We start from the raw sequence: 126,915 nt of genomic DNA, 5'->3' as shown, positions 1-126,915 counted from the left end.
ATAAATATGTACAATTATAATATTTATATTTATGTAATTTAGTAAACATTTAACAAAATTCTCAGCATATGGACATTTACCTTAATCTGTACAGTGATAAAAGCTAAATTAGCTTTGCAATTGAAGGACAAAGACATTTACTGCTGAAATTGTCATTCTTTTGTGAATCATTCTTTTGGGCTTTTTACATATGAAGTCATATATATACAGTTGAAGTCAGAATTATTAGCCCCCCCCGAATTGTTAGCCCCCCTGAATTATTAGCCGCCCTGTTTATTTTTTTCCTCAATTTCTGTTTAATGGGGAGAAGATTTTTTTCAACACATTTCTAAACATAATAGTTTTAACTAATTTCTAATAACTGATTTATTTTATCTTTGCCATGATGACAGTAAATAATATTTGACTAGATATTTTTCAAGACACTTCTATTCAGCTTAAAGTGACATTTAAAGGCTTAACTGGGTTAATTAGGTTAACTAGGCAGGTTAGGGTAATTAGGCTCATGGTTCATAAAAAATTTAAAACTGCTTTAATTCTAGCCGAAATAAAGCAAATAAGACCTTCTCCAGAAAAATATTATGAGAGATACTGTGAAAATTTCCTTGCTCTGTTAAATATCATTTAGGAAATATTTAATAAAGAAAAAAATTCAAAGAGGAGCTAATAATTCTGACTTCAACTGTATATATGTATTAGGGGTGTAACGGATCACGGTTGATACATGATTTGTACCGATCACAACCCACGGTTCGGTTAATCCTAAAGGTTAATCCTAAATTTGTAATGATCGCAGAGAGATCGCCTCTCGTGTCATTCATTCTTCGAATCCTTCGAAGCAAAAATCAAGAAAGAGATTCAGTCTTTAGTCTTTTGAGTTATTTATTAAGTTACAAACAGTCAAATAACACAGAAGTACTTAGATAACAGTTTATAGTTTAAATAAAACCATTGACGTTTATGGTAACGATTAAAATCACCGTCATAGGCATTTACAGTTTTTCTTAGTCGCTTTGGTACATTTCTCAGATCAGAATTGAACAGTAAGTGCATTTCTCAAAACAATGCGTACAAATAGCAAAATACAACGGATTACCTGCAAAAGTCAGTCTCTTGCTCAAAATACTTAGTTCATCTCTCAAAACTAAATTTCTGTATCAATGAACAAGTCAGTGCCGTCAGAATTATGAATCCTTGTGTCATTGTGTATGGATAAGACAGTAAAATTATGTTGCATGTGACAGATTATGTGATTGTGATACAGAAAGGAAAAGACAGCACTGCTTAGCACAAAGAAAAAACAAAACAAAACTAGAAATGTAAACATAGGACAACCTCCTGTTAGACCTTCATTAGAAAAGTCAAGATTTACCGGGGAGAAATGTACCAGTTGTAGACAGATTTAGAAAAAAAGTCTTATTGAAATGTATAGAAATATTATGACAAAATATTATGACAATTTGTTCAGCCATTTTGCAAGTTAAGACTTATGCCATGAACAATGGATTACATTTTTTTAAATGGATGTATTATTTTAAGACCAAAATAATACATTTTGATCAACATGGCATAAGCAATTGATAATGTAGGAAACCTCAGAGAATTGAACATAATCATTTGCACAAATGTACAAAAGCATTTGTAACTTGTTCAAATTAATAAGAAACAGCTTTTCTGATTGCACAAGTGACACAATGATGTGAAGATTGAACAGGGAGTTTTGAGAATTTCAATTCTGATCTGAGAAATGGACCAAAGTGACTAAGAAAAACTGTAACTTTAGACGCTCAAAAATAAAAGTTGTAGGTAGTGATTACATTATTTAACCAATAGGTGGTGACAACCAGCCATCAAAAATATGCCACTGAATAATTCTTCAAAAATGACACATCTAGCAACGAAACTTGAATTTTTATTCATGTTTGAAAATGAAAACTGAATCATTTATTGAAAATGACACTAAAAATAAATATGGGTTGTAGAAATTATAATGTTAGATTTTTACATTTATCAGTAGTAGTAGTAACAGTCAATTTTTCGCAGTACTGATTAGTTTACTATTTATTTTTATTCAGGTGATTATTTCTTCATTTTATTTTTAATAAAATTACAGGTTCTAAGTTATGTTTATTAAAACCAAAAGTGTCTTGCAGTGCTGTTTTTGTAATAAATAGAAAGCAAATTACATTTGTCTTCCTTCTTTTTGGTTGATCCGAAAATTGGTCCGATCTGTGACTAAACAACCATAATGTAACCTGAACTGTGAGATTTGTGATCCTAATATATATATACACCACTAATTTATTCACACAATCTCTTTATATTGTCACAACGCACATCGATTCATTTAACTTAATGTTTTTTACCTTTTTAAGTTGACTGAACAAAAAACAATTAAACTGTCCCAAAAAAACCTCAAGAATTGTGCTGTTTCAGCTCATTTTAAATTAGTAAGAACAAGCAGAAAAATATTTTTGAGTGTACTTTTCTTTTATACAGTGCATCCGGAAAGTATTCATATCGCTTCACTTTCTCTACATTTTTTTATGATACAGCCTTATTTCAAAATGTATTAAATTCATTCATTTCCTCAAAATTCTACACACAATACCCCATAATGACAGTGTGAAAAAAAAGTTTTTGAAATTGTTGCAAATTTATTACAAAAAAAACCCCCTGAAAATCTACATAAAAGTATTACATAACACATGTACATAAGTATTCACAACCTTTGCTCAATACTTTGTTGATGCACCTTTGGCAGCAATTACAACCTCAAGTCTTGTATGAGAATATGATGAATATGATGCCACAAGCTTGGCACACCTGTCTTTGGGAATTTTTGCCTCTTTCCTCTTTGCAGTACCTCTCAAGCTCTATCAGGTTGGATGGGAAGCGACAGTGTACAGCCATTTTCAGATCTCTCCAGAGATGTTAAATATTATTTAGGTCTGGGCTCTGGCTGGGCCACTCAAGGACATTCACAGAGTTGTTGTGAAACCACTCCATTGATATTTTGGCAGTGTGCTTTGGGTCATTGTCCTGCTGGAAGATGAACCGTCACCCCAGTCTGAGGTCAAGAGCACTCTGAAGCAGGTTTTCATTCATGATGTCTCCGTACATTGCTGCATTCATCTTTCCCTCTATCCTGACTAGTCTTCCAGTTCCTGCTGCTGAAAAACATCCCCACAGCATGATGCTGCCACCACCATGCTTCACTGTAGGGATGGTATAGCCTGATGATGAGCAGTGCCTGGTTTTCTCCAAACGTAATGCCTGGCATTCACCCCAAAGCGTAAAATTTTAGTTTCATCATATTAGAGAATTTTGTTTCTTATGATCTGAGAGTCCTTCAGATGCCTTTTGGCAAATTCCAGGTGGGGAGTGGCTTCCGTCTGGCCACTCTACCATACAGGCCTGATTGGTGGATTGCTGCGCAGATGGTTGTCCTTCTGTAAGGTTCTCCTCTCTCCACAGAAGAACGCTGGAGCTCAGACAGAGTGACCATTGGGTTATTGATCACCTCCCTGACTAAGGCCCTTCTCCCCTGATCACTCAGCTTAGATGGCCGGCCAGCTCTAGGAAAAGTCCTGGTGGTTCCAAACATCTTCCACTTATGGATGATGGAGGCCACTGTGCTTATTGGAACTTTCAGAGCAGCAGAAATTTTTCTGTAACCTTCCTCAGGCTTGTACCTCGAGACAATCCTGTCTCGGAGGTCTACAGACAATTCCTTTGTCTTCATGCTTGGTTTGTGCTTTGACATGCACTGTCAACCCTGGGACCTTTTATAGACAGGTGTATGCCTTTTCAAATCATGTCCAATCAACTGAATTTACCACAGGCGAACTCCAATTAAGCTGCTGAAACATCTCAAGAATGATCAGTGGAAACAGAACGTACATGAGCTTAATTTAGAGCTTCACAGCAAAGGCTGTGAATACTTCTGTACATGTGATTTTTCAGGTTTTTTATTATTAATAAATTTGCAACAATTTCAAAAACTCTTTTTTCACATTGTCATTGTGGGGTATTGTGTGTAGAATTCTGAGAAAATAAACGAATTTAATCCATTTTGAAATAAGGCTGTAACAAAAAATTGTGGAAAAAGTAAAGCGCTATGAATACTTTCTGGATGCACTGTAGATACATTTCTTGTATATATACAGTATATATATATTACTTCTGTCAGTCTCACTTGTGCAAGAGTTCCCATGGCTTCGAGTATGAAACAAATCATGTGAGAGCTGTTTTTTGTATCTGTACTATGATTTAAATACTGCCAATATGCTTGACTGCCCTAACTCACACGATAAATAAAATATTACGTAGATCGTAACACTTTCAATATTAACCAATACCTCACATTAAAAATATATAGAGGGAAAAAAAGAGAATACGAAAACACAAGAAAAAGCACTTATTTAGGGGTGTGGGGGGTTTAGAGGGTCTGTTGTTGTTTAAGCTGTTAATGCACTTTATCTCACTGACACCACCAATTTGCAAAGATTTTTTCAACGTGGAATAAACTTTGAGACATATTTTGTCTTTGCGAACTATGTGCCGAAAAAGAATAAGCAGCTGTCCATGAATCCTACATTCAGCTGTCTTTTATGTTGTTTTCCTTACCTTTGACAAGTTATATACAATTTTGAATTCTGCATGTTGTATATTTATTATTTTATGGTCATTCTGTGGGTGATTACATTGTCAAAATGTCTGTTTCTAATGTTTTTCCTCAAAGCTATTAATGTTTTATGAGTAGAATGAAGACCATTAAAATGTCCATCATTAAAGGTCTAGTTTAAGAGTAACTTTTTCAAGAATCTAATGCTTTATGAGAACTCGTGAAATCTGTCATTTGAAATCAGCGCCTTTCGCTAATTCTTTGAAGAATAGACTTATATTGTTTGAGAAGTTTGTGTACTACAATTTAATAAATGGACAAAAATGAGCAAATAAAAATTTGCAAAGAGCACAAGAAAAAATGAATTCTGTTTTTTTTTAACTTATATCAATTAAATAATATATATTCACTATCTATAAATCTAAATTCTATTCAATATCTGTAAATATCTATTCATCTCAGTTAAAAGACGCAATTAAAATCCTCCAAGCAAAAAATGTCCGGTGAAGCATTTTTAAACAATAAAGTGCAAATCATTATTATATGTACACTGCGGAAGGACAATTGTGTAAATCATTACACAGAACAATTGTAAAAATCACAGAGCGGGATTTGAGCAAACACACAAAACACCCATAAATCCTTAAACTGTACAATTTCCTATTAAACCCTGAATTATTAACACACAACATTGCACAAGATCAATGAACAGATAACCAGAGAAATACAATTACAGTATTTAATCAATTTAAAGCTGTCATAAAAGTCAAAAGTTATTGTGCAATGACCTTTGCGGATTAAAAAGTTGTAAGAATAAAATGAATAATACACTTTTTAACCTCAATGCTGAGTTCAATGGGAGTTTTGCTGTTTTGCCGTTAGCTTTTCTACTTATTGTTCAGTTCAGTAGGCAGCAAGGCTGTCATTTCAGGATCTATGATTAAAGCAGCACGCACACACACACGTGCGGGTACAAGCTGTTCAGATCACTTTCTTTTTTACGTCACATTCAGACAGGGCCAGATAAAGTAACACTTTAACTCAAAAGTGTGGAAACTTTTTTCCCTTCCTCTTTTTTTAAACTGGTGCATACCAAGGCCATCAGAAGTAGCCAAACAGGATTATTTAATAGCCCTAAAAACACCATGTTTGCCCTGTAAAAAGTCATGTCTGCATATGTTTTAACGTTAATTTAACATATTAAAATGTTAACAATTTTTCAACTTCATTCACCTTTATCTTCATTGAAGTTTTACAAAACTTAAAGTTGAAATATAAAGTTGAAATTCAATGTAATGTAAGTTGAAATGATTTATAAAGCAAATTTGATTCAACATTATTAAATATGTGCGTTAATAAACATTGGCAATTATATAAATCTCTTTATCCTGTGAAAGAAGTTCTACATTGATTTGCTGCAAAACAATAGAACTCTTTGACATTTCTGGTTTCTCTGCAGCAGAAGCCATCATAGTTTGGTAAACTTAGAGCGCAGTGAAAGGGAGAATACAACAAATAATTATTTTACAATCCTATTTGCTGAAATAATAAAAAAAAAAAACTTGATGATGGTGTTGACCATCATCAAGACATGGTTTCCGCTACATTCATTCTTCCATGGCGGGGCGCCACGCCAAAATTCATCCTGCCACGGCTACATTACAGCTTCTCATTCAAAACATTTTTTTTTTAATAGCGGGTTATAATCGCACCAAAACGTATTAAAGGGTAAGTGAATTATAACAGAGCGAACTTTTCTGTAACCGTAGTAGTGCTGTGAGTCATTTGTTTAACCCTTTAAGGTGACAAGAAGATCTGCGCTCTTGAAGCGGCTTATATTTGAGGAGGTGTGCAAGAAGTTTTGTGCACGAGCAGAGGAAATCGGCGCACAAGCAAAGAGATCCGCATGCTTGTAGGCTATTACATAAATGCGATCTCGACTTCTAATACTGCGCTCACGACATTTGTCATTGAAATAATGCCACAGGTAGTTGGTAGATCTGTGTAAAAAAGGCCTGCCGCCACAGTTGGAAAAAATCCTAGAGGAAACACTGCAAGACTTTCAGAAAAAGGATAAAAAAAGTGTGAGACTGATAACGACAGCCAGAGGAGAGAATAACGTCAAATTTACACTCAGCCCCATAGATGCTGGATTACAAACACCTCGCATAAGCGGTAATTCAGTTTTTGTAATTTGACGCAATGATATACTACATTCATTAATGCATATAAATGTTCATACATTTTTTTTATGAATCAAAATATTAAAAACGTTTAAGGATTTAAGATTATGATGACCGTTAAACAGGTCATAACAGTCTTGTGAAAAGGGTCCATACAATTAGGGACAAAACACTGAGCTGTACTAATTTACTAGCTCTTTCTAAAAATTTAAAGTTTGCAGAAAGACGAAACTGTCAACAATGGCTGATTGTAACCTACTACTAATGAAGTGTTTGTCCCAACCCTCCGCATTAGCAATGCACAAAAGTTACACTTTAGAAACACTATTTCTATTTTTGAGATGTTACGGCAGAACAACATCTTAAACTGCTATGGTAGTGATCACCTCAGGTACTGATTATGTGCTTTATTCGGTGTTACATGCTACCAATGTGAGTTTGAACATTTGAATTTGAATGTGTGACATTTATTGCCATAGTGAAATCTGAAGCAGATGGTTTACCTCAGATCTTGAACGTAACTGGCAAACATATAGTTTGATGGCATTTCTGTGTGGAGTTTGCATGTTCCTTCCGTGTTGGCATGGGTTTTATCCAGGTGCTCCTGTTTCCCCCACAGTCCAAAGATGTTCAATTCAATTTGTGTAGCGCTTTTACAATGTAGATTGTGTCAAAGCAGCTTCACATAAAAGATCATAGTAAATTGAAGTCTGTCCGTCAGTCCAGTTTTCAGTGTTTAAGTTCAGTTTAGCTCAGTTCAGTGTAGTTTAATAATCACTACTGAGAGTCTAAACACTGAAGTGTAAATCCATCGATGCGCAGCTCTCCAGGTCCCGAACCATGCAAGCCAGTGGCGACAGCGGCGAGGAAAAACTTAACTAATTGCTGAAAGTGAAGAATTAAAAAACCTCGAGAGAAACCAGGCTCAGTTGGGCACGACCATTTCTCTTATGGCCAAATGTCTTGTGCAGAGCTGCAGTCTAGGCGCTGGAGAAGCCGGATGCCAGCGAGACTTGTCTGTCTCTGGAGCATCACAGGAATCAGTCTCCACTCTCCATGACCACCACAGCAGCTGCTCAGGATACGGCCTGGTCCAGGATTATGGAAACATTAGGATAATCTCGTCGCTGGTCTTGGATTGAATCAGGATTGAATTTACTAAAAAGATAGGTCTTTAATCTAGTTTTGAACTGGGAGAGTGTGTCTGAGCCACGGACATTATCAGGAAGGCTATTCCAGAGTTTAGGAGCCATAAATGAGAAGGCTCGATCCCCTTTACTTGACTTTGCTGTTCGAGAGTTTTGAGATCTTAAAGAGCGGGTTGACATGGACTTTAAGTAAATTGAATAAACTAAATTGGCCGTAGTCTACGAGTGTGTGTGTGTGTGAATGTGAGTGTGTATGGGTGTTATACTGGGTTGCGGCTGGGAGGGCATACGCTGCGTAAAACATATGCTGGAGTAGCTGGTGGTTCATTTCCCTGTGGCAACCTCTGATAAATCAGACTAAGTCGAAGGAAAATGAATGTTAGAACTGTGACTCAAAAAGCGAACCAACAAATTGTCACCTTGGCATTATAAGGTTCTATCTACGTTCTGAATGATTTTGAGGTATTGAGCTTGAAAGTTTTTGCAATCCATATAGCAAACAGTATGTGTGTAACATTGTTTTTTTATATAAAAGTCTTAAAATGGAAACATCCCATTATGTAAATAAGTTGTCATTTAATAAGAATATGTCAATAACTAAATTTTAACAAAAATGTCAGATAGAACCTTATAATTCCAAGGTGACGAAATATCAGTCCCTCAGTGTGTATTTTCAATACTGTTAAAGAGCATTAGTATAAATTAGATTATAAACCTTGCCATTATATTGGTAGTGCAGTTCACTACTCTGTATTTCTGAATAGACCTGGTATTTGAATATTTCTTTGTGTTATGCCTGGTGCAAACAGCCAAATTGCTTGTCTTGTTGCATGTAGTTATGACACTATGTATCAATTCTAGATTACTGATAGTCCCCAGTTGAGCCTGAGTGTGTTAGAGTGCTTTAACACTAGCACTTTTAGTCCGCACCTGGGTTCGTTTGACGTCAGAGTTCAGTACGTTTAGCTAGTGTGAACGCTGTTTTCTGAACTCGGGTGCGCACCCGTGAATCGTACCTGAGTCCGCCTGAAAGAGGTGGTCTGGGGTACGGTCTACGCAAACTCTGGTCCGGTTCACTTCTGATATGAATGCAATCATACTAAATAACGTAAATGAATCGCCAACTGCACATCAAACTATCGTATTCATAACGTTCATTTATGTGTGTGTGTGTCTTTGTATCACAAACTGTACCTTGGTGACATGGACTGAGCCAGGGCAATCCCGCTAATAATGTCTGCTTGTCTCCTCCAAAAACAGCTTCTGCAGACATCGCATGATGTTCTGATTGTTTATAATATTTTTGCGGCTGATGGACGCGAGTCGCTTTCTGCATGTACAAAACCAAAAGATTCAGTAAAAGCAGAATGACCGCGATGTGCCTACTTTTTTTATTCTGGCAGTTTGCTTTTGAGGCCGTCACCTAGCAACAGCCGTACACACAACAGCAGCTCGATGACGCAACTGTACCGGGGTTCAGAAGGAAAAAAGACAAGTGAACACAAACCAGCCAAGAAGGTGGTAATCGAACTTGGGTTTAGTCCAGGCAATTGAACCAGGTGTGAAAGTACCCTTAGTTTCAGCAGTTGTTATCTGGGAATAACATACCTTGGGATGACTGACCAATAAGAATCAAGCATTAAAGAGAGCCGTTTAATAGTGTTTATTAATTTTTTTACTCCATTTATATTTTTATATTTATCATTTTCATTTGTAATAATTAATTTGTGATTTGTTGTGGGTTTTGTTGTGTGTATATGTTTTTTTTTTACATTTTAGAAATGTTGCTTTGCCAGCTTGCTACAGATAAAAGTTGAAGACACTTGAAAAGTCTTAGTATTTATTATTTATTCAGTGTTTAAGTCTTCTTAAACTTAATTAAGACATTCTTAAATTTACTAATTACATTTCTTCAATATTTGAAATAAAGTTAGGCATATATGCCAACTAAAAATTATTTGAATATAAATAAAACCTTCTTGCAAGTGCAACCAGTAAATTTTACTCAACAACCTTCCCTTCAAATACAATAACTGGTGTAGATGGGATTTAGCAGAAAGTATCACAATGCAGTACAGTAAGAACAAAGAGTAAGGCTGTAGAGAATAGCTGTCACAAAGGTATTTCAAATAACAATGCGGCTGCACAGCCTGTTAAAGCTGGCTGAACACTAACCAGTGTGAAGTGCAAGGGAAACTTTTCCACGGAAGCGAAAATGTGACAGAGTAACAGTGCAGTGACGCAGATCTCAGCCCCCTTTATGTGTAACAAATTGAAGGGTGACTAGAGGTTTTAGGACGACTCTTATTACACTCTAACACTAACCTATTTCAACCAGTGGACCACAAGCACAGCAGGACGGCTGATAGACAGACAGACAGCCAAGTGATCAGCCCTTTGGAGATTTCAAGGAAAACTAGCTTAGAGGGGAAACTGCACTACGTTGTCTCTCCAAGGACTTTGCTCTTAAGGACAAATGAGCAGAATGAGCACACTGCCAATTGTGAGATTTCTCTGAAGGACTGCTATAGAACACAAAGTTTGGAGATGAGAAAGATACTGTAAGTGCATCGTTATCAGTCGTAATGGCGAGCTCTACTTACATCTGCCTGCTGAGGGCAGTTTTCCTGGTTTGTTTGCTTAACCCTTTAATCAAAGGAGATTCAGTTGAGGTCCTGGATCCTCATCATCACCAGACTGAGAATCTCACTGGACTTCCAATAGTAACATTTAAGTGGCATCACGTTGAGACCCCGTACTTGGTGGCCCTTTGGGTGTTTGTGGCTGCATTGGCTAAACTATCAGGTATGAATACTGAAACATGAAGCTAAATTGATTGACAGTTAGCAAGTAAGAAAAATAAACTGCCTGTGTGATCATTTAATTTTTGTTAATTTTTAAATGAACTGTCCTTCCAGTGAGGATTTTTAATGAGGTGTTGAATTCAGTGTGTGAATTATTGACTATCAGTTTGTGTAATCCAAATGCATGCCTCAGTGAACCAAATTCATAAATGTATTTCAAGTAGGCTACATTTAATTTAATAATAAAATGTATTTTTAGTGTTTTAAGGATTGGATTTCGACATACAGTTATTATTTCAACTAACACTTATCAAAGATGACCTATTTTCAATATAAAATGGTGGATTTTGCAAGTGGGAACAACAAGTTTACATCCACCAATAAATAGATGATAGTAAAATATAACACTTACTGTTTACTGCATAACTTCCCCGTGCAGGACATGTATGGGTCTATTACAATAATCTGACCCCTTTTAGGCTATATTTATATATACAAAGACCTAATTTAGAAGGAAAAGTGTCACTTGAAGATGTACACAGTACCTGTTGGTAGGATAGTTCTGGCTGTTTCATATTTTCCCGCCGCATGGTAGCAATCATGAACTGGTAATGGTATGAACCATTATATCGAGGGGGGGGCAAATTTATAGGAACTTTTTTTGTCAGAATTATTATTATATCAGATACAAATTAGTGCGAACCCACCACACACGCACACACACAAACACTCACACACACACACACACACGCACGCACACACTAAAGCAATAATTAAGCTGTCAAACCCCCTGTGATTCGTACCCTGGTTAAATTTCATCTCAGCTGAATTGAGTTCAGAGAAAGGAATCTCTTGCATTCGTAACAACACTATTAATAGATGCATAATCAATACATTGTAACTTGACAACTGAAGATTAGGCACTATAGCAGACCAGTGGAAGCTCAGCGGGTATTACCATGGCATCATTAAAATAGTGAGTAATACGCGTGATTAACTAACGTTACTCATGAAAAATAGGCTACTTCATCGTTTCACAAAATGTGGAAAACTAGAAAGTCAACACCTTCCAAGCTGACTACCCAATCCAGAGTGAGAATTGCTTCCTTCAGATGAATTCAGTTAGATTTAGTTTGTTTACGTCTAATTACACATAATGTTTTCAGGGAATAAATATATAGGCTACATGAAGAGCTCAGATGCCGTCTGAAGATCTGTAAAATATACCCAAAAGCTATACATTTTACATCATTTAAATTGCATAACCATTTTGCTAAAGGTTTAGACATGTCTTATGATGACTAATTGATTAATCTCTTGAGAATTAAATATGAAATAGTCACAAAAATATATGCATAAAAGTGCTTGGACCTTTTAGCTTTGATTAGTTTTATTTTATTGCATTCATTTTATTGATCCTATGCACATTTAAAACAGTTGGCTATAAAAATCCTTTTAAAGCAAGCACTTGTTTGAGGGATAAGACTAATAGTTAAACAAATGTCTGTTAACTATTACCCTTTGTTCATTCAAAAGACAACTTTTTCATTAGTAAACGATTTTAAGCTGAAATTGTGGTCATTGTCGATTCAGAAAATACAAGGCAGTGGCTAACAGAACTTTGAGAGCATATTTAGCATATTTAAAACATATTTAGCCAAAATAAAATGATTACCAGTAGTTCTTGACAACTCATTTAGATCATCTAAAGTTAAATGATCAGCATGTGCAAGAAACTACAAATTATTTGCAATATTATTACCTTTAATTCAGTGCAATTGCTCACTGGTATTTCTAACATGAGCTTCATGTTGCACAGTTTATCATTACAATATATGAGATACACTGATATATGAGCTCCAGGAAATGAAGATGAAGATCAGATAGCCAGAATGTTGCATTTGTTTGTAATAAAAAACATTTTTGGAGCAGTCATAAATCAGCGTGTGGACTTTTTTATTTTTTTATTCCGTTTTGATTGACCCTTTGTTCTGCACATTTATGGAAAGTCTGCACCTTTTTTGAATGCGTAATATATAATTACAAGCTTGCTTCTTTATCTATTCATTTTCCTTGTCTCTCCTCTCTGTCCAGTGATTCAGCTGAACCACAGCATCACCGGTGTGTTTCCGGAAAGTGGTCTTCTCATTATCCTGGGCTTTATTTTGGGAGGAATCGTCTTTGGAGCAGACAAAGCGCAGACTTTCAAACTGCTTCCTTCCACTTTCTTTTATTACCTGCTGCCTCAGATCATCCTGGATGCAAGTTATTTTATGCCCAACAAGCTCTTTTTCCGAAACTTGGGTGCTATTCTTATTTACGCCATCTTTGGGACGTGCTGGAACGCAGCTGCTGTAGGACTTTCTCTGTGGGGCTGCCATGAAGCCGGAGCTATGGGTAAATTCAGTTCTGTTATTTTCTGCATTCTCACTATTCTGCTAAATATTCATGTGAGTAGTGGACAAATAAAATTTTTGTAGCTGTAAAAATGCTTTTTTTTTTGTAAAACACATTATTTAATAATATTTTTATGTAGTTTGATATTTAAGAAAATTTAAGGAGTCCCTAACTAAGCAAAACTGAAGAAAAATAACTCAGTATTACTTAGTATTATTAGTATAACTTAGTATTATACAAATAGTGTGAGATGGATTTATTTTTTATTGTTGGGAACTTTATACACTGAAAAAAAAATACACTTTGAACAGATTTTTATAAAATGACTGTAATTTGTTTGCTAGATTTTTTCCTTTTTCTCAAAGTATAATTGAACTTTTGTTCAAACTATAAAATTAAATCTAAATCCCAAAAATATTTACTAGTGTAAAGAAAAAAATGACATTCACACAAAGTAAAAAGTTTGGTATACTATAAATAATAATTTGTTACAGCTACTCTCAAATTATAGTTTTGACTTCATTGAAAATGAAAAATTAATTAGAATATTAAATATAAATATTTATTCTGCCCCAGAAAAAAAACAACAACCCAGGCTCATTCTGAAAACATACCACTATATACATTTCTGGAGTTCGCTAAATATATCCCTTGTGCTACGTTTTTTTTTTTTTTTTTTGCAGTTTTTGTTTTCGTGAATCCACCAGAGGCCACTGTGTATGCTTTTTCAGATCTCAGATTTCTCTCTCTGCTTTTCTCGTGTAAATCCAAGACACTGCTGTTGATTTATATTTATGTAAAAAGTTTTATATTTTAAAAATATTTTAATCCTTTAATTCTTTGTCATTTGTAAAGATATTTGTGTATTGCTGTACATCCTGTGCGTTTTAAGCAATGTGTAAGCGAGGCGAACAAATGACGCGCTCTGCACTGGACTTTAGACCGGCTTTCAGCTGGTCTAGTACACAGTCTATTTTAGTTACTCAAAATAGCAACGCACCAACAATGCACCTTAACACACCTCTTTTCTAGGCCGAAACACCCATAAGTCTACAAAGTGGTGCAAATGGATTGCTATTTAAACAGTGTGGTGGAAAACAGGAAATTTAGGGTTGTGCTGGTCTGAAAATAGCAACACGTTGTGAAAACACGTCTTGCACCTTATTGCGCTGGGTGTATGCAACTTCAACAATTACTGACAATTGAATTATTAGGTAACTATGTACACCGAAGGTGGTGCTGTGTATCAGGTATCTTGATATACAGCACCACCTCCTGTGTACATAATTACCTAATAATTCAATTGTCAGTAATTGTTGAAGTTGCATACACCCAAATTAGGTTTTTGTCCTGCATGTAGAACTAGAATCTTATGCACCTCCAAAATGTAGTTTTAGAAAAAATAATGAGATTGAAGGCTTGAGATTGCAGGCAAATAATAAAAATGTTACGAGAAAGAGAGACAGAGAGAGAGATTAAAGAGCTCCTATGATGAAAATCATCTTTTTGAAGCTGTTTGTATGTCCACAGACCTATTAAGGTGATATAAAGACAATAAGTCTCTTTTTTTACATTTCCTGATGTTAAAATAGGATCCAAATCCCTCCCATTTTGAGACCGACCGCAACGTGATGTAGGAGTGCGGTTTCCCCGGCCACAGAATTGAAAGACAGCCGCGTACTAACATGCCTCCATAGTAACCTGTATAACCATACCAACAAGACAGGACGTGCGCAAATCAACTTAGATTAAAAGATCTGTTCAGCTGTCTGTGATCATCAATAAATGTGATCAAGAATGAGTTTTAAACATTTTAAACAGTGCATGTTTGTGATGAATTACAGCGATTTTACCATCTTTATCACCACAGCCATGTGTTAGTACAATTATAAAAGAAGACGCTTCAATCCTGGTTTGTGGATGTTAAATCAGGTTTATTTTGCACATTAACATAACGGATATCGATACAGCAGTGGAGATTAATGTGTATCCTGTCACATTTTCAGTGCAAAAACAGAGCAAAGTTAAATACACGTGATGTGTGTGTGTGTGTGTGTGTGTGTGTGTGTGTGTGTGTGTGTGTGTGTGTGTGTGTGTGTGTGCGCGCGTGTGTGTGTGTGTGTGAGTACGTGTTTTTGTGACTTATAAGGACACAAATCTGTATTATGACACAGGTATGACACAGGTATTACAAGAAGATGGTGAAAAATGAGGACATTGCTGATGCCCTCATTTCTCAAAAAGCTTATAAATCCCACAGAATGAGTTTTTTCAGAAAGTAAAACAGTACACAGTTTCCTGTGATGGTTGGGTTTAGGGGTAAGGTGAGGTTAGAGCAGTACAAAATACAGTTTGTACAGTATAAAAACAATGGAAACCTATGTAATGTACCCACATTTCACAAAAACAAACCTGTGTGTCTGTGTGCATGCGTGAACTTTGTAACAACATTGTGTGTGAGACTCATCGTAGCAGGCTTGAACATTCTGAAAGGTATAATAAATAATGTGATGGGTGTTTTGAGCTGAAACTTTACAGACCCATTGTGGAGAAACAATAAACTTATCTTAAATCTTGAAAAGGGGGTAAAATAGGTGCCCTTTAAACATGTGAACTACAGTACATGTGTTTGGCATCAGTAAAATAGCAAAACTAAGTTTACACAGCAAGAAGGTTGCTGGTTTGAGTCTCGGCTCGGTCAGTTGGCGTTTCTGTGTGGAGTTTGCATGTTCTCCCCGCGTTCGTGTGGGTTTTATCCGGGTGCTCCGCTTTCCCCCACAGTCCAAAGACATGCGGTACAGGTGAATTGGGTAAGCTAAAATTGACTGTAGTGTATGAGTGTGAATGAGAGTGTATGGATGTTTCCCAGTGATGGCTTGCAGTTGGAAGGGCATCTGCTGCATAAAACATGGATAAGCTGCATAAGTTGGCAGTTCATTCCGCTGTGGCGACCCCTGATGAATAAAGGGACTGAGCCGAAAAGAAAATGAATGAATGAATGAAGAAACACAAAAAACAACAACGAAAAACTAATGAAATTATAATTAAACAAAAAAACATGCATTCCCCCAACAACCACCCACCCACCAGTGCTATCCAATGCTAAAAGTAGGCACTAAAGGCATAGTAAACATATTACAAGGTTGTTGAAAAAGGAAATATACCAACTTTTTTCAAATAACAAAACCTTGTCTAATAGGTTATTTCTTATTTTTTCCAGATGTAATGTACCTGTTAACTCTGTCAGCCATAATTTAAGATAACTTTTTTCTTCCAAATCAAAACGATATGTTTTTTGGCAGAGATCAATACAACCAATACAAAACAAACTGTTGTTGTACCTGCGTAAGTCTCAAAAATTCTTCGGAAACCCAAAATGTAATTATTATAGGATTTGGTTCAATTGGAATGTGTAATGTATCTGAAAAAACTTGAAATATTTTGTTCCAAAACGTCTTCTAATTTATTAACATAATCTTCATGGAAACAGGAATACAGGGACAACCACGATGAATTTACAGACCAGGATGACAATGAGGATGACAGTAAAGATTAGAGAAGGTATAACCAAAACTAGACAATTAACTATTTATTAACTAATGACAAACTAATGAGATTAACTAATGACAAACAGGGACGTGAACAAACTTATGAATACGGAAAAACCTGAAAACAGAACAAAGGAATCACGTGATTAAACACAAGCACAAGGAACACAAGGCAGGAGTAAACACATGACAGTTGTAGGGTGTAAAGTAATTTGAAATAACTGGAACCCTGCAGTGTAACATAATGAAGCTGTAATGTGGTCTGGAACTACAGTTGTTCATTTGATGGGTCTTTTAAAAGTTGCTTATCAACACTGGCATGTCTAAAAACACTTTCGACCTTGTTGTGCACGAGTAAAAGTGTTCTCGTTTTCCACCATCAATCAACCATGAAGAAACATTTAGTCTCTGTTTATCAAAATGCAAATTTGCAGTTCTGTTTTTTTACCTAATTTTTGGAATGGTTTGTCATTGATGCTTTAAAACCACCTCAATGCGACAGTCAAATATGTAAGTCTGAATTGTGATTACGTGGAAAAACAATGGGAAAGGGGCACATTGAAACAGCATCTGTTTTTTTCTTATCGGTGCCAAATACACTAAGAATACTGATACTGATTTTGATCACACATTCAAATCTGTTAGGTGACTATTTTTTTGTGTACACTCACAATAACAAAAGAAGTGTGTGCTTTTACCCACGCATACAGTTTGCTGACCCAAAACAGACTTTACAAAATGTAAATCATTGTAATATTTTCTTTGAATGAGAGAAAAGAACAATCTTCACATAATTTATTCTGGCATACAAGACTGGTCACTCAGAAGTCTTATTCAGGCTCATATAGTGGGGTATTTTGGACCTCATTTCAGCTACATTTTCTTCTCCAAATCCTACTGATTACACATAATATTTCTTTTTAAAAAAACGCAAGCATGGACATCAGTATTTCTCACATATTATTGTAGCACAGCTTGTGCTGAATAGAAAAATGCATGTTGGCCAACACTATGTAATAAGTAGCTGAAGTAAGCACAAATGTCAGGGCATGTCAAAACATCTTAGGGGCCCCAAAATCACCTCAGACCCCAGAGGGTTAAGCACAAAGATTAGCCCCTAAAAATAAAAGGTGGTCTGTGGTTCTATAAAGAACATTTAACATGAACTGAACTTTTCAATTTCACAAACCATTCTCTGTTTTTCAAAAGGGATTTAAAGGGAATTAAAGGGTTCTTATTTGATATTGTTGTAAAAACACCTACTGGAACCCTTATTTTTCCGAGATGCTTATTCATATGAGATTTCTGTAATCACCAGGTGACTTGAACATAGGTCTCCTGCAGTTCCTGCTGTTTGGAAGTTTAATCGCTGCGGTTGATCCTGTGGCTGTGATCGCTGTGTTTGAAGAAGTGCATGTGAACGAGGTGCTCTTTATCCTGGTGTTTGGAGAGTCACTGCTCAATGATGGCGTCACAGTGGTGAGTATTAGTTTCCTAAAGAGCTCTGAATGCCATTAAGCTCATTTGCCATCTCATGTAATCATGTTTTTGTCTTTTGTAGGTGCTTTACAATGTGTTTGATGGTTTTGTTTCTCTTGGAGGCCCAATGATTGACGCCGCAGAGATTTTTAAGGGCATATGTATGAATACTAAACTCCAGGTCATACAACCAGTCAAAAGTTTGGAATTAAAATTTAGTATGTTTCTGAAATAAGTCTCTTATATGCTATCGCATATAAAATTTGATCTATAAAACATATTAGTACCTTTTTAAAAGTCATTAGCATGTATTAATTAGATAATAATTCTTATTGTAAGATACTGGTACTTACACATTAGCAGTATTGTGGGTAACGCATTACAAGTAACGTGAGTTCTGTAATAATATCACTTTTCTAAGTAATGAGTAAAGTAATACATTACTTTTTAAAATTAAGTAATAAAAATGAGTTGCGATGAATGAATGAATTACTTTATAGTTTAGTTAATTCACTTTTAAAAAACTGCTCAATTAAAATGATCGTAGTCATGTTGAATCCTACACACAATGAGAGAATGTATATAACACATTACTAATATTTAATAAATAAGTACTAGCATCATTTAAAAAGGTACTAGTAGATCAAGAATAAGCATTGAAAGTTTTATAGATTAAATCATAAATTCATAAATGCAGCTTTGGGAAAACATTTTTTAAAATTCCAAACATTTGACAAATTTTTTACATACTGCAGCTATTCTTGAAACAGTATCCATTGACATAATTGATGTTCTCTTTCAATTCGCTGTTGTTTTCCTATAGGTTCGTTTGTTGTGGTGGCGTTCGGAGGCTCATTTGTTGGTGTTGCATTTGCCATCCTGCTGTCCCTGCTAACCAGATGCACCAAACACGTTCAGATAATCGAAGCTGGCTTTGTGTTTTTGGTGGGATACCTGTCCTACCTGACAGCAGAGATGCTCTCACTCTCTGCTATACTTTCGTAAGTAAAACAACAGTTACCATCCACCTATTTATATACGCGTTTTAGAATATAGAAATGCTTGATGCAAAACTTTCATGTGATTTTGGTTTAACAGATGATTTTATTCGAACAGTGATAACAAAATTAGGCATTAATGGACAAACCAGCAAACCAATTACAGTTTAAACATCTGAAATATTGTTTGATTCATTCTAAAATCCCTCTGTCAAGTGATTTGGTATTGTCACCTCCCATAATTATCTTGAGTGGCTGCGCTCACAATTATTAATTATAAAGCCACTGTACATTCATTGCGTTTTATATTCATTATGTTTCATGGAAGCACAAATTTATTACTGCATGCATGTAGGAAAAAAAGCCAACAGTGGCTTCTCTTACCTCAGAAAATGTAATTTTTCTTATTGATATTTGCCACCAGTTTCTCAGGAAGTGACGATTTGGTTCTCCTTGACTGATTAGATGGAAACGGTGTTTTATTCACTAATGTTTTATGCGATATTCCAGTTTTGCGCATAAGTTTAATTCCAAATGTGTCTAAGCTGGCAGCTAGCTCTCTGCAACTCTCATATGGTCGCCCACTGAAGCTAAGCAGGGCTGCGCCCGGTCAGTACCTGAATGGGAGACCACACGGGAAAGCTAGGTTGCTGCCGAAAGTGGTGTTAGTGTGGCCAGCAAGGGGCGCCCAACCTGCGGTCTTTGTGGGTCCCAATGACCCAGTATAGTGACGGGGACTCTATACTGCTCAGTGAGTGCCATCTTTCAGATGAGATGTTAAACCGAGGTCCCAACTCTCTGTGGTCATTAAAAATCCCAGGAAAAACAGTAGGGTTTTAACCCCGGCATCCTGGCCAAATCTGCCCACTGGCCTCTGTCCATCATGGCTTCCTAACCATCCCCATGTGATAATTGGCTTCATCACCAATCAGCTGGTGTGTGGTGTGCGGTCTGGTGTAAAATGGCTGCCATTGCGTCATCCAGGTGGATGCTGCACACTGGTGGTGGATGAGGAGATCCCCCCTATATGTAAAGCGCTTTGAGTGCCCACAAATGCGTTATATAAATGTATGGAATTATTATTATTATTATTAATGCATTTCTTTGTTTTGACATTTTGAATAATAAGGCTCTGCTACAAATAAATCATCCACATATATATCCGTCAAGCATTTTTGTGTTCAAAGATGTCTGAACATAGATATCTCGGCTAAGACAAGGCTAAATTTAGGCAGTCAGTGAAAATCTAATAGATGTCTAACAATAGTCTAAAAATAGATTAGTAATCAAATAGACAGGAATAAAGTCTGTTTCATTTGTATGCGTTAAGATTGGTCTATTGTTAGACGTCCATTAGAATTTTACCGACAGCCCAAATTTAGTCCTGTTTTAGTCAAGAGGTCTGAGGTTGGATGTCTAATAGATGTCTAATAGAGATTAGATGTTTTTCTTTTAAACACAAAAATGCTTGGTGGGAAGTTAAAACTGAGTGAGAAGTACAGTTGAAGTCAGAATTATTAGCCCCCCTGAATCATTAGCCCCCCTGTTTATTTTTTTTTACCCAATTTTGATTTAGCGGAGAGAAGATTTTTTTCAACACATTTCTAAACATAGTAGTTTTAATAACTCTTAATAACTGATTATTTTATCTTTGCCATGATGACAGTAAATAATATTTTATTAGATATTTTTCAAGACACTTCTATACAGCTTAAAATGACATTTAAAGGTTTAACTAGGTTAATTTGGTCAACTAGGCAGGTTAGGGTAATTGGGCAAGTTATTGTATAATGATGGTTTGTTCTGTAGACTATCGAAAAGAAAAAATAGCTTAAAGGGGCTAATAATTTTGACCTTAAAATGTTTTTTTTTTTTTTAATTTAAAACTGCTTTTATTCTTGCTAAAATAAAACAAATAAGACTTTCTCCAGAAGACAAAATATTATCAGACATACTGTGAAAATTTCCTTGTTCTGTTAAACATCATTTGGGAAATATTTAAAAAAAGAAAAAAAATGCAAAGGGGGCTAATAATTCTGACTTCAACTGTATGTGTGACTTTGCGCTTTGTTTATCCATCATGAAAACAGTGTTAAGCTTGGTATTTTAACATAAAATTAATACAAGCATGCTGTATCTGTGGATTAATAACATTTCAAGCTTGTTCCCACACTGTAAAAAAATAGCCGTGATTTCAACGGTAAAAAACGGTAAAAATGCTACAGTAAAAATCCGTAACCTGGTTAATGGTATGTTTCCTTAATATATACGGCGAATAACCGTAAATTAACTTTCCCAGAATACCCTGTATGGCACATCACTTTTTATGCATTTTGTTGACATTACTATGGATCTTTTAGTTGTTTCCCCATCAGTTGTGTACATTAGAGATTTATGTTACATCTAATAGTGATAAACAATGTTTATTTTAGGACTTTAATTTTATGCGTGTTACCATACTGGTGTTTAGTAACTGGGTGAATCACACTGAGCACCTTCCATACACTGATTCACTTTTCTGCTTGTGAGAAAAGTCATTTGAATGAGCATTGGTTGATTATGTAACTTTCTACCCACCTGCATAAGGTTGTGGTAACATGTCTATCTGTGCAACAAAAGATGTGTAGATGTTGGTAATTCAAAATGCAGACATATTACATCTATAAATTAATGAAATACAGTAGTTTACTGTAAAAATGAGGAATTACTTTCGCAGTTTGTACTGTATTTTTAACAGTAAAATACTGGCAACCACAGCTGCCGTTTTTTTACTGTAAATTTTACGGATTTATTTTTTACAGTGTAAAGAATATTTTTTATATTGATTCCCTACATAATAGATCTATTCAACATGCATCTGTAATATTGCTGCGAAAAGACTAGTTTTAGGTTTTTCGATGTCTGTTGAAAGTAATCCGTTAATTTGGTAACACTTCAGTATAGGGACCAATTCTCACCATAAAATAGTTACTTTTTAACATGGAGGTAATAAGTTAAAGTTTAGGTAAGGGGGAGGGGGCATACCTCAAGCAATCAGCTCAGTCCCTGTTAGCCATTTATGAAAAACTGAACCATTTGTCTCAGTTTCTTGTTCCCACCCCTCTCTTCTTCCTCTGACTCATCTATTCCACCAAGTGTGATCCGCATGGTTGTGGCATGATTGGTGAAATGCCTAATATTAACAGTCACTCTTCACAGGAGGTCATTATAGTTCATGTGTTCGCTGAATTGAAACGGGAACTAAGAATGAACAATAATATTACAGCATGTAATAATCATAACCTATAGTACATTTACTAATGCCTTATTAAAGGGATCATTCAGCCAAACTTTAACATTCTGTAATTGTTTACTCACTTTTCACTTGTTACAAATCTGTTTTTTTAACACAAAAGATGTTTTAAAAAATGTTAGAAACCTGCAATCATTCACTTCCAAATTATTCGTTTTTTCTACTATGGATGGGCTACTAGCGTCTAAGATTCTTCAGAATATCTTTTGCATGTTTTGATTGAGATATTAAGTTCTGGGAGAGGAAATATAAAAAACACCAAATGTATATATACATATTTGACACATTTTCCTCTTAGTATTATTATTATATCTGTATTATATCTGTATTATCTGTATCTGTATTATTATAACTTTTCTACGAGTAACGAGTAAAGTAACGCATTACTTTAAAAAATAAGTAATAATATTTGAGTTACTTTTTTAAAAATGTAACCAAGCTACTTTTTAGTGTAATTAATTCACTTTTAAAAAACATATTCCTGAATTAAAATGAATGTTGAATCCCGCACTCAGGGTGAGAATTTTCTTCATTAATTCGTTAATTTATTCATTCTTTCATTCATTCATTCATTCATTCATTCTCTTTTTGGCTTAGTCCCTTTATTAATCCGGGGTCGCCACAGCGGAATGAACCGCCAACTTATGCAGCACATGTTTTACGCAGCGGATGCCCTTCCAGCTGCAACCCATCACTGGGAAATAAATTATTATTATTATTATTATTATTATTATTATTATTATTATTGTTGTTGTTGTTGTTGTTGTTGTTATTGTTGTTGTTGTTGTTGTTGTTGTTGTTGTTGTTATTATTATTATTATTATTATTATTATTATTGTTGTTGTTGTTGTTATTGTTGTTGTTGCTGTTATTATTATTAATATTATTATTATTGTTGTTGTTGTTTTTATTGTTATTATTATTATTGTTGTTATTATTATTAATATTATTGTTATTATTATTAATATTATTGTTATTATTATTAGTGTTGTTGTTGTTGTTATTAATATTGTTTTTATTATGTGTTTTTAAAGGTAAATAAATGTTATACAGTGTGTTGTTAGTTGCAGAGCTCCCCTATTTAAAAAAAACTGCAAATTCTGTAAGAGAAAGGGTAAAGGTTAGAAAAAGTTACTTAAAGGTATCTCAAAAGTAACGTAACGCATAACTTTCCATTAAAAGTAACTAAGTAACGCAACTAAATAATTTTTGAGGGGAGTAACTCAGTATTGTAAAGCATTACTTTCAAAAGTAACTTTCCCCAATGTTTTAAAGATGAATGCTCTAAATGAAAATATGAATTTGTCAAGTTATCAAATAAAATATAAAGTAAAACACAAATGAAGATTTTACTCAAAACACAAATAAGGACAAGAATAAAAAAAGCTTATGGAAATTCCAAGATGCTCAAACATTTTTGGAAATGTGCATAAAAACATAACATATTCACTTGTGGTTGAATGCCACGTCATTGTACCCATTTTTTTTTAAAACAAAAAACATTTTACAGATTGTTTACAGTTTAACATAATTACTCTTATCATTTATGTAAAGCATGCCATAAGTCATGGGGTATAGAAATAGAGTGGATGGAGAATGCACAGTAATAAACACTTGTGCTGCAGGAATTTATGTAGAGCACTCCAATTAATTCAGTCTGTCTGTTTGTGTTTTTGTGTGACAGAATCACTTTCTGCGGTGTGTGCTGTCAGAAATACATCAATGCCAACATGGATGAGAGATCAGTCACAACAGTTCGTCATGCCATGAAGATGCTTGCGAATGGCTCAGAAACCATGATCTTCCTGTTTTTGGGCGTTACAGCCATTGATACGGAGATCTGGGTCTGGAACACTGGTTTCATCCTCCTCACCCTCCTCTTCATCTTCATCTACAGGATTATAGGTAAGTGCAACTATACACTGTGAAAAAATTATATGACAAAAAGTTATTACAACAAATGTTTTAAGTTAATTTAAAATAATTTATTAAGTTAATCAGATTTCAGCTGCATTTTTTTGATTTGCCAAGCCAGGGATTTGTGTGGAACCCAGCATTTTTTAACAGTGTATTCAATGGGAGACAGGCAAAAATACCCTGTACAAAATGCATGCTTCCACACAATTGATTCATGTTGTTCCAACACAAATAGATTAAATTAACGTAACAAATAGAAGTGGACTGAACATAAACCAATTAAGTTGTTCCAAAAAATGTCAACAATTGTGTTGTTTCAGCTCATTTAAAATAAGTAGTTTGAAAAAACAGCACAAATATATTCTATTGAGTGTAGGTATAGTGGAAGACCTTAAGTTAATATTTTCAAGACAAAATGTGCCTGAATACACACACATTTTTTTAGAGATAACTTGATAAAATAGGAGAGTGCATGGCTCAAAGTAATGGGTAAAATGTAACAGAGTTTTAAGTTGCTCAAGGCCCAAATAGCATACGAATATGGGCCACTTTAAGCAGTTATGTGGGACTGGTGGTCTTCCTTCGGCCCAGACAAAATGAATGTGAACCTGAAGTGGCCCACCTGTACAATGGCAAAGTTGGCCAAAGATTCAAATTCATATATGGGCCATTTGAGGTAAAGATTTGGCACTTATGGCAAAATGTAATCTGAATGTGAGCCTAATGTGGCCCAAATGATGTAGGACAAATGTGGGCCACAGTTGGTAAAAATGTGGCATAGTCATTTAAGGGTAATCTGGGTCTAAACCTAAAGTGGCTCACATGCGTAGGTGAACATGTGGCCCAGTTGTCTTAATACATATGTGTGCCATTTTTGGCAAATGTTTGGCACAGTAAGCTCAAAACACCCATCAGATTTTTATTATACCTTTTGCAAGATTCTATTTAATACATTTTTGCACAAGGGGGCTGTTTTGTCATACTGCGCCTTTAAGGCTAGTCCTCCCCGCCTACCGTTTCTACGTGCCTTAATCTCCTCCCTCGGCTACGTCAGACAACAGACAGACTTAAAGGAAGCAGATCTCACGTAGCGTTTGTGAGAAATACTACAGTAAGAACTTTACCAATGAGTATTTGTTGTGCAGTTACATCGATGAGTCACACAAAGTTCACGCGCACACATGCACACACAGATACACACGCACACACACCGCAGCAGACACACACATCCACACACACACACACACACACACACAGACAGAGCGCCTGTTTAGCTTTGCACTCTTTTTGCACGCATATGTGACAGGAAACAGGTTAATCTCCACTGCTGTATGGATATCTGTTATGTAAAACCTGATTTAACGTCCACAAACCGGGATTGAAGCGTCTTCCTTTATAATTGTTCTAACACGCGGCTGTGCTGATGAAGTAAATCTGAAGTAAATCTTTGTAATTCATTACACACGTGCACTGTTTTAAAATATTTTAAACATGTGAAACTTACTCTTGATCACATTTGATGATGATTGATGATCCTAGCGAACTAAATAGACCTTTTATTCCCGTCTGCTTTGCGCACGTCTGGTCTTGTTGATATGATTATACACGTGACTACCAGGACATGTTAATACGCGCAGCTGTCAATCAATTCGGTGGGCGGGGGGACCGCACTCCTACGTAAAGTTGCGGTTGGTCTGAAAACCGCTCCAATTGGTCCACCGTTTTTATGTTGTTAAATTAAAAAAAAAAGGACTGGGTGTGTTTATATCACCCCAATATGACGGTCTATACACCATACCTGCACATATGTCTGTCCAAACAGCTTGAAAAGTAGATTTTTCACCATAGGTGCCCTTTAAATTAACACTTCGAAGTGTCCACACTACTGAGTACTCAAAAAACAGCTGAAGATAATAGGTTATAAAATGAGAAACATAGACTAAAGTCACCATGATGGAGAAAAGTGTTTGCTTAAGTTGGGCTCATAGCCGTGAAACTCTTAATATAAATTGTCTTTTGGGCTGCAGTACCTTTTAAGAACTTTGCTTGAAAAGTTTATTCATTACAGCAAACAAGCCAAGTAAAAAAACTTGTGATGAAATAATATAATTCACTGATGTTAACCAATGTTTAATCCATTATTAAAAGTAACGTAATAACTTGCTTGCACATGCCACAGAAAAAAATTCTATGGTTCAACTTCTGCTCACAGAGACATCAATAATTAGCGTATGAACCTCAACAACAGTGTCCATTAACAAAATAAACAAAACTTACAAACATCGCAAACAGGATACTAAAATCAACAACATCAAAATAAACAGCAGAATCAAAAGCAAATAATGAAAACTGGAGCATCAAAGAATGTATATAGAATGTTTTCATACTGCAATGCATGCAATGCATGCTGGGATTTTGTACTTTGCCTCACCCAGCAAGTGTAAGGTGTAGACCAGATTTGGGCCTGAATAAAAGCAAACTGTGGCCCAGAATAGGGTCAGTTCTGGTTCATTTGGTTGAATTCAGGCTGATATGTGGTATTGCTAGGGTTTAATTGTGGCCCAGATCTGGCAAACAGGAGCGAACCGCCCAAGTGCCATCATTCCATGCGGTATGTGGGCTGGATTTGAGCCACATGAGTTTTGCTTGCTGGGGGTTAACCATGGCATGCTTCTGATGTTTTCACCATAGTGTTGGCAGATGTCTTCCTGCCAATTATTGAAAAAGTTTGGCAAAATTTGGATGAGAAACACAGAAGAAACCATTTTTGAAGCATAAAAGTAGTTTTTATTATAGTCGATATTTTTTATTTTAAAAAAGCCTATGAAAGTACGTAAGTAAAATCTTATGTCGTTGTGATTACTGTCTTCTAGACTAAAAGATGGAACCATTTTGAAAGAACACGACACTGGGGTTAATAGTAACAGGGTGTTACTAATATAAAATATAAATTTTATATATTTTTATATAAAATGTTTTTTAATACAAAATATATATTTTTAATATAATTTTTTTTATTGCTAGTACTACAAATAAATGCATTGTATAATGATGGATAATTATGCAAATAAATCCAAATGTGTTTATTCAATAAATAAATAAACACGCTGTGCTATGTAGAATAAAAATTATTGTTGTTAAGTACTGAGGAAAAATACTATTTAAAGTAAACTGGATTAAAATTAAATTTGTGAAATCTGACTTTTTGAGCATGTGTTACAACTGTCTGTTACAACTGGCCCTGCAGGTGGGGTAAATAGTAACATTTTTACTCCTGGCACTTTTGACAATACTGCACAGGAACCATAGGTCCGGCAATCATACAACCAGTGCTCATTTGTAGGAGAAGCTTGTGTGTTGTTGGTCAAACAATATGGTTTGTCTAACCCCATTACTTTGTTCATTATTTGGCCAAAACGTGTTACTTTGTGCCCCACTCTCCCCTACTGTAAATATAATACTTAAAGTTTTTGTTTTTGAAAAATAATAGAAAGTTTATCTTGCAGACACAAAATGTACCCACAATTTTAGAACCACCTATGTAGAAATCTTCCTGAAACGATTTGATTCAAAGGGTGACTCTCAGATGTCTTTTGGGTGTGTTTTAATGATACGTTTGCGATGTGTTTGCAGGTGTTTTCTTGTTCACCTGGATGTTAAACAAGTTCCGATTGGTCCCCGTGGAGCTGATTGACCAGGTGGTGATGAGCTACGGTGGCCTGCGGGGGGCAGTGGCGTACGGTCTGGCAGCAATGCTGGATGAAAAGAGGATCCCTGAGAAGAAGTTGATGATCAGCACCACACTCATCGTGGTGTATTTCACTGTCATCCTGCAGGTTAAAACCAAATCAGTCTCATGATTATAAGAAACCCTGAATGGATAAATCTTTTTTAACCTAAGCTAAATGTATTAATGTTTTTCAGGGAATCACAATGAAGCCGTTGGTTCAGTGGCTCAAGGTCAAAAGAGCAGCTCATTCTGACTTGAAACTTGTTGAGAAACTGAACAATAGGGTAATTACTGTTACACTTTACATGACTTTCATAGCTGGGTTTATTTGGGTATATATTTAATAGTCAACTTAATACAAATAATTATTATACATTATAAATATGTATATGTAGTACAGAGTTTATGTATTATACAATATTTGAATGACAAATTGATTATTAACATAATAATATATTACATCATTATTTGTTTGCTTTTGATTATGTTTATTAAAATAATAAGTGTATCATATATTATATTAAATAATTATTTATATATATATATATATATATATATATATATATATATATATATATATATATATATATATATATATATATATATATATACATAAATAGTTACTATTAAGGCTGCACGGTGGTGCAGTGGGTAGCAGCACGTTTGCCTCACAGCAAGAAGGTTGCTGGTTCGAGCCTAGGCTGGGTCAGTTGGCATTTCTGTGTGGAGTTTGCATGTTCTCCCTGTGTTCGCGTGGGTTTCCTCCGGGTGCTTCGGTTTCCCCCACAAGTCCAAAATCATGTGGTATAGGTTAATTGGACAGGTTAAATTGTCCGCAGTGTATGTGTGTGAATGAGTGTGTATGGATGTTTCCCAATGATTTGTTGCAGCTGGAAGGGCATCCTCTGCATAAAACACATGCTGGATAAATTGGCGGTTCATTCCGCTGTGGCAACCCCAGATTAATAAAGGGACTAAGCCGAAAAGAAAATTAATGAATGAATAATTACTATTAATTAGTTATTAATTCTATACTACATATAATTATTTATAATATTCAACCCCAAATCAGTTGGGACAGTATGGAAAACGCAAATAAAAAAGAAAGTAGGGATTTCCAAATTTACTTTCACTTGTATTTAATTGCAGACAATATGAACAAAATATTTCATGTTTTGTCTGGTCAGTTTCATTTCATTTGTAAATCTACATTCTTTCCTGTCATTCAGACCTGCAACACATTCCAAAAAAGTTGGGACAGGAGCAGTTTAGGGCTAGTAATCAGGTAGTGTGATTTGAAACAGGTGATGTCAACAGGTGATTGTAATTATGATTTGGTACAAAAGCAGCATTCAAGAAAGGTCAAGTCCTTTAGGAGCAAAGAGAGGCCGAAGATTGGCAACAAATATGTGAGAAAATTATTAAAATGTTTAAAAACAGTGTTCCTCAAAGAGAGATTGGAAGACATTTGGATATTTCAACTTCAACAATGCATAACATAAGTAAAAGATTCTAGGATTTACAGGGCATAAAGGACAAGGGCCTGCATCAAGAATCGTCATTCATCTATATGCGATATCACCACATGCACTCAGGACTACTTTGGCAAACCTTTGTCAAGTACCACAATACATAGTAACATCCACAAATGCCAGTTAAAACTGTACTGTGCCAAAAGGAAGCCCTATGTTAACAGTGTCCAGAAGTGCCATCGACTTCTATGGGCTTGGAGGCATCTGGGATGGACCATCACACAGTGGAAGCGTGTACTGTGGTCAGATGAATTTTTTAAGGAATTTTTGGGGAGAAGTGTACTCTGCACACATTACAAAGTCCTGGCTGCGGAGAAAGAGGATACAGGTACTTGACTGGCCTGCCTGCAGTACCTGTATCCATTAGTGAATGTGTGCAACGAAGCAACAACGAAGCAATGCAACAACGAAGACCCCATACTGTTGCCCACCTTAAGACTTGTTTGCAGGAAGAATTGGAAAAAATTACACCTGAAACTCTTCGTGACTTGGTGTCTTCAGTCCTTAAAAATCTTTTAAGTGTTATGAAAAGGAATGGCAACATTACAAAGTGGTAAATGCTTTACTGTTCCAACTTTTTTTTAAATGTGTTGCAAGAACCAAAATTGGAATTTGTGTTTATTTTGAAAAAAAATAAAAAAAATAAAAAAATAAAAATCACAAGAAACATATCAAAAAATGTTTGTTGTATTGTCTGCAATGAAATACAAGTCAAAGTAAATTTAGAAATCACTACTTTCTTTTTTTTTTATTTGGGTTTCCATACTGTCCTAACTTTTTCTGATTTGGGTCTGTAAAATAATTATATGTAATTATTATATATTATAATTTATTATATGTAGTATATTGTTTAAATTGATTATTAATATAATATAATATAATTTACATTATTATATATATATTTTTGGTATTGATTATGTTTTTTTAAATAATAATTATTATATTACATCATTTTATATAAAATTGCTATTAATTAGTCATTATATAATATTAAACACTAGATTTTTTTGTAGTTTTTATATAATGTAAATTAGTGAATGAAATATTGTTCATATATAAATATAAATAGCAATAAAATTTGTATAATACATAATTAATATTTGGAATATAATATAATATAATATAATATAATATAATATAATATAATATAATATAATATAATATAATATAATATAATATAATATATTCTGTATTTATTACTTTATTTTAATATTATTGCAAATACACATTTGTCTTTTCAGGCATTTGATCACATACTAGCCGCAGTGGAGGACATTTGCGGACGTATAGGAGATAACTGGTGGACCAGAGGGTATATTTCCTTACTGCTGTCTACATATTCACATTAAATTAAATCTACGTTCATAAACAATAAACAAACATACATCTCTTTCAGCTGGAACAGGTTTGAGGAGAAGTATATCAGCTGGCTGTTGATGAAACCAAAGGCCAGAAAGAACAGAGATTACCTGTTCAACATCTTCCACAAACTCAATCTGGAGGATGCCATGAACTATGTCAGTGAGGTGAGAGAATATGGATAATAATATAATACACAGTGATAATTAACATGCATGATCTTGTTGTTATTATGAGAATACCATGAATAATTATTTTCATATTTAACATTTTAGAAATGCCTTTTAAGAATATTTAGATTGTTGTATTCATAGCTTTAATAGGCTGGATACATTTTTAGACAAACTTTTTCATGTTGATTTCAACTTGAGATGTTTAATAACAATGATTATTTATATGCGTATGGTTTGGTAACACTTTATGATAAGGCTCCATTTGTTACATCTGTGAATTAAATTAAATCAATTAAATCAAAGCGTTTTCTGTTTATTTACAGTTGTGAATTGCATTATGGGAAGTTGTTTTCTGTTCTGTAGACTTTTGATGTTGAAAATTCAACTCTACAATTTAACAAAGTGACTTTTATTGACATATTAGTGGTTTGAAATAATAAAATGTGTAAGAAATAATATTCATTCATTCATTTTCTTTTTGGCTTAGTCCCTTTATTATTAATCCGTGGTCGCCACAGCGGAATGAACCGCCAACTTATCCAGCACATGTTGTACGCAGCGGATGCCCTTCCAGCCGCAATTCATCTCTGGGAAACATCCACACACACTTACTCACACACACACTACGGACAATTTAGCCTACCCAATTCACCTGTACCGCATGTCTTTGGACTTGTGGGAGAAACCGGAGCACCTGGAGGAAACCCACAGGAACGCAGAGAGAATATGCAAACTCCACACAGAAACGCCAACTGACCCAGCCGAGGCTCGAACCAGCAACCTTCCCCACTGCATCGCCATAAGAAATAATATATAGAGAAAAAAGTCTGGAGGTGGCTCAGCGGTTAGCACAGTCACCTCACAGCAAGAAGGTCACTGGTTCGAGTTCCGGGTGGGTCAGTTGGCATATCTGTGTGGAGTTTGCATGTTCTCCCAGTGTTCGCATGAGTTTCCTCCGGGTGCTCCGGTTTCCCCCACAGTCTAAAGATATGTGGTATAGGTGAATTATTTAAACAAAATTGTCCGTACTGTATGTGTGAATGTGTGTATGGAACACTGGAAGGCATCCGCTGTGTAAAACATATGCTGGATAAGTTGGTGGTTCATTCCGCTGTTATGACCTCTGATGAATAAAGGGACTACGCCAGGGGCGGACTGGCCATCTGGCAGACCGGGCAGTTTTCCGCTGGGCCGATGTACTTTTTGGGTCGGGCTGATCTTCTTCTTATGATCTGATCGGCCCATAAAACACTTGCAGACTGTGCTTTTTTTCTGCTTAATTAATTGACGATGCTGTGATCTGTGACGCTCTGAAAGTAAGATGTTTATTTTTCGAACAGACCGGCCCATGTGACATAATCTGTAGCCCATTGGCTCTTTTCTTTATTGACATTGGGCTGACCCAATCACAAACTTTCATTTTGGGCTCTAAGGATGCAACATCGAGAGTCGCACCTGTTTCTCACCCCACGCGGGCGTATGGTGAGCAGAAGCAGCGAGCAGGCATTTGCCTTTTGCGTCTGCAGCACGCTGCGTATTGGCAACTGTTGCACAGATCAATATATTCCCGTCTATTCTATCTAGTTACCTATCTGTCTATATAAATATATATTTTTTACTTTTCATCTGCACCAAGGCCCACCAACTTCCTCCTATGCTGTTTCCTTAGCCTGCAACTCTTTATTTTATAAATTATATATCATAATGTATGCTTCTCAAGCTCTATGAGGAGTGTCATTCATGTATTTTAAAATGCACTCAGAAGACAATCGCATGAGATATCATGACATTTTGTTTTTGATCGTCAGCATGATGTTGGCTTATAGTTACAATAATATTTATACAATATGGTTATAATGATATGTATACATGACCAAACTAGTGTGCAACTTAAGCAAAACTAATACTATTTATTTTTTTACATTTGTAGTCCGGGCCCAAACAAATATTTGTTGCATTTTTAATCGTTTAAGTTCATTTGATTGACTAACAGAAAACATGATACCATCATATCCCCACCTCACTTATTGCTGTTTTTCTGTTATTTTGGTTATATTTTGATTTCGTTTACAACAAAAACTGCATTATATTTATATAGAAATATAGTTGCTTCCTGTTGTTTTAGTCAACGATAAAGATTGTAAAAAACACGTTTCACCTTTTTTTTTTCTCCATGCAGGGAGAACGGCAAGGCTCTCTGGCCTTTATTCGTAGTGACGAAGCTGCCAACGTTGATTTCAAAAAACAGTTCGACTCAGAATTTGCAGATGTGATGCCTGATATTATGGTTGATATGTCAAATTACGATTTTGGAATCGAAAATATTTCAGTAGCCGCCATTGTGTAAGTACATATTTAAATACAACTTCCTGACAAATGTTGATCGTACACAGCTATTGTAAGGAATTAAGGTTAAAGGGATAGTTCACCCAGGAATGAACATTTACACTTTATTTACTCAGTCATTTGCAGATGTTTTATGGGATGTTTCAGTTTTGCACATTAGTTTAATTTGCGTCTTTGGATGGAAATGATAGCTAGGAGTGGTGTCACCAGGAGTGGGGTCTATTGATTTGGACTTGTTTGTATGTGTTTATTTTGAATATAAATAACTGGTAACTGTTGACTTCCATTATATAAATCACCAAGGATTCAGTCAAAAATCTTCATTAATGTTCTGCTAAGGAAAAAAACATCACCTATCTTTGATGACCCAAGGGTGAGTAAATTAAAGGTGCAGTAGGTGATCTGCCAAAATGCTAACCGTTAGCATAATTAGCTAACGTGCACCTTAAAGATGACAGCAGACAACCCACTAGATCATGTCATTCACCCTTTAGAAAACTTTATAGTACTTTATAATACTACAATTGTGAATGAAAAACTGTAATATCTAGCATGTATTTAGTTGTGTAGCAAGCAAAACTTGTCATAATGTGCAATATTTCATGCATGCAGTAATCGCTGGTCTCACTCTCTCACACGCTTTATCCTAAAGCGACTACTGAATGCTTAAAGAAAAGAAAAGACAATCACCTACTGCACCTTTAACAGTATTTTTTCATTTTTGGGTGAACTATCCCTTTAAACTTCTTACAAGACAAAATTTATTTGCTTCAGTTGCATCATTGAAATTTAACAAACTCCTAGATGATGAGTTGTGATAATAATTAGGTTTGTTTTGTCTCTCGTCCAACAGGAAAGACACTATTCCTTCTGTATCTCTGGACATTCATGGGCAAGACGGGAAGAATGTGGTCGACGACATCAATGCCCATCGCCTTCTACAACAGCACCTGTACAGAAGCAGAAAGCATGTATGAATCATTTTAAAACCCGTCCTTTAAAGAAACACTCCACTTTTTTGGAAATATGTTCAGTTTACAAGTCCCCTAAACAGGTTTTTTTTTCACCATTTTACCAGCCGATCTCCTAGTCTGACGAGAGCACTTTTAGCTTAGCTTAGCATAAATCATTGAATCGGATTAGACCAGTAGCATCTAATAATAATTAATGGTTATTTAAAGCATAAAATTAGCTATTTTCCAACTTTATTAAAGTAAAATGAGCTTATTTCCATAAGAGTGTTTGCCTGCTGAAATTAATCTTCAGGGACATTTTTACCAACACTAGAATGAAAATTGCATGTTAATTTACTCATTCTGAGATAATTCAAGATGTAGGTGGCTATTTCTTCAGTAGAACATTAAAGAAAATGTTAAGCTAAAATATTTAGTGATTTTAAAAAGTGCCAAATTTTAGAAAAAAAAAACACATACAGGCAAAATAAATTAATACTCATGGCTCCTGGTGATACACTGAGGTCCAATGAAGTGAAATGATTGGCCTGTGCCAGAAAATGAACATTGTTGACAACAATGACTCTTTAATTTTCACATTTTAATTTATTTTAATTTATTTAAGAATAATTCACTCAGAAATGAAAATGACCTCATTGTTTACTTTTCCTCATGTTCATTTAAACCTTTTTGAGAACACAAAAGAAGATATTTTGTAGAATGTTAGTTGTGGACAACCATTGACTTTAATAGGAAAAACATACTGTTGAAGTCAATGGGAAGAACTACCAGCATTTTTCGAAATATCTTCTTTTGTGTTCAACAGAGGGAAAAAAAAGGTCTTGAATAAGTCAAGTTTGAATAAATAATGAGAGAATTCATTTTTGGGTGAACGATCACTTTAGACTTTAATATAATTGATGTTTCCCAGTATTGGGTTGCAGCTGGAAGGGCATCCGCTGTGTAAAACATATGCTGGATACGTTGGCAGTTCATTTCGTAGTGGTGACCCCTGATGAATAAAGTAACTAAGCGGAAAAGAGAATGAAGGAAAGCATTCCTTTCCTAAGCTGAAGGAAAATAAATGAATGAATGAATTGATCGTCTTTTGTCCCAAGCCCCTGTTATTTTACACACGTACATTTCATTTGGTCCATCTTTTCCTCCATTTCCTCTCTTTCCGAGCAGCACCATCACAAATACAGTCGCAGTCACTTCAGCATCAACCAGAGTGAAGAGGAGGTGCAGGAGATCTTCCAGAGGACCATGAGGAGCCGTCTGGAGTCCTTCAAATCTGCCAAGATGGGTGTCAACCCTACCAAAAAGATCACTAAGTTTCATAAGAAGGATCCTACAGATAAGGTAGCACACCTTCTTTCCTTTTCGTTTAGTATATTATAGGATTAAGTCTCTAAATTGATATGTATTTCAGATGAATGGACACACAGAGGGCAATGGCTATCTGTATGGAGATGAAGGTAAAACTGTTTTATTGGCATTATTTATTTTAGGACATGACACTGAGAAATTGCCTGTAAACTATGTAAATAGACCTTTAATATAAAGTGTTTCAAATGTTCATAATTGTACATTACATTACAATAATAAAGTAGTTCATGTTCAGAATTAAAAAATATAAAAATAAATATAGTATTATAGTATTCTTAACTATATATAATATAATAAAGTATTTAGTATTTCAACAATATATAAAACAAACTATGTAAATTATAATATACACTCACTGGCCACTTTATTAGATACACCTGTCAAACTGAGCATCAGAATGGGGAGGAAAGGTGATTTAAGTGACTTTAAACATGGCATGGTTGTTGGTGCCAGACGGGCTGGTCTGAGTATTTCAGAAACTGCTGATCTACTGGGATTTTCATGCACAACCATCTCTAGGGTTTACAGAGAATAGTCAGAAAAAGAGAAAATATCCAGTGAGTGGTAGTTCTGTTGGCGCAAATGGCTTGTTGATGCCAGAGGTCAGAGGAGAATGGCTAGACTGGTTCCAGCTGATAGAAAGGCAACAGTAACTCAAATAACCACTCGTTATAATCGAGGTACGCAGAAGAGCATATTTGAATGCACAACTCAACCAACAGCAGCAGCAGAAGACCACAACGGACGCCACTCCTGTCAACTAAGAACAGGAAACTGAGGCTACAATTCGCACAGGCTCACCAAAAGTGAACAAGAGAAGATTGGAAAAACGCTGCATGGTCTGTTGAGTCTCGATTTCTGCTGTGATATTCGGATGGTAGGGTCATTTGGCATCAACAACATGAAAGCATGGATCCATCCTGCCTTGTATCAATAGTTTAGGCTGGTGGTGGTGATGTAATGGTGTGGGGGATTTTTCTTGGCACACTTTGGGCCCATTAGTATTAATTGAGCATCATGTCAATGCCACAGCCTACCTGATTATTGTTGCTAACCATGGTCATCCCTTTATGACCACAGTGTACCCATTTTCTGATGACTGGCTACCTCCAGCAGGATAACACATCATAAAATCATCTCAGACTGCTTTCTTGAGCATGACAATGAGTTCATTGTACTCATATGGCCTCCAAAGCCACTAGATCTCAATCCAATAAAGCACCTTTGGGATGAGGTGGAATGGGAGATTCGCATCTTGGATGTGCAGCTGGCAAATCTGCAGCACCTGTGTGATGCTATCATGTCAGTATGGACCAAAATCTCTGAGGAATATTTCCAGTATCTTGTTGAATCAATGCTATGAATGATTAAGGCATTTCTAAAGGTAAAAACGGTCCAACCCGGTACTAGTAGGTTTACCTACTAAAGTGGCCGGTGAGTGTAGATAGATACTTTTTGTTTTAATTTATTTTATTTAATGAACTAAATATACAATATTTAGTAAATGACATATTTAATGCGATAATCTGAAGTAGATATGATGTTTTGTTTTTAAGCTGACAGTGGAGTTGGTGCTGAGGGTGCTTTATCTAGCACTTTCATGAGAGACATGTATAAAATGGGAGGTAAGAAACAGCCTGATCAGATGCTTCTTTGTAAAGAAACAATAACTACTATAAATATGCAATGACACAAATAGTTTAAAACTGGTGTATGTTTCCATATTTCACTAAAGCAGGCATAGAGAATCCAGTTTTCATGCCCGATATGGACAGTCCAGTTCACAGTCCAGTTCATAGTCCACCATGGCTGCTGGAGGCTGAGATGAGCGTCGCTCCTTCCCAGAGAGCTCAGCGGCGGCTGCCCTGGACACCACACCGCCGTCTCGCACCCATGAGGATCAGCACCTGCTCCACAGACTCCTTCTTGATGGCGGACGTTTCTTCAACACTGGAGGTGCACGAGGAACAGCCCCAGAGCGACAACGGAGAATCGTAAGCAAACACCACATGCTTAAATGTAAAATACAGAATATGGCAAGCCAGTTTAACATGTAGTGCCAGAAGCATGACCGCATAAACCCATAACAGCTGATGGATGTGGAAAGTTTTAGCACTAGCTTCTGTTTAAATTAATATACATCATACACTTACATTGTCATTTGGCAGACAGGGGTGACGCAGTGGCGCAGTAGATAGTGCTGTCACCTCAGCAAGAAGATCGTTGGTTTGAGCCTCGGCTGGGTCAGTTGGTGTTTCTGTGTGGTTTTGCATGGGTTTCCTCCGGTTTCCCCCACAGTCCAAAGGAATGCAGCACAGGGGAATTGGGTGGGCTAAATTGTCCGTAGTGTATGAGTGTGAATGAGGGTGTATGGAAGTTTCCCAGACATGGGTTGCAGCTGGAGGGGCATCCGCTGCGTAAAACATGTGCTGGATAAGTTGGCGGTTCATTCCTGGTATCTCACTCTATTTTTTTGGATTGATGAGAGATTAGCCTTTGATATACACATTGACAAGTTGTTGAAAAAGCTTAGGCCAAAATTAGGATTCTTATACCGGTCAAAAAATTGTTTTCCCTATAAGGCCTGTAAGAAATTAGTAGAGAAGACATTTCTGTCTATAATTAATTATGGGGATCATCTATATATGCATGCTGCTGCACTTAGAAAACTGGATACCATGCAGCAATACGCTTCGTCACAGGCGCAGACTCACAGACACATCATTGTATTTTGTACGATTCCTTAGACTGGTTATCTTTATATCAAAGGAGAAAATTACATTTGTACTTATTTATTTTAAAGGCTCTCCTAGATAGATTACCATCTTATCTTTCTAATTTGTTAACATTTTACATAAATAACCAACACACTAGATCTGGTTCCTGTATTCGACAGTCCCAAGGGTATTGTCAGAACTTGGCAAACGTGCTTTTTCATTTTATGCTCCCAGGGCTTGGAATGACCTGCAAAATCAGCTCAATCTTGACACACTTCCGACTCTAAATACTTTTAAACATCTTCTGTACAACATCTTAAAGGACACTTGTAATAGTTTTTTATGATCTGATCTTTTTATGAATGGGGATTTTTGTAATTTTGTGGTATTGTTTTTGTGTTTTTATGTGAAACTTTATGTGCTGCCTGCCATCTTGACCAGGTCTCACTGGAAGAAGAGACCGTACTGTCTCAATGTGATCTCCTGGTTAAATAAAGGAAATAATAATAATAATTTTCCTATTTTACACGCTTTTGCAAAATTTGCGAAATTATTATTCTTATTTTTTTGAGTGAGATGCTAATGGTCTAATCCGATTCAATGATGTATGCTAAGCTAAGCTAAAAGTGCTCTTGCCAGACCCAGAGAACGGCTGAATGATTTTTTTTTTTAAAAATGGTAAAACTCAAATGTTTAAAGTTAGGGGAGTTGTAAAATGAGCATGTTTGCATAAACATAAAGTGTTCCTTTAATGTCAACATGGATGAAAAAAAAATGAGTTGGTTGATTCATCATATTAACTCTGGTCAGAATAATCATATTTTCTGTCAAGCAGAATGTATCTACATTTACTGTTGTTCCTCACAGCAAACGTAAACAATCTGCATAGATACTGTATATACACTAGATATCACTCACATTTTTAGACAGTCTCGTAAACAACAACAGGACAGGGCAGATTCTGTTCTTCTTGGCTTTGTGGCTATTCATCAAGACGACGACAAGGTTTGTTTGTTTGAGCTCGGGTCGACCATGGCTTGTTTTTATACGTAAAGATTATTACAGTGTAATGTCTCGGCTGTGAATTTAACAAAATGTCACTTCCTGTGTTTTAATTTCTCTGTAACCTAATAGCGTTGAGCTGCGCGTCCCGCTCCACCTTTTGGTATCCTTTGCAAAGGGTACCCAAAAAGTGGTAAGGTACGGTTAGATTTTTGGTAATTTTTGACAGTAGAAATGGCCATCAAAGCGTACAGTACCCCTCATTGGAAACGGGCCATCAGTGTATCTAAATGGTGAAAATGGGATTCAAATCAAAAACCGCACCACATAGCAAAGTTACCCCGTTGTAGCTTATGAATAAGCAGTTTTACTGCATGGAAAAGTTTTTTTTTTTTATTAAATGTGAAAATGGCTTGCCATATTACATACCAGTGCTTACAGATTAGCTGTTAGCATGATTACTGCTGCTTGCTTCATTAGAGACCAGTAAATGTTCTGTTGTTGTTTCAGAGTCTTTGAATAGACACTTGAAGATGACGTGACACTGTTTTTACCAGCTACAAAATAGAACTGGAGAATTACTGGTCAAAACCCACTGAAACTGCCAAAACCTGCTGAAAAATGGAGCAAACGACAGCACTTAATCCATTTAGTGGAACATAGTCCTTGTTTTTTTGAGTAGAAACAAAAGATAAAACACTTCAAAGCTTCTCAGCTGATCCAAATGTTGTATACTTTTTCAAAACAGCCAGCGAATGGGTCATTCCAAGGAAGTTTGGACTTAAAAACAACCTATAAAATAGCCTTTAGTTTACATCACAGGGATGAACATAATTTGATATTTGACAGTAAGAATACGCTCTAAAAAAATGCTGGGTAGTCATAACTCAATGTTAGGTCAAAAATAATCAAACCCAATGTTGACACTTTTATTTTGTCCACTTTCGGTTTGTTCATATTTGACCCAATGTTGGGTTAAGACAACCCACAATTTCTGTACACTAGATGGTGTCAATGCTCATAGACATGAACTAGAAGCCACAAAAGTGCTTTTGTGTTATAGTCTCTTTAAAGATGGTGTGAGGGGGATAGTTTGAGTCATTTGTGCAATAGTGCTTATATTATACTGAGAACAAAGCCATTTAGTTTTTCTGATGAAGCACCTTGCAGTTTCATTTGGAATAGCACTTTACCACCAATATCAAGTCATTATTTATAGAAAGACAATGTTTCATGCTTATAGAGAGTGGTAGAAATCTGGTGATGTTAGTCTGTATGACTGAACTGTTACAAAGTATGTTTGAGCAATCGGATGCATATTGCTAATCAAATTATGTTTCTTGGGGTATTTTACTTTCGTTTGGGGATTAATAAAGTATTTATGAATATTTCTATGTATCTAATGTTGCTGTATTAGTCATTCTTGCTTCACTTGTCTACATCTGTACAAAACCTGACACATTTCAATAACACCAGTTCTGTTTTAGGATTTTATACTTGCAGTAATATTCCAATTTGTTTTAATTTGCTGTTAATGTGCTTTTATTTCATATTTTGACGTATTTATTTAATTTATACGCATATGAAATATTCATTCGTGTGTTTTTCTTCTAACACCAACCGTTACACCTTTCTTACACAGTAAACAAAAACTTCACGTACATTCAATATTTATTTCACGTGTATCGTTTCTGTCCGAGACAAATCGTTCAGAAGACGTAACCGTCATACAAGTCTGCATACATACAATTTTCATGAAAATATCAACAATTTAAAAGAACGACCAAACAAAAAGCCCCAAATGAAAGACCACAATTAGGTTGAGATAAAATAAAGGGGACAAATATATATATATCTATAGACAGTTCTGTTAATAATTCATTAATATTTCATCACGCCATCAACTACAGAATTACATCAGAGCGCTGAACATGTGTTGCGTCACAATGGAAAGAGTGCCGACTATGAACAATCCCATGAAGCTCCTTCAAGACGAGAAGAAACTTGCATAGTTTTAAAAAGCTGGTACTGGATTTAATCACAGATTCCTAAAAATCACAGGTTAAAAATGTAACAGATGGATCCATGAAGTTAAACCATGACCAAATCTAGAATTCAGCTCAAATATTAGTGACATTACGGATTATATTATTGCTATTTTATCGAGTATATGGGATTTGACACTGGCTGTTAAAAATTATTGAGAATAATAAAAGGAAAACAGTGCTTGATCTACTAGTGCCAAATAACCCTTGTAAAAAGTTTGGTCCAAAGACCCCGTAACTGGCAAGCTCTGTGAAATTAATGTGTTCTTGGCGAATAAAGAGGCACAGTCACACCCACGCACACAGTTTTAACACTCTTGAACACATATTATACAGTATATCGGGTTAATAAACTTCAATATAGGCTCGTTGGGTCCTAAATAGATTTTATTTTATCGGTCTAAGAACAGCACCATCCGAAAAGGCACTCGTCTGCACAATGGATGAATCTTCGCCTCTGAAAAATAATCGCTTGTTTAGACAACAAATAATAAAAGAAATTTAAATATTCGAAAAGGTACCTTTGTGTTTAATTTGGGGTTCATTTTTGTAGTAGCTATCCCTTTAAGGCAATCAAACGTATAATAAGACGACTGAATAACATAACTGGTCTCATCAATACCGCAGAAAAACACAAGACGAGACGAATCTACGATTCACCAGTCTATTGCATAATATTAGCCCGATTTATATTGGTCGCTATCATGATTAACGTTACTATTTGTCGCTCAATCTTTCATAGACTTTGTTAGCAAAAATAATCGACGTGCATTACGCAGTTACTTATAAATATACAAATATACTTCTCGTTGAATTAAAAACGCTTTAAGGTAAACCGCAGTCCAGCATTAAGCCAAAGGGGTGAAGAGTGTCACATTTTTAGTGGGAAGTGCCATTTAAACCACACCCACTAACCAGAATAGCCCCTCCCACATGCAGTGCTCCTCCTACAGGAGTTTGATAGCTAGCTATTTATTCCGTGGCGATTTCAGGAGGCTGTTTATTAGCTGTCATCTAAAAGCCAAAAATGCATATGCGTGCAGGTTCTACTGATCACTCCCCATATTCAAGTAAGTTCAAATGCTGGTAGCGGCAGAGAAGTAACAGTTCAAAACACATCCAAACAAAATGGAGAGGAAAGAAATTAGAGCACCTGACATTAGCGCACTTTTTACAGAGTGAAGTTTTGGTTAACAAAACTGCCACTTCATTTATTTAAACTGCTCGAATGTGTTCAGCATGTGGGTTTAATTGCCCAGCTAACGAACATCACAGTCTGAAAAAAGATAAAATCTTTCAAATTCGACATTTTTCACCAGGCGAAACGCTCATTTCAATAAGAACTCGTACAATCTGAAGGTTTTGCAGTAAATTCGCAGCAGATTAGCGTGGTTAGCGTCCCCTGTATTACAGCACCACACCATCTTAGCACCTTAGGCATATTTCACCAGATCTGAGACTGTACAGCGTTAAGTGCAGCAATATATTCGTCAGTCATTTTTCAGAAAAAATTATTTTCTCGCTCTCTCAAGAGATGAAAACAGATGTAGTTTTTTTATCATGTAAAACAGCAGCTACACTGATCAACATTTGTGACTATGTCATAAAGACCTCAGTGCCATTCACATTAAGGGCTATGTGAAAGTAAAACCCTCCATCTTTAGCACTACAATTCAAATGCTTTTACTCAGTATTCCCTACTACCCCTCTTTTCCTAGGCACATTGGTTTGGTCTGTGTGGAATGCAAGTTGAATATACAGGGGCTATGAAAGAGCAAGGGGTTTGAGGGGGATTTAAAAAGTTAAGAACATTTAAAATTTCCAAAAAGAATGTGAAAAGTCAAAAGTTCAAAAACATGTTTGTAAATTCTGTTCGCAAAAACAATGTTTGAAAGCTCAAAGGATTCAAAGTTCAAAGGAACGTGTGTGAAAACAGAATGTTAGAACACTCACAGGATCTTATGAAAAATTCAAAGTTCAAAAGAATGTTTGAAACTTCAAATAAACATTTGAATGATGAAAACAGTTTGAAATTCTGATAAAAGAAAGGAACATTTGACAAAATTTTCAAAAAAAAAAAAAAAAAAAAAAAATGGATGTTCGAAAGTTCAAGAGTCTAGAAGTCTGAATGAAAGTTGAAAAGAAAATGGCCCAGGACTACATTAGTTCAACTATTCAAATTGCCCTTAACAATAAAAAGACCTTAAGAACAACAGTTTTAATAGCTAAATATCTGTCCAACCGTATATACACGCCATTTGCCTTAAATACACATTTAAAACGTACCCCAATAGATATCTCCTATAAAACAGGCACTTTGTCATTTGACTTTTTACAGGAAAGTTTTTTCTTGATAGCGTTTACTCTAAACCACATCCTCTGTAAACTCAACCCATCCTTCCAGCCATAAAACACATCATCCATTTCAATAAAACCAGCCACAAAATGGCGTTCAAGTTCTCCAAAACAATGCCACATACAACAAAATGTTGTGTTTTTAGATTAAAGCAGGTATGCTTTGCATTGTGTCGTGAAAGTCTACGACAGAGCCGTTAATAATTGGCTTATTGCACTAAAAGGCTTATGGGACAGTGTTTGTCAGAGTTCACAGGGCTAAAACATGAAATTAAGAAATTGTTAAGTTAAATAGATAATTTACAGATGCACTATTGACAACGCAAGTTAAAAGCAATATTATAAATAAGCTCAAAGTACATAAAGGTGAATGAAATGTCTAACTGCTGTAAAGTTAATAAATCTGGCCTCCGAGTAGCCTTGGGTGGAATTGCGTGTGCGCACACTTCCGTTGAGTGTGTTACAGTCACTTGGACACTCTTTCGAGCACTTATGTTGTGGCCGCACGCAAACTAAGTGAGGCACAAAGCATTTAACACACATACATAAACATATAATCGACTACATGGAAATTTTGCATGGTTTCTCTTTTGCTAATTCTGCAGCTTTTAGCTAACCTGTCAAGTCTGCTTAATGTGACCGGAACCACAAGGAACCGATAGTTCTATGATAGGTGTAAATTGTCCCAGGCAGTGCATGGATTAGAAACTTAATGTATCATAAAGGTATTCAGTAGCATTCGAAAGAATGGAATTGGAAGAAAAGCGGGGTCTCCAATGTTCAAAAAGCGGAATAAGACATGGTCGGAAAGCAGTAAATATGAGGAAAAATGCATTTCTTACTTCGTTTTGGTTCTAATTTAAATATCTTGCATTTTCTACACAAGTAAAAAAATGTGTTCACAGAAATTAGTGGACATAATTATTTTACTTCTCACCTAATTGTGAAAACTCAATTTTGACATTACTTCGGATACTTCTTGCACGTCTAGAAAATGCTTCTTGATTTAAGAATTTGTAGATATTTCTACTAAAAATGAGACAAAAACTCCAAGTAAGAAAAGCATTTTTTGTGCAGCGTGACATATAATATTTAAACATTCTTAAAATCATGAAGCATTTTCTACAAATAATTCATTAATTATGAATCAAAATAAGCGGGTTTCTGCCCCAAAAATGTCTCAAAGTAAAATAATTTTGTTTTCAGTTTAAAATAAGATTATTTTTTTTGCCCCATTAGCAGATTATTTTGCTTCTTAATTGTGAAAATTTCACTTAATTTTGACATTATTTCTGAAAACAAAACATTTTTACTCGTCTAAAAAATGCTGCTTGATTTAAGAATTTGTAGATATTTATACTAAAAACGAGACAAAAACTCCAAGTAAGAAAAGCATTTTCTAAATAAAATAATTAAAAATAATTTGTTTGCAGAAATTAGTAAAAATATGTGTTTTTGCCCCAAAAATGTCTCAAAAAAGTACAATAATTTAGTTTTCGGTTTGAAATAAGATTATTTTTCTTACCTCATTAGCAGATTATTTTGCTTCTGAATTTATTTTGAAAAACTCAATTTTGACATTATTTCTGAAAACAAAACGACATTTTTTACTTCTTACTAGAAAATGCTTCTTGGTTTAAGAATTTGTAGATATTTGGACTAAAAACGAAACCAAAGATCCATGTAAGAAAAGTATTCTTGTGCAGTGTGACATATAATATGAAAAAATTCTTAAAATCAAGAAGCATTTTCTACACAAGTAAGAATATTTTGCTTGCAGAAATTAGTCAAAATAAGTGGGTTTCTGCCCCAAAAATGTCTCAAAGTAAAATAATTTTGTTTTTTGTTTGAAATAAAATTCTTTTTCCTACCCCATTAGCAGATTATTTTGCTTCTCGCTTAATTCTGAAAAACTCACCTAATTTATATATATATATATATATATATATATATATATATATATATATATATATATATATATATATATATATATATATATATATATATATATATATATATAAAGAAAGATTGGATTTTGCTGGTAAAACATGATTTTGCAATAGCTACGAGTAAAAGATAAACACTCGATCAACTGTTTAGAGGAACAATGGAGGACCTACAGTACGATTGCAAACTGTTAGCAAAATTTGCACTGCCCTCTAGTGGCATTCCTTCAACATCCATTTCCAAAGTTAACAAAACACTAATCCTAAGCAGCCGTTGTTAAAACTGACGTTCAGCTTCATGTGTGTCTGATTAGTCGTGAAACTCTGCAGGATGAGAGAAATCTACAAAAACAGGGAAATAACACTGCCTCATTCGCTGATCTACCTCATCTTTAAACTTGGTTTTGTGATCTAAGGCTGCAAAATGAATAGTTAAACAGATCTAGAAATCTAATAAATAATGTTATAGCTGCAATCTAGGTATTAAAAACAATTAGTAAGCTTGGAAAATTGGCTGTTTTTCTATTGCATAACTGTGCTAGTTCCGCCTGTAAGTTCTGTTACATTTGGTTCTCATTAGCAGCCTGTGATTGGGAGAAGCTCCTCCTCCTCTAAGTGCACAATGACTGGTGATTGACAGGTCTGTGGAGGCAGAGCTAGGCAAAGTACATGGTCCTCAGAGTGTCGTGATGGATCTGCACAGCTTTGGCCAGGGCTTGAGGGTCTCGACCATTACTCTGACCCGACACATGGCTGCCTTCCGCGCTGTGTGAAGAAAGGACAGAGAAATTAGCAAATTACTGAATTTAAACAATGAATAATTTTAATAAATACAGTTGTAGTCAGATTTATTAGACTTCCTGAATTATTAGCCCCCCTGTTTATTTTTTCCCCCCAATTTCTGTTTAGCGGAGAGAAGATTTTTTCAACACATTTCTGAACATAATAGTTTTAATAACTCATTTCTAATAACTGATTATTTTATCTTTGCCATGATGACAGTAAATAATATTTGACTAGATATTTTTCAAGATACTAGTTATTCAGCTTAAAGTGACATTTAAAGGCTTAACTAGATTAATTAGGTTAACTAGGCAGGTTAGGGTAATTAGGCAAGTTATTGTATGACAATGGTTTGTTCTGTAGACTATCGAAAAAAATATCTAGCTTAAGGGGGCTAATAATATTGACCATAAAATTCATTTTAAAAAAATTTAAAAACTACTTTTATTCTAGTAGAAATAAAACAAATAAGACTTTTTCCAGAAGAAAAAAAAATATTATCAGACATACTGTGAAAATTTACTTGCTCTGTTGAACATGTAGGAAATATTTAAAAAAAAGAAAAGAAATTCAAACAGCGGCTAATAATTCTGACTTTATTTCATGATGTACCAAGAAGGTGCAAATGTATTCAGTCTGTACACTACGGTTTTAAAGTTTAGCTTAGTATATTTTATATATATATATATATAGAGAGAGAGAGAGAGAGAGAGAGAGAGAGAGAGAGAGAGAGAGAGAGAGAGAGAGAGAGAGAGAGAGAGATTTACACCTTTAATGTACAGGACAGTAGAGAGTATGACAGGAAACATGAGCAGAGAGACGGGAAGGATTGGCATAGGACCACGAGGCGGGAATCGAACTCGGGTCGTCGTGAGTGCATGTGTCGACACACTAACCACTGGTGCTGACATGGGTCAGTATTATTTTGCTATGAAAGATAGTTGTATTTAATTTTTTTTTTAAAAACATTACTTTTTTCAACAATGATAAGAAATGTTTGTAGCATTTAAAAATGGCTGTGACACTGAAGACTAGAGTAATGGCTCCTAAAAAAGGACTGATGAAAACAAACAGCTGTGTTTTGTCTAAAAGTTGTGAAAAGTTTGTTTTTCTAAATAAATTGTTTTTCTAAATTTTCAAAATAATGGAATTACAAAAGAATAATTGAAAGTTAAAAAAAAACTATTTGAAAATAAGTCCAACAGTCTGAAATGTTCAAGAAAAGTTTGAAAAACAATTGTTCAAGAGAAATTGCCTTTAAAAAAACTAAAAACTATACACAAGACATGTCACTTTTATCTCTTTGAATAGGGAAAAGTGTAACGTCAATATGGGAAATAAAGCCTTGCCTACTAGTACAGGAGCCAATCATCGATCGCTATAGAGTAACAAAATTACGGGGGAGGCTCAGACCAGACATGAGTTTCCGCAGATTTTATGCGATTTGGATGATAGAAATGAAACTAAATAGACAGTTGTTTAATTTTATTGGTGATTCCTAATACGAAATCAATCGTAAGCTTGGCAAGGGGTTTTGGAGAATTTGATGTTTCCCCATTCAGACAAAATGTACGACATACTGCTTGAGAGGTATTTCAAAGATGGCCGCCGAGTGAAATAACTCGCCTTAAAGGGACTTTGCAACAGTTTTAATAGCTGTCCAAATATAGACACAATTTTTTAAGGCCATTATTATTATTATTTTTTTTATATATATAAAAAATGTAGTGGAGGGCTAATGTACTGGTTTAAATTTGTAAATGCAAAAACTCAATAAATAAATATTTTAAAATAATAATAAGTAACAATAATTAAAATGTAAAATAAATATTTATAATCTGAATAAAAATCAGAATTGTACTTTTTAGATGCAACCTAGGTGAGCATGAGTCAATTTCAGATCATATATTAATAAATAAAATTGATACAGATCAGATCTGACAGCTGATCAAAAGTTTTAGTGAAACAGACAAGAATACAAGAGTAGTGAGAATTTGAAGATACACTTCAGTATTCTGAAATGTAACGTAATGTAATAAATGTAATCAAAATTAATTTACTATTACATTGCAAAAACAATGAAAATTTTCAAAACTGCAACCTTATGAAATAAAAAAGGGTCTCTTTTTGACTGTGGCAACCAAGAATAAAAGTGGCAGTGTTTGATCTAAATCAAACCCAGCATTTCAAACAGACACCAAGCAAGCAACAACAAAGCCACTAAATCTCTCACCTGTCATGCTCTTTATCCACTAAATGGTAACGGGCTCTGAAGGCCACCAGATGGGCATAGTAGGCTGGTGCTGGGATGGAGACGGAGCGAGTGCAGCGCACGTATGTGTGGCACAGCTGGTACGTCAAGAGCTGGAACTCATCCGCTGTGAAGCAGTTGTCGTCCCATAGCACGTAGTAGTGTGAAGGTCGGCTTGTACCCTTGTGAAAATAGGGTGAAGTGAGCATTTTGGTGACATGCATTAGACTCAATTGTTCCAAACCATTTAAATTGCCACTTAGTTAATATAATGCAGGACAGATGGCATAAACATGGACTAAAGCTGCGCTCACACTGCACTTTTCCCCCATAGACCATTTATACTCATGCGAATGCTGCAGACCAGAAACGCAAGGTCATGCGACAAGTTTCACATGTCGCTGCGTAGCAATGTTCAACGTTTGTGAACTCTGACCTGTGAAATCGCATGACGTGATTGCGTGAGACCAATAGAAGATCAAAACGTGTCCTCTCTGTACAGAAATTTAACATATTGAGCAATCGCTCGCTTTTTAATGTCTAATCAACTTGTTTAATCCCGCCCCTTTTCACAGCACCGTACAACAAAGTTTAACTTGCTCAAACTATAGTGTAAGCTTATTACAGTGTTTCTCAACCACATTCCTGGAGGACCACCAGCTCTGTACATGTTCGATGTCTCTAACAAAACACACCTGATTCAGATCATCAGCTCATTAGCAGAGACTGGAAGACCTGTAATGGGTGTGACAGACAAAGAATACGTCCAAAATGTGCAGAGTTAGTGGTCGTCCAGGAACATGGTTGAGAAAAACATTTGTGCTCAAGTGGCTGTGAGTTCATACCTGTATTCCAGCATGACTGCAAAGATAAAAGTCAAATTCGTATGGATGGGTGATATCGGTGTCCACTGTGGTTCCTGCTGGAATGTTGCCACTGCGACCAACCTTTACAAATCAATAGAAAAGAGAGTCATTTAGAAAAGAAAGAAAAAAATAATAAGGCAGACTGGCTGTTTTCAGGAAAACTCTTTAAATCCTCACCCTCTCAGTGCGGTCAGCACAGAACAGGCGAGTGTGGTGACGTTTCTGCACAACGATGTAGGTGATTCCAGGCTGATATTCCTTCTCAAGGCTTATACAAGCCTCACGTATTGCCAGCAGCTCATAATAAAGCACCTAGGAAAAAGATTGTAACATAAAATTGTAGAATTGTGAATGGTTTTAGATATTTAGTGATAATTTTAAACGGACTTACTGAAAATCAAATAAAACACATATACAGTTGAAGTCAGAATTATTAGCCCTCTGAATTATTAGCCCCCTTGTTTATTTTCTCCCCCAATTTCTGTTTAATGGAGAGGAGATTTCTTCAACACATTTCTAAACATAATAGTTTTAATAACTCATTTATAATAACTGATTTATTTTATCTTTGCCGTAAAGCCAGTAAATAATATTGTACTAGATATTTTTCAAGACACTTCTATACAGCTTAAAGTGACATTTAAAGGTTTAATTAGGTTAACTAGGCAGGTTAGGGTAATTAGGCAAGTTATTGTATAACGATGGTTTGTTCTGCAGACTATTGAAAAAAATATAGCTTAAAGGGGCTAATAATTTTGACCTTAAAGTGGCTTTAAAAAATATTTAAAACTGATTTTATTCTAGCCGAAATAAAACAAATAAGACTTTCTCCAGAAGAAAACATTATAAGACATACTTTGAAAATCTCCTTGCTCTGTTAAACATCATTTGGGAAATATTTAAAAAGAAAAAAAAAAAAAAAAAAACTAAGGGGGCTAATAATTCTGACTTCAACTATACATACATACATACATACATACATACATACACAGTGCTCAGCATATGTAAGTACACCCCTCACAAATCTCTCACTTAAATTCATATTTTCTATAGGAAGCTTCACAACATTGTATTTGTGCATCTGCATTAAATTAGTCAGTAACGAAGCCAAATCTGAAGCCAATCTAACAAAATTGTTTTGCAAAGTTTTGTATATATGTATACGTGTGTGTGTGTGTGTGTGCGTGTGCGTGTGTGTGCGCGTGTGTGTGCATCACATATACAAAATAAACATATAACACACACATATATATTATGTCAAAACAAACTTTTATCTTGGATGTGATCAATCATGATTAATCTTCGTCCAGCACTAACAGAAATAAAATAAAAAAACAATGAATTTAAGTGCATCTTAAGTTATATAAAATCAATCCTTCTAACAATAATTAAAAATAATTTCAAACATTTGAATTAATCTAAATAAAATATGTAATACCATAAATTTATATTTTTACTAATAAAAAAAAAATATTTAAATAACATTTATAACAAGATATTAAATATTATAATTGTTATTATTTGTGAAGTACATTTTATTATATTACAGTAATATTTTTATGTCCTAATTTCAAGTTAAACCACTATTGTGGTAGGTTAAAATGAAGACCTGTGAGTTTCTATTTCCATCTTACAAGAGTTTTTTCAAATGAAAAAGAGAAATGTTTGTTCATGTTATCATGTAGTGAGACTGCAGACTCTGAAAACACCTGAAAATCTTTACACACGACGAAACTGTGGCACTCGATTCTCACAATACACATGCAAATGTTTTATGATGTGCAACACTGGAGATACTATTTCAGGGGGAACTGAGAAGTGAGAGAGTTGACAACATGTGGTGCTCTGAAGCTAAATATTCTGTAGTTTCTCACCTGTCTGAACTGCCCCTCAGACACTCCATCCCTGTAGAAGATGATTCTGGTGGGTTTGTAGTGAGTAGACTTGTAGAACTGGATGAGCAGCTCTCGCACCATGGATGCCAGGTCCTGAATCACCTCCTGTCTGGGCCTCTGGACACGGACGGTAGCGCAGTATCTGCTGGGGTGAGCATCCATGCTACCCACCACCTGATAGAGAAAAAAAAAAACATCAAAACAAACCATTTTAAATAAACACTACAGTAATTGTTATAAATGATTAGCATGCACATTTTTCTTTCTTTTTTTTTTTTTTTTTTGAAACAACTGTGCCTTTAAGATCATTTCTATTATTATAACTAATATTCTGGATAGGTCCAAAGACAGGTCCATATACTGTCCAAAATATTAGTCTATGATCATTTCTTAAAGGTGCAGAATGCCATTTTGCCACTAGAGGGCAGGGATTCACAACAATCAAAGACATATTTTGATGATGCATCGACTTAGTATGGAATCATGGGAGTTATTTTATTACATTCTCTGGGACTCATAAAATCACAGACGAGCTAAAGTGTTCAAAACCTATCATGGTAATATGAAGCAGAGTAATGCTGAAAGCTGTCAAAGCTGTGAGAGCACTGATGAGTGCAATACGACATGAAAACATCAGAGCTTTTATTATGACACAGTCTACCGGTTCCAGTCATGATTATGTGAGGAAAAAGCAGCCCTGTTTTATCATACGAAATACATTTTGGGCTCTCTAACAATGCTGCTAGTCTAGTCTAATAAAACACACAACATATTAGTGTCTTTGGTGTTTCCTTGTTTTTTATAAAACCAAACCGGTAAGTGTCATTAGTTAAAATAGCTAATTTCTCCTGATTTGAACATTCTTCAAAACATTTTAGATAATGTAAATATGTAAATCAGCTAAATGCAATATATGAATACAGTATATATATTCATATATATATTCATATATATATATATATATATATATATATATATATATATATTCATATATATATATATATATATATATATATATATATATATATATATATATATATATATATATATATATATATATATATATATATATATATATATTTAATGAAAATATATATTGTGCCTTTAATGGTTGTTTAAACAATGAGTGTGCTGATTAGCATGTCATCCGCTTAACAAAATATAAAATATAATTATAGACATCAGTTAAGTTATATTCAAACTAGAAACTTTTACACTAGTACCTCTTTGATAATCTGATCGTCAGACTGTTTAATAACAATATTGTCAAGCAGTTTCATAATGATAGATTTCACAGTTGTGACCGAATAACTGAATTAATGTCTTTTAGGATTAAGAATGAATTACTTTGACAATGAATCTCTATTAAAAAAGAATAATGTATTTAACATGAAGAGTGTGTGTGCGTGGGTTGTCATTCGTACAGCTGCAATGGAGGGTTTCTTGCCATCTCCTGCAGGCGGATGAGTGACATCAGCTCCCAGAAAAATGACTGGCTGTTGGAAAACTGAAGGCCTAAAAATAACAATAAATAAGATGTTTAGTAGAATTAAGGATACCAGGGAACAGTGTTTTTAACACGTGTGGAATGAACATCATTCACTTGGTTGTCGTACCGCTGATGGGGCACCAGGATGTTGTTGATGCCGCCCAGCTTGACGTTGATCTTCAGACAGAGGTTGGAGAGGGTCTGAGGAGACGTCTTTACCACATTCTTCACCTGAACGCACTGAGTGGCCATTCCCAGAAGAGTGTCTCCAACACGTTTCACTTCGGCTGGAGACAGAAAGCACACAAGAGTTGCGGTTGCAAGAATTGATGCTTTACCGTGCGCTTTACTGATTATCAACCATGTAAATAACCAGTTTTCTTTGCATTACTCCTTTATTATGGTGAAATAAAAATGACATGCGTTTTGCATACATAACACTTTCCATTGGGAAATGCATTAACTAACATTAAGTAACAATGAGCAATTCATCCGTTACCATATTTATTGATGTTAGTTAATATATAAAAAAGGTGTTTATTGTTAGCTCATGAGAGCTTAGGTCTATTAAATAGTTAGTAAAACAGTATTAAAACAAAAAAAATGTTAATTACATTGTTAATGTAATGAATTAAGATTAATAAATGCCTTTAAAGCATTTCGTAAAATGCTAAATGTAATTTGTGTACACATATTGCTATTCAAAAGTTTGGGATATGTAGAATTGAAAGACTTTGACACTTTCATTAAGCAAAGATGCATTAAATTGATGTTATGTTATATTACACATATACATTTGAACAATATAGTGCATAATTACAACTACATCCAAAGATGCTTCTCCTTCAATCACTTTTGGTGAATGTAGCCTTGGCCAGGAAGAGTTGATATCATCAGGCGGTATCAAATGATGGGTGTTTCAACCCTAAACTTCAACACCCTCAACATTGGTGCGTCAGCAGTGGTGACCTAATCACTGCCCATCAACTCCCCCTGGCTTCCCGCTAAGCTCCTCTCTCCTGCTCCATAACCAGCAAGAAACTCTCTCTGTTGCCTCCCCCATCCTGCAAGCAGTTATCTTTCTCTCCCTCCCCACCACCCAATGGCTGCAAGTATCCTCCATACTGACTGGGCCAGGAATCCTCTACAGCCGACCTAGACTGGGAAGAGCCATGCCTGCCAACCTTTCTCCCTGCAGTCATGCAAGAGGTCCTGGTATTTATTGTTCTTCCTCTCAAATGCTTGCTCACAACCCTCTTCCCATGGTACTATAAGTTCGATGAGAATGATTTTCTTTGCCTCTTCAGTCCACAGTACTGCATCTTGCCTCAGGGTTGTCTGGGGGGGTTTCCCTCAGGCCTACCTTCATTTCCCATGGTTGGGCCTTTTGCAGCAGATTGGTTCTTGTTGTTACTGTACTAATTGTTAATATTAGCTTCTTCAGTCCAACATCTACATAATCAGGATGATGAAGATAAAACCAGAGTGGACATTTCAGCAAGACAATGATCCAAATCAGCCAATGAAACACTCAAATGCTTTCAGAGAAAGAAAATCAAGCTGTAGAATGGCCTAGCCAATCCCCTGACTTGAGTCCAATAGAAAATACAATATAAGGATCAGATTTGATAGACGAAACCCACAGAACCATCAAGATTTTTACAAATACCAATGCATTTCGCTTTTAAGCCATTCTCAGGAATATTAATTCATCAAAAAAAAAATAATAATAATAATAATAACAGGCTAAACCAATGCAAATAAATGTACTGGGAAGCTTCAATACTAAGTTCCTTAGAAAACTTGACTAATATAAAGGACACCTCTGTCCATGTATAGTTACCGTAGACTGGCGTTTTTCCAGGCAGAATGACGATGATGAGTTGAAGACCAGCGTAGGTGTTCTTCAGGTGCCGGAACATGGGCTCCACATTATCTGCTCCCTGAGCGTATTTGCAGAAACACGGCTGGCCCTGAATGGGCATCCCTGCATCCTTGGAGATCTTCCGCAGCTGGTCTGTGAAGCCCCTTCAAAAGACAAAAGAGATACCAGAGTGTTTCACTTCTACTGATAATTGAAGTTTTGACCAATAAAAAAGATGGAGGAAGCTTTACTTGAGAACTTCCTCTCTACATTGTCTCTGAGTGGCAAAGCAAGCGATGGCCCACATCTTGATCTCCACTCCAGTGTGAAACTGCTTGCCTCTCATGTCCCACACTCCATGACTAGGGGTGGCTACTGTACGATTCTGTAACACAAGGATATATATAATTGTAATTTACAATAATAACAACAAGAATAAGTTTGTCAAATACTATACGTTTGACTGCATTTTAATTATAGTATATATATATACTTTTATACAGCAGTCATTTGTCAAACTCTCACAGTAAATGCTCTGCATATCTAATAACGGGATTCAGAAAGTACTAACAGATATTAGTACTACTTTACTAGTTTCCTAATCAAAAGAAAGATATATTTTATTGATATCTGTAAAGATAAACGTATATATTTGGACACATTCAAAAATAAAATACATAAGGAAGAAATGAACTTCATATTCCAAAAGCAAAAGAAAGATTTCAAAACATAGAACAAGACATTTAAACACATGCAACAAACCTCACTCCATTTAAAGCAACCCACACAGCAACTGATCAACCCTCCACACATGTAAACACAATACAATTAGCACTTATATTAAACAATTAATGAAAATAGTCATTTACTCACCCTAACATGTCCAAACCCATATGAAATTTGTTAATCTTGAGTCCGTTCACCCAAAACTCTGATTTAAAATGTAGGTTTTTATTCACGTATGAACACTAATCAGCTTAAATAATTAAGCTTAAAGTCTGTGTGAATCAAGAGTTTATGATTAATTATGATGATGTATTCTCAACTGAAACTGAATATTGAGTAGGGGGCGGGGTTTTATTTTGTTCACTCCTCCTCTCATCTTTTACCTGCAGCAAACTAACAGTTGAAGGGGTGTGGCTAAGCATATTACACCTAAGCCATCAAACTGACATCATCATAGAAGAACTGCCATTCGAAAGCAGACTTAAGACTAACACTAACACTTTACAATAAGGTTGTATTAGTTAATGTATTTACTAAAATTAACAAATAATGATCAACACATTACAGTATTTATTCATCTTTGTTAAAGTTAATGAAAATACAATTGAGCGTTTTTTAAACACACAGTTCATTAATTAATGTTAGCAAGCATGGATTTGGATTTTAATAAATGAATTAGTAAATGTTGATTAATTAATGCTGTACAAATATTGCTCATTATTAGCTCATGTTAGTAAATACGTTAACTAATATAATCTTATTGTTAAGTTGGACCAGACTAACGATGTGTGCGATCAAATAAAGCATTGCAAATTTAGATTTTATTTGGACTTTAACCCATGCCAGCTTGGAGGCATGAGAACAAATATCCTATTGGCTCTTGCTGAAGCTCTCAAACATGTCGTGTAACACACAAGCATGCTTTGTGACTAGGGTTGGGCAATGTTGTCCAATGTGAAACATCCCGATGGATGATGACATCTTCGTCATAGGCAGGATTGGGGGTGGTTGTTGTTAAATATCAATTAAGTCATAACGAATTAATTAATTGTAGCCTTCCGTTTTCACTACCTATCCCACATGGTCTTTGCTTTACCCATAACAAAACCATAAATAAAAGTTACACACAAATTACCACCTGTCAATCACTTTTTTCAGAGGGACTCTGGCATGAATAGGCAGAATGATCTGTGTCATTATAATGGCTTTTTCCCCACAGCTGGTGGAGGAGACGAGAGTTCGTTTGGAGTTCACTGTAATTTGTATTGTATTGATGATAACGTCCTTATTTTATTATTAGTAGTATTATTATGAGGAAATAATAACAAGTAAAGATGCTAGGGCTCGACCGCTTTGGTCGAATATGCACACGAAATTTTATTTATGCGACCTAAAAATTTATTTGGAAGCATTTAAGCAAGTGCATAAATTGTTGTCGTGCATTTACTCCAAAATCCTCACCGCATGCGCGGCTCTAGGAGACATTTACGCAGAATGCATCTTTGCACCTAAAAACGCCAAACGCAGCAGTCAGGAACAGATTAGAAAAGTTGTTATGTGAACTTGCTGAAGTAAAAAAAGGCTGCAATGCTTGCCCTGCCTTTGTGCTCTTCTTATTGGCCTAATGCTCTAGAACTGAACGGGAATGGATTGGTTAATATCAGCGGTCAATCACTCAGTCAATGCCTTCTGCTATCAGATGACAGGAGCTACAACCGCGAAAAATGTGAAGCGCTGAAGATGAAGAGAATGAAAATTACACTGCCAGATTTTGTTTTAGAAACCCCCTTAAGTTACTAATAATGGCATATCTTATTAGTGATCATGTGCTGAATGTTAATCCACCATTTACACTTTTCCAAGAGTGGATAAAAGACTTCCAGTGGCTATGAAAATAACTAAAGCCATTCACTGGAAATCTGTGGGACGAGGTTTGCAGGTAACAGCGTTTGCCACTGAATCTACACATTTTAAGCAGCTTTATGTCAAATTTAACACAGTTCATGGAAAAAAACGTTATTGCTATTAAGATGACATGCAAACAATAAGTTATATATCAATATAAATGTGGGGCGGTGCGATGGATCGCGATGCTGGCTCAGCATTGTGAAGTTTATCAGCCATCGGCGAAGGACGATGGCATCATCTTTCAGCCCAACTCTATTTGTGACCAAAACTGAATACTTTTAAACATTGCAATCAACCAATGACTATATGCGAATAAAGTCTACTACTAAATGTATTATATTTTTTAAACTCTTTAGCCACATTTTAAAGCATCAGGTTTTCAGTGAAGGGGTGGAAATCTGGCGTTTCAAGTGTGCAAAAACAATTCTTATGGGTTTGCAATGATAAGAGGGTAAATAAATGACAAATTTTCATATTTATTTTGGGTTGAGCTACCCGTTTAAATGTGAAATCTAGTAACAAACCCAGCCAAATCTCTAGTCTTCTACTCAAACACAAACACACACGGTGCATGAGTGAAAGGGGACGGGTACCATAAAGTGTTCAGAGCTCACCCTGCCGCCGTACTGCAGCATGGGGGCGGGCAGAACTCGACCCGTCACCTCCGCCATCTCGTCCCGCACACGGAACTGGAACTCCTGCACAAACGGGTCTGAATTGTAGTTGGCACTGCGCACCTGAGGAATGAGCAAAAGATTGATCCATCAGAGTTAGGACGAATTGAAGACACTTAAGAAAGGCATCTTCAGTCATAAACACTAGCAGGGATGTTCCTGAGTATCTTCTAGAACTCACCAGTCTGCTGATCTCCTCTTGTCTGTCCGGTGCGGAGCGGGCTGTGGCTTTGATCATGGTGGAGGTTTGGTTGTCGGTCAGTTTTTTTATGCAGCGTTGACCTGCCACTATGTTGCACACCTGAGGGAAAAGGACAGTTGATAATGACTGTATTAAAAAGGATCAAGAAATCCAATACGCTTTTACTAAAGCAAGTACTACAAGGCACTAGATCAGAGCTAGTGCTAATAGCCCTTTTCACACAGTTATAAAAGTAAATATCTGTTAAATTACTGGAAATTTAATCATAAAACAGTAGTAAATTCTGACATCATCAATCAAAAATGACCTCTTTAAACGGCTGCATTTGTAAACATGAATGGGTGAGACTTTTTGCGGAGTTAACTTTTTAGTTCAAACTTTTTCATTCATGCAGCTGCTTTCGTCCCAGAAACAAACCAAAATACTGAACTATAGGAGGAGAAAAACGTCATTGTCGCTAGCATACAAAAAAAGGCAGCTGAATAACAGTTATGTTTACATATACGAACACACAGATACGCGCGTGTTGGATGTAGGAAAAACTAGATTGTTATTTAAAACTGCAGTTGTGAGAAAAAGTTATAAATGTGAGATATAAACTTGCAAATGGCAAGAAAAAAAAAAATCAGAACAGATGCAAGCATATGCATTATGTTTATATCACACAAAACTGACCATTTCTGACAAATTAAGCCAGAATTAGGTGAAATCAAATTGGAAATCTGAGGAAAACGGTCAGAATTGCAAGAAATAAACAATTTAAATATAATTTATATATTTAAATAAACTTTTTGCAGATTTTAAAATTTTAACATTATTTCTCACAATGAGAGAAACTTCTGACTTTTTCAGTATTGGAAGACACAAACCCACAACTGCACGTTTATAACTCAAAATTGTGAGATATAAAATCAAAACTGTGAATTCTAAGCTCTATTTTTGTGATGGAAAAAACTAAGCTTTCAAAAAAAGCTGTTGTTAGGTATCTAGAAATGATGAATTCCACAAATCAGGGAAAAACAAACGATGGCTAGACTGTGCTTCAGTGGAAAGAAACAGTATCACGCTTCCTGTTAACACAGGTGATCAGATGCCTTAACGCTCACCTCTAAAGGCAGGTATGTGTGTTTCTGCTCCTGTCCCACTTGCAGGCAGGGCAGATGGGGGTACTTGAGCTGCAAGTTGTACTTTTCCCTGAAATATTGTGCCACTGTTCTCTCCACAGTCTGTCCATTTTCCAGCTGTAGAGGAAACCTGACAAATGAATACAAAAAAGTTATAATTATTTAAAATGAACAGGGAGCTGATGGGATAGTTCAAAAATAAATATTTTGTCAGTATTTACTCACTCTGCAGTTTCTTGCTTCTGTTGAACACAAAGAATGATATACTGAAGGATGATGGAAAGCAGCAGCCATTGACTTCTATACAATTTTTGGTTTTACTATGGATGCCATTAGCTGCTGGTTTCCAACATTCTTCAGAGTATGTTCCTTTGTGCTCAACAGAATTCAGGAAAGTTTAGAACCACTTAAATGCAAGTAAATGGTGAGGAAATTTTCATTTCTAGGTGAACTATCCCTTTAAAGATTCTAAGAAGGCTTCTCCAGTTTTTTTTCTTTTAATATAACAAACATGACACTAAACTATGTATTATTGTACCACAGTGCAGATTTATCGACCTTTTTTTTCTAACGAATAGACAATTAATCCTCAAATGGCCTTAAAAAAAATGCAAAAAAGCTGCTCATCCACTTACGTCTGATGGCTAGCAGGTCGGCGAGTAACATTACACACCCTGTACTTCCTCCTCATGGTGCCACAGTGGGTGACCTCAACCTTTAGACCTGATGAGAGGAGAAGATCAAATTCCCACCACTGGTCAGTTTACAGCTCAGAGTAAGACTAATGTAGGTTTTAAGAGTAATTCCACTATTGTGTAAATCAGGATTCAATTAAAGCAGTGAATATAACTTGCAAATACAGCAGCATTTTTTTTCAGTGTTTTTAAGAGAACAGAATTGCCATAAATACATTTTGAGCATTTTCAACACATCATAACAAAGTGTCATATCTAACATTTTGATTTATACATTTTTTAAGAAATTAAAAAGCTTACATTTGAATAAAATATGCAAAAAAACTTTAATTACATTAAACATAGCGCTCAAGAAATTTCAGTCCAATTTTATATTAGGTGGCCTTACCCAATACGTATTTGCACTGAAATTAATCATTTGTTACAATGTACTTATTGTGTAAATACAGGTTTACCACAGACTGTAAAAGATATGGGCCGAGTATCCGTGACGACACCCATAGGTTTCTGAAGAGCGTAAATGAAGCTAAAAATGGGTGTGGCCAATCCTCGCCATTTTGTTTGCGTGTCACACCGACCGCGGGATACCAAACAAGGGAAAAGAGGCAGAGCTACAGACACCTGCTAGCATTTTGCTTAGTGGTAATACATGGAGCGACTAAACTTATTCTTATAACGTTTTTCTACAGGAGGAAATACTTCAAATATAGTCTGTGTTATTAAATACAAGGCTATTTATGAAATCCAGGCATGACACTGTATGATAACGTTTGAGATAACGTTCTAGAGCCTACAGCTAATCAATCTTTCAGATTCTGGAGTGCATTACAGGTCTAAAGAAGATTAGAAATGATAAATGATCTTAAGCAAATACATTTATAGAGATGGTATACAAGTATATAATTTCACTCACCTGGGAAATGGAGGCCAAGTGAATGTTTTGTGAGCACAATTAAGTGAACACAGCATGCCATATCATCTGATAATAGTTGGTAATAATTCCAAAAAGCAGCTAACTGTGTAAAGCCACATAAAACAAAACAAAAATCTGATGTATATGCCGAGTTCAGGGGCTGATCAGCCGAAATCAGCTGAGGTGACGGAAAACAGGGAGACCTAGCTGTCACTCAAGTGGCCACGGCCTTAATTATTCAGACTTAAATTGACTCAATAGAAACGAAACAGATGAGTTTAAAAAAATCCCTCTAGCTATATATACCAAAATCATTGTTTGTACCAGGCTGTAAACACTTTTTTTCTGCTGTGAAGCTTAATAGAAATTTGCTCTATTATGGAGCCAGGACTAGCAGAATTTCGATGAATTGCAGTTTCAGTTACTTTCGTATTTGCTTCACGAGGGAGAGTGGGAGGTTGCCACTTGGTAAATTCGCTTGTAACTTTTCGCTTGTAGTTATGACTGATTAAATACCAGTGTAATTATACTGTTGACCATTCTTTACCCATACCAAACCTGTCCCTAACCTTACCCGCATCCCACCTCAAAAGCACCAGAAGTGTTCTGCCATACATTATGAACACAGTAAGTACAATGTATTTAGTTTCTGATGCAAGTATATCTTAAGCCACCTAATTATACTTTTCCAAGATTGTTTGATGAACAAAGCTCAAATGTAGAGCTTGAATAACATTTGACGCCACTTTGGACCAATTTAATGCATTCTTGCAGATTAACAGCATCATAACAGTACATATCAAACATTGAAAAGTTAAGAAGAGGTAGCAATTTGTCCATTGACACATACCTTTGATCTCTTTGGTGAATTTGACTCTGTGAGAATCAGTGAGAGGACGAGGCTGCTCATCGATGTTGTGGATATCCAGCACCTCACACATGAACTGAATCACAGGCTGAGCTTTGTAGAAAGCAGTGGCAGACACTAAGGAGAATAATAATAATAATATTTGGTCAAAGTTAAAGCAAAATAAATTAGCTGTTTGTAGACTGCAATTAAAAATCATACTGCTATTAAAATGTAAACATTTGCACAACACTAAGCATCCTTGTGTCATATCGGTGTTACACACAAGTTCAAACTACCACAAAAGAAATGGGATAAAAGTTTATAGTTTGCATAAAAACAATGGGTATGTCTCAATCAGTGCCTTGTTCACTAGTCAGGGATTATGGAGTTACTAGAGCACTGAAACATATGCTCTCCAAAAAGTCCAACAACGCACCGTAAAAAATAAAGAGCATACATGCTCATCAAACATGAATTACTTTAGCCAACTAATGAAGCTAACGACAAACAAAATAGTCCATGTTTTTTTTTTTTTTTTTGATTTAACAATAAACTAACCTACTTGCACGTGTAGAGAACAATCTACTAAACATTTATAGTTACGGTTGAAATGTTGAGTAACGGTTAAAATGTTTCTGGTATATGAAAAGCTGTAATTTGTCTGTAATCCAAATTACTATGTGAAAAATATCAGTTCTGCTGTAGTTCAGAAGTTCCAGTTTTGATGTTCTCATGTCACCATTAGTGTCCCAATGTGTAGTGAACAAAGCTGTTTGTTCTCCTAAGCAGTGCCCAAATTAGTGTACATGACCTATTGATTCAGGATCTAGGGAGCTGATTAAGACACACCCTATGGCCCCGTTTACACTAATATGTTTTAGTTTTAAAATGCATAAGTTTTGCTAAGGTTACGTCTCTCATCCACACTACCCTGAAGTTTTCGAGCCCTGAAAACTGAGCTTTTTGAAAACATTGAAGAGGCCATTTTCATTTTAAAACACTGCTGCTCTGTGTCAGTGTGGATGGGGGAAAACGGAGACATCTGGAGGCGGGGCTGCAGATGTTTGCCTATCTGATTGGGGCTTTTTCATCAATATTAAGTGCACAAAGTTCAGTCTTGCACCCTTTCCTTAAGTTTAGACTTTGCAAGATTGATATGGAAAACAAACTCCCAAGAATACGTCAGTAATGTACTGTACTACGTCATTCGTATCACCCTGGATACATTGTTTCACTCTTAACATTAAAATGGAAACATGATATAAGGAACTGCCTATTTTCATTCTGATATTAACTTAACCAACACTAAAAATTTCGAGGCATTGTGTAGCTACATATTTATATGACCATTATCTTCCCTGTATGCCTATTGATAACAAACCGAGCCTATAACATGACTGCCTTCTTTCATTTTCTTCAAAAAATATGAAACACACAGTTTTAATAATCAATAATGGCCATTTTAAAAGTATAACGTACAATAGGTTTATACAATATAGGGAATAAAGGCAATCAATCAGTCAAATTTGCAGAATCAGTGTACGTGGTTACATAAATTAATATATTAACTTATCTTTGCGCTCAGCCAAAATGTGTTTCCTGAGAACAAGTAATAGATTCAAAAGACCATTAGATAGAGACGAGATTAATTAAATGTCACGTTTGACAACTATAGTGAGATTAAATCCAGCGGAAGGTCCTTGATGAACTGTCTGAGCTGCGCTGCTCTCATCCAGGGAGCTGTGCTCAAAGCACCCACTGACTGCCAGGAGCTCAGACGTCATGTGCGTTTTCAGCAGTGTAGTGTGGACGGAGATCTGTTCAAAAAATGCGAGGTGAAACCCCAGTGTGGACAGAAATCATTTTCATTCTAAAACGGCATTTTAAAACTACAACGTATTAGTGTAAATGCGGCCTAAGCCTGCAGTAGCAATCAAAGCAGAGAAAATGACCCTTTAAAAGTAGCTTGCACCATCAGGTGGTGACATTTAACCGTTTCAAATGTATTTGTTATTGAATCAACTGAATGTATGCATTTATTCTTCCAAGAGGTTTAAAAATGATGATGAATCATTTATTTAGTAACAAAAAATCTTTTGAATATCTTTTTTATAATACTTGTAAACATGCTAAAGCAATTCACTTTTTTAAAACTATTGTTTAGTTTTATACACAGAACAGAAAGGCAATTATGTTTAGTATGACTTTAACTAATTCTGTGTCCAGAGTCATGTAGCTCTATTGAGGTATAAAAGTATGTTGGACAAGCAAGCTCAAACACGCTGCAAGATAAGAAACGCATGCAAATAGAAAAACACTCATAAATTAAGAAAACATCATCAGTTTGACAATACACACACACACACACACACACGCACACGCACGCACACGCACGCACACGCACACGCACACACACAAGCAATTTCTCAGAACACATGCAAATACAGAATCATGCTACAAAGAGCACAGACCACTACAGAAATTTGTCAGGGGACCCCAAAAGGTGAGGAACCTGGATATTTCCTGTTTACTGTTGTCAAAGATCTGAGAGGCAAGACTTTGGTTTATTTTTTATTATTTAGTTAAAAATTTACTAACTACAAGAAACCGTATGACTAGGGCATTCAAATGAAAAAAAACCAAAACAAAAATGCTGCTCTAAGATCTCTAAATGGATAGCAGCCGAGTTTGTGGTTCAAACATCAAGCATCATATTTTGTGCTCCCTGATCCATTTCTGTGCACTATTTGCAGCACATTTCTCTATTTGCACATGTTGTTAGAATTAGCATGCATGTATATTGTCAAACTGATGAAGATGTTTTCTCAGTGTGTTGGAAGTTTCCTTTTTGCATAAGTTTTCTTAACTTGCAGTGCATTTGAGCTCTCTTGGCCACCATACTAAAGACTTTATTATTGTTAATAACCACTAAACAACATGGAGATCATCTAACTGATCAATTCAGATCATTTAGTTCTTTCAACAGTCTTCTCTGGCTTACCGTCAATGTTTAGCATCATCTTCCACATAGCCGGTCGCACTGATTGGTGGAAGCCAAACCACACCTCCCTCCCCCCACCCAGTGGATGATCATAGCCCTCGGGGGAGGAGAAAAACGACCGTCCCACTGGGGTATACCTGATGCGAGAGGAGACAAATAACAGAGCTGTAACCTGCAGAACTTAGATGTGACCTCCTAAATAATTCTGACTGCTTATGGTTAATTCTTCACAAGTATCTACAAATCAATTTAATAATCTCAATTTAATAGTTATGACAGAATCTTTGAAGACATAAGCACTTAAATTTTCACATTTGCATTAAAAGGCTGCTATGATCCTTTAAATATGAACCCTTACCTCATAGATGGCAGATGGCGCAGGACAACATCTACGGCATGTACAGGATTGGTGCTGATTGGCTTATCGAGCTCCAAAGGATCAGGCGTGCTCCGTCCAGTGAGGACCTCATGCAGCATGTGCCAACTGACCAGCGACACAAATTTAATGGTGACCTTGAAAATCCTGTCCTTCCCACCTTCACCTGGCAAGGTCACGTCTAGGTCCACCTACAGATATTAAACACAATGTCATAAAAGTGTGTGATGCACTGATAAAGACAGCACACCATGATTTCACTATCCAGCTAGGTTCATCATTAATTTGGGGAGAGTCTTGCACTGACTGATTATTTTACCAGGAGCCACAGCTGTTCATTTTAATTTGCCTTTGCTTTTTTGGACTCTAAAGTGCATATAGCCCTTGTTATGAATCATGTATTTTGGGCGAACTATCCCTTTAAAGCAGAGATGCCCAAAGTAGGGCTCGCGGGCCAAAGTCTGCACATAGTAAACTTTTGGTTTGGCCCTCCATACCATCTGAAAAGAGAGGGAGAATGATGGAGAGTTGGTTGGGGTGAATGCCTTTGACAGCGATCCTCATTTCTAATTTAATGTATACTCTTTTGTTTCATAGTTTAATTGAGCTGCTACAAAAGAGCCAACTAAGGTTAAATGTTTCATATGAATCAGACTTTTAAAATGTAAACACTGTCACCCAAAGCCCTCAATCAGGTTTTTGGCCCTTTATAAGAAAAATTTTGGGCACCCCTGCATTAAAGGCACCAAACTAAAAAAAATGAAGCTAATATCAGTACATTATATGGAAAAAGATCTGTCAGTACTACCATTTCATTACAACTTGTTTGTAGTAAAACCACAAGGTTGTATTGCTGCTCATTTCAGTTAATTTAACACAATTCCTGTTAATGCAGCACAAATAACAAGAACAGGAACTGTGTTGCATTAACATGAACATTCTATCATTCATTTTATTGGATGCTAAATGTTATACAAGCTAATTTAATTAACTTTTTTTTGTTAAATTTTTTTCTATTTTTTGAGTTAAGGAAATTCTGTTTACCTGATTTGTGCGAACACTTTGACCTCTATTATAAATATAATGTCTAGGATTTTAGGAAATAATAATATTAATTTGCTTTGGTGCAAACTGTAATATGAATAAAATAATATCTAAATACCAATCAATGAAGATGCTGCTTAATGTTTAAGAAATATTTGTAAAGAACTACAGTATGCATCATAAAAGGAATATCATAATGAACACATTTAATCATGGCATGTATCAAGTTCTAATTTTACTGTTAGGTACTTCCCAGCAGCCCTGGTGCCCGTTACTGTGTCTTACCCCCGCTGAGGCCACTGGTAAAGGCTGAGCGGTGTAAAGGCTCTTCTTGCCATCATAAACTGGTCTTCTGTCCCCAAAGATTGTCACCTTAAAGTGCTGCACCATAGAATCCACCACTTCCCTAAAAGCAATCAAAGAAAAGGTCATGACCATTATCATGGGCTCAAAACTGCTCAGCTTGACTATAAAGGCTCAATAATGGAGAAGTCTCTTGAGAATGAAAGATTTCAAAACAAATCAAGCGTTGCAAACTATGCCAATTATTGTAATTGCTGAGTGTTTAGCACCTGTTAACACGGCGTGGGCACTTTTCTGGCTTGATGTCCACATCGTACAAGTAGACATCCATCTTGGGGATGTCCACCTGAAAGCAGTTGGCCAGCAGCTTGATGGGCTTCCCCATGGTGCCATAGCCAGGCCTCCGAGGTACGGAGAACTGGGGCGCAGCCCCAACGGCTCCTGTCAAGGAAATTAAAGGGGATTTCCATTAGTATGACTTCTCGACACTTAATATATTAGACTTTAAAGATCAGTTATTACCAAAGAACTGAAAGTAAAAATCTAAACAAGCCCCCACAAGAAATGAAATGTGTAAAATTGTGCAGCTAATGTGTCATGATCAAAAACTACCTTCATACGGGCATATGAGTGTTATTTCTCATTTGTCAACACTGACATTTATTGGAAAACTGATTAATGCCAAATAACAGCACAGCAATCACCCGTTTGTTTCTTGACACTGATGTTTAAACAGTGGGCATTTAGAGGAAATTTCCTCTACCCACTCACTGGAAACAACACAAACATGATAGACAACCCACATCTTTCATACATAACACTATATGAGAAAGAAATAAAACAAATAACAGTCCGCAAAAAAGACTGCGACTATGTTTAAAAGCATTATATTTAACTAAAATTGTATTATTATTTTTATTTCCGCTAGGTGCCAAGAAAATATTACGCATCTTCATTTAGTTGAACTTAAAATGAACATAAACTAAAATAAATAAATAACACGTGAAATTCAGATGGAGGGCAGAAGGTAAGAAAATTAATGGGAGACATTTTTGTGGTTTATACCATATTTCAAAGGAGATATAAATAGAAAAGAAGCGCTTATGTTGGGCATTACCCTTACATCATGAAGAGGGCCGAGTTTTCTACTGAACTAAAATATATTTGCCTTTCATCGATGCGGTACATACTGTATAATTACGTTACATGAAAAATACTATAGTAAATACTAGTGTTTGAAAGCATACTACAGATAATTACTTGAATTAAACTGTAGTAGTAATTATATTATTGCTGCGGCACAACACAACTGTAGTAATAAATTATTCAATAGGCTTCAGTTTTCTACACTTTACTCACAATGCACAACAGTTTACACTAACGTTACAGTATTTATAACAGTTTATAAGTTTACCATTAACAAAGAGTTGTACACATTATACACTTTACTATGTGGTTCAAAAACATTTTTTATTTTAAATTACTATAGTTTTTTCCCCATATGGATATCTTCCAGACGAACTAACAGATGAAAGCATACTAAAGCGTGGACACAGTCTACATTATTATTTATTTACTTATTTATTTATTTATTTTTGTAAGGGGGAAAAAAAGGGCTTCACAATAATAACAGTCTTTGTCGCAAGGGTTGCATTTCTTTATGTTCTATCAATGAACTTACCATCAACAAACATTCATCGCTGCTGCGCATGTAGACGTTAACGTTACGGTTGTTTATTCCTCTAAAACACCAGTAAAGACTTGGATTATAGCAAAACAAACGGAGATTTCATTGCTGCAATTACATGACAGGGTACGTTATTTATATTCTCCTGGATTTTGTATAAGTGTGGTGGTGTTTGTGTGAATATGAATATGAATGAGAATGAACACATGAATATATTTATACGCATATTGTACAGTAGCTAGGCCTGTATATAATCTTTATTGGTGCAGTTACATTTATGAGAAATTTATTACATGCCGCCTTTTCTTCCATTTTTCAGACAATTTCTTGAACTTTCCCCCCTTTAGGAGCTAAAACTTTTGGAAGTCTGTAAAAGCTGTTCGGCATTTCTTATTTTGGCCAATTTAAACAATTATAAACAACATAAAACAGAAACATTTTGATGCTCTGATAGCGATTCCTATGTGGAAGAATCACTCCCTGCTCTCCATCTGAAATTCCCGCATCACCAATGACATCATGTGAAAACAACCCATTTAGATCTGCTTTCGTTGGTGCTTTAAAAATTTGAGCCTTTTCACTATGAATATCATCACTTACATCATTTCTCACACTGGCACATTACATTATCGCATCATTGTAACACTGGGTGAAAGTGTTTCTGCTCTTTTAAAGACACGTCAAAGGGGGGGTTTACAGAATGAAACTATTACTGAGAGGTGTATGAGGGGAAATCGTCTGCAACTGCTTTCTTACACTTCCCAGTGTGCTGTTGCTACGCTGGTGGCACTCAAGTGGCTTCTTCTTGCCATGGCAACCAGAACTACACCAACAACCAATTAAAGGAGAAACTGCGGTTTCTATAAATAGGCACAGGTACAGCTGATCTTCCAAGTCACACATGTGCGTTTACTCAAGAGTGTTCATGCATGAATCAGACTATACAACAATAAATTCATCCATTTTTCTCAGTTTAGTTGAAATCTGTTCTAGATATAGTCGTTTTGTGACATCATACACTAAAAAAAGAGGGCAGGTTTGGCAGAGACGAGGTAACAGACACTCAGATCAGTTTGAAAGCCTATTGTTGAGCTCTTGCTTCAATTGTAACGCTCACTTAACTGGCAAATAGGTGACTGGCACATTTACAAGGCTTCAGCTCATCCAGGGAATGAGACGCATCTTGTTTAATTATTTAAAGCTAGTCAAGCGGAAGAATTTAAAGTTGTCTGAGAGTGTTTAGACAGACCTTAAGCAACAATTGGCTTCCAGTAAAAACAGACCAATGTATTTTCAAATCTGGTTGAATGCATGTCAAATTAGGTCTTTATTAGATCAGTGGCACTGATAACGCTTGCTGATTATCAGAAGTAGTCATTAAAATAATACTGTCATAGCTACAAACTGATACTAAAAAGATAAAAAGAGTTTAGTTTGTAATATTTTAGCTCTTTAAAAATTTACGTCAAGATGTGTAAAAGGCGTTTGGATTTAAACTAAATTTAAACAAAGTACATGGGTTAAATCAGCTAGTGAAAATCCATATTTCATAGAGTGTGTAATTTTTACTATTTTTCACACATTTCGCTTCTCTTGGTTTGTTTGGTTGACACCAAAATAAAAATGTGTATGTCTGTTTGAGAGCTTTTAAATGTGAAAATGAGTACCAGGAATTCATCAAAACAGCTCAGGAATTCTTCTATCACAAACAAACAGGCACGCACGCACGCACGCACTCACACACAAACACATTCACAAAAAAGAAAAAAAGATCTGATGATTCTCATATATCTTGAGCGAGACAAACTGTTATTTTGTGACCCTTGAACAATTTCCCAAAAAGTCAAATACATCAAATTTCATTTTTTATTTATTCATTTTGCTTAATAGTTCCTAAAGTACACATAATAAAAGACCCTTAAATTAGGATATGTGCTTTTTATCTGAGCTTTTTTAGTATGGGAATAACATTTTGTGCAAAATAAGGTGTTAAGACCCTCTATTATTATCCCTTTAACTGCCTCACAAAGAAAAAAAAATTGGATTTCTTAACTTCAATGTCGCTAGTTTACACACTCAATGCATTTTTTCCAACATATTCCGTAATTTCTAAAATATCAACCTTTACCAAATGGTTGATATGTCCGTTTATGGTAAAAGTACCAAACTTAATACTATGCAAAATCTGAAAATATGAAGTCTAAGACCAATTTATTTAAAAACATAATCAAAATAAAACTATGTTAGATTGATTTTCTTACAAACCAATAATGCTGTGTTCTGTGAATCATTATTTAAAACAATCATTATTTAAATGTCATCATTTAAAACAGTCGAAATATGGTCAACCATTTATTAGAGCAGGCAGTTAAAGGGCTATTATTATTATTATTATTATTATTATTTGGTTTTTGAATGATCTAAAAATTAGGTAAAAAGATGTTACACAGGTTATTTTAGACCTACATAAGGAGTAAAATTATACATTAAACTTTTTCTACCATACTCTACACACTTTTGGGACTGAATTTTGTTAATAAGAATAAAAATGTAAACCTAGGGCTGGGCGATTTGGCCTAAAATCAAAATCTCGATGAATTGAACGTTTTAACTAGATTACGATTAATGAACGATTCTTTTATTTATTTTAATATTTATTTTAATATTTTAATATTTTGCCCTCATAGTTTACGGTTAAACACACAATTTAGTTAAACACACAATTATTTTCAATCTATGATTTTTTTATTGAACATCCACGCTGAACCACTGACATTAAAACACACTTTGCTAAAACCAACAGTCACGTTTTAAAAAAAACTAAATATAAATACCTTGCACTTTTGGAAACAAAATAAATTATTTTCAATGTTTTTCATATTAAAATAAGCAGCATCTCTTGTAAATAAAATAACTTTTGTTGTTTTAATTTGTTAAATGTGTATTGTTTTAATTTAAAAAAATAATTTCAATGTAATGGAAAGTATGCCGTCTCAAGGCATCTCTGCGGCTTTGTCAATCATCAATATAATGCAAAGTAACACAATAGGGTATACACGGAAGTATGCTAATGGACTTTCAATTTGTCAGTAACCTGGGTTAAGCACTTCCGGTGAACTGTATGCCATTTAAAATCTGCGCGTTTAAGGTCCGTTTTCTTTAAAATTCAGCGACCTCCACTGGCTGAGTGATATCCGATTTAAAGTGGGTTTCAAATTGTACAAGAAACCCTGCATTCCTTTACATTTTTTCTCTGCCATGTCTTTAAAATATGAACATTTACTCTACCCCGTATATTCAATGGAGTTTCTGCGCTAGCCTGCCGATCCTGACGGGTGCGTGCGAGTAAACGGCTTTTTGTCTCGTTTTATGCTTTAACAACTAAATAAATGCCAAAGTCTATGTACCTGATTGCATTTTAATTACATTACAGCATTGATGCTGTAAAAGGACCCGTATTAAATAGAAAAAAAGTCACATTAACCATTCACCAGAAGTTTATCAGTATGGGAAGAAACACTAACTCTGCAAATACCTTAAAGTAACAAACAGAGCAGAGTCACGGCAAGTAATTGAAAAAAATTTATCTGCAAACACTAGACCGATTATTAGTTCTGAATGTCAATTTCGATTACTTTTCGATTAATCACCCAGCCCTATGTAAACCTACTAAAACAAAAATTATGGAAATAAAAAAAAAAACAAGTTTTTAATCTGAAAGTAGGCTACATGTTAATAAATCGTAAGTTAGACATTTCGTCACCTTGGAATTATAAGGTTCCATCTGCATTCTGAATGATTTTTTGATATTGAGCTTCAAAGTTTTTGCATTCCAAATTCACCTTATTCTCCATGTACGAGCGGGCACAGCCATTTGAATCTTTTTGACTTCCGGTCTCATTCACTTCCATTCATTTTTAGATGTTAAAAACAGCTCGTTTTGCTGCAAAACTGATATTTTCTTATTATATTATTCTATTTTGACTGTATTGTCATGCAAACACTTGTTTGTAGAGCAAGTAGTTTGGCCATTTTCTGCTGTTTATTATTCCTAGTCATTTCTTCCAGAGGCGACTGAATCAGAAGTTCTAAAACAATCGCAAACACGAGCGCACTTCCGCATTGAAGAATAAGGTCGATAGCAAATAATATGTGCGTAACATTTGTTTTTTAAATAAAAAGTGTTAAAACGTACACAACTTAATAAAAAAACATCCCATAATGTAAATAAGTTGTCATTTAATAAGAATATGTCAATAACTGAATTTTAACAAAAATGTCAAATAGAACCTTATAATTCTAAGGTGACGATTTATTAACTTAGCTTAACCAAAATCCCCATAGACTTAACACTGGCACAAAATGGCTGACATCAATATTTAGATTACGGAGTCATAGAGGCTTGGGGGTGGGCTCATTTTACTCTCACCTATCAAGTTGGTATTAAGAAGTGACATAAATTTGTAGACACTCCCTAGCAACCACTTTAAGCCACCCAACAACCATATAACAACATAAACAAGCCATATTTCAGCACAGGAATATCAGAGAAAGACAGGGTTTGGCCTCTTTTGATGCAGGCTGATCAAATCTCTTGTTTTCACCTATTAAAATTGTGTTGCCACAGCATAGCAACCATTTAGAATACCCTAAAAACTACATAAACATAAATTTAGCCAATTTTTCCGCTGTTACTGCTATCGAGCAGAACAGAGGTGCATTTTACCCTATCGATTTGCCACGCAAACCCCACTCACATTTTCCTTAGGAAATGCACAATTCTAGTTATAAAATTGTTTAATTTATCTTTAATGGAAAGCTGCTAATCAGATACAATACGGTTTAAACAGTCATTAGGTTGTTCAGGTAAATTTGCTTACAAATTTGCAAAACATTATCAGGGTTAAAGATCTCAACCCTTTCCTTCCTGGGGAATTCCTCTGGGGAACAGACGCCCCCAAAAGGCTTCAATTCTGAGGAATCACTGAAAAAAAACTTTATAAAAATGAACTTCTTGCAAAATACACAATAATTTCCAAAACACACACACACACACTCCGAGTCAGATCGTTCAGATTGATAAAGCAGTGATTCAGGGTCAGATCGTCATGGCAACAACAGACAATCAGAAACCCACCCCTCCCCCGCATCAAACACGCACCCACCAGCATTGCCGCACCTGACGCACGCAGCACCTGTGCGTGACAGCTGCGCCACTACGCGTGACGTCAGCTCACCAAATGAGTCAGGATCTTCCATCAGCCAGAAAAAAAAGCCAATACCCTAACGTTAACCAAACCCTCACACGAATTTGGTTGTTACGCCCAAACGTTCACGAGTAGTAAAATGGCTCACTCTGAAAGCTTGTTCTTATCTGAAAAGCTGCAGCAATTCACCAAGGACGTTTGCGGAGCAATGAATGGGGGGTTGAACTGACGGTGGATGTAACAAAAGTTACACCAACTCAATACGTCATAGTTCGGAATGAAATCCTTATAGACTGGAGTGAAAGCTTCAAAGAGTGATGTAACTTACCTGTAGTTCCGATTTCCATTCATGAGGTCTCTGTCCGGATTCTAGCCGGCTTCAGGGGATCAAATACCAGATGAGCGGTGTCCGTGTAAAGCCGCTGAATGTCTACCGTAAACCGAACGACCGACACACACCGGCTCCTACCGCGGGTGTTGAAGCGGGCCGCTCGGAGGTTCTGAACTCCACACAACCCGTAGCGAATCACTCAAGCAAAAGTCACCGACCCTCAGCCGTGGCTCCCACCGTATGCCGTAGAGCCGTAATTGCTACCAGCTGACAAGCCAAAAGACACCGAAGAAAATATTTCTAACAGCCATCGCGAAACAGAGTTTGCCAGGAGCCTCGAAGCGGTCGCGGTATGTCTTTTAAAATGACAAGCTCTTATATTTTAAAGACATACGCTCAGATTTGAAGTTTATAGCTTGATAACCCTCGCCTCGTCAAAAAATGTGTCTTTTATTCCAGTCGAGTTCGCTTGCGGCCGTTGACGTCTGATCGAGTATCGGTGTGTTACCGGTTTGCCTTGGGTTTACCATCTCTGTACAGTCAGGGGGTGTTGCCAGATTTGTAAAAGTCGAGCAAATTGTCCGAATTGAATTGATTTGGAAAAGCGAATTATATTACTAAAACCTACTCTAAAAAACATAATAAAGTATTTTTCATGTTTAGCATACGTATATTATGGGATTAAATCCCAAAATTGATTGTCACCGTATCTAAAAGAGACTTTGTGAAGCAACAAGCATGACGTCGCGTAAACTACGTTGACCTGGCAACAATAAGTAAGGGAGACCCACAGGAAATACCAAACGCAGGAAACACCGTCACTTCCTAGTAATGTCATCTATTTGATCCGCCTTTGATTGTTAATTAATGTGTAATTTGGGAACACAAATGAACTGCCCATAAAATGTTATATATTAAGAAAAAAGCTCTTTGATTTTGGTAACACTTTACAATGTTCATAATGTAATTTTTTTTCCTTTGGATAATACTGACATGAACTTATAAGGAAAGTATGTTTGTTTTGTTTTTTAATCATTTCTCCTTTTACATAACTAATATGAAATTATTTGTTAATTTTAGTTTAACTTAGTTTAGTTTAGTTTGACTACTGTTTGTAAACTCAGTAGGATAAAGGATATGGAGGACGAAACCTGCAAAAACAATAAATAAATAAATAAATAAATATGTAAATATATATTTAAATGAGTAAATAAATTCATAAATTCCTGCATAAATAAAATATGCAAATAAATAAATGTATAAGAAAAAAAAATCCACAAATTCTTGCCTAAATGAATATATAAATAGTTATTAGTGTGTGCAGGTAAATAAATAAATTACTCAAATGTTGGTGGAATAAGAATGGTTTAAGAACCCCCCTTTGAATGGTTATTTACTTTTCCTCAGCTCAACATGCTAATGCATAGGTCTCAAACTCAATTCCATGGAGGGCCGCAGCTCCACACAGTTTTGCTACAGCCTGAAGCTGCGGTCACACCGGGCTTTGTGTGTGCGAAATTCTGTCGTACGGCGCTATGAAAAGCGGCGGGATTAAACAAGACAATTAGACATTTTAAAAAGCCAACGATTGCTCAATATTTAAAATTTCTGTCCAGAGAGGTCGTGTTTTAATCCTCAATTGGTCTCACGCAGTCAAGTGATGCGATTTCGCTGGTCAGAGTTCACCAAGCTTGAACTTTGCACCGCAGCGAGCTGTGAAACTTAACGCATGACCCTGCGTTTCCGGTCTGACGCAGTCGCGTGCGTATAAATGGAAGTCTATGGGAGGAAAAGTCCAATCAGACACTGCTGATCTAACTAGTCAAGGTGTTCAAGACTACTCTGGAACACCTTGATTATTTGGATGAGCTGTGTTAGAAGAAAGCTGCGGTCACACTAGAGTTTGAGCTTGCAAAATTCTGTCGTACGGCGCTGCGAAAAAGGGGTGGGATTAAACAAGACAATTAGACATTTTAAAAAGCAAGGGATTGCTCCATATTTTAAATTTCTGAAGAGAGAGGTCATGTTTTGATCCTTGATTGGTCTCACGCAATTATATGATGCGATTTCACAGGTCAGAGTTCACCAAGCTTGAACTTTGCACCGCAGCGAACTGCGAAACTCGATGCATGACCTTGCATTTCCGGTCTGACACATTCGTGTGCGTATGAATGGAAGTCTTTGGGGAGAAAAGTGCAGTGTGACTGCAGCGTAAGGCTGAACCAAAACTATGCAAAGCTGCGGCCCTCCAGAAATTGAATTTGAGACCTATGCGCTAATGGGAGGGTGTCTATCAATCATCAGAAGGCGGTCTTTATGCCATCATTGGTTAATTGTTAAAAAAATTTAGCATTTGATTCTCTTTTTCTTTGACTGGCTTCTGATGATTGACAGACAGCCTCTCATTAGCATGTTGAGCTGAGGAAAAGTAAATATGGAACTATGTTCAGGGATGAATAAACATTTGAAAAGGGGGGAAATAAACTTTCAGTTTAGCATTTTCTTATTCCCCCAACATTCGTGTAATTTATTTAATTATTTACCTGCCCGCACTATCAATTATTTATATATTTATTCATTCATTTTCCTTTGGCTTAGTCCTTTAGTCCGCATTCAATTCACCTATAGCGCATGTCTTTGGACTGTGTGGGAAACCTGGAGCACTCGTAGGAAACCCACAAGAATATGGGGAGAATATGCAAACTCCACACAGAAATGCCAACTGACCCCAGGACTCAAACCAGCAACCTTCTTGCTGTGATGCAACAGGGCTAATCACTGAGGCCCCATGTCACCTATACAGTATATTATGTTCTCTATTTTGATCCTTTTTAAATATATCTCGTTCCTTGTCCTTTTTGTCTTTTACTCTGCAAATCACATTTAGTATTCTTTATTGTATCTTTTTCGCCGAGTTTTACATTTAGCCTATTTAAACAGCACATATAGAACAGGCCTATAGCCTGGTTCAGAAGGCTCACCCCTCACTGACAAAGGTCCAGAATTTGTCCCAATTTGTTGTCTCATTTGTCCTATTTTGACTGCTATGCCATCATACATAGTGAAAATGACCCATATAAATGGCTGTAAAACCAAGCAGAATCCTCTGTGGGCTGTTGATTCAGTGTGACTTTAGCTAATCAGTTTTGTCCAATGCTAACAGATATTTTTCATGACATCCAGCTGTGCAAGAAAACACACAATCTGACAAAAGAGAAGTCATTTTTCGCTACTGTATTGTTTTTAATAGAGAAAACATTTTAAAAGTAACTTTTATTGTAAATTTTGGAACTTATATATTGAAACAAAGCATCAAAAGTGCACCATATTACAATTCATTTAAATAGTAATTTGGCTTTTATTGTTATCCATGAATTTTCAATTGTATTTTTTTAAAAGAGAGGCTAGAAAAAACGTGAAGCTCTACATTATTTATTATGATTATTATTATTATGTTTTATTTATTTATTTTTTTGCCAAATAGACCCTTTTTACATGACGTCACGCGGCTTCCGGTTTTACTCCACACAGTGTAGTTACTTTCGCCTACACAGAAAACCCCATAGAGAACTCACCCAGTCAGCTGTATATTTACTACAGAAACAGTTAGACTGTGACTATGGCTGTTTTCTGTTGTCTGCATTCAAGGTGGGACATCTGACATCTAAAAAAACTTACGGATCATCCAGATTTCTGCTTCAACCAAGAAAATGGGACTTTAAACAGAGTCTATTGCTTTGTGTTACTGTTTTAACTGCAGATGAAGTTGGTATGGACTCGTCAGTATTTGTCAAATAAAGATTTCAGATGTTTACACAGGTGCTGCACATTTTTTTATGTCAGAATTATATTTATACATTTATTTTTGTGTCCTGAAGAATAATAAATAAATAAAACTGTGGGTGTTTTACTGTGGTTGTTTACAGTGGACAGCTGATTCACAAACAAATTTATATTATTCACATTCTACTGCTCTGTTCGCTGCCATTTTTTCTATATAGGTATTTTATTCATGAACATAAAACATTTATGTCTATTTAATATTCAAATTAAATGAAATAGAATAACAGTGTTGAATGTGACTCTTAATAATCAAACAAAATAATTATAAAAAATTACAATTGCAAAAATAACACCAAGAAGACTGCTTTTAAATGAGGTATTATTAGATTATGAATTTATTTGTAGCATTATTAATTAAAAGGTACTAATATCAAATTAAATCCACACAAAAGGTGGCTGTAGGACATAATTCATTCATTCAAACGGAGAAACTGAACAGAACATTAATAGATCAGTAAATAATAAATTATGAAACTGGTTGCATTTATAGACATACTTACCATGTTATATATGATGATTTAGTAAAGAATTGTACTCATGCTGGAACATTTACATATAACAAATAATATAAATTTATATTCAGAGCAGTATTAAAGTAAAAATAAATCCATTATTGAGGAAATAAACTTAATTAATAATTGATAAACAGTAGCTAATATCTATTCTTAATAACTTAAAGAATCATTTTCAAAGTCAGAAAGCAGTTCAATGTTGAAAGAGAAACATTTGGACACATGCCCAATACCAATAATAGTCTTAAATCAGATCGTGCAATGTTAATATTTTTATTAGTAAATTTTCCAGAGAAGTCTCCCGTTCATTCAAAGGTAAAACGGAACCAAAAATAAACTGCGTTGCCAATAGGGAGAAGTGAAGTGACGTCATTGTGAAAAGGCTCTATTCTGACAGAGGAAAGTTGAATGTAAAATTTGTTTTTCTAACAAAAACGATAGAAATTACAAAATTAGATCTCTGTTTATTGAAAAAGTTGTTACATTGTCCACTATAATCTCTTTTATATTTGAAATGGGAAAAAATATGGTCTTTGCAACAAAAATATTTCCTCACCAACAAGGTCAAAGAAGTGTCTTTTAAATTGATCAACAAATTTTATCCTATAAAACAATTTTTGAAAAAGTTTCATTCTAATATTGATGTAAAAATTTAATTTTGTCAATTTCATACGGAAACTGTTTTTCATTTATTTTGGGAGTGTAATTATGCTGTACAATTTTGGAAACGTATTGGCTCATTTATTAATGATAATATACAACAAGATGTTTCTGTTACTTTTAAAGAAGTTATTTTTGGTTATTATGAATCTGCCTCTACTAAGAGAAATGCTTGTTTTGTTATAAATTTAATTTATTTTCTTTGTAAATTTCATATTCACAAATGCAAATTTACAAATACCATTTTCCTGTTTTTTTGCAAGAATTTAGTCATTATATACATTTAATTTCATTATCTAAAAATAAGAAGGCAAACAGAACTATTTCATTTTGTAATGACTTTAATTTATGTACTGTTATTGATTCTTAAATGTCTTACCCTCAAGTTTATATCATGATCCTAATTCTTTGTTTTCTTTTTTCTTTCTCTCTCATATCTCTTTTTCATTGACAATGTAATTCGTATTCTGTATTGTAAACAAATATAACTACAAACTTGTCAACTGTTTGTCAACTTTTTTTTTTTTTGCAAATAAAAAAGAGGAAAGTTGAATGTGCTGGCCTGTTTGTTATCTGTCTGATAAACGACAATAGGCTACAGTTTTTAATTTAAAGCTTTAACGGATTCCGATTTTTATTTCTAATGATATATGAAATTTTTTGTGATGATGATGATGTATTTTTTCTTTATTCTAAATCTTTAGGAAATATTTTGGTACATTAAAAATTGTGATTTTGATGACCAAACTAATCCAGCTAAAAATTGTGCTTAAAATGTTACTAAATGGAGTATTTACACCTCATAATTACATACAAAATGAGGAGAAGAGTTGCAAAAAAGTCCACTTTTTTAAGAAAAAAGAACCACCCCTTCACCAGGCTGGCTACAGGCCTGTAGAAAAACACATACACGTGTGTTTAACATCATCAGCTGAGAAAGCAAACTGTGGTCTACAGATGGCAGCAGCGCTTGGTGTGAATGTAATAACCAGAGAAGAAGACTGTACAGGAAATATTTACTGCACTATAAACGTAAGCACAGTAACTATTAGTTTTAAGTAATTATTTTGCTGTCTCGACACAAATTATATCGTCTAAACGTAAAGATTCAGTCATTCAAGTTAATTCCTGTCTCAAGTCATCATATGAAATATTCATTAATTTAACTTAATAGCAGAAATAATAATATTGACCATCAACGAAATGACAAAAACCTAATTATATGCCTTAAAAAGTAGATTCTATCTTGAATGTGATTGATTAGACTTGAATGAAAGATCAGTAACTTTGTGTAGCTCAGTCATGTGGAATATTCTCTCCAGGTAAACAAGTGGACTGCAGTTTTTGATCGACATTGTTTTATACCTGAATCTCCAATATTTGGCAACATGCATATTTCCTATTGTTATTTTGATAGATTTGCCTGTGGTTTGTTATTCTGAATGCATGTCATAACGTTTCAGAGGGATGGATAAAGTCATAACCTGTTTCAACAAGTGTCCAGATGCTTCTGTCCGTCTCATCTGTTTTCCATGGGCAGGTGGAGGCTCTATCCACTATGCTCGCTGGGCCAAAACTCTACCCAGCTCTATTGAGGGTAAGTTCCCTATTTAAAAAATGAATGAAAAAAAAAGGATAAATAATTAAATTATGGGTAATTACATTTTAATTCATTCATTTTCTTTTCGGCTTAGTCCCTTTATTAACCCGGGGTCGCCACAGCGGAATAAACCGCCGACTTATCCAGCCCATGTTTTACGCAGCAGATGCCCTTCCAGCTGCAACCCATCTCTGAAAAACCTCCATACACATTCATTCACACTCACACTATGGACAATTTAGCTTACCCAATTCACCTACTGTAGGGCTGTGGGGGAAACTGGAGCACCCGGAGCAAACCCACACGAATGCAGGGAGAACATGCAAACTCCAAACAGAAATGCCAACTGACCCAGCCAAGGTTTGAACCAGCGACCTATTTGCTGTGAGGCGCCACTGCGTCGCCATCGCATTTTAATATTTGTTAATTTTAATGTAATAATTTATTGCTTAGTTAGTAATATCAATTAAATAATAACTAATTTATTTATGATTTAATTGTTATCGAGGACCAAAAAAAAACTATATAGTTTAATATAATATAAATAATATAATTTACAATAATTATCAATAGCAATAAAAGAGCAAAACAGCCTTTAATATTTTTTTCTCTGGAATGTGTCCTGTTTCGTTTTTTACTTTTGTTTTGATGCCTAAAATAATGACTACACACACACACACACACACACACACACACACACACACACACACACACACACACACACATACAAGTATGCAGTTTTAATTTGACATAAGTATGTGTTATGATTGAACATTATTTCACTTTTAATTTTCACAAGTTATTTAAAACATGAAAGCATGCAGTGTACTTGCATTTAGTGTATAATACATATACATTTCTTGATGTAGACTGATGTAGACATAAAAGGTATGTACAGTGCTTTTAAAATAATTTCTAAAATATTATTAAAATAATATTTTAGTCACCAAACATTTAGAAATTGAAAGATAATACAATTAAATTCAAGCAAAATATTGCAAAAAGTGACAACCTACAAAATTTCAACTACATTTTTCAATTTTTTTTGCTTCTCTTGATTTTTTCCTCTTTTATAAATTTGAATTTAATATTTTTCTATAGCAAATACATTTGGGTGTACTAGTTTTTGGAGTGTTATTATAAGCTAATTTGTTAGATCAGCTCCAGATTGATCTGAAGACCTAACAAAAAAAAACCATATAGTTTAATATAATTAAGAGCAACGCAGCCTTTATTTTTTTTCTCGAGAATGTGTCCTGTGTATATTTTACTTTTTTTCTGATGCCTAAAATAATGACTAAATACACACACACATTCATATATGCTAATTATAATAGCTCATATAATATAATCATATTTTACATCAGAAAAATATAATATTAAAATATATATCCAAAATTTTATCAGGGATATTTAGAACATTAATCATTTGTAGACACATTACATGACTTTATTTGAGGATCACAGCCTCAAGGTGCTTATTAATCATAATTGTATGTGCCATTATTCTTCATTATTATTTTATCCATTTGATATACAGGTCGGAATAAGTATGCTGTTTTATTTTTACATAAATGTATGTTATGATTGAACATGATGCATTTAGTCTATTATATATATATATATATATATATATATATATATATATATATATATATATATATATATATATATATATATAATAGACTAAATGCATCATGTTCAATCATATATATATATATATATATATATATATATATATATATATATATATATATAATAGACTAAATGCATCATGTTCAATCATATATATATATATATATATATATATATATATATATATATATATATATATATATATATATATATATATATATATATATATATATATATATATATATATATATATATATATATATATATGATTGAACATGATGCATTTAGTCTATTATATATATATATATATATATATATATATATATATATATATATATAGATAGATATAAAAGGTACGTACAGTTGGAGCCAGAATTATTAGCCTCCCTTTGAATTTTTTTTTTTCTATGTTTCCCAAATGATGTTTAACAGAGCAAGGAAATTTTCACAGTATGTCTGATAATATTTGTTCTTCTGGAGAAAGTCTAATTTGTTTTATTTTGGCTAGAATAAAAGCAGTTTTTTTATTTTTTATGATCCATTTTAAGGTAAAAAATATTAGCTAATTTTTTTCCGACTGTCTACAGAACAAACCATCGTTATACAATACCTTGCCTAATTACCCTAGCCTGCCTAGTTAACCTGCTTAACCTAGTTAAACCTTTAAATGTCACTTTAAGCAGTATAGAAGTGTCTTGAAAAATATTTAGTAAAATATTATTTACTGTCATCATGGCAAAGATAAAATAAATCAGTTATTAGAAACGAGTTATTAAAACTATTATGTTTAGAAATGTGTTGAAAAAAAAACTTCTCTCCGTTAAACAGAAACTGGGGAAAAAATAAACAGGGGGCTAATAAGTCAGGGGGGCTAATAATTTTGACTTCAACTGTACGTGACCTGAATATATGAAAATTGTTTATATGCAAAAACTTCTAAGTGCGACCTGAAATTTTTATCTAAAATGAGCATTTTTATCTGGCTGTTGTGTGTAGTTTCAGTAATAATTACTCTAAGTGCAGAGAATAGGTTTTATTATTGACTTTAAAATGAAATAAATAAACAAAAACATAGAAGGCTGAGCAAAAAAACGCAAATTTTAGAGGAAAATTTCAGATGACATTTAGAGGTTTTTTCATCTGAACTCTTCATATATTTTTGATTTTAAATGTACATTTATTTTCAGTGTACTCCATTAGACTGCCAGGCAGAGAAGGGCGAACCAAGGAACCATTTTTTCAAAATATGCAGGAGATCCTTGATGAGGTCATCGGTGTCCTGCTTTCACAACTGAAGGAAAAGCCATTTGCACTCTTTGGACATAGGTTGGGACCTAATATCCTGGTCTAAATGTAGGTACTGTAGGCTAATTAATTAAGCCCGTGTTCCTGTGCAACTTTTTTCTGTAGTTTTGGAGCTATGACCTGCTTTGCCTTTGCTGAGCATGTCAAGAAAGTCTACAACCTTGAGCCGATCCACATGTTTCTCTCTGGAGCCTCTGCACCATATGTGAGTGTGGTCACGTTTGTATGTTGTCGCATCTGGCATCTGTAAATGGATTTGAATATTATAGAAAAAAGGCAGCACCATTTGATGAAAACATACTCAAAAATCCAAAATGAACGGATTTTATAAAAAGTAACACAACATTAAGTTGTTTTATTTTTTATATATATTTTATATTTTTTATATTTTTTTAAACACTTTTTAAAATGTTTTTTTATGATATAATACTTAAGTGTATATATATATATAGAATAGATATTATATTATATATATATATATATATATATTAAACTAGATACAGTGGGTACAGAAAGTATTCAGACCCCCTTAAATTTTACACTCATTGTTATATTGCAGCCATTTGCTAAAATCATTAACCCTCTACTGCACGCATTATGATAAATCTATTAAAAAAATTGACTGCTTTTCTTTTCTTAAAATGGCTTACTTAAAGTGCTGTAAAAAATGCGAAAAAGTCTTTTTTTAAGGTACTTTCTGATATGTTGCCATCTGGCAACAATGTCCAACAGTGGATCTAACTTAGAAATTTCAAATTGAGATATTTCCTTATAATTAATAATGTTGTTTGAAATGATTTAATTGGAGTTGCAGTATTATAAGCTTTACACATAAGTTCTGTGTTAAAGCTTCTAATTCTGTGTAGGAAATGACACCTTATACATGCTTTCCAACAACTGATATTCCAACAGCTTTCATTTATTCCATTCTTCTTTGCTGAATATTATTAAAAATAAACAGAATATTGTATTATCATGTAAACAACACAGTGAATATAACATTTTCTCCAGTAAATATTATAACAAATAAATAGCAAGCCTAGTATATCCAGATGCATCGGAATAATGTTGCTACTAGCTAACAATGTTTATATATTATTCTATATACTGTACTAAGGCTGTCTTATCTGCCTCAGAGCTAGCTTACTTGAACTGTCTTGAGCTTACTTACTTAGCTGTAACTCACTTTCATCTGCAGGAAGAGCCAGTTCTGTCCCTTTCTTGTTTCACTTGCCATAGAACATGGTGGTGGTCGATTATACACGGTTCCCTGTATTCATATCTATTCAAAAGTATTATTGCCATTAAAACTAGATTTTATCCATAATGCAAATCACATTAACATACAACTAATCAACATTATAGTACTTGCATTCATGTTGTTATTATTACAACTTAAAAGTTCACAGCTGACCTTGCTAGTTAGCTAACCCATTGCGACGTTTCTATTGCACGTTCCGCTATTGCACAGTGTTGACATTTGGTAACACACATATTTGATCAATTTACAAAAAAACTAATTTGATAAAAAAAATAAAATTGTTGTGAATATGTCATCATAACTTACTGGAGGTGATGTTTCAGATTTTTCTGGGATCTGACATAATTTGATCCTTTGTTTTTACTGACATTTACATTTGCGTTCTGCAACTACTCACTATAAACACCAGTCTGTCAGAAATCGCACTACCAAAAAACACAGCATGTCATGTGACCAAAGCACATCATTGGCTACACTAAGGTCTTCTCTTTCCAACAACAAAAAATCAATGTTGGTCTTAAAAAACAGTGGCAGGGAAATTAACATAAATGTCATGTTGCTATATGGCAACACCATGCGGTAGAGGGTTAAGTTCATTTTTTCCCTCATTATTGTACACACGGCACCCCATCATGACAGAAAAACACAGAAATGTTGACATGTTTGCAGATTTAATAAAAAAAGAAAAACTGAAATATAACATGATCACATTCAGATCCTTTACTGTGACACTCATATATTTAACTCAGGTTCTGTCCATTTCTTCTGATCATCCTTGAGCTGGTTATACACCTTCATTTGAGTCCAGCTGTGTTTGATTATACTGGTTGGACTTCACTAGCAAAGCCACACACCTGTCTATACAAGACCTTAAAGCTAACAATGCATGTTAGAGCAAATGAGAATCACGAGGTCAAAGGAACTGCCCGAAGAGCCCAGAGACAGAATTGTGACAAGGCACAGATCTGACCAAGGATACAAAAAAAATTACCAAGATTTAAATTTTTGGCCTTAATTCTAAGTGGTATGTGTGGAGAAAACCAGGCACTGCTGGACAGGACAACTGGTTTTAATCGAAGGAAAGATGAATGCAGCCAAGTACAGGGATATCCTCGACGAAAACCTTCTCCGGAGTGCTCAGAACCTCAGACTGTGCCAAAGGTTTACCTTCCAACAAGACAATAACCCTTTAGCCCACAAATAAAATACAGAAGAAGTGGTTTCACAACAACTCTTTGACAGTTCTTAAATGGCCTAGCCAGAGCCCTGACTTGAACCCAATTGAGCATCTCTGGAGCAACCTAAAAATGGCTGTCCACCAACGTTCATCCAACCTGACAGAACTGGAGAGGATCTGCAAGGAGGAATGGCAGAGAATACAGGTGTGAAAAACTTGTTCCATCTTTCCCAAAATGTCTCATGGCTGTATTAGATCAAGTGCTTCTACTAAATACTAAGCAAAGGGTCTGAATACTTAGGACCATGTGATATTTCAGTTTTTCTTTTTTAATAAATAAGCAAAAATGTCAACAATTCTGTGTTTTTCTGTCAATATGGGCTGCTGTACATTATCAATGTACATTATTGAGGAAAAAAATAAACTTAATGATTTTAGCAAATGGCTCCAATATAAAAATATTAAGTGGGTCTGAACCCACTGTACTTCCTGTACCCACTGTAGATTTAAATGTGTTTTAGAGGGATAGTTCACTCAAATTATAATTCTGTAATCATTTATTCATCATTTAGACGTCCAAACCTGTTTCTTGAACACAAAAGAATATATATTGAAGAAAGCTGGGAAAAAACAGCTATTTACTTCCAATAAATTTTTTCCTACTATGGATGTTAATAGCTGTTTTCCCCCCACATTCTTCATAATATCTTGTTTTGTGTTCAACAGAAAAAAAAGAAATTCATCAAGTACCACTTGAGTGAGAGTAAATGGTGAGGAAATTTTCATATTTGGTTGACTTGTCCTTACTATGATTAAATAATACTTTTCAGTCCGAGGCAAGACTTCAGGCACCAAGAAGAAGTCATCTGTCAGATGATGAGTTTCTTATATGGGTAACTTCTATTGGCGGCACACCACCAGAGATACTGGCCAATGCTGAGCTCGCCAAACTCTTCTTGCCTGCGCTGAAAGCAGACCTCTGTGTAGCAGACAGCTATAGGTGGGTATAGACAAAGCAAACAGACAGACCACAGAAGTGTAATTCCTTAGAATATAATTGATAAACATACACTCAGCAGCCACTTCATTAGGTTACTTTTTGATGGAAGTATCTAATCAGCCATCTCATGGGAGCAACTCACTTCCCCCTCCATCTTTCACTGACTTTTTTTACATACTTTACACGGATGCCTCTCCTGTCATCTAAAAATAAGAAAACTGAGACTGTAATTTGCATGTACTCAACAAAATTGGACAATAGAAAAATTGAAAAAGGATTGCCTCAATTAAAAGGAATTGAAAGGAATGGTTTGTCAAAAGCATAGTTGGATGACGCTGTGACTAAGCAGGGAATCATGGGAGTTGGGGTGTTTATTACATCCTATGGCTGCAGTTCTCGATCCTCATCCTCACGGCCCCATTTCGTATGTACCATTTTAAAGGATTTTCTGCCATGATTCCAGTTTAAAAAAAGTGTGTTTTGCTCAAAGGGTAATATGCGCAAGATGTGACATCTGTGCTAATCACATGATTACAGTTAAATAACCCTGTATATATATATAAACAGTTTTATATATATATATATATATATATATATATATATATATATATATATATATATATATATATATATATATATATATATATATATATATATATATATATATATATATATATATATATATATATATATATATATATATACACTTAGCAGTGACTTTATTTGGTACACCTTGCTAGTACCGGGTTGGGGACCCCCTGTTGCTTTCAGAACTGCCTTAATTCTTGTGGCATAGATTCAACAAGGTACTGAAAATATTCCTCAGAGACTTTGGTCCATATTGACATGATAACATCATGCAGTTGCTGCAGATTTGTTAACTGCTCATCCATGATGCGAATCTCCTGTTCCACCACAGCTCAAAGGTGCTCTATTGGATTGAGTCTGGTGACTGTGGAGGCCATTTGAGTGTAGTGAACTCATTGTCATGTTCAAGAAACCAGTCTGAGATGAATCACACTTTATGATATGGCGCGTTATCCTGCTGGAAGTAGCCATCAGAAGATGGGTACACTGTGGTCATAAAGAAATGGACATGGTCAGCAGCAATACTCAGGTAGGCTGTGGCGTTGACACAATGCTCAATTGGTATTAATGGGCCCAAAGTGTGCTAAGAAAATATCCCCCACACCATCACCAGCAGCCTGAACCATTGATACAAGACAGGATGGATCCCAGCTTTCATGTTGTTGACGCCAAATTCTGACCCTACCATCCGAATGTCACAGCAGAAATCGAGACTCATCAGACCAGGCAACGCTCTTGTAGCCTCAGTTTCCTGTTCTTAGCTGACAGGAGTGACACCCGGTGTGGTCTTCTGCTGCTGCTGTAGCTCATCCACCTCAAGGTTAGACGTGTTGTGCGTTCAGAAATGCTCTTCTGCATACCTCAGTTATAAAGAGTGGTTATTTGAGTTACTGTTGCCTTTCTATCAGCTGAAACCAGTCTGACCATTCTCCTCTGATCTCTGGCATCAAGTCAATTACACCCACAGAATTGCCGCTCACTGGATAATTTACTCTTTTTCAGACCCTTCTCTGTAAACCCTAGAGATGGTTGTGCGTGAAAATCCCAATAGATCAGCAGTTTATGAAATACTCAGACTAGCCCAACTGGCTAAAGTGGCCGGTGAGTGTATGTATGTGTGTGTATATATATATATATATAATTTATTTATTATTATTATTATTATTATTATTATTTAGTGAACACTATGGAACATGTCCAGAGTTTGAGATCGAGAACCACTGTCCTACCGGACTCAAGCAGGAATCATGTTCATTAAGTCAGCAAACTAACCGTTTTAGTGGTTTTTGGATATTCTAATGAAAAAATCATTCATATTGTGCCTTTAAGGGAACAAGAGGGTCCAACCCTGTACAAGCAAGGTGTACCTAATGAATTAGCCAGTAATTGTATGTTGTATTTAATTAAATGCATAAAAGTGCAATACTGTATGTCCGTCAGGTGTAGCAGACCATCAAAACCCTTTCTGTCATGTCCAGTGTCATGTTTTGATGGAAAAGAGGATTCACCTCATGATTTACAAGGTGAGAATAACATATTCGGTTTCTCATAAAGGTTTGTAACCACTTTAGGGTGAGTAAATAATACATTTTCATTTTGTAAATTATCCCTTTCATATGAGTACTTATACCATGTCACTTCTGCTTTACAGCTTGGAAGATCATGACTAGCGGTGACTTTACTGTGCAGATGCTTCCTGGATCTCATTTTTACCTGAAAGAAGCAGCAAATGAAAAATATATACTGGACATAATCACAAAACATATTGAGACGGCGGAGATGGACTATCTTTAGAACTGATCTGACTGCATTGTCATATTTAGTTTCTTGTTATTGTGAAGAAAAAAATATATATATAACAGCTGACACAGACCAATAAACACCTGAAGTAATCATTCCATTTATTATAAAGCTCTGAAATGAATATGAATGAATATAAATAATATTTAGATATAAACCTTGATGTATAGATACAAGAATCTGAAAGGATGAATGGAAATCTGCAACATGAATGCAATTACTGAACTATACATATGTTAAAATGTTTTATAACGGTTTGAATTAAATGAGAATTCAAATAGTTCCACTTATTTTCTTTAACTTCATCTTTTTTTCCACTCTGTAACCACAGAGACAAAATAATATACAAGTATTGTCACTGACCAACACTGCAAAAAATGATTTTCGTTTTTCTTTTTCGTCTTGTTTCTAGTCCAAATATCTCTAAATTCTTACATCAAGAAGCATTTTCTTGGCAAGCAAACATATTGTCTTGTTTTCAGAAATAATATATAAATATTAAGTGAGGTTTTTCTTAAAACAAGCAAAATAATCTGCAAATGGGGGTAAGAAAGATAATTTTGTTTTCCTTTTTACATAAGATTATTTTGCTTGTTTTAAGGAAAAACACTTTATTTTGGCATATAATTTCTTAAAACGAGACAATATGTTTTGCTGAAAATTCTTGATTTAAGAATTTTAATATATTTTAACTAGAAACAAGACAAAAAATCTAAGTAAGAAGTTTGCAGTCAATTTTCAATTATCTGATTGTTTTTTTAGGAAAATTCTCAATGATTCCTTTGTGATCCGATAATGTGAATGTGTTGTTTTGCATTTTGTTAGAATGTTCTATGGTTGTTTGGGTGTTAATTTTAAGTAAAAATTTCACCTCTCAGCTAATATTTGAATATACAGTACTAAATGATATTTACTTTAGTGTAACAAGGACAAATAACGGACACAGCATGTCACGGCCAGGCGATTAAACTGAGTAATTGTTGAGGTCTGAGTAATTGTTGAGGGTTGCTATGCTATTTAAATTATTGAACAAGCTGCGTTTGCGTCGCCCCGTTACCAAGAGACCCGCTTACTGCAAAAGCAACACAACAGCAAAAGACAACACATCTGAAGATCAATCCTTCCCGGTAAGTCAGATACATGTTTTTGATCATTTAGATTTAACACGTATGTTACAATAAGTTTTTTCAACGTTAATATTTTAATCTTAAAATATTAATGTAGGCGCTGACACAGCACTATTTTGAGACAAATCTGTTTTTAAAATTACAAATATTTTGAATATTCAATTTATTGTCAATCATAGGTCATGAAATAAGCGTGCATGCGGCAAATGTGAAGGAATTTAGATTTATTTTTCATTTGTCTTCTCCTGACTATGTTTACAATATTTAATGTTTATGTTTTTATCATTCTGATTAGCAAATAGGCTACATCAATTAAGCTCTGCGTTAGGCTAATTAAGTTTCAATATGTTAAGCTACTCAACTATTTGTACAAAAAATAGCTTTTATTTAGCTTTAATTGTGAATATGTAAGTCTTAATAATAACTATAATCTAGATCACTCCTCTTGACATCCATGGACCAACAAGTTTAATGAGATCACAAAAAAAAGATGTATTGTAAATATCAATTACTCAACTTTCCCTAGAAAAGCATAGCTTCAAAGTGATTAGTTGACATTACATAAAAAATGAAGTAAATCAGTTGCTTTAAAATGATTAAGTAAATTGACTGTGCATAATTATAAAAACTTAAGTTAACTAAACAGTTCCAACATACAATGGGTGCACTCACTATTTTAAAGTAAAGTTTAAAGTAAAGTTACTTTTTTAGGCAACAGGTTTCTCACTTTTTAAAGTAAAGTAGCTAGCATTTCACAGCGTGGAAGAATTAGATACCGTGAGATTAAAAGGCTAATAGTTTAAAAATCTCTAGTATTCATACATTTAAACTCAAACTACATGTTCACGTTTCTGGAATTGACATATTGGTGGGTTTTTAAAAACAATGTTGTTACACCTTCACGAATTCATAAATTTTTACTGACATTGTTTCAAAATGGCAAATTAGCTGCCTTGTGGGAAAATGCAGAGATGACATTTCATAATTATAGCTGTTCTTATAAATAATATATATATTGACCAATCAGCATTAAGTATACTGGGGCTATATATTTTAGAAGTGTATTTGTGGCATGGTTGCTTTTGCTTCAGTAAAAATGACTGCTTAGACACCTATAATTTTACAGAAAAATTATGTGTGAAATAGAGTGGATTTCCATGGAAGACTTGGATGCTGGATGTCTGTAGCCATTAGTATAAAATCAAAATGCTTTCTAGAGCATGAAACACAAGTTTGGACATCATTCAGTGTAGCATTAAACATTTAGTGTAAATAAACTGGAGGTAATGGATTCTGGTAATCTTTAATTCTGCCTTGTCAAATTTGTTCACCCTGTGTCTCTCTGTGTCTGTTCACATACAACTGTTCACATTATTTTCTAAAATATTGGAGACATCATAATAATTAACTGAAGAAGCAATACTGACAGTTTGATCAATAATAATAATAATATGCGTGAATAGGTATCTGAATAGTAAAACACACTGAATCAGAAAGTTAACCTTGTTTTTGTTTACCAGAACTATTTTCTTTCTTCATGTTGTCTTGTTTCTATAGCACCACAAAGTGTACTAGCAAAAATGGCCACCTTGAGCTCGAAGCCGGCGTCACGCTACAGTGTGTCTGACTGGGCAACTAACAATAAACAAATCTCAAATACTGCTGAACACAAACGCAATGTTTCACATGAGATACGACAGGAAGGAAGAGCTCTGCGTAACGAAACAACCAACAAGGTAATGTTAATAAAGACTTACCTTTACCAAAAACTCACCTTTTACTCACGATCAAGTGGTTCTAAGCATTTATTATTTATATTTTGTCTTCTGTTAAACACAAAACAAGATACTCTGAAGAATATTAGAAATTGACATTCAAAATACAATGGAAGTCAATTGTCCATTATCCTTCAAGATAACTTCCTTTGTGTTCAACAGAAAAAAGAATCTCAAACAGGTTTGGAACAAGTGAAGGATGAGTAAATTATTGTAGAATTTTACTTTTTGGGTGAACTATCCCTTTTGTTGTTGGACAGAATAAAAGGTTGTAACAGACAAATCTTTTGCGTGACAGACAAGCTGGAATGAGTATGACAGTACCCGAAAACTGAGTGACAGAATTAATGACATCACACGCTGGAAGGAGAATCTGAAAGCCTGTGCGCAGGAGGTGGATGAAGAAATGGACGCTCTCACTATGGTGATTACAAAAAATATATATACAGTATTTATGACTTTCTCTTTTCTTTATCTTGAAGATATCCTAATTCACTCTGTAGTCAAACATTTGCCCTTGTTTATTCACGCTTCATGTCATTTTAAACCCAAAGAAACAGTTAATTATGCATTTAAAAACATTGATTAGTAAATAAAAAGTTGCTCAAAAAAAAACCCAGATCTTCTTTCATCTTTGGGGCACAAATGAAGATATTTTAGATAAAATTTGAGAGCTTTATTGTGGCCGAAAGAGCTTAACGTGCTGCGATTTAAGAAAACACATGCAAAATACAAACAAATTAAGAAAACGCACGTCAATTTATCACAACTCATGCAAATAGCATGGAACACACTGTTTCAAATGTTTCAAGGGGACCCAAAAACGTGACGGACCCAGCTACTTAGGTTATGGTTATTTAGGCTAATAATATACAAAAGACAAGGGAATAGTATAATCAGGACGTTAAAATAAGCAAAAAACCCTCACATTTCAAAGATCACTTACAACTTCACTGAGCAATAGTCACGGGCCAAGACACAATAAGCAAATCCCAGGTTGGTCTGTCACGTTTTTGGGTCCCCTTGATACCTTTCAGTTGTATTCCATGCTATTTGCATGTGTTGTCAGAATTTGTATCGTGTTTTCTTAATGTGTTATCAGGATTTGCAACTCGTATGCTGTCAAACCAATAAAGATCTTTCTTAATTTGCTTTTTAAGATATTTTTGAATTTTTTTTTCTTAAATTGGAGCGCATTAAGCTTTCTCGGCCACTATAGAGCTTGCTCATCCAGACAGCAAGGTTCCTGACAGAAAAAATACCAAAAACATCCTCAAAACTGACCATATGGCTTCAGTGGTTCAATTGGAATGTTATCAAACTACAGGAATACTTTTGTACACACATAAAATATACCCATACACATGAAAAAGAACAACTTTATTCAACAGTTTCTCCTCAGTGTCAGTATATTGCACACATTCATGAGTACTGTTCACCCTAAATGCCCAAACAAGACTTCCTGTGTTTGAAACAAAGCAAAGGCGCATCAAAGGTAATATGTCAGAAGCGTGACCAAGCATGACACATGAACGCATGCACTATACTGACACTGAGGAGAAGGAAACTGGAGAATAAAGTCTTTTTTTCGTTTGCTTTATGTGTGCACAAAAACTTTTTGTTGATTGATGATATTCCAACTGAACCACTAAAGACATATGGTCTGTATTCAGAATGTTTCTTGTTATTTTTCTTAAATTTCAATGAGTCGGGAACATTGCTGTCTATGGAGGATGAGGTAGCTCTCAGATTTTATCTTAAATATTTTAATTTGTTTTCTGAAAGTGAACGAATGTCTCAGGGGTTTGGAACGACATGAGCTAGGTGAGTTATTAATAACAATTTTCACATTAAGAGAAAGATAAAACCTCATCCTCATTTCACAACATTTTTAAGTCCAAGGAGGAGATGGAACGGGCTCTTGCAGCCACAGTTCTGCCTCTTGAAGTGACCGCCGAGTGCTTGAACCTGAGGGAAGGCCGTCGTGGGACGGAGCTGGTCAGTGACCCTGTAGAAGCTGAACTTAAGAAAGAAGTCGAGGTGATCGATGGAGCACAACGCGTCCTTCAGCAGTGCATCGATCAGGCCTTTGAACAGCTGTGGTAAGAACATTCAGATTTCAGGTTGGAAGCCTTCACTAGTTTGAAGATTAGGTCAATTATAAACCTGATATTACGCTCAAAAAATGCTATTACATTCAAAAACTGCTTATTTAAAAAGAGTTAAAACAACACAATTCTGAAGTTTTTTGAGGGGAACAACTTAATTAAATTTGTAAAAACGAATAAGTTAACCAGTTCTGTGCCTGATGATCGGGTTGTCGTGGTCATAATTTTCGACCACCACCCGTTCCACAATGCACCGGCCCCTTGTGGGCCTGCAGGAGGATGATCCTGGAGGATAGGCTCTCACCAGGGTGCTCGAGGTTTCATGGGAGTATGCCCAACCAGTCCACATGTGTTTTGTGGACTTGGAAAAGGCATTCGACAGTGTCCCTCGTGGCGTTCTGTGGAGAGTGCTCCGGGAGTATGTGGTCAGAGGTGCTCTGTTAAGGGCCATCTCGTCCCTGTATAAACAGAGTAAGAGTTTGGTTCGTGTTGCCGGCAATAAGTCAGACTTGTTTCCAGTGCATGTTGGACTCCGGCAGGGCTGCCCTTTGTCATCAATTCTGTTCATAATTTTTTGGGACAGAATTTCAAAGCGCAGCCTTGGGTTGTAGGGGTTATTCACAGATGATGTTGTTCTGTTGGCTTCATCGAACATGAACCTTCAGCATGCACTGGGGTGGTTTGCTGCCGAGTGTGACTCAGCTGGTATGAGAATCAGCACCTCCAAGTTCTCCACTGGAAAAAGGTGGTTTGCCATCTCCAGGTTGGAGGAAAGTCCTTATCCCAGGTGAAGGAGTTCAAGTAACTTAGGGATTTGTTCACGAGTGAGGAAAGGATGGAACATGGGATTGACAGGCAGATTGGTGCAGCGGCAGCAGTAATGCGGTCAATGTATTGGTCTGTTGTGGTAAAGAAGGAACTGAGCCGAAAGGCAAAGCTCTAGATTTACCAGTCAATCTACGTTTCTACTCTCACCCAAAGCTCATGACCGAAAGGATCTCAGAAACAAGTGGCTGAAATGAGTGACCTTCGTAGGGTGGCAGGGTGCAACCTTATAGACAGGGTGAGGAGCTCTGTCACCTAGGAGGAGCTTACAGAGCTGCCGTTCCTCCACATTGGCTCGGGCATCTGTTTCAGATGCCTCCTGGATGCCTACTTAGGGAGGTGTTCTAGGTATATCCCACTGGGTGGAGGCCTCGGGGAAGACCAAGGACACGACTGAGGGACTATGTCTCTTGGCTGGCCTGGGAATGCCTCGGGATCCCCCTGGAGGAGCTGGAGGAAGTGTCTGGGGAGAGGGAAGTCTGGGGTTCTCTCCTAAAACTGCTGACCCCTTGACCTGGCCCTGGGAAAGCAGTTGAAAATGAATTAATTATAAGGTTAACTTTGTTTTAATAAATTTGCTTTAACAACATTTTAACAATTTAATTAATTTGTGTTGAGACAATATGAAGGATTTGCCTGAAACCCAGCATTTTTTACAGTGTACTTGACATTTTCCTGTTGAAACATGATGAAGATTATGTGGTTGCTAATCTCAGCAGATCTTCTCAGTCGTCTACAGGAAGCTCGGCAACAGCTGACCATTGACCTTCAGGATAAAATAGAGGCCATCGATGTGGATATGTCATGCTTATCTCTTACTATACAATCACCTGAGATCTCACTGAAGCCTAACCCTACAAGAGTGCCTCCTGGGTGAGCTTATGAGTAAACTATAAGTAAACATGCTATATTTGCTTAATATTGTTTTATAATACAATAAAAAAAGCTATTTATCTGGGATTTTGTCGTCTTTGTTTGCAGTTCCACGAATCCCCAGCAGTGGGAGCAGTTCAGCCGGTACAATATTAGCCGGGCAAGGGAAGAGATGCAGGCCTCAGTGCAGATAAGAGAAAATAACAGCATCACAAGAGCACAGGTGCAAGACCTGGCCTACAGATTTAAATTCAGTCCGTTTGTGTGTTTTAAAGCTCAATTTGATGAAACTTTTAAGTTAGATTCAGTGTTGGGTGTAATGAGCTATATGCACAGCTAGTGTTTTTCAGCCAATGATGAACTTCCGGCGAGAGCTTTATGTGACTATTTTCAATTTCATAAGGTTCCTTTTACAGCATCAGTGTTGTAATGTAATTCAAATATAATCAGTTAAATAGACTTAACCATCTATTTGGTTGTTAAAGCGCTAAAAGAGACAAAAGTTCGTTTAAACGCAGGCACCGTCATTAGCAGCAGGCTAGCACAGAAATTCCATTGAAAATACTGGGGTTAAATTAATTTCCATATTTTAAAGACATGGAAAAATCTAATATAATATCTAATATATAAATATAATGCAGTGCTTCCTGTTTGGTCTGATACCCACTTTATATCGTATCTCAGCCAGGCAGTGAAGATCACTGTTTTTTAAAGAAATCAGATCTTAAACGCTTCGATGTTGTATGGGATGACAATTAACAGGAAGCCCTGGGGCTGGCTGACTGAAATTAAAAGTCTGTGTGCATATACCCCTTTAGTTTCATAGTAACTAGTTACTGTAATTAAATCACTTATCCACTGAAAAAAAGTTAAGCAGTGTTCATTTTTAGTTTCATTTAATTACAGTTACTTATAATGTACTTGCCTTAAATACTTAAAATCAATGGTTTTGTATAATTAGAGAAGCCAGTAATTTAGTTATTTTTCTTATATTTTTGTGTACGTTGCAGAATAGTTCTATTTTCCAATTAAAGAATGTTACATTTGTCATTTGTACTAGCTTAGGAAATATTAGCTGCACATATATAACGATGTATATAGTAATATACCTGTGCATACACTTGTCAATTTGTAAATTTTTTGTCCTGCTTCTGTAATTCTGTTGCAATGTAGAAGCTCTGTCAGGAAAACTTTCTGATTTCTGAAGCTCTTTCTCCTGATTTTGATTGTGATTAAACTGATTTGTCAATGACAGTATATCCATTGCATGAAATATGGTTTGATATGTTTTGATACATATAATGTTTGTCTTTTCTTTTTTCAGAGTAATACTGCTTGTTAACTGTCATAATTTTTAAATAAAAAGACTCAAATATAAAGAATTTTAGAGATATACATTTTAAGTAGTTTTGAGTCACATAATTAAATTCATTATTGAGTAGTTAAATTGCTTTTCACACATAGTAATTAGACAAGTAATTTAAATATAACTTTAATGATGTAATTAAAGGTACAACGCTGTAACATGGTATTTAACCTATGTAGTGTTCATCCACTATGCTTTTTAATTTTTAGGTGCAGAATGAACTGGAAGCCCAACGAATGGCGGTGGAGTTTGCTCTCCGTAAGCGAACTCACCACGAGGAACAAGCCCATCATGATATGCAATGGCAACTGAAAACAGTGAGGTTTCATCCTAACTCTGACCCTCATTTATACATATTTCTGGTGGTTCCGAATATGCAATGAAGCATTGCACATCAGCATATAAACTCATATGAAGTGCCAGACAAAATATAGTTCATTTACTCATCCTTCTTTCTTCTTCTGAACACATGGGGATATACTGAAGAATTTTGGGGGGAAAGCCATTGATTTGGTGGTTGATGGTTTTTGGATGTCAATGGCTACTTTTTTTTTTCAACATTCTTCACAACATCATGACATTTTTTATTTAACAGAAGAAATTCATAAATGTTTAGAACCACTTGAATGTGAGTAAATGATGATTTTTATTTATTTTTTTTGGGTGCACAATCCCTATAATGAGATATAAAAAAGTTCATACTCAAGTAAAATGAAATTAAATATGGGTTAACTTGTCAATATTCCCAAATAAACCCAGACAGGGTGATTAAGTGAGGCATAATGATTTAATGAAAGGGGTTAATTTGCGATGATGACCAGTTTACAGCTAAACGTCCCCTATTATGACTTCCCACCAAATAATAATAATAATGATAATAATAAAAATTAATAATAATAATAATAATAATTCAATACATAGACATTTGAGTGCACACTATTTAATAGACAGACATGAGCTTGCACAGTGTAAAAAAATGGGTTGTTAGATATCATAAACACTAACTGTCCACTTTCTGATTCTCATGACGTCTATTTAGGAATCTTCTTATGCTTATATTGGTTGAAACAAGTAGTTACTTGTGTTACTGTTACCTTTTTACCACTCAACTTTTTTGCCATCCTCCTCTCATCTTTGGCATCAACCAGCCATTTTTGTCCAGCGAACTACCAGCACTATCTCACGGCAATTTGTAACTTTTTCGAACGGTTTCATTCGTACAACTTAGTACAATTTGCTCATCCCCCAATGACAGTTGGATTTAGAGGTGGGGTTGGGTAAAATCGCACATTTTCGATTGACTGAACTTGTATAAATTCGTATGAATTAGCCAATAAACTGAAAAAACAAAAAAGATTACTTGTTTCCTCCTGAGATTAGGCTGTAACTACTGCTCAATGGATATTTTCTTATATGTTCTATCCATTCTATGTTAAATCTAGAGATGATTGTGCATGAAAATCCCAGTAGATTAGCATTTTCTGAAATACACAAAACCAGCCACTCTGCTACCAACAACCATGGTAACTTTCTTTTTTTTTTTTATATATAATTATTTTTAGGGTTTTTTTCACCTTTATTATGATAGGACAGTAGAGATTTCAGACAGGAAAGCATTGGGAGCAGAGAGAAGGGAAGGATCGGCAAAGGACCTCAAGCCGGGATTTGAACTCGGGTCACCATGAGCACGTTGGTGCTATATGTCGGCGCACAATACCACTAGGCTATTGGCGCCGACCCATGGTAACTTTCTAAGTCACTTACATCACCTTTCTTCCACATTGCAGTGCTCAATTTGAACTTCTTGAGCATGGGTGTTGAAACTTGTTCTTGGAGGGCCTTTGCTTCAACCAAGTGCAGTGGAAATTGCCAAAAAAAGCGTACCGAACTGTACCATACCGTAACGTTCCACTCAGTAGAAACGGGCCATAAGATAAATTTAGCAGAACAGTGGACCTCCAGAGTAGGATTTGTCACCCCAATATCTAGCTGCAATTTAATTGGCTGATTAGATATTTCCATTATTAAGCAATTGAAAGTTGTCCCCAATAGAGTGGTGTTTATTATAATGCAGTGTAGGTCATTGTTCAAAATATTTGCCAATCAGAATCAAGAATTACAGTGCAATATGTGGTAATGGATTAACAGAATGTTTATTTATTTGTTGATATTTCAATATGTGGGCCGATATGTTTCAGACTCAAGATGAGATTGCTGAGCTGGAGAAGGATATCATTGGACTGGAGGAGGACCTGCGGGCTAAGACAGCTCCTCTAAAGCTGGTCCACACCCGTCTGGAGAACAGGATAAAGAGACCCGGCATGGACCTGTGCCGAGATGAGGTAAACTTCACAACCAGTTGATTGGTAGCTTACATAATGGTGTGGTCACATCCTGGTAATTTGGCATGCAAAAAAATGCAATGTCTATTTACAATGTATTGACGATGTATGAAATCAACTAAATACACACAAACGACTTTCAAACCAAAAAGATCTCTGTTGGTCAACACAAAAAAATTATGAATTATATAATTGGGTAATCTTTCAGCCTCACATGAATGACTTCCGATCCATCTTTTAACTATATGCTCAACTTGTTGAATCCAGTTCATTGTGCATAAGATTGGACTATATATGTATTTGGGATTGTAATGCTTCCTGTAAATCATGTAAATAATTGACTGTCCATATGCAATCTGTCTGTCATTTTATGAATTATCTACATTAGTTCTTATTCACAATAATGTTGCTTTGGTATGCACAAAAACAGCAGTAACAAGGGTTGCAGTAAAGATGTTGCCATTACCCAGGATTATTGTACAGTATTTCATGAGGCTGATGAATATATTGTGGATGGATATATTCTGATAAATATCTGCTGTATTTATAGTTTAGATGGCCTGAAAAACAACAACCATTCAAGCAATATCACACGAGTAGCAGTGATACACAAGGGTGAGAAGGGTCAAGAGGCTGGCTATTCGGCTGTTACTTGGAGAATATACTAGCAGAAAAAATATATACAATTATACAACAGTTCTGTAACAGTTCTTGAATCTGATTGGCTGATAGCCGTGTGATATTCTGCAAATAACAACACTCATCCAGTCTCTTCACCCTTCACCCTTGTGTATTACTCTGCCCACATACAGCAACAAGCAGAGGACACTTTACAGTTTGACAAATATGGCTGCTGTTGGACAATATGTACTTTTGAGGCTTTTAAGTCAAGATTGTAGTTGTTTGGATTGGAACTATGCAGTTTATTTATAAGGACAGTGCCTATTTACAAAATATTTATAATTTCTGAGAGACAGTGTGTCGGCAGCCGTTAGCCTGTTTTTGACAAAGACGTTGTCCATCCGCAAGATGGTGACAGAGACCGCATAATAAGCCCTTAGAAGCTAAAAACGGCGTAATTTATAACTACAGCTATTTAAACCTTTATTTAACAGGTAAGTGATATTCTAAGTCGATCTCTCTCTTTTGTATGGTGCTGTATTTATACCATATAATTGTTGTGTATTGAGTGTGAGATGGGACTCACATATCAGGAACGTATGTATTTTGTTTCTAATGTGTGTCCTGCTTTCTTTACTGCAAATTAGTTCAGTAAAAAGAAAAAATAGAAGAAATGCCCGCATGTGTTTAGCGTTTTTCCTTATCGCAAACACAACAGTAATCTGGTAGTGTTTGCTTTGCTTTGGCTTTTTCGTGGACAATTATTGTGAACTCCTGATTGCAACAGAAATACTGGGAGAAATCTCTTTAGACTGATGGCATTTCATGATGTTCAGCCTTATAATCTTAAAATGTCTGCAAAAATCACCTGTTTTGTCATCACTTTAGATATTACACAGGAGAATCATTCGAATATTAGCTCTAAAGTGACGTTAACAAATTAGTAATGGTTTCTGCTGTACTGATGTCAGCTGCAGATGTGAATGAATGGCAGAAGAAAGTAATTCTTTGCAGATTTCCGCAGATTTTTAGGCCATCATTAATTCTGTTTGTTCACTTGAGTAAATGTGTGTAAATCTATATTTATTCAGTTTTTAAATTAATTTCAGTAATATTATTGACTAATATGAAAATATTGATATGATTTATTTACAATACAGTTTGTAAAGTAATATTTACTGTCTTTTAGTAGATATATTATATGAGACACTTGCTTTATTTACCAAATAAAGTGGATCTAATTGGATTTGCATTGTAAACATTAAATAAAAGTTAAAAAGGTATTACTTTTATTTCATATATTAAGGTTTTAGTTATGATACTCCCAAAATAATTCCGCAGAAACCCTTAAATTTTTAACACAATTCTGCTCAGAAATAGCAAAAAATGCCCGCAGATTCTGTCTGGCCCTACTGGTGGCCCTACTGGTGCGGCCTCCTGCCAATGCAGGCCTCCCACCAGTGTCGATATGCAGCCATATTGCACTGCTACTCGTGTGATATATATATATATATATAATTCCACATACACATTAATTGCCCAAGTTCGTTTGCACCGAAATTGTTAAAATGCTTTTGTCCCTGTATTGTTCATGTGTTAAGACGTAAGACGCTTTGAGATGTGACTTTCCAACTGCCATTAAATGTCTTTGATAGCATTTTTAAAAGATATATTTTTGTTGCCTAAAAATGCCATCTCTAAATTTTTTTTGGAATGAAAACACATGAGTGTGTACACGGCCTCAGATACACATATTAGCAATAGCGACACACATGACCTTTGTTCTAGTTTATTCATATCACTCACTGAAAAGCAAACACAATCCATCTTAATCTGCTGTGTTTTGACTGGTTATCTCAACATATTTCACCCAGGTACAATTTGGTTTGGTGGATGAAGCCAAGCACCTGGAAGCCACTATTCTGGCACTGAAACAGAAGCTAGCACAGGCCCAGTGAGTCAACTATTTTATCTCAATTCCTCCTCTATATATAATGCAAATGCCAAGACAATCTGACATGGGAACACAATTTGCTATCATGACCAGGCACTCTCTGCAGTCTCTGAAGCAGCATGAAGCTCAGATGATGGAAGATCTGTCTCGGAAACAGGACGCCCTGTCGCTGGAGCAGCGCAGCAACCAGACCCGGCAGCGATTGAATCTGGGGGGCACTATTGAGGGTCTGCCTTCAGCTGTTGTGCCCCTAGCCAACTCTAGTGGCAGACACAAGCTCGACCTTGCTTGAGTTGATTCCCTGATTCTTACTTCTGACTGAGGTCATATTTACTATGGGTTTGACGAGACGCTTACTCCACAAGACAAGACAAGACAAGACACGAGATTGGGTTCACGAGAACGAGATGAGACAAGATTTTTATACTATATTTTGCAATTCTCTATGAAATATATGAATGGAAAATAGTCTTTTATCCAACTGAAAAAAAAATCACGAAATGCTAAGCTAATTAGATGTTTTTTAAAATCATCTTGTAATGATTTTACTTCTATTTTAATTAATTCTACGCTGTAGGGCATTCAAATACTGCAAAAGATTTTGTTAACATATAAATAAAAAATAGTTTGTATATAATGAAATACTTGCTAATATATGCTATTCAATCACATGGGTAATTTGTGTGGCGCAGTTGTAGCAGCCTCGACTTTTGGATGCGGCAACTTTTGAACTTAAAAAAAGTGGTTACATCACACCCGCCCAAGCAAACGAGTTAAGGCTGGTTTATACTTCTGCATCGAGTGATCGGCGTAACCGACGGTGCATACCTTGCGCGTTGTTGTGCATTTATACTTCTGCGTGCTGTTTGGGTTGCTCTGCAATACACTTCAGAAACGCTAGGTGGCAGTAGGTTTTTATGTTCCTGTGTGTCGAGTTTCTTCACTGGTGTATTGTTTTTTCTGAACGCTACCTTGATGTAGAAGGAGCTCTAACTCGCTCATTTTGAGGCAGGAACTGGCGGATGTGCAACAACTTTAATCATAAGGTGAACACAAAACAAACGAGACAACTTTTTCTTCTCAACGAGAAATCTTGTCGCAATTTAGTCTCGCAAAATCTCATTGCCCAAGATCTCGTCACACCCCTAATATTTTTACCATGGTTTGATACAGTTTAGCGTGTGAGATCCAGTCATTCAAAGGAATCCAACCCAGGCTCATTCTGAAAACGTACCGCTAAATACATTTCTGAAGATCACGTAATACGTCCCAGGGGGAATGTTTTTTGGGGGGTTTTTGTTTATGTGAATCCACCGAAGGCCACTGTGTACGCTTTTTGAGATCTCAAATTTCTCTAGGTCAACTCTAGGTTTCTTTGGTCAACTCCTCTCTGAGTCTCAAGTCTGCCGACATACATGGCGAGCTACTGGACAAGCTGGTAACAGCTGGTAAAACCTGTCCATTCATACAGAGGTAAGCGGTCAGCTGGTAAGCACGAAAAAGAACGACATCATACCGCCACGTAACATTCGTTTTAAAGACGAAATGCAGCCATATGCTCCTCTGGCTACATAATTTGTGATCTCCAGAAATGTATATAGGGCTCTGTTTTCAGATTGAGCCTATGTTGAATTAATCTGTAATCCACCTGTAGGACACACTCTATATATGCTCTATTTATATTTCCTATATGCACCAGACACTTTCTTATAAGCACTCCTTTCTACTTGGAAACATTGTGCAATACTGAGTGTGCTTCACTCAGGTAAGTGGGCTTGTCAAACCCCATGTAGTACATGGTCTCTTTTTCTGTAAATTTTCTTTTTTTTTTCTTGTCATAGCATTTATATACTGCTACTCTATTTTGATTCGAAGTGTTTCTTTTATAGTTACCTGTAAGTCTCTTTGGAAATAAGCATCTGCTAAATAAATAAATGTAAATGTGATCGGGAGTAGATTTCGCTTTTGTTTTTTAAGTGTTTAACATAAATTCACTGCATTAATTGATTTGAACGTAACTTTGGTGTGAATGGTCCCTTAGACATCTTTAAGACCCGTTCACACTAAGGACAATAAATATAAATATAGTGATAACTAGGCGGAACTGTGGTACAGTGGGTAGCACTGTTGCCCCACAGCAAGAAGGTCACTGGTTCGAGCCTTAGCTGGATCAGTTGGCATTTCTGTGAGGAGTTAGAATTTTCTTGCGCTATAGGTGAATTGAGTAAGCTAGTGTATTTGTGTGAATGGGTGTTTCCCAGTGATGGGTTGCAGCTGGAAGGGGATTCGCTGCGTAAAACATATGCTGGATAAGTTTGCGGTTCATTCCGCTGTGGCAAACCCTGATCAATAAAGGGACTAAGCTGAAAAGAAAATGAATGAATGAATGAATGAATTATTTAATTAATTAATTAATTAATTAATTAATAATGATAACTACGTTTATCCACACCAACAAACTCGATGATAAAAATATTCAATAAAAATAAACAATCTGTTTAGTTTTTTAGCATATGCTTTTCTTTTTGCTCTACCCCTTATAACCAGCAGATGTCATCAGTGTGCTACATTCCTAGCGCATCTGTCCAGTGAATCCAACTCGTGTAATTAATCGAATCAAACAAGGAATTTAGCAATCGCAGTCAGTAGTGCAATAAAAACAACACAAATTTTTTTTTTCCCCAACATTTAATAAAAAAAGCAACATAAAGACCCTGAAACTATACATAAAAGTACATTTTTATTTAAATTCTTTAATTTGCTAGCATGGCTTGCATAGTTTCCATATATTTATTCTAGAAAGTCATTATCTTAAAATAATGCTTGAAAAGATAGCTAAACATTAAGCATTGTGCTTCTCGACAATGTTGTCTGTATAGCTTTAAATTTTGTAAGACCTTAATATATCAATGGATTCTGACTCGTCTGTCTTTTATCATTTATTAGCTGGAAAAAATTGTTCTGAAAGTAATCCCAATAATATAATTTCTCTACATCTTTATCGTTATAGCTGTGGTATGAACTCTTCTGTTACATAACAATCTGACAATTTTTAGAATGATGTCATTGTCGTGATCTTTATAGTTATTATTAATGATAATGGAAGTCTTTTGCCCACAAAATAATGTTGAAGTTTCGCTAATGTTACCAAAATCAAATTTCATCTAATCTTTTGAGAGTCTTAACTAAAATAACTTAAGTCAAATACAAGGTTGCCAGGTTGGTAAAAACCAATCTTGTTCAATGGCCAATCATAAATAGTCCAACACTAGCCTATGACCCTATCCCAAATAGCAAAATAGGCCACTTTCAGACCCAAAATATACCAGTTTAAAGTCACTAGCATTCACCACCCTGCAGGCACAGGACGTCAACATGACATCATATGACGTTGTACCCCAACGTCGTGGGGATGTTGGATTTGTTTGGAAATGAAAATCGTGTTGACGTCAAAACCCAACTTCAGGCTGATGTCAATGTACAATGTCCAACCTAAAATCAACCAAATATCAACATTTAATCATGTTACACCTTGACGTTGTGTGGACGTTACCACTATGACATCTATCAGAGGTTGGATATTGGTCACTTTCCAGCACAACCTAAAATCAACCAAATAATAGCGTAACTTGATGTCAGTATTGGACGTCAAAATAACATTGTCCTTAGACGCTGGCTAGACTTTGATTTTTGGTCACCTGACGTCACAACCTAAATCTAACCTAATATTAACGTCTTATGATGTTGTGTGCCTGCTGAGCAAATATGACAGGTAGAATACAAAAAGGACAAAATCTCTAATGTATAAGGGAGTAAAAACAACCCATGCCAATAGTTTAAAAACATCCAGATTCCGTGGAAAACAAATGACTTGGCAACCCTGGTGCAATGGCTTGTTACGAACTTTCACAGCATTTTGACGTCAGACGGATGAACATATTTAAACAGGACCATATAGTTAATGACGGCAACTTGGTATTTATCAGCTTGGTCTGGTGAGCTAATGAGGAAGTAGGTAAAATTAGATTGCATTTGCCAGACGCTTTTATCCAGTGCAGCCTACAGCATATTTTCAGTATTTGATGTCCATGGGAATAGGAGTTGCCAGCACCAGAATCTTACATTCGAGCTACAAAAATGCATAGTTTAATTGGTAAGATTCCTTGATTATTCATTTAATATAAACCAATCTAATTCTGCTATAAATTACAAGAGTATTTTCTTGATTCCAGTATTTTACAAATTTCTGTGTATCTATGCTGGTACCGACATTAAAATATTAGATTTTGACAATTGCATATCAAACATTGTCTTGATTTTATGAACAGGAGTTAAGCAATTATCTCAAATATAAAGACACATCTGCAGGTTTTAATAGTTCTATAATGATTGTTGTCTTCATTTATGGTGTATTTCACTTGCAAGTGTTATATTGTACTTTTTTTTTGTTTTCTCAGTCTTTTCCAACAACAATGTTAATCCCTCTGTCAACATATTTTTCTGTTATGTATGGGAGGGGAAGCTAATGTCATATGAAACACTCTATTTAGACTGGACTTTGACTCTCTGATGCACAAGATAAAAGAATGGGGGACACAAAAATACGCACATCCATTGGAGAGGGTTTATAAACTGAAGTTAACGGCTACACTAATGTCTCTAAATGGAACTATTTGCGTCTATGCAAAATAGCAAGAAAGGTGCTTCCCGATGAGGTTAAATGAATGGCAAATGTTACAGGGGTTAATTTACAGTATGGTTAGTCACATTTTGTTAAACAGTATGATCAGTTTGCATTTAAATGCCATTGTATGAGGACTTGATTCACTCATTTTTTGATGTTTTGCTATACTGTAGCTGTTGTAATCCTGAAATTAGTTGCTGAAGTTTCTGTTTTTTTTGTTTTAGTAATCAGTGTATTTACAAATAAATCTTATGTGGTTTCTTGATTTGAGCTGATGATTTTTTTGGGGTAGGTATTTAATAAAGATATTAAAAAATGTAAATTCACTGTTTTAATAGTATACACTACCTGATAAAAGTCTTGTCGCCTATCCAAGTTTTAGGAACAACAAATAATAACTTGGCTTCTAGTTTATTATTTGGTATCAGAAGTGGCTTATATGAAAGGCAAAGGCCTCTAGATTATGCTTATTTTACCAAAATAAAATATGATCATGCCTTGATTTTTAACTATTTAATTAGGACAGCAAGGTCTGACTTTGGAGGTTATTGCAGGACTGCCAGAGTTCATCAAGATTCTTTAGATTGAACTTCATGCCTCCTCCTCCATCTTTCTCCAGACATGCTCAATAATGTTCAAATCTTGTGACTGGGCTGGCCAATCCTGGGGCACCTTGACCTTTTCAGGAACTTTGATGTGTAGGCTGAAGTATAAGAACGAGAGCTATTTTGCTGAAGAATTTGCCCTCTCCTGTGGTTCGTAATGTCATGGGCAGCACAAATGTCTTGATACATCAGGCTGTTAATGTTGCCATCCACTCTGCAGCTCTCTCTCACGCCCCCATACTGAATGTAACACCAAACCATGATTTTTCCTTCACCAAACTTGACTTATTTCTTGGTTCCATTTCTTGGAGAATCTTGGGTCCATGCAGGTTCCAATAGGTCTAGTATTTGTAATGATTGGGATGCAGTTAAGTGCTTGTTGCTCTTAAAAATGGGATCTACGACAAGACTTTTGTCAGGTGTAGTTATACATTTATTTTTAATACATTTCTTGAGATTTTCTTTTCTTTTAACACTGATGTACTCTGTAATTTTGCTTTCAATTAAAGAATAGAAATATTTAACATTTATTAGAGACAAATCTAGAGATAAAAGAGCCAAAATTAAAATTTCCTCACAATTTCCTCACACTCAAGTTGTTCTACATTTATATACATTTCTTTATTTCCTTAAAAACAAAACATATTCTTAAGACGTTTACAAAAATATGTCCATTGACATTTATTGGAATCAAAAACACTAATGCAAATCAATGGCTGCTACTTTCCAACTTGCTTCAGGATATTTTCCTTTGTGTTCAACAGAAAGAAACTCAAACAGCTTTGGAACAAGTGGAGGATGAGTAAAATATGGTAGAATTTAAATTTTAGGTGAACTATCTCTTTAATAGATTTATAGTTAACCAGATCATGCTTAATAAACAAACATCAAGTTAATTTACTGTACTGTATCCGACAACCATTCCCGAACAACATCCCTAAACAGTCTCCAAGTGAGATTACAGCTTAATGGTTTACCTGTGTATAGTTCATTTGAAGTGACACAATCATGGTTGGATGGGCTCAGCTTCCTGCAAAGCCCAATTATTCTGAATCATTTCACTAAAGGGTCCTGATCTTGCCGTGTGCGCTAAGGGCATATAAGGCAACATGAGACCATATAAATGACATCTTGGTGCATTAAGTGCCCATCCCCTTACCTCATATCAGACCAATTCAAGCTCTTAGATATACTAAACACCCATCTAACACCCCTCTCACGCCCCCTTTTTTTCATCCCACCCACCAAATAAAATATAACAACCCTCCAAACACAAACTTCCTCATCATCTTGGTGTATCTTTCCTCATGCAGATTGGAGAGAGTTCAACACTTGACTTGATCCTGCTATTCCTCCAGATGGAATAACATGGAGATCCTATAAAAAATGAATATCTGATGTTTATTAGTTGACTACGAATCTACAAAATGGAGCTGTCTGCATCCAGCTATGTATCAATGTTGGTCTACATCTTCACCTTCTTGCTTGGATTTCCCGGCAACCTCCTGGTTCTCTTTGTGTACATCCGGAAGGCTCGAAAACACGGCGCAACTCCAAATGTAGTCTACGCTCTTAACCTTTGCGTGGCAAATCTTGCTCTAGTGTTGTGGATGCCAGTCAAAGTGGCTGAGACGGTGCTCCAAGGTTGGGAGCTTCCAGCTTTGGTTTGTCCCGTTTACAGTTTCTTTCTGTTTTCGTCAGTCTATGGAAGCAGTTTGATCCTCACTGCAGTCGTTGTGGGCCGCTACCTGAGCATTGCATTTCCCATCACTTACAAGATCTACCGCAGGGCACGGACTTCTTGCCTGGTAAGCGCCGTCTTGTGGGCTCTAGTGTTCTTACACTTGGGTTTTGCTGTTCTCGCTGAAGGAGGAGGACATTTTGTGTCTTTATCAGAGCAGAATGTGTCTGCTTGCTATGAAAACTTCACCAAGGAGCAGTTGGATGTTTTGGTGCCATTGCGCCTGGAGATGGCACTGCTGCTTTTCCTGCTGCCGCTTGTTTTGTCAGCATTTTGTACGTTGCGTTGCCTTGTCCTTGTCAGACACTCATCTTTGCCTTCTTGTGGGAAAAGAAGAGTGTTAGCCATTGCCCTCTCCACTTTAATAGTGTTTGTGGTTTGTTATGGACCCTACAATGTTTCCCACATAGTGGGTTTTGTGTTGTACACTAATGTGGAGTGGAGAAGCGAAGCCATGCTTACCAGCTCCTGCAATGTCTTTCTTGAGCCTGTGGTCATGCTAATGCTTTCTCCGTGGACGCCGAGGGATCTGCTGGACAGATTGTGTCGCAGGCGAAGAGACGCTTCACGCAAGTGGTGGGATCAGAACTACTGCAACAGGGTTTCCAGGAATCCTCAAACAACAACGACACAGGTGGCATCAATAATAAGCCATGGAGAATCTGAAAAAGCGAGAGCAAACACAACAGACTTGTCAATAAATGTGACCTGATTAGGTATGGGGTTCCATTTGTGCCAAAATTCCCTTGCCTGCTTTGTACTTCACATTTGTCTTCGTCTACTTGATGTCGTCTCAATCTGTCGTCCTGTCGGTTTTTCTGTTTTGTACTGCCATATTCTATGGGGTATTCTGTCATCTGATCTGTTGTCCTTATTGTTGTCTATTCATCTTTACTGTCATCCTTACCGTTGGATTTGCTGTCAACCTAATGGTCGTCTGTTCTGTCGTCTATGCTGTCGTCTATACTGTCATCCTTACTGTCGTCTATACTGTCATCCTCGCTGTTGTCTATACTGTCATCTTTGCTGTCGTCTATACTGTCATTCTTACTGTCGTCTATGCTGTCGTCTATACTGTCATCCTTACTGTCATCTATGCTGTTGTCTATGCTGTAATCCTTACTATCGTCTATACTGTCATCCTTAAGCCGCCTTTCCATGTCAAAATAGTGTCTCTACTCAGAATGCTCCCTTGAAACCTGTAATGCCTAAAAAAAAATATCGACGACAGTAAAGATGACAGTAAACGACCATAAGGATAACAGAATAAACTGCAGCATGGATGGCAGCATAGACGATGGTAATGACAGCATAGACGACAGTAAGGATGACAGTATAAACGACAGCATAGACGACAGTATGGACGACAGAACAAATGTCAGCAAAGACGAGGGTAAGGATGACAGAACAAACGACAGCATAGATGACGGTTAGGATGACAGAACAGACGACCATTAGGACGACAGCATATACAACGGTAAGGATGACAGTAAAGATGAATAGACAACAATAAGGACAACAGATCGGATGACAGAATACCCTATAGAATATGGCAGTACAAAACAGAAAAACCGACAGGACGACAGATTAAGACGACATCAACAGACAACATGTACGTAAACAATGCTGATTTTCCTGAACATGTGGGCACTGAGAGTAGACGAAGACAAATGTGAAGTAGAAAGCAGGCATAGGAATTTTGGCACAAATGGAACTCCATAGATTAGGGTACGGCAAGACACTCATGGAACAAATGAGATTTTGAACATGGATTTTTATTGTATTTTCTAAATGAGAGAACAGAGATTTGTTTCACTTTCGTAGAAGAAATTTTTTGAGTGTTGAGAATTTGTGGTCATTGTTAAAGATATTGGATGAAAAAGATTATGTTCTTATAAGAACCTGCACATTTTTAGATAAAAGGTGTTTGTGAGTACACTGTAAAAAGTGAAAAAGTAAACTAATTACCAGTTTTGGTGGAACTACTTTGAAATTGTAGCAGTCCTCACATTACGTTCTTTCTTCAGGTTATTTTCCAACTTGTAGAATACTTTATGAGTTTTAATTTCAATTTCTGTTGTTACTTGAATAATATTTTACAAAATTACAGTAATAAATGAAACCATAGGATGTGTGATTTACCAGGTGGCACGGTGGCTAAAGTGGTTAGCATGGTTGCCTCACAGCAAGATGGTCACTGGTTCAAGTCCCGGCTGGACCAGGAGTCCTTTCTCCGTGGAGTTTGCATGTTCTCCCCGTGTTTGCATGGGTTTCCTCTGGGTGCTTTAAAAGTCCAAGGACATATGCCGTATAGGTGAATTGGGTAAGCTAAATTGTCAGTAGTGCATGTGTGTGAATGAGAGTGTGTGGATGTTTCCCAGTGATGGGTTGCAGTTGGAAGGGCATCCACTGCGTAAAACATATGCTGGATAAGTTGGTGGTTTATTCCACTGTGGCGACCCCAGATTAATAAAGGGACTAAGCCGAAAATAAACTGAATGAACGAAATTGGCCATACTGTGTGAATGGGAGAGTGAGCGGGTGGTTGGTGGCTGAAAGGAAGCTGCCAGAGTAATTGGCAGTTCATTCCACTGTGGTGACCCCTGGTAAAGCAGGGAATAACCTGAAGGAACGTGAGTGAGTGTGATTTACCAATCGCTGTAATTTGCTATTGTAGAATTTAATCTTGTAAGATGACACTGTGCTGCTTCGGATCATTGCAAATTCACTAAATAGAGTTGTCAAGCTGCTCTTGCTAGAAAAAGTAACTAGCTAATGGAAAAGCTCCATTGTATCATAAGTAGATGAGCTACTTTCAAGCTACTGAAAAATAATAGCAACCTATTTGTAGCTATCTACTCCCCAATGCTGCAAATTATTTCAACTTTTTACACCTAAACAATTATATATATATATATATTTATATTTATATATTATTATTATTATTATTTTATTTTTTTAGGTTAATTTATTACAGCTAATTGTTAGTGCGTCTAGCCTTGTGGTGCAACTGTGCTCATGGTGATCCGAAGTTCAATTTATACCTTGCAGTATCTTGTCAGTCCCACTCCCCTCTCACCCCAGCTTTCCAGTCATGTCTTTATTACCCCCCTCCCTACCCCCCCAACAATAATAATAATAATAATAATAATAATAATAATAATAATAATAATAATAATAATAACAACATGTATTACAGTTAAAGAGATAGTTCACCCAAAGATACATGTACACACTATTTTCTCTCCTTCAGTGGGTTCCAAATCTTTATGTTTCTCCACAAAAGAAGATATTTCGAAGAATATTCCACTGGAAAAAACAAATACCATGAAAGTCAGTGGTTAAGGGTTACCAAGATTTTTTTTTCAAAATAGCCTCATTTGTCTTGAACAGAGGAAGTAAACAGGTTAAATAGAGTCTGGCTGCAGACTTGCACATGCACTCTCAGGCACCATGGGTGAACTGTCCCTTTAATTCAGTTGGGTTGCACATTAAACTTAATATAAAATAGTTTGTGCAACTTCCTGTTTTCTCTAATTGCTTCTGTTTGCTTACTTTGTGTGCACGCGTGTGTGATTTTGACCAAAATAAGCTATAGTTAAAAACTGTAAAATAGCAACATCTAGTGGTTCTTTTAAACAATGGAAGATTTTCTGTAACGAGGTTGTATGAAGACCAATACTATTTAACCATGTACTTATTTGTAACCATTCTATGCACTTATGCTGTAATTACTGTTATTTCTGCTATAATGTAATGTTGTGAATGCGCATGCCCATTTAACAGGGTCATTGTATTGTAAATATTAATATTAAATTGCTCTCACATTCTCTGGGATTATTTTACTTTCTTTTTGGTGTATGAAATTAATTAATCAATTGCTAATTGTTGCAGCATGAAAATCTAATACTATAAAATATATTTATGTAAATATATCATGGCATTTTGTCCGCAGATTCACACAAGAATGATTGGAAGACCACAATGATGTCCAGAATTTCTTGACATCCCTAACATCATTTTAGAAATACTCAGTACTTTCCGAGATTTCCAGGCTTTATTCATAGATCAGCAAATTAAACAAATAAATACATAAATGGTGCTCTGTTTTCACATTAAGTTACCAAAACAAAAACTAACAACACTGACGGCAATTCGTAACTGTTATGTATTTAATGGGTAAGAGAATTAAGTACGATTTCTTTCATACATACGGACAAATTCTTCTGTCCACGCCAGTTTTTTTTAGTTACTGTGTGGTCCTGAAAAATCTCCTTTCGAAGGGGTGTATTCCCGTTCCCCAACGCCTTCAAGCTAAAGAGAATTGGGACAAGATAAGGGGAAGAGTTTAGGAGCAAGCTTAGGAGTGTGTTCTACAGGTGGTTGTCAAGCTTACTCACCTGCACGGAGCACACTCATGCATCATACCGTTATGAGATGCATTGTGTATGCTTTACTACTTTTAATAATGCTTAAAAAAAGATATAAAAAAGGCCGAAATTGATACTCGCTCAGATGGATTCAATATTACAAAAGCTTTTTATTTCAGAGGAATAGAGAAATGTTGGTATGGATCATTTTAATCATCAAAGAATCTTGAAAAAAAAAAACCTAGTCAAATGTTAATAAATATCGATGATAATAATAATTGGACTGTTTTTACTGTGCTTTGGATCAATTGCAGGTTTGGTGAGCAGAAGAGATTTCTTTAAAAAGTTAGGGTAAAAATCTGATTGTTAGTGTTAGAAAAATGTAAATTCATGTACACTGACTATATTGTATGTTCGGTAGATGATGAATATTGAAGTGTATTGTTTTTTATTCAACTAAACCCAACAAAAACCCTACCCAGCCCCTCCCTGGTTGTGGCGTCACTCACAGACAGGTGAACAATGTGAAGACTATTTTAAGACGTTGTTTTGGAACTAAGTGCCAATGTTTTAAGCAATTATACATTAATTTAATTCCTTAAAAACGTAAATAATTATATGAACATCACCTTAGGGTCACATCACCCCTAACATGACTAAATTTCTGACGTAGAAGCGTATGACGATTTTCAAGTTCAAAATATTATAATAAAGGAAAACGGGGACAGTATTTATTATTTAGGTATATGGGCCCTCTATTATCATAACTACTAATTATTGATATTTTCAGTATTTAATACCATTTAACAAAAACTGCACATTACAAACATACAGCTTCTCTAATAGACTTAACGCTGATATCAATTATTGTTTACGTTTAAACGACCTTCGTCATTCTGTCACCATGGCAACTTGAGTTGGTTTAAAAATCCACACAACTGTCTATAAAGTTAATAAATCCTAATCATCGCGCTACAAAGCTCTGAACAAATCTCCCGTTGACTGAGTTTCACCTGTTTGTCTACTTTGGGAAGTTATTTTGGAGTTTGTGATGACGCTGCGGCGCTCGAGAAGGACCAGGACTTGTCCTGGACACCTGAGAGACTTCTTGCTGGAGCGCGTCTCCTCCGTTGAGGAGCGCGCAGCGGCGGCCAGGCCGGACACCAGCAGCTGCATGTCGGACATTTCACTGGAGGAGAAACACCTGAGGAACGCAGCTGTCCTTCCTGTCCTCCGTCCCGCAGCATCAGCCTCATCGGTGGGTGAGTGTCCGCAGGAGGAGCCGCTCTCCATCCATGGCCGGAGTGTGCAGGAATATCAGCACATCTATCACAGTGTGATGGGCTCCACCATGAAGAGACGCCATGGCCGTTACAACCTTCAACGGGGATTGGAGATCAAGCAGCAGCTGTGGGAAAAGCTGGACCGGCCTGTACTGCTGGAGACCGTGCAGCCTGATGGACGTGTGGTCATCACGGAGAGCAGGTCCGGGTCCAGCATCCCTCCTCAAATCTTGGTGGACGTCAGCAAAGAGCCGCTGCCCAAGGAGCCCCGAAGGAAGAAGCCCAGGCACTGAGTCATCCTATAGTGCCAGATGAGGATCAAGGGCACGTATGTACATATTGTATATAGTTCTAGAATAAATTTACAATACATCAAATTTGACATTTCATTCAAGTTTTCATCACATTGCTGGATGTTTTACTGATTGTCAGTGCTGGTGATATTCAGCTCTTAGGTTGTTGGGTTTTATAGGCGGTGTCTTGCGCGTTGTTGGTCTCCTCTGAGTGGTTTTTGGCACATTAGTGGTTGTTAGTGTTGGCTGTTGGGTTAGGGTAGGTTAGGGTCCCTCACATGGTTTGCAGCTTGACGTGCTGTGAGGGCTTGTGTGCATCAGTGATGCTGAGAGCTATGCCACTGGTACTTCACAGCTACCGGTAGGGTCACCCATAGTGGACAGGTCTCAGCTGAGATGCCCGACCAAGACAAACCACCTGATTCTGGACAGCAGAAGATTGGCCTGATGCCAATTTATATATGCATATATATATATATATATTCATTCATTTTTGGTTTAGTCCCCTTATTCATCAGGGGTTGCCACAATGGAATGAACCGCCAACTTATCCAGCATGTTTTACACAGCGGATGCCCATGGCCAATTTAGCTTTTTCAATTCACCTATTCACCTTTGGACCGTGGGGATAACCGGAGCACCCGGAGGAAACCCACCCCAACACAGGGAGAACATGCAAACTCCTCACAGAAATGCCAACTGACCAGCGACCTTCTTGATGTGAGGCGACAGTGATAATCACTGAGCCACTGTGTCACCCATATATACTTATATAAATATGCCCAAAGACATCTTCCTGAAGCATGATTTTTCATGAGGCACTTTTCAGTACAGCAACACAAATGCTCTTGTGCGCAGGAAGAAGTGGAGAGCAGTACTTTGGGAAGACCTGCTGCTGCTGCTGCTGCTGCTGCTGAGCTTCTAGAGCACCTGCAGTCCAGATAGCGGATCTCTGCTCACCTGCACTCAACTCAGCACAGATGCAGCACCAGGTGAGTCCTCATTCGCTGTCATTCTGTGCTGTGTAAATAAAATCTTTTGGATAAGCCGGTTTCACACAGACTAATACATGTCATTCATTGTAACAGATATATACTGTATGTATATACACACAGTTTATGTCACAATTTATAGCCTTTTTGAATTATTAGCTCCCCTTTGTATTTATTTGCCCAATTTCTGTTTAACGGAGAGAAGATTCTCAACATTTCTAAACATTTTTTAAGAATTAATTTCTAAAAACTAGTTTCTTAAAGTGCAATTTAAAAGGCTTAACTAGGTTAATTAGGTGTATGCATGTATACATACATATAATTAGTGGTTATGGAAAGTATTTAGACCCCCTTAAATTTTTCCACTCTCTTTATTGCAGCCATTTGCTAAAATCATTTAAGTTCATTTTGTCCCTCAATGTACACACAGCAGTGCATATTGACAGAAAAATACAGAATTGGTGACATTTTTGCAGATTTATTAAAAAAGTAAAACTGAAATATCACATGGTCCCAAGTATTCAGATCCTTTGCTCGGTGTTTAGTAGAAGCACCCTTTTGATCTAATACAGCCATGAGTCGTTTTGGGAAAGATGCAACAAGTTTTTCACACCTGGATTTGGGGATCCTCTGCCATTCCTTATTGCAGATCCTCTCCAGTTCTGTCAGGTTGGATGGTAAACGATGGTGGACAGCCATTTGTAGGTCTCTCCAGAGATGCTCTATTGGGTCAATTGCTCAAGTCAGAGCTCTGGTTGTGCCATTCAAGAACAGTCAGAGTTGTTGTGAAGCCACTTCTGTATTTTAGCTGTGTGCTTAGGGTCATTGTCTTGTTTGAAGGTAAACCTTAACTCAGTCTAAGGTCCGGAGCACTCTGGAGAAGGTTTTCGTCTAGGATATCCTTGGACTTGACTGTACATTCATCTTTCCCTCAATTGCAACCAGTCATCCTGTCCCTGCAGCTGAAAAACACCCCCACAGCATGATGCTGCCACCACTATGCTTCACTGTTGGGACTGTATTGGATAGGTGATGAGCAGTGCCTGGTTTCTCCACACATACCACATACCCAGAAAGTTCTATCCTGGTCTCATCAGACCATAGAATCATATTTCTCACCTTTTTAGCTAACTCCATGTGGGCTTTTATGTGTCTTGCACTAAGGAGAGGCTTCCGTCTGGCCACTCTGCCATAAAGACCTGGCTGGTGGAGGGCTGCAGTGATGGACTTTCTACAACTTTCTCCCATCTCCCGACTACATCTCTGGAGCTCAGCCACTGTGATATTTGGGTTCTTCTTTACCTCTCTCACGGGTTCTGGTCATCCCAAACGTCTTCCATTTAAGGATTATGGAGGCCACTGGGCTCTTAGGAATCTTAAGTGCAGCAGAATTTCTTTGTAACCTCGGTCAGATCAGTGCCTTGCCACAATTAGGGATGGCTGACGTGAAACTGACGTTTCGACACAGTATCGAGATCCCGAAGCACAAGTGTTTTGAAACACTGCACCGAAGCATGATCCGAAACACCCAGGTCACGTGACTAAAGTGTTTTGAAACACCTGGTCACGTGACTAAAACAATTCAAAGCATCGATCAGTTCAGAAGCGCTTGGAGACTTGGCGAATCTGCGTTTGATTAACGGTCTGAAAATTCTTTCGTCTCATATAGCTTAGTGGAGCGTGCATGTGCATTTTGTTACTGAGCTTCAAATGACTTTTGGGTTTGAATTCCGACTTGTATAAATACTCCGAATTCATGATTTTATGTATTTTAATAATGTTACTGTTTTATAGTGTAGTCTAGATCGGAGACAGCTGCTGATACACCATCAATTTAGCATCATTTTTGTAACACTGTAAAACAATAATGAATATTTTTCAATACTGTGATGGTTGGGTTTAGGTTTTGGGTAGATGTTAATAAAATACAATGGGAAATATATTGAATAATATAAATAATTCTTGTTAACTTCTGGCCACAACCATGTCTCTCTAGCAACAACCCTGTTTTATGACCAAAACAAGACATATTTATTCACAAAGTGTTTATTCAGATGTTAGACCAATGTTGAAACAAAACGATACAAGAACAAAGCATTTCAAACTGATATTAAAGCATTTCAAAATAGCTTCATCAATCTGGATTCGAACCCAGTATCCCCACGAGGTAGTCAGGAACCCTAACCGCTCCACCAAATCACTTGCAGATCCTATCTTACAAAGTAGGGTTTAATACCTCAATTTGATCAACTGTTCTTTGCTGAAGCTATTTCAGTGCAATACATTAAAAAATGACCACTAGGTGTCACTGTAGAGTGGGTTTTTGAAACGTTTCAAAGCTTCGACAAATTTGCTCCGACTGTTTCAGTGTTTCATGAAGTCTCTGAGCTCTTCAGGCAGTTCTTTTGACCTCATGATTCTCATCTGCTGTGACATTGTGAGCTGTAAGGTCTTATATAGACGTGTGTGGCTTTTCTAATCAAGTCCAATCAGTATAATTAAACACAACTGGACTCAAATGAAGGTGTAGAACCATCTCAAGGATGATCAGAAGAAATGGACAGAACTAATATTAAATATATGAGTGTCACAGCAAAGGGTCTGTATACTTAGACGGGCCATGTGATATTTCAGTTTATTTAATAAATCTGAAAAAATGTCCACAATTCTGTGTTTTTCTGTCAATAGGGCGTTGTGTGTACATTAATGAGGAAAAAAAACACTTAAAGGATTTTAGCTATGAGGCGCCGTGTAGGATTTAAATCAAACTTTGCTCATCAACACACTCATAAAACATGTGTATATACACCTATAAGTTACTCGCATATACACCTATACTATTGGATGTTCAAAACAACATATATGAAACTTGTGCATATACATATAAACTTGATGCATGCATACACCCACATTAACACGCACATCCATATAAACTCCATCCTCTCCACGCCACCACCAGTGTGCAGCATCCACTTGGATGATGCACCAGCAGACACAGGACAACGGCGCCAGTGCGCTCACCACAAACCAGCTACGGCGGAGTGGAGAGAGAGTGATAGAGCCAATTCAGTGGATGGGGATGATTGAGGCACTTTGGCCAGGACACCGGGGTTACACCTCTACTCTTTACGAGAAGTGCCATGGGATTTTTAATGACCACAGAGAGTCAGGACCTTGGTTTAATGTCTCATCTGAAAGATGGTGCCCACTGACAGTGTAGTGTCCCTTTCACTTTTTACTTGGGCATTAGGAATTACACAGACCACAGGTTGAGCGCCCCCTGCTGGCTTCTCTAACACCCCTTATATAAAATATTTCTTATATATATAATATAATATATTATATATATAAGAAATATTTTTATTTTAAAACTTTTAATTTAATTAAGTTATTACATACACAAATATAAATGGACAGATAGAACCCTTAAAGGAAATTCAAGTTGAAAAGCAACCAGAACTACTCAAACAACTAAACTCCTCTTTTCTATTGCAAATGTTAATGTAGCCTTTACCCTTTTTGTTTTGTTTTTGTAATTATTATAATTATTAAGCTTTTTAAATGTTTTTACGATGTGAATGTCATAATTGCAAGATTTTGGTATCATTTTTATTGTTATTTATTCAGCATATACAAAACCAAAACACTGATTAAAAGTCTCTGTTCATCACATTGGTCAAGTTAACCTCCCACGAACCAGCTATATATACCCTCTGGACACTCCTTTTCTGTTTAATAACTACTACTTATATTTTTACAGCGGCTGGCATCCAGCGATTTGGTACATTTGCCTGTTTATTGGTGACAGGAAAACCCACTTAAAAAGTGCATTCCTGCCCCCTACTGGAAATAAGTGTGTATCATAACCCATGACGAATAGTGACACCAATAATAAACAAACATAAAAAAACGAATATTAAACAAACATATTTTAATCTAAATAATTACTTATGCAACCTTATATTTATTAAACCCATAGCTTTCCAATAATTTAATTGCATAATAAACCTTTAATTTTGCGGGAGCATTCCTTAGCATTATCTTTTAATATCTTTTATAATTAGCATAATCGATTTTCATTATTAAACAGATGTAATTCCTCGATTAATTGCATTATTTCTGTTTCCTAAGCTTTGCAATAACATAGATAGATGACAAATAATGATCTTGTTCATTTATGCTCAAAGGACTTTTAAGTTGAAATTAAACTACTTTCTTTTAAAGTGAAATAACTTCCTTTCGCACTGAGAATTCGTGCATATACACATGTGAAATCACCTGCATATATGTATATACACAATTAACTGTATATATGTTTGTGAATTTTATTTTGTATGTTTGCAAGAGTCTTATTTGGGTGTTTATGCACACATCGAGATGACATTCTTATGTGAGAGTTTATCGGTGCATATGCACAGATCGAGTTTATATGTATATGAGAGTGTGTATAGGTGTGTTTGCATGCAGCAAGTTAACATGGATGTGCGTGTTAATGTGGGTGTATGCATGCATGAAGTTTATATGTATATGCGCAAGTTTCATATATGTTGTTTTGAACATCCAATAGTATAGGTGTATATTCGAGTAATTTATAGGTGTATATGCACATGTTTTATGAGTGTGTTGATAAGCGAAGTTTGATTTAAATCCTACACGACGCCTCATATTTAGCAAATGACTGCAATATAACAAAGAGTAAAAAAAAAATAAGGGTTTCTGAATACTGTATATACTGTATATTTATTTCTTCAATTTCTGTTTAACGGAGAGATTTTTTTCAACACATTTCTAAACATAATAGTTCCTTTAACAAATTTCTAATAACAGATTTCTTTTAGACCTTTTCTGACATGTCCCCCCAATGTATGTATACCTAAATAATTATGCAAGTAGAAAAAACAAGCAGAGAAACACCCCTCACCTTGCTCACAGTGGTGTGTGGCCTCAGGTGGCTCAGTTGCAATCTGAGCTGCATGCAATGTTTATAAATGTGCACACCTAACCTCACCCCTAACCCTACCCCTCACAGTGATGTCAATAGCTCCAGTGAGTGCATTGTGTCTGACATTGCAAGTGTAACACTTGCAGTTTCAGCTTGCATAATCGAGGCTGCGTCCAGATAGTATTGGAAGTGTGCGGCTGCGGCTCCAGTAAGTAGGGTATGTTATTCACTTTAAATAAAGCAATTCTCTTTAGTTGATGCAGACTCATTCTTAAATTAGTTGGGGCACAAATGCTGATTATCAATGTAATTTTCCATGAATCTGCTATTAACGATTAAAATATTACTCATCTAGTTAACGTTAGCTTGTTTACAATAGCTTGTTGCATAGTGCACTGAAACTAACACACCAAAGCTGTTTCCCACGCATTGTTTTATTTTTGAGGACTTGGCATAATGTTAACTTAACATTAACAGCCACAATTAGCATATTGTTTAGCTGTGCATGTACTAAATGAGCACTGTGCTACGTCCAAACTGACCCCACTGTATTTTTAGTATAATCAAGTACTATTCTGTTCTTAAGTGTCTTAATTATTTAAAATAACATTTTACACTTTTTTAATTCCTTGTTTTTATTGCTGTGATTTTTTTAAATTATAGTTTTACTTTCTTTATGATTTCTTTTACACAGAGCAGTTACTGTAAACTGCCTATTTAACAGTTGATTTTGTTACCAAACATTATTTATTTTATACATCTTTTTCACAATAACAGTCTAAATGTTTAAATGTTAAATGTTATTGTATGTTGATAACTTGACTAAACAACATTACAATAAATGGTTTTGAAGAAAAATCTGTTTTGTCATTGAACCTGAGGAAAACTTTGTAAATAACCATAATGACGCAGTCTCCATTCTACAGTAATGATAGAAGCAAAGATTTTCACTGTGAAGACATATCTTTATAAGTACAATCTGACTATTATTTGTGTCCCCTTAAATAATTGCTCATGAGAAATGTTATATATATTGCCCCCCCTTCCCCCTACTGTAAAATTAAATTTGCGCTCATGACTATAATAACAGTAAATAATGTTTTACCAGATATTTTTTAAGATACTAGTATTCAGCTTAAAGTGACCTTTAAAGGCTTAACTAGATTAATGAGGTTAACTAGGCAGGTTAATTAGGCAAGTCATTGTATAACAGGGGTTTGTTCTGTAGATAATCGAGTTTAAGGGGGTTAAAAATATTGACCTTAAAATGTTTTAAAAAAAGGAAAAGTTATGCGCATATTCCACTCTTTATCTATTACAACATTTGCCCGTGGAGCATTTTTCATCCATATTTGAAATTTAGTGTCATAAAAGTTATTTTAAACAAAACAAAGACAATTAACTTGCGAGTGGCTTGCATACTTTCATTATTTTTTATTTATTACAATGTAAACTCAAGTTTTATTTTATATCTCTTGCAGTTACAGGCTTCAGACATGAAATGAGTAAAAAAGACTAAAATAAAATGTAGATATCAGTTTAAAATGAATAACAATGAGCTGTTTGACCCTTCAGGCTAAGTACAATGAATAATGCTGCTCCGAAGATCAGCAAGTTTCTCTCAGTTGGCGAATGTCTTCCTTCAGGTAATGATCCTGCTGCTTCCATCATCCAGCGTGTTTTAGTATGTAGAGAGATCCAGAAGTAGATTCAGTTGTTTTGTCATTGCAGATTGTGGAGGAAGCTCCTACGAGAAGCTTGAGTTTGATCCAGAATGGCTGGACATCTTAAAAGCGACAGACAACCTTCAGAAACCATCCCACAGTTTCTGGAGCTCTCCGCTGGACAGCAGATATAAAACACATACAATGATCACAGTTGCTCATTTTCTGATAGCTTTCTGATAGCATATTGACAAGATTAGCTTAAAGGAATAATTCACCCAAAAATGAAAATTAGCCCAACATTAACTCCCCCTCAAGTCAGCCTCAGGGTATATAAATGTTTATTGGGTGATTTTCATTTTTGGGTGAGCTATTTCTTTAGCTTGTTCATGACAGTGGAGTAAACACATTTACACGACATGCACAATAAAATGAGGGCAAATGATTTCACAATAGTCAATATTTTGCTCATTAATTCATTTCAATTTCTAAGTATTTTAGCATCCTGTTCCTCTGCGTATTTCAGGTGGGATTTCAGTCCATCAGACAGACAGCTACATACTGGTGGGCGAAGTGGACAGACTTACAGAGAGGAGTTTTTTCAGCTTTCTTTGATATTTCAGAAGAACTGCATTTATCAGAATTAAATATTTTCAGATGTTATAAATGACTCTATTATCACTTTTGTTCAATTTAAAGTATCCCTGTCATTTTATTAAGTTCTTTGACAAAAAAGAATAATAATTGGACTGTTTTGCTGCGCTTTGGAGCAAATGCAGGTTTGGTGAGCAGAAGAGACTTCTTTAAAAAGTGAAATGATTGTTAGTGTTAAAAATCAAGGAAACTGAAATTAATAACTCATATTGTTTATGCTCGGTAGATGATGATTATTAAAATGTATTGTTTTATATTATTCAGTTTTAGTAATGTTTTCCAACAATGAATTATTTTAGATATTGTAAATTACTCTGGTAATTAGTCATTACTTTTTGTTTTATTTTGTAAATGACTGGTCACATTTATTTTTAAATAGAAATTACATTTAAACTTGTTTTGCTTGAAATAACACGAAGGTATCAAGTTTTCTGACTTGTTCATTTTAGTCAACACAATATTAATGATTTAGCATGTGTTTCAGCTTAGTCCCTTTACACAGCGGATGCCCTTCCAGCTGCAACCCATCACTGGGATACACCCATACACTTCCATTTACACACATACACTAGGGACAATTTAGCTAACCCAATTCACCTATACCGCATGTCTTTGAACTTGTGGGGGAAACCGGAGCACCCGGAGGAAACCCACGCGAACACGGGGAGAACATGCAAACTCCACACAGAAATGCCAACTGACCCAGCCGAGGCTTGAACCAGCGACCTTCTTGCTGTGAGGCTACCCACTGCACCACCGTGCTGCCACTCAAAACAAAATATTTTTTAAAAGAAATGTAAAGTTAAAAAGAAATAGATATTATATATAAAAGAAATAATATAAAAAACTTTAAGCAAATATTTTGGAGTTAATTAAATTAAAAGGGGTACAACTCAAAAAAGAGTTGCGATAATTTTATCAAATGACAAATTTATGCATGAATCCCAAAAATAATTTACCACAAATAAAATTAAAGACAGAATCAATAAACTATGAATAATTTTACTGCCACTGCCTGAACAATTTTCAATAATGTAATTCATACCTTTATTATGTAAGAAGAACACAAGCTCATTCAATGTACTACAGATTATATTTGATTCAAGAAATGCATTTTATCAGTACAGGAATATATATATATTTATAGTAGAAGTAAAAATAATTAGCCCCCCCCCCCCCCCCCACCGCCGAATTATTAGCCCCTCTGTTTAATTTTTCCCCCACTTGCTGTTTAACAGAGAGATTTCTAAGCATAACAAATTTTTATAATAACTCATCTCTAATCACTGATTTATTTTATCTTTGCCATCATGACAGTAAATAATATTTTAATAGAAATTTTTCAAGACACTTCTTTACAGCTTAAAGTGACATTTAAAGGCGTAACTAGGTTAAATATATGTAGCTTAAATGGGCTAGTATTTTTGACCTTAACTTGACTTTAAAAAAATTTAAAACTGCTTTTATTCTAGCCGAAATAAAACAAATACGAGTTTCTCCAGAAGAAATAATGTTATCAGACAAACTGTGAAAATGCCCTTGCTCTGTTAAACATCATTTGGGAAATATTTAAAAAAGAAAGAAAAAAAAAAACATTCAAAAGGGGCTAATAATTCTGACTTATAATATACTAATATATATAATTACTCTCAGATTTTCATTGTGACTTGAAATAAGTACAACAGGATCACAGACAGCTTGTTTTGAAAGTATTTGGTTTAATACGATTAATTCATAAAATCATTACAATCTCATAATTTAATTATAATTCGATTCTAAATCTCTGAATACAATTCAACTAGTGTACATTAAATACTGGCTCATGATCTTAAAACATGCATATTCATAAAGATATGTGTAAAGTACCGCACAAAAGCGAATACACATGTTTTTGTGTTCTCATGGGGCAATACTATCGAGATGAAACTTGGACAGAATTTAGAGTAGTCAATGTGCTGCTTGTATAGCAGTGCAGATGTATTGTCCTCTGAAAATAACTATTATTGTCGACATAGCCTATCTGACCAGAGTGACCACACTTCTGACGTAGAAGCGTATGACGATTTTCAAGGTCAAAAGTTCAAATATTTAATAAATAAATAAAATATTTATTTATTTAGGTAAATGGGCCCTCTGTCATTATACCTACTAATTATTAAGATATTTTCAGTATTTAATACCATTTAACAAAAACTGCACTGTACAAACATACACCTCTCGCTGCTCTAATAGACTTAACGCTGATATCAATTATTGTTTACGTTTAAACGACCCTCGTCATTCTGTCACCATGGCAACTTAAGTTGGTTTAAAAATCCACACAACTGTCTATAAAGTTATCAATCCTGATCATTGCGCTACAAAACTCTGAACAAATCTCCCGCTGACTGAGTTTCACCTGTTTATCTACTTTGGGAAGTTGTTTTGGAGTTTGTGATGACACTGCGGCGCTCGAGAAGGACCAGGACTCGTCCTGGACACCTGAGAGACTTCTTGCTGGAGCGCGTCTCTTCCGTTGAGGAGCGCGCAGCGGCGGCCAGGCCGGACACCAGCAGCTGCATGTCGGACACTTCACTGGAGGAGAAACACCTGAGGAACGCAGCTGTCCTTCCTGTTTTCCGTCCCGCAGCATCAGCCTTATCGGTGGGTGAGTGTCCGCAGGAGGAGCCGCTCTCCATCCACGGCCGGAGTGTGCAGGAATATCAGCACATCTATCACAGTGTGATGGGCTCCACCATGAAGAGACGCCATGGCCGTTACAACCTTCAGTGGGGATTGGAGATTAAGCAGCGGCTGTGGGAGAAGCTGGACCGGCCTGTACTGCTGGAGACCGTGCAGCCTGATGGACGTGTGGTCATCACGGAGAGCAGGTCCGAGTCCAGCATCCCTCCTCAAATCTTGGTGGACGTCAGCAAAGAGCCGCTGCCCAAGGAGCCCCGAAGGAAGAAGCCCAGGCACTGAGTCATCCTATAGTGCCAGATGAGGATCAAGGGCACGTATGTACATATTGTATATAGTTCTAGAATAAATTTACAATACATCAAATTTGACATTTCATTCAAGTTTTCATCACATTGCTGGATGTTTTGCTGATTGTCAGTGCTGGTGATATTCAGCTCTTAGGTTGTTGGGTTTTCTAGGCGGTGTCTTGCGCGTTGTTGGTCTCCTCTGAGTGGTTTTTGGCAC

General features: G+C 35.8%; 5 protein-coding genes across 7 annotated transcripts; 4 read left to right on the top strand and 1 right to left on the bottom strand.

The window, feature by feature from the left end:
* Positions 1–10,300: 10,300 nt before the first annotated feature.
* slc9a3.1 (solute carrier family 9 member A3, tandem duplicate 1) lies at positions 10,301–40,997 on the top strand. Its single transcript, XM_056479742.1, has 17 exons — positions 10,301–10,763; positions 12,857–13,159; positions 18,026–18,186; positions 18,269–18,347; positions 19,010–19,187; positions 24,161–24,381; positions 28,027–28,229; positions 28,318–28,407; positions 30,897–30,967; positions 31,052–31,181; positions 33,367–33,530; positions 34,387–34,504; positions 35,675–35,848; positions 35,919–35,964; positions 37,432–37,500; positions 37,611–37,869; positions 40,105–40,997. Exons 1-17 carry the CDS (start codon positions 10,544–10,546, stop codon positions 40,115–40,117), a joined length of 2,499 nt encoding a protein of 832 aa, XP_056335717.1. The 5' UTR covers positions 10,301–10,543; the 3' UTR covers positions 40,118–40,997.
* Positions 40,998–46,030: 5,033 nt separating this feature from the next.
* Positions 46,031–74,652, bottom strand: ago3b (argonaute RISC catalytic component 3b). 2 transcript variants are annotated; one of them, XM_056480105.1, is made up of 19 exons: positions 74,127–74,652; positions 67,174–67,345; positions 66,887–67,007; positions 65,540–65,748; positions 65,182–65,318; positions 62,181–62,315; positions 60,358–60,445; positions 59,705–59,852; positions 58,578–58,697; positions 58,316–58,459; positions 55,340–55,473; positions 55,068–55,252; positions 53,352–53,511; positions 53,160–53,250; positions 51,715–51,909; positions 50,018–50,152; positions 49,820–49,921; positions 48,957–49,156; positions 46,031–46,705 (listed from the first exon to the last, which is right to left on the bottom strand). In XM_056480105.1, the coding sequence occupies exons 1-19, from the start codon at positions 74,143–74,145 to the stop codon at positions 46,597–46,599; spliced, it is 2,604 nt and encodes an 867-aa protein (XP_056336080.1). In that variant the 5' UTR covers positions 74,146–74,652; the 3' UTR covers positions 46,031–46,596. The 2 variants fall into 2 exon arrangements, with proteins under 2 accessions (XP_056336080.1, XP_056336081.1); XM_056480106.1 differs by having other exon boundaries at positions 58,337–58,459.
* Positions 74,653–80,119: 5,467 nt separating this feature from the next.
* Positions 80,120–89,785, top strand: olah (oleoyl-ACP hydrolase). Of its 2 annotated transcripts, none has more exons than XM_056480556.1 (7): positions 80,120–80,176; positions 80,608–80,741; positions 83,567–83,705; positions 83,790–83,889; positions 86,953–87,122; positions 89,151–89,233; positions 89,362–89,784. In XM_056480556.1, the coding sequence occupies exons 2-7, from the start codon at positions 80,612–80,614 to the stop codon at positions 89,502–89,504; spliced, it is 765 nt and encodes a 254-aa protein (XP_056336531.1). In that variant the 5' UTR covers positions 80,120–80,176; positions 80,608–80,611; the 3' UTR covers positions 89,505–89,784. The 2 variants fall into 2 exon arrangements, with proteins under 2 accessions (XP_056336531.1, XP_056336530.1); XM_056480555.1 differs by lacking the exon at positions 80,120–80,176 and adding an exon at positions 80,195–80,466 and having other exon boundaries at positions 89,362–89,785.
* Positions 89,786–92,217: 2,432 nt separating this feature from the next.
* Positions 92,218–102,813, top strand: tekt2 (tektin 2 (testicular)). The gene is made up of 9 exons (XM_056480320.1): positions 92,218–92,373; positions 92,711–92,836; positions 94,309–94,514; positions 96,075–96,218; positions 96,327–96,441; positions 97,794–97,901; positions 99,783–99,926; positions 102,422–102,501; positions 102,595–102,813. The coding sequence occupies exons 1-9, from the start codon at positions 92,218–92,220 to the stop codon at positions 102,791–102,793; spliced, it is 1,278 nt and encodes a 425-aa protein (XP_056336295.1). The 3' UTR covers positions 102,794–102,813.
* Positions 102,814–109,217: 6,404 nt separating this feature from the next.
* Positions 109,218–110,243, top strand: si:dkey-211g8.9 (free fatty acid receptor 2). Its single transcript, XM_056479279.1, has one exon. It carries the CDS (start codon positions 109,218–109,220, stop codon positions 110,241–110,243), a length of 1,026 nt encoding a protein of 341 aa, XP_056335254.1.
* The last annotated feature ends 16,672 nt before the right edge of the window (positions 110,244–126,915 follow it).

The sequence above is a fragment of the Danio aesculapii genome, chromosome 19 (genome assembly GCF_903798145.1).
Source record: "Danio aesculapii chromosome 19, fDanAes4.1, whole genome shotgun sequence".
In the NCBI taxonomy this organism is placed as follows: domain Eukaryota; kingdom Metazoa; phylum Chordata; class Actinopteri; order Cypriniformes; family Danionidae; genus Danio; species Danio aesculapii.
This window is presented reverse-complemented; position numbering and strand designations above follow the sequence as displayed.

Bases quoted from the DNA above. Each gene is read 5' to 3' on its own strand.
- ago3b (XM_056480105.1), bottom strand. The intron at 53,251-53,351 runs GTACGACAACCA...TGTTATTTTTAG, and splicing joins ATCCTGGTGCCCCATCAGCG to GCCTTCAGTTTTCCAACAGC. The intron at 49,922-50,017 runs GTGAGGATTTAA...TGATTTGTAAAG, and splicing joins GTGCTGACCGCACTGAGAGG to GTTGGTCGCAGTGGCAACAT.
- si:dkey-211g8.9 (XM_056479279.1), top strand. From the start codon at position 109,218: ATGGAGCTGTCTGCATCCAGCTATGTATCAATGTTGGTCTACATCTTC.
- olah (XM_056480555.1), top strand. From the start codon at position 80,447: ATGTGGAATATTCTCTCCAG. The intron at 80,467-80,607 runs GTAAACAAGTGG...ATAACGTTTCAG, and splicing joins ATGTGGAATATTCTCTCCAG to AGGGATGGATAAAGTCATAA. The intron at 87,123-89,150 runs GTGGGTATAGAC...TATGTCCGTCAG, and splicing joins TGTGTAGCAGACAGCTATAG to GTGTAGCAGACCATCAAAAC.
- tekt2 (XM_056480320.1), top strand. From the start codon at position 92,218: ATGGCCACCTTGAGCTCGAAGCCGGCGTCACGCTACAGTGTGTCTGAC. The intron at 96,442-97,793 runs GTGCAAGACCTG...TTTAATTTTTAG, and splicing joins ACAGCATCACAAGAGCACAG to GTGCAGAATGAACTGGAAGC. The intron at 99,927-102,421 runs GTAAACTTCACA...TATTTCACCCAG, and splicing joins TGGACCTGTGCCGAGATGAG to GTACAATTTGGTTTGGTGGA.
- slc9a3.1 (XM_056479742.1), top strand. From the start codon at position 10,544: ATGGCGAGCTCTACTTACATCTGCCTGCTGAGGGCAGTTTTCCTGGTT. The intron at 18,187-18,268 runs GTGAGTATTAGT...TGTCTTTTGTAG, and splicing joins TCAATGATGGCGTCACAGTG to GTGCTTTACAATGTGTTTGA. The intron at 28,230-28,317 runs GTTAAAACCAAA...AATGTTTTTCAG, and splicing joins ATTTCACTGTCATCCTGCAG to GGAATCACAATGAAGCCGTT.